The 144,179-nt window shown below is 41.3% G+C and overlaps 1 protein-coding gene, 1 long non-coding RNA gene and 6 gene segments (V, D, J or C); 6 read left to right on the forward strand and 2 right to left on the reverse strand.

The window, feature by feature from the left end:
- The first annotated feature begins 25,216 nt into the window (after positions 1-25,216).
- On the forward strand, positions 25,217-25,835 carry LOC119787994. The segment is given in 2 exon segments: positions 25,217-25,280; positions 25,366-25,835. Coding segments are annotated over 2 exon segments (516 nt in total).
- Positions 25,836-31,728: 5,893 nt separating this feature from the next.
- Positions 31,729-32,715, forward strand: LOC119787949. The segment is given in 2 exon segments: positions 31,729-31,913; positions 31,984-32,715. Coding segments are annotated over 2 exon segments (543 nt in total).
- Positions 32,716-42,597: 9,882 nt separating this feature from the next.
- LOC119787925 lies at positions 42,598-66,983 on the reverse strand. 6 transcript variants are annotated; one of them, XM_038292031.1, is made up of 12 exons: positions 66,710-66,983; positions 65,199-65,449; positions 65,037-65,072; positions 64,601-64,820; positions 62,358-62,493; positions 60,077-60,269; positions 59,841-59,900; positions 59,429-59,695; positions 54,197-56,300; positions 53,393-53,434; positions 44,272-44,385; positions 42,598-43,324 (listed from the first exon to the last, which is right to left on the reverse strand). In XM_038292031.1, exons 1-12 carry the CDS (start codon positions 66,846-66,848, stop codon positions 43,110-43,112), a joined length of 3,777 nt encoding a protein of 1,258 aa, XP_038147959.1. In that variant the 5' UTR covers positions 66,849-66,983; the 3' UTR covers positions 42,598-43,109. The 6 variants fall into 6 exon arrangements, with proteins under 6 accessions (XP_038147959.1, XP_038147939.1, XP_038147934.1 ...); XM_038292011.1 differs by lacking the exon at positions 65,037-65,072 and having other exon boundaries at positions 64,601-65,036; XM_038292006.1 differs by having other exon boundaries at positions 64,601-65,072.
- Positions 66,984-72,053: 5,070 nt separating this feature from the next.
- Positions 72,054-92,936, forward strand: LOC119787968. The segment is given in 3 exon segments: positions 72,054-72,167; positions 92,067-92,137; positions 92,257-92,936. Coding segments are annotated over 2 exon segments (534 nt in total).
- Positions 72,088-72,784, forward strand: LOC119788004. The segment is given in 2 exon segments: positions 72,088-72,229; positions 72,315-72,784. Coding segments are annotated over 2 exon segments (516 nt in total).
- On the reverse strand, positions 80,624-81,072 carry LOC119787988. Its single transcript, XR_005281405.1, has 3 exons — positions 80,934-81,072; positions 80,804-80,839; positions 80,624-80,717 (listed from the first exon to the last, which is right to left on the reverse strand). It is a non-coding gene; the product is annotated as an uncharacterized LOC119787988 (long non-coding RNA).
- Positions 92,937-98,595: 5,659 nt separating the features above from the next.
- On the forward strand, positions 98,596-103,382 carry LOC119787980. The segment is given in 3 exon segments: positions 98,596-98,754; positions 99,039-99,405; positions 103,282-103,382. Coding segments are annotated over 3 exon segments (438 nt in total).
- On the forward strand, positions 103,314-104,234 carry LOC119787961. The segment is given in 2 exon segments: positions 103,314-103,455; positions 103,575-104,234. Coding segments are annotated over 2 exon segments (534 nt in total).
- The last annotated feature ends 39,945 nt before the right edge of the window (positions 104,235-144,179 follow it).

Here is a 144,179-nt window from a genome sequence, read left to right on the forward strand (position 1 = left end):
CATAGGAGTTTGATCAGGATCTAACTGCAGCTGTAGGAAAACATTTTAAGTGTCTTTTTGACAAAAGTTGCCTTCTTCAAACTTTAATCTCCACCTTAAAAACTGTGTATGGATAAATGACATTTATTGTTTTAAAGTCACTCTTTCATCTTTGGAAACAAAGGAAATGAAGAAAAGTTGGTTTAAATTCTAATGACTTTTGATTTCTTAAAAATAAATAAATCTATAATGACACATTTCTGAGGAAATTTTTTTTTTCATCTGTTAACATTTCATAATTGCCTTTGGAATCCATAAAGTTAAATTTATCAATAAAGAGAGTTGGAAACACAGGCGTTAGATCAGAATACGGAAGCATTGCTTTGACCAGATTTAACATAACCGTAGAAATCGCCTTAACGACAGTCAGAGGCTGTTTCTGTGGATAATCCAAAATAAAAATTTGCTTTTAAAATATTCATAATCTAAAATCTCTTCCTTTGTATCCATAAGCTGCAGGATTTGAGAATATTGTTCCCAATATTCACATTATATGGAGTGAAATTGAGTTTTTGCAGCATTTCCAATAAATTAACAGATGTTTGTGTTAATCTGATGATTTAATCGGCCACTTTGCGGAATTAATTTCACATCTCAACAGAAATGTAATTTTTCCAACTCTTTGAAAAAAGCTGTGAAGGGAAATTAAACCATAAACTATTTTCCTTCCTTTGAAAGATCTGCAGCTATTTTAATGTTATTACAGCAATCATCGCCTCCAAATCAATAAGCATCCCTTCCTCTGTTACTGGTTTTACAAAATCACCGTTTCTGATCAAATGTTGCTTCTTATTGGAGATTAAATAATAGTTAATTAGGTTGATTTTCCTTATTTTACTGTTTGATATAAATAAAGTTTATGCCGGGTAAAATGGACTTGATCTTTGGTTGAACATTAGTTTTCTCCATGTCAAACTGATCCTCGTTTATCGATACACCCAAATATTTCACCATAGTTTTCACTGTGATATAATGAACTAAAGTAGACTTCTTATCATTGATCGCTGAAACTTCACATTTTCTCATTTTCAGATTTAATCCTGGAGGATTTGAGAAAAAACAAACTGCTTTTAAAGCTTCAGGGATTTGATCAGAACAATGCTGTATCGTCTGCTATCCGTTTAATGATCCGGTTTGTACCAAGAAATTTAAAATTAAGACAATTAAGTGGACTTATCTTATTTTTATTCTTCATATATGTTAATAATTCTGCAGAACTTCTGCAAACTGAAGTAGAACCAGAGGAAGTAGAGCCTCTGCAAACTGAAGGAGGATTTATTGTCTTTATTCATCAAATGTAAGCAGCTAAAGCTTCATTTCTGCAGACATGAAGCTGAGATATTTTTTCTCTAGGAAATCAGTAGCAAAGGAGAAGCTGATGAAAGCTTCCAGCATGAAACATCAATAAAACCCCAGAAGAAGACAGCAGGCTTAGCCCAGAGCAGGAGAATAAAACCTGAGGAGATGATTGTGAACATCTGTGTTTTCTTCACACCGGAGGCTCAGCTGTCAGGCAGCAGTGGTGATGACATCATCAATGTAACACTGATGGAGCCGATAAAACGGATTAAAAAATGAAAGATCTTAATTTATTTAGTGGAGGAGCAGTGAATGTGATCCATCTATGCTTCCAGTTGTGGCTGAAATGTAATGATGCTAAGGTCAGAATACTTTCCTTTGGTAGGAAAAAATACTAAATGATGATTTTTTTTTCATTTTACATGAATCAGGAATACGTCGGAAATATTGCTTAAACTGGAAAAGAAAACGTTCATTTGTTGCAGGTAGAAAATATTGATAAGAGATAACTGAGGAGTTTCTCTGGATTTATTAATCAAATTTTACTCAACAGTTTATTTCATCCAGTTAATCAATAAATGATGAATTTCCTGAAGAACATTATTTCTTATCAGTAATGTCTGGGCCACCAGAACCATTCTGACAAACAAGGGACCAAAATGTTCTGGATCAACAGGAAGTTCTTCCATCAGAAGCAGAGAAGCTGTGAGTCTGTTCATCAGGACGAAGAGGAGCTGAGAGCTTCAGGGAGGAGCTGAGCTGTTACTGAACTATAGAAGAGACACAAACTTCCACATTCAACACAGTTCAAACATTAACTCTGATCATCATGGACTATTATGGACTTTCTCTGCTGGTCGCCTCACTGCTAACAGGTCAGATTCTAGATGTTTCAAATGTTTTTGTTCTGAAATGTCAGAAATGTTTCTGAATCAAAAACTAAAACTCCTTTTTCTTCAGGAATCCGCTGTGAAGGACTGACTGCGGTTAAAACAGAGATCTCCAGCTTAGAGGGCAGCTCTGTCACTCTGTCCTATAATTATCCCAACCTGCGATCTGGAGATTATTTCTTCTGGTACCGTCAGTATCCAGGAGAACCTCCAGAGCTTCTGATCTCTCATGGTGATAAAGGATCAGTTCTAGTGAAGGTGATTTCCAAACTTCAGATTCACATAGAAAACAAACGCCTGGACCTGCTGATCTCCTCTGCTGCAGTGACAGACTCTGCTGTGTACTACTGTGCTGTGAAGCCCACAGTGACAGGAAACACCAGAACTCTGTACAAGAACCTGCAATACTCCACTACATCCACTAGAGGGCCTCACACACTGTTAAACCAGAGAGGCAGAGGAGCTCAATCCAAGGATCCTCCATCTCTGACCTGCAGAATGAAACAGATTCTTCTTCTCTTGTTTTCCATGTGCACATTTGGTAACTCTGAATGTTTTTACAGCTGTGTGTTTTCTCACCTTCAGAACCAGACCAGAACCTGGCCCACATAAACAACAGGAACACAGCTCCTCAGGAAGCTGTCCTTTGATGTCCTCTGTGACATCACATGCGTCAAAGTGACCTGGATCATGACAAGAAAGGAGAGAGGGAACATCTGACTTAATGGCTTTATAGCGGTTACGCAGTTTTAAATGAGTGCCTGAACGAGTAGCAGATGAAAAAGTAGAGGACTCAAAATGTACCATAACGCACCTGAAAGCTAGCGATCATCCATGGTCACTAGACCATAGATATATGTTGAGCTCGAATTCAGCGGCTGCGTCCTCCGAAGGCTGAGGTCTGTTCGGATTCCAACACGCCTCGTTATTCGGCCGACTAATGCGTCCTTCTTTTTGCCTGGTTTGAATGACGGGTCCGATGTATCCTCCGTAGCCCCGGGTATCCCATGATTCATTGCAAGTCCAAGCAAGCCAACTGCTCCATGCTAAAAGGAAAAAGGGCAATGGCGCCGAACAGTGGTGAATATTGGAAGTTCAGTTTAATATAACCCAGTCTGTGAATAGTTCCGTCTGAGATGAATGAAAATAGTTGTTTTAATGGTTATAGAGTCAGATATGTGGCGGTAATGTTTGGTTTATCTAAAGGTTTTAATCTGTTGCTGTGTAAATGGGTTTGGCTGGAATTTAAAGACAGATTCTAATATATCTGCAGGGTGGGGACTATAAATCTGATATCTGAGACGACAGAACTGCTGCTGAAGCTCCTCAGAAATGTTATTAGCACCCAGAACAGCAGTGAGAAGTGATGGACAGTTATTGTCACTGGGTTATTTCAATAATAAATATAATTCTTAATTCTCAACCCATAAATATGGACCAATTATAAACTGTCCAAAGCAGACCCAGCAGGTTCTGCAACAGCTTCTTCCCCAAAGCCATCAGACTGATGAACTGCTGAGAAAACTCTAAATCATGTCAGACTCTGCATCACCAAACCAAAACACGGCATATTTGCACCATATATATCTAATAATCTGAACTTCCAGATCAGTGAGGCTTTTGCAACATGTTTTTCCTCCCACAATCTTTACATTTGATCACTGCTGCACTTTATGGAATGGAAATGTTCTGAAAGCTGTACAAAATCTTGGTTTGTATACAGTCTGTGTTGTCTAGGTCTAAGACTAACAGGGGAAATAGGAGATAAACAGTTTGTTGTCTTTGGGGAAATAGAAAATATGGAACAGATATTGATGAAATGGGTTGTATATTCATCTGAACCACAGGAAAGGGTCCAAAGGTCAGGATGGGGATGGATTTTACTATAAATATCTGCAGTAAGGGGACACTGAAGATAATTATAATGTCAGAAAAGCACTCCTCACATTTTTACTCAATAGAAAACTGGAAAACTGAATTTAGTCTGGGAGGCTGTGAAGTTACAAACTCTTGTATAGCAGGGGGCAGTGTGCTTCTTTAAGGAACTGATGCATTTTATTGGGTATAAAAACAAAGCGATCGATTGGTGTGGGCTTGGTAGGTGGGCCGTTTGGGAATTCTCCAGAACCTGATCACCTCACCCCTGATTTCCAATCTGTCTCTCTCTGCTGGAGCCAGATATGAACGCAGCGGCTCATAGGTTCACCTGCTGGAAAGAGCTCAGGTTTGGTCGATGACAGACTTTCAGGTGTTCATGTTTTCACAGTTTTTTATGCATAAATGTGCAACTAAAGAGCTGAATGTGTTTAAAATCACAGTTTACATCACTCTTAAACCGGGCATACGCTGTGCTATATTTTCAATCGTTGCGATCAGCTGCAGCTCAAACTCTACAATGAAACCGCAGGGTTTAAAAGTTCACTGCTCCCGATGTCTGTTCTCAAACTGTGACGCTCTGATGCGATCTACCTGTTCACAATGTACGCCTAAAAACCAGGTGGGACTCAGCTCCGCAGTAAGATGGCGCTACTCAGACTCATCTTTAAGGAATCCAAATGAGTAGAAGAGGAATATGAAGCTCACCAGAGTGAAACGCGCTGCCTTGGCAACTTGTGCAATTTAGTGCTGAAAGCCCTAACAAGAAAAGGAGACGACGTATTTGGACAAAGACATGGCTGAGCTAACATGGCTACTACGGTCTGTCAATTTGACAGACAGAACTCCATTTCACTCATTGTACTCCCGCCATGCTTATTCCTCTGAGAGGAAGAAGAAGAATCCTTGTTGCCCACTGAGTGATTCGCCCACGACCGCCTTACAATGGCCGAATGAATTCCAAATATGTTTATTTTCTCCTGACCTTACAATTGATTGGTAGGTGGTTGTGAAAGGCTGATCTCCCCTCGTTACCCCCTGTACACCACGCACCATCAGGCTAAAGGTCGGCCCGGTTGAAAAATTCTCGCACGACTGGAAAATTGGCCTGGAAAGGGCAAAAAGTGGTACAGTCCCTGTTTTGGACCGCCTGTCCCCATCTAAAGCCGTCCCAGATTTGACCGTTTATGAATGAGGGGGAAATGTTGCGCATAGACTGTTATTACAGAGAGAGCGCGTGAACGTATGCCTGGCTGTGTTGCTGTTAACATAAAGATGAAGAAGAGGGCGGTGCTCTTTGCCTTACAGCGGTTCTCCAGGGTTCCTCTAAAGATGGTTCAGAACTGATTGCTGACCTTTATGTTATATTTTCAGAGAGTTATAAGTAGTTCTGCTGATTTATGGTAGTGATTCATGAGCACAGACTTCCAGCCTTAGGTATGCTTTTCTACTACTCAGTTTGGATATATGGAAGTTCGTCATGAACAAATAGGAGTCAGTGAGGAAAAGTGAATGATGGGGTGATAGATAACCTATTAAATCTATTTAATGTTAGTTTATTATTGTTATTTTTGCTTGTAGATACAAATATTGTGGTCATTAGGATTCTTGGGATTTTATCAGGTGAGATGATGATAATATGCATGATGATATTATTCTAAAATAACTCCAGTATCTCATGTAAAAAGTTCCAATAGGAGTGTGAAACAAAAATCTTACTTTAAATATTAAATTTTAGGTTTTAATTATGTTATGTCTCTGTTTTAGAACAGTTTAACATTAATAGAAGAGGAAGAAGATAGAAAAAACGGATGGAAAGAACGGTTGAAGAGAAGTCTCCTTAGAAGCGTTAAACAGAGAGCAGGCAGAAGTTAGAAAGGAGCTAGAAAGAAAAGCTCAGTAACCAACCAAACACACCTGGATTAATTAGCTTTTCCAGTAAAAGACAGGAAACAAGCAGCTGCAGAAGTTCAGGAAGTAGCTGAGCATTTAGAACATTAGTGGGAGAAATTAATCTGTTTCTATGAGATGCAAAGGTCTCTGATCCGGTCAGCTGACACTAAGAAATAGAGATGTTATGAAATGAGCTGAGGCTTTAAGGTCGAATAATGAAGGGGCGTTTCCCCAAAGCACATGTCGCAGCATGATTCATTTAGGGGAGGAGCCAAAATAGATGATGTCTGAGGCCTCGCTACCGTGAAACCACGTCAGCTCTTAGGTAGGTGGGTCAGCTCTACCAGAACTTCGACAGCCTCACTATACAGTCTAGATGTGGGAGTTTGTAGCAGAGATAGAATTTGGATAGATTCTAAGAATAGATTGGTTGTTTTTCCAACCAATCTAGTTGGTTAAACCTAATTTGGTTAGATTAAACAATGTAATGATCACAATCCACCGGTTAGAGTTGTGACAGTGTAGTAGTACTGCTTTCTGATGAACAACTACCATTGCTAGTAGCGTTATGAGTAAGAAATTGACTTCCACTCCTGAGGTTGTTTCAAGACCCACGATCTGGAAACAGATTGGATTTCAGGAATCTGGTCACTGTAGGATAGCAGCATTAGCCACGCTGCTGCTTCCTGTTTGGTCATGGAGAATTTAATTCTGTCGAGGGATAAATACCTTAGCAGAAAACCGCCCACCTGACATGCAGCGGTGCACATTCTGCATGACCACAGATGGACCGTGGCAGTAGCAGCAGGAGTACTATGCCTTTAACTCTGACAACCTGCGCTTCCAGCTGAGCTTGTGCAGAAATGAGTCTTTGCACGGCTTAGCTCAGAGTCTGCACTTTATGCTCCACTCTGATGGTTCGCTCTCTGCAGTATGGCTCTTTCTGCTTAATAAACTATGTGGCTGATCATCCTCTGCCAAGCGTAAAAAAATCCCTTTGTCTGTCAGGATTTTATTTCTTCCAGCTCAAAAGAGGTGATGCTAAACATTCTTTAATTTCTACCAAAAGGAATCCCTAAATTATATCCAAAGCAAATATTTCATTTCATTCTGTTTATCTTTGGATAAAGAGCCAGATGAACAGGTTTGAATATTTCCCTTTCATACTTCTTGTTTCTATTTGAATGATTCAACATTTTAGTTAAACTGATCAAATTTAGGTCCGGGTTGTCATGGTAATATTCAGCATTCATGGAGGTTCTCTCTGTATTTTTTTTTATATCAAACCCTGTGAATGAAAAGAATGTTTTTGTACTTTGCTTTGTTTTTTAGAGTAATGCAGATTTTATAGATCTGCGTTTATTGCATAATAGATCATTTAGTGTTTCCTTTGGAATGGAAACCTTGGATGACTAAAATCATTCCTTTATTGTACATTTTGTCAGCTATATATTTTTCTATAAAGTAAGGCTTTGATTCATTGAAAGGTTTATTTTAATTCTATAAATCAAAGTTTTCTGCCCAATGATGATCTGCACGGCAGCATTCTATAGCCAGCTATTGTAGCATCTAGAATAGAGCTGTCAGTCTAGCAAAGAATAAAAGGTTAATTTTTTTTGTTGCAACTTAAAACTAAATTAAAACGTTTTTAAGTTCTAGTCGACTAAAACCAAATAAATCTTCAGCGATAGAATCAAGGTGTCACTTTATTGCAACTCTTATTCTATATCCGTTGGTTATGCTGTTGTTTTTCCATCTCTTTGCAGGTGATGAAGCAGACTGAAAATGTTTTATCATTATCTCCCTTTTATCTCCTCCTTCTTTCATCTTTTCTCCTTTTTTTCAGTTTTTCCTTTTCCTGTTCTATCTAAATTGCAGTTTCCATTAGGGGTGGAACGGTTCACAAAATCCATGGTTTGGTTCGGTTCACGGTTTTCGGTTCGGTATATGTTGATTGTTAGCCAGACATGTTGGTCGTGTTGCTGTTAGCGTAAACAAAACGTGTTGCACAATGCTTGCACACTGTTGCACTTTTATCCACCACTTTCTTTCCGCCGTCATCGTAGGTCACTCTAAATGCAAAGTGGTCCCATACAGCAGACCTATAAAGTGCTGCTGGCGCGTCTTCCAACTCCTGTTCTTTCCCACTCGCCATACCCACACAATTCTTCACAACAACCGATTTTTTTCTGCTACACCCGGCTAAGCTGCTTCACTTCTTCTTCTTCTTGTTTACTACTGGTGGTTGGCTTTGGTCGCAGTACCGCCACCTTCTGCTCTGGAGTGGAAACGCTTTGCCTATGAGAAAAAGGAGCAGCGCATGAACCAAACGCAACACACGCGAATTGAATGCGAGTGTCCATATAATCTGTAAAACTCCCTGCATAATTATAATAAAGCTATTAATATGCATGAAACAAGCAGATCACTATGGCGATAGCCGTACTGCTCCACTTGAGAAAAGAAAATCTGTTGGGCTTTTTTTGGCATCAAGTCAATTATTGTTATTGCCACATTGCCAGACAGGACAGTTAAAGAAAAAAAAAAAAAACGACTAAATCTATCACATATAGACTAATAATAATTTTTCTCTTGAAGACTGAATCTAAGATGGCTGTGAATAACAATATGGCTCTGACCAGAGCTCCTTCTTTCCCATGTTTGCTGCATCTCTCAGGTTTCTGCTGCAAACTTCAAACGAGACTTTTTATGGACCTCTTTGATGAATGGCTTTCTTTCATAAACTAAAATAAAAATATATAAAGGTATGTATAACGCTCAAACTTTGGACCCCAATGTAATTTTAATGATGAAATAGTTTAGCTTACAAAATTGGATTTCGCAATAACAGCCTCCTCGGATAAAAACCTAATAAACTTACAATTCTTCACTCACACACAAAGACTCTCCAGACAATTTTCTCTCTCATTTTCAAAAACCCAAACATGCTAATAGTTCAGTGCATGTAAATATTCCAGTTCTCAGGAATGATGGATCTTCTAATATAATTTAATCCTATTAGTGTCAAACATTCAGTTGTAAAAGGTTGAAAAAATATAAAGGTGGAACTACTTCTTCTTTTCAAGTTTTTAACTGAAACTTCAGAGGAATCAAAATGAAAAAAGTTTCCCACGTTTCACAGGAAAAGGGTTTCGTTTAGAATCAGTTTCTCAGGTGAAATTTCCATCAAGCCCGTTTCCAAAAACCTCTGCCACAGATTCCACAGGAGAACGGTTTTTCCACGGCTTGGCTTGGGACTAGTCATGTTCCTGAATTGGAAAGGCTTCCTACAGATCGAACAGGGAACCTTTCATGCTAATCCTCCATCTTTGCTGCCATTCGAAGCTCATGCTGCGGTTTCTTAGGATCTTGGAAATGACCCATGCATCTCTTACTTTTGTATTTTTCCCATCATTTCCCGGGAGTGCAGCTTTTTCACATGGCCCATCATGTGAGACTCTAGTTTCTTTTTGAAGCAGTAACTTTTCTTGCACAGATCACACTGAAATCGTTTTGTAGGTTTGGTCTTCGTCATGTGGAGGTATCTGTGCATCTGTGTGTGCATTTGCAGGGAACTCCTTTGGCTAAAAGACATTTTGCAATAATCACAGACATAAGCTTTTTCTGAATGGTAACTTTTTCTGTGCCTCAATAAGTCGTCTTCCTCCCTGAAGGACTGTCCACATATACACTGATAGTTTGGCCTGGTTTTTGCATAGAGTCTCCTGTGAGCCATGAGCCAGTGTTTGGTTTTAAAGTTATTTCCACACTCAGGACAAAACACATCCTTGACTTCTGAATACTCCTTCATGTGCTGCGTTAGAGCCTCCTCTGTTTCAAAGCTTTTTTCACACTCTGAGCAGGAAAACGGTTTCTCATCAGCATTCGGGGACAAGGCGGGTTCTCCCGTTGAAGTGAAATTCCTCTGACACTTTGAACAGCAATAAGGCGCCTTGCTATCAGCTGGGGTCACAGGGGCCGAGTCTTTAGCACAGCTTTTGCACAGAAACACATTCTCACCTGCGTTTGAGTCATTTTGATGGTTTATTAAGGACTTCCCTTTGAGCGGATTCTGATCTGTCGGAGCGCCACCATCACTCTGATGGATTTGGTCCGTTCGCCCCGACTCCTTGTCACCTTTGACCTGATGTTCAGATGGGTTCCTGCCGATGCTGGGGAGACGTTGGTGGCCGTCCTGTTTGACAACCAGCTGATCTTCCTTCCCGTTCCTCAGACGTTTTTTCTCTGCAACCAAACTGCAGTTTTTCTGTTTGTCACCGGTTTGCTGTGGCGGTTGGTTGCTGTTCTTTGACTGAAGCTGATGGTGAGCTGAAGAGACAAAAGGAAAAAGGTTACTATGAACCTGCAACACATTGAAAATATGCCCAATTGGCTATCAATTGGCTCCTCTTCGTCGTCGCTCTGTTAGTACGTCATATGCTTCGTTGATCTGATTGGTTTATTTGGCCCGTCTATTACCAACATAGGCCAATCAGCTAACCAGTATTTTCGCCCCTTCCCAAAATTACTTCAACGGAAGGTTTCCAGATGGATATGCGGAGCAAATCGATCGGCCGGAGTCAGGTTAACTTTCTTCCTCTATGGAAGTAAATCGGTGTCGCTGGGATTTGAATTAAAAATGCCACAACTACAGAAAAATGAAAGTAATAAACTCACCGTGAGTTAGCGTTAGCTTGCATGACCGGCTCCGTCATGCTGGTTTTCCTTCCGTATAACCGCCATAAGCGTCACGTAGGGCTGGGCGATAATTCAATAACGATATATATCGATCGATAGACGTGTGGCGCAATAGAAAAAAAGAGGGTAGATAAAAGTTCGATAAAAATGAAACGCAGTTTTCCTTCCTTCTCATTGTAGCCTAGCATGTAGGTTTATGCTAGTCACTGCTTCCTCCCAACCAATCACAATCGCGGACCCAGGCACGCCGTCACCAAGCGCCGCCCTCTCAAACCACAACACAGAGCACATGAAGATGTCGCAGCAAGGAGAGGCGGAGGAAATTCTTTCAAAGAAAGGTTTTTGTAGTTCGGCAGTCTGGCAGTATTTCGGTCATGGCAAGTCGGACCAAAAACAAACCACAGTCATCTGGAAAATGTGTCGGGAACCAGTGAAAACCAGTCTGATAACGAAACCAACTTTTTTTTTTATCATCTCAGCCGCTCACACCCGCAGGAGTATGAGCTGTGTAGGCCCCGACGCGGCTCTCCTCCGAGGAATCTTCAGGAAATATATATATACATTCAGTTCTGGGCAGTTTCCCACGTAGTTCTAACAATTGAGATAAAAATGCTGAGGGGCCAGAAACTTCAAAGTAATAACTCAGGTTAAAGCAGGAAACGGGGGCGGCGGCGGTGGGGGGGCATTTATTTATTTGTTATATTTATTTTGGTCACTTTTCTGGTCACTTTAGTTTATTCTTTGTCAGTATTTAATAACATAACTCAGGTCTCTTAAGTTATTTTTCTTTAAAACAATTCTGTTATGGTTAAAAAAGTTGGTTAAATAAAGATTTAATTCGAAGTCTGTGTTTGTGTTTTTTATTAAAATTAAATCATTTAGCAATATTATAAAAAGTCCAGGCAGAGCTGCACATAAAATATGGTTTCAAATCTTTTCAATAATTATCGATATCGATCAATATGCATTTTTTTTTATCGATAAGCTTTTTTTCTATATCGCCCAGCCCTAGCGTCACGTCACGTGACTAAGAATACGTAACGGGATTGGCTGGGTGTTGGTCGCCACAATCCATGGCTAATGTCTGTGACCTGAAGTAACCCTTCCCTTTTTACACTGAATTTAAGACACTGAAATAGAGCCAGTTGAATCTCAGGAGGCTGAAAATATTGAGTTTGAATTTTGAAAGATTGAATATTTTATATGTAAAATTTTTTAACCATTAAAAATTTAAACTGAAAAATAAGTATTGAAAATGTAATCACTTTGAAATAGTAATGTGAATTTTTAGCTTGACGAGAAAATAACAAATAAAATTTCAACTGTGTAGAAATAATGACAAATTTTTTTTAGGTCAAAAATGTGTTCTGAATATATTTTAACACTGAAACAGTAAATACAAACATACAACTTTTAAATTTCAGTAGCATTTTTAATTCAAATCCCAGCAACACAGATTTACTTCCATACTCCTCTTGGTTTTTTTTGCTAGATGGAAAACAACTAACAGAACATTCATGTCACCGGCTGGTATAAGGTGTGGAACTAAATGTCTATTTTTCTCTTTCTTGTTTTTGTAAAAATCTCTATAAAACTCTTCAAATCCTGACGTCTGTTCCTCTCGCTATCCCATCTCTCTGCGCTGCTTTGACAGAAAGCCCAAAAATAAAGAAATTATTTTAGGGATTCATAATCTCCTGCAGGCGGATGATATGAGGTATGCAAATTAGGCGATGACATCATCCAGCGCCTTTCAGGACAGCCAATAGTGACCCTTTATGCTGAGGATTCAGCAACACTAGAGTATGAGCTCATCTGCCTTCATTCATGCCCTAACGTCACTGAAAGCCATTTTAATTAAATAGGATTTAATTAGGGATAAAAGTTAGAGATTAATGAGTTCTTCTAAAGTTAAATTATCTTATTGATCGATTAAAGATGAACAGAAAGCAACATTTTACTTAAATTCATGTTTTCTTTCCATTTTAATTGGAACAATTTGCTGATTTTTTTCAAAAGCAGTAAATTGTTACATTAGAACAAATCAAACTTCCAGCTGTTTTAAACACTGAATTAAAGAAATGTTTCTCACATATAGAATATGGAACCTAATTGTTGATCAGGTTCGTTAGGAGCGGCTCTGTTGCTCTGATGGACCGTCTGACTTTCGTCCCACTTGGTCTCCATGAAGCGGATGCTAACTGGGAAACAGCTCGCCGTTTTAAGGATGGTCCAACAACCAGCGACACGTTGGGCTGTTAGTGTTTGTTAATGGTTAATGGTCTGTCTAAAATCTCTGATATTAAACAGCTCATGGTAACACTTTGCTTTAATACTCTTATTTAAAGCTGATGTTACTCTGGTTTATAAAAAAATTGGGTCAATTCTCATCGCTGATGTTAAGAATTGTTTCTGTTTAGGAAATATCACCTGATCACCTTTTCTATCAGTCCAACCTATAAAATAAGAATATAAATTTGCAGCTATAGCAAAAGTGCGTATGATTACTGTTGGTATGGTAACGGGTAAATATGTGTATCAGTCGATGCTCAAAGCTGCATATATTAGCGTATAGCAGAGGGGAAGCCGTACTATCAGCCAGACTTACTGGCATCATGTTCAGAGTGAGGCTCAACTTTCTGATGTTTAACAAACATTTAGCTTTTAGAAAAGTCTATTTTATGACTGCATTAAAATGGGGGAGATTTTTAATTATTGTTTCATTTTTTATTATATTAATTAAGAAAAAACAATGGCTGTTCCTCAACCTGTACTTGTGCATCCTCGTGTCCTCGTGAAACATCATAAGCCTCAGCTCTACTACTGTTCTAATTCACAAGAACAGCAGAGCGAGAACAGACAAAGTCCCTGGATGTTGTTCTGGCCCCTCCCTCTTTACCCAGCATGCATCAGAGCAGACTTGTCCGTCCTCCAGACTGACAGATGTCCCAGCATGCACTGCAGCAGCTTCCAGGTTAGCGCTCATAAAGCTCAGAGGATTAAGTTAAAACTTCTTTTTTCTGTTGTTAAATAAAAGTAAATTTTAATAAGTTCATTTGAGGCGAGAACGTTATACTTTAAGCGTCACTATATGGAACATTTACTGATTTACTGCTTTTTTAAAATAAACGTTCTGATGTCGAGAGGACGGCGGTAACCAGCAGACCTCCGAGGCTAACGGCGGCCAGGGCTAACGTTAGCCCGTCTGCAGCAGCCAGGGCTAACGTTAGCCCGTCTATAGCAGCCAGGGCTAACGTTAGCCCGTCTGCAGCAGCCAGGGCTAACGTTAGCCCGTCTGCAGCAGCCAGGGCTAACGTTAGCCCGTCTGAAGCAGCCAGGGCTAACGTTAGCCCGTCTGAAGCAGCCAGGGCTAACGTTAGCCCGTCTGAAGCAGCCAGGGCTAACGTTAGCCCGTCTGAAGCAGCCAGGGCTAACGTTAGCCCGTCTGAAGCAGCCAGGGCTAACGTTAGCCCGTCTGAAGCAGCCAGGGCTAACGTTAGCCCGTCTGAAGCAGCCAGGGCTAACGTTAGCCCGTCTGAAGCAGCCAGGGCTAACGTTAGCCCGTCTGCAGCAGCCAGGGCTAACGTTAGCCCGTCTGCAGCAGCCAGGGCTAACGTTAGCCCGTCTGCAGCAGGCCAGGGCTAACGTTAGCCCGTCTGCAGCAGCCAGGGCTAACGTTAGCCCGTCTGCAGCAGGCCAGGGCTAACGTTAGCCCGTCTGAAGCAGGCCAGGGCTAACGTTAGCCCGTCTGAAGCAGGCCAGGGCTAACGTTAGCCCGTCTGCAGCAGCCAGGGCTAACGTTAGCCCGTCTGCAGCAGCCAGGGCTAACGTTAGCCCGTCTGCAGCGGCCAGGGCTAACGTTAGCCCGTCTGCAGCGGCCAGGGCTAACGTTAGCCCGTCTGCAGCAGCCAGGGCTAACGTTAGCCCGTCTGCAGCAGCCAGGGCTAACGTTAGCCCGTCTGCAGCAGCCAGGGCTAACGTTAGCCCGTCTGCAGCAGCCAGGGCTAACGTTAGCCCGTCTGCAGCAGCCAGGGCTAACGTTAGCCCGTCTGCAGCAGCCAGGGCTAACGTTAGCCCGTCTGCAGCAGCCAGGGCTAACGTTAGCCCGTCTGCAGCAGCCAGGGCTAACGTTAGCCCGTCTGCAGCAGCCAGGGCTAACGTTAGCCCGTCTGCAGCAGCCAGGGCTAACGTTAGCCCGTCTGCAGCAGCCAGGGCTAACGTTAGCCCGTCTGCAGCAGCCAGGGCTAACGTTAGCCCGTCTGCAGCAGCCAGGGCTAACGTTAGCCCGTCTGCAGCAGCCAGGGCTAACGTTAGCCCGTCTGCAGCAGCCAGGGCTAACGTTAGCCCGTCTGAAGCAGCCAGGGCTAACGTTAGCCCGTCTGAAGCAGCCAGGGCTAACGTTAGCCCGTCTGCAGCAGCCAGGGCTAACGTTAGCCCGTCTGCAGCAGCCAGGGCTAACGTTAGCCCGTCTGCAGCAGCCAGGGCTAACGTTAGCCCGTCTGCAGCAGCCAGGGCTAACGTTAGCCCGTCTGCAGCAGCCAGGGCTAACGTTAGCCCGTCTGCAGCAGCCAGGGCTAACGTTAGCCCGTCTGCAGCAGCCAGGGCTAACGTTAGCCCGTCTGCAGCAGCCAGGGCTAACGTTAGCCCGTCTGCAGCAGCCAGGGCTAACGTTAGCCCGTCTGCAGCAGCCAGGGCTAACGTTAGCCCGTCTGCAGCAGCCAGGGCTAACGTTAGCCCGTCTGCAGCAGCCAGGGCTAACGTTAGCCCGTCTGCAGCAGCCAGGGCTAACGTTAGCCCGTCTGCAGCAGCCAGGGCTAACGTTAGCCCGTCTGCAGCAGGCCAGGGCTAACGTTAGCCCGTCTGCAGCAGCCAGGGCTAACGTTAGCCCGTCTGCAGCAGCCAGGGCTAACGTTAGCCCGTCTGCAGCAGGCCAGGGCTAACGTTAGCCCGTCTGCAGCAGCCAGGGCTAACGTTAGCCCGTCTGCAGCAGCCAGGGCTAACGTTAGCCCGTCTGCAGCAGCCAGGGCTAACGTTAGCCCGTCTGCAGCAGCCAGGGCTAACGTTAGCCCGTCTGCAGCAGCCAGGGCTAACGTTAGCCCGTCTGCAGCAGCCAGGGCTAACGTTAGCCCGTCTGCAGCAGCCAGGGCTAACGTTAGCCCGTCTGCAGCAGCCAGGGCTAACGTTAGCCCGTCTGCAGCAGCCAGGGCTAACGTTAGCCCGTCTGCAGCAGCCAGGGCTAACGTTAGCCCGTCTGCAGCAGCCAGGGCTAACGTTAGCCCGTCTGCAGCAGCCAGGGCTAACGTTAGCCCGTCTGCAGCAGCCAGGGCTAACGTTAGCCCGTCTGCAGCAGCCAGGGCTAACGTTAGCCCGTCTGCAGCAGCCAGGGCTAACGTTAGCCCGTCTGCAGCAGCCAGGGCTAACGTTAGCCCGTCTGCAGCAGCCAGGGCTAACGTTAGCCCGTCTGCAGCAGCCAGGGCTAACGTTAGCCCGTCTGCAGCAGCCAGGGCTAACGTTAGCCCGTCTGCAGCAGCCAGGGCTAACGTTAGCCCGTCTGCAGCAGCCAGGGCTAACGTTAGCCCGTCTGCAGCAGCCAGGGCTAACGTTAGCCCGTCTGCAGCAGCCAGGGCTAACGTTAGCCCGTCTGCAGCAGCCAGGGCTAACGTTAGCCCGTCTGCAGCAGCCAGGGCTAACGTTAGCCCGTCTGCAGCAGCCAGGGCTAACGTTAGCCCGTCTGCAGCAGCCAGGGCTAACGTTAGCCCGTCTGCAGCAGCCAGGGCTAACGTTAGCCCGTCTGCAGCAGCCAGGGCTAACGTTAGCCCGTCTGCAGCAGCCAGGGCTAACGTTAGCCCGTCTGCAGCAGCCAGGGCTAACGTTAGCCCGTCTGCAGCAGCCAGGGCTAACGTTAGCCCGTCTGCAGCAGCCAGGGCTAACGTTAGCCCGTCTGCAGCAGCCAGGGCTAACGTTAGCCCGTCTGCAGCAGCCAGGGCTAACGTTAGCCCGTCTGCAGCAGCCAGGGCTAACGTTAGCCCGTCTGCAGCAGCCAGGGCTAACGTTAGCCCGTCTGCAGCAGCCAGGGCTAACGTTAGCCCGTCTGCAGCAGCCAGGGCTAACGTTAGCCCGTCTGCAGCAGCCAGGGCTAACGTTAGCCCGTCTGCAGCAGCCAGGGCTAACGTTAGCCCGTCTGCAGCAGCCAGGGCTAACGTTAGCCCGTCTGCAGCAGCCAGGGCTAACGTTAGCCCGTCTGCAGCAGCCAGGGCTAACGTTAGCCCGTCTGCAGCAGCCAGGGCTAACGTTAGCCCGTCTGCAGCAGCCAGGGCTAACGTTAGCCCGTCTGCAGCAGCCAGGGCTAACGTTAGCCCGTCTGCAGCAGCCAGGGCTAACGTTAGCCCGTCTGCAGCAGCCAGGGCTAACGTTAGCCCGTCTGCAGCAGCCAGGGCTAACGTTAGCCCGTCTATAGGCAGCCAGGGCTAACGTTAGCCCGTCTGCAGCAGCCAGGGCTAACGTTAGCCCGTCTGCAGCAGCCAGGGCTAACGTTAGCCCGTCTGAAGCAGCCAGGGCTAACGTTAGCCCGTCTGCAGCAGCCAGGGCTAACGTTAGCCCGTCATAGCAGCCAGGGCTAACGTTAGCCCGTCTGCAGCAGCCAGGGCTAACGTTAGCCCCGTCTGCAGCAGCCAGGGCTAACGTTAGCCCGTCTGCAGCAGCCAGGGCTAACGTTAGCCCTGTCTGCAGCAGCCAGGGCTAACGTTAGCCCGTCTGAAGCAGCCAGGGCTAACGTTAGCCCGTCTGCAGCAGCCAGGGCTAACGTTAGCCCGTCTGCAGCAGCCAGGGCTAACGTTAGCCCGTCTGCAGCAGCCAGGGCTAACGTTAGCCCGTCTGAAGCAGCCAGGGCTAACGTTAGCCCGTCTGCAGCAGCCAGGGCTAACGTTAGCCCGTCTGCAGCGGCCCTCTCTCTCCATAGCTGTGTGTGAAGCACCGCTGGCTCTGATGGAGATTCTTTGGTTTTATTTGGCAAAGTTTAACTGGCTGTGTTCATTATGATCCCCACCAGAGGAAAAAATACTTTTTTATTATTAACTCTTAATAACAGGAGGTGAAACGCAGCTCCAGACTCGCTCTAATGTGGTGATGTCATCAGTGTTTATTATTTATTCTACGTGCTCCCAGACTCCAGACTTTCCCAGGTTCTTCTCATGAACACACTTGGCGAGAACACGAGTCTGTAGTCGCATTCTAGTGAAATGAGAAACGGCCGACACCTGATTCCTGAATCAGCGGCACACAGAGACGGTCGAGACTGATTTTAGAATAATCATCATCAGCTGTGCTTCAATCTCCAGTATTTGAGGCGGGAACTTTTCTACCGACACGCTAAATGTTCCACAAACAGGGACGTATGAAGGAGAGTTGTGCCGGAAAAAACACCCGATTTTATTTAATTTTGGACATTTTGGCTGCTGTCAACTTTTATGGTTAGAAAAGGAAACATTAAAAGGACTTTATTATGCTTAATCCAGGCCGATACTTCAATTTCACACTATAATATCTATGTTACCTTTTAGTTTTTAGGGAAACACTGTCTATATCAAAGAAAGGAAACTTCCTTTCACAGCGTTTCACTAATAGCCTCTGGTTACTGAGGCCAGACTCCTGGATTCATCGGTTCATCCAAAGATAGAACTGTGCATCTAACGGTTATGCTTCAAGATAGGAAATGGTCCCTTATAGACGACTTTACCCAAAATTAAACTAAAAAAAAAAAAAAAAGGTTTCATCTTAAATGTAAAATGTATATATATATATATATTTGTGGTTTTTGTATAATAACTGTTGCTCTGTCAGCTAAAGGCATATTTCGGAGTCTCTATAGCCTAGTTAATGATTAACTGATTTAATCTGTGATCATTTAAATAATCCATTCATAATGATTGTTTTAGTTAGAACCTTATGTTTCAGATAATTATAATCAACATTTCCTCCATCTTGAAGGCTGTGAACCTCATGGCTGTGCGTGCGTGCAGCCGTCTCCGTGGTTCCCCTCCAACACCGCTGCAGACCGTAGCGCCTGTAACTCCCCCCTCCCCCTCCTATTGCTGCTCCTCCAGATGACTCACCTATTCTGTGCAGTTTGACCACTGGCTTCCAGCTGAGGTCCAGCAGGCGCCGCCGCTCCTCCTCCTCCATCTTCTCCTTCAGCTGTTGCTCTTCCACACCGATGCGCCGTCCCTCCTGGTTCTCCATCAGCAGGGGAGGTTCTGCATCCACCGGGTCGTCTCCAAGCTCCTCAGGTTCTGGGTCCATGCAGTCGTCTTCAAGCTCTTGGCTTTCTTGTCTGTCGTCATCTTGCATCTTTGGGGTTTCTGGTTCTTCTTGGTGCCCAGAGGTTCCTGAACCGTCAGACTGTATCTCTGCAGGTTCTGGTTGTTCCGCTTTGATCTGTAGAGGTTCTGGGTTCGCCGGGTTATCCTCCACCTTTGGAGGTTCTGTTTGTTGATCATCCTCTGTGACCAGTGCAGGTTCTGGTTCCTCCTGGTCCGCTTTCATCAGGGCAGGTTCTGGTTCCTCCTGGTCCGCTGTCATCAGTGCAGGTTCTGGTTCCTCCTGGTCCGCTGTCATCAGGGCAGGTTCTGGTTCCTGCTGGTCCGCTGTCATCAGGGCAGGTTCTGAATCTTCCAGGTCAAACCGTGGAGGTTGTGGTTCCTGATCTTTCCCTTTGATTAGCAGAGGTTCTGCTTCTGACCAGAGACCCACCATCACTGGGAAATTAGTTTCCTCTTCTTTCATCTGGACCGGTTCTGGATGATCCAGCTCCATCAGAACCTCCTCCTCCTCCTTATGAAGCTGTTGGAGTTCTGGGTCCAAAGGGAGAAACAATGAGGGTTAAAAGCTACAAACAGGCCTCAGATGATCAGAGCAAAACTATTTTCAACCCAAAACGGGTTTTTATTTGATCCATTTCAGAATAAAGGAGAATAAAACCCAACAGGAAGAGAGAAAATGAATAAAACTGATGTGTTTACAGTAAATATCTGACTGACAAAGTATTCAGAAGAAAACAGCAAACATTAAAACCCAAACCTCTTCATCCTCCATGGATTTTATTTTTTATCAACAGTTTTAACCTTTAACATGACAGGCGCGCAGGCCTGACGCCCCTCGGTGTTTCGTACCTGTTGGTCTCTGGGTTATTTGGAGCCTCAGGCTGATCTCCAGCAGCCGGATACTTTTCTCCACCTCGGAGAAGATTTCCTCCGCAGCAGCATCTAGTTTCTCCCTGATAAAGTGTCTGAGAAGCAGAACTGAAGCCATTGCTGCTGCGCAGACATTAAACTGATCCCAGACAGACCAAAGGCCGCGAGGAGCTGCTGGCTAACACGAGCTAACGGCTACCAGCTAACACTTAAAGAACGCGCGATTTCAAGTACGTCATTTCGGAAGAAGGAGGGGGGCTGGCATGTGGATGGTCGTTTGGTGCATGGCGCGTGTTTTGAAGCTGCTTATGGAGAAATGTCTTGGGCCGTGAGTAGTGAGGAAACAGGAAGCGATTCTTGTGGGATGGAAGAGGGAAATAGTGACAATGAAGGTTGGAAGATAGCAACATCAAAAAATGAGAAAAAGCGGAAAAAACAGAGATCAGTTCAAGGGGAATCTAGTTCAGAACAATCCAGTGATGATCATTCCATACATTCCACAGCACAACAAAATGAATTCAAAGTCATATTCAAAGTCGTTAATCAGGCAGACTCTTTTACAAATTGGAATCCGGTTCACTTAACAAAAACCATCAATAAACTTGTCGGAGAAGTCAGAGGTGCCAGAATTCTGTACAGTGGAGACCTGCTAATTATCTGCAGAGACAGCGCCCAGCAAGGCAAAGCAATACGGATCAACAAAATTGACGGGATAAGAGTTCAGTGCAGCTTAATGGAGAACAAAAAGTTCAGCAGGGGAGTCATTGGAGGGGTTCCTCTAAAAATTTCTGAAAAAGAGATTCTGGAAAACATAAGAGGTGCAAAAGTAAAAGAAGTAAAACGGTTAAAAACAACAAGAAACGGAGAAAGATCTGACAGTTTATCTGTGCTAATTAAATTCGAAGAAGAGCAATTACCAAGCAAAGTATTCATCGGTTACATAAGCTATAATGTCAAAATCTACAATCCTCCACCATTGAGATGTTTCAAATGCCAAAAATTCGGTCACATTGCAGCAGTTTGTAAAGGGAAACAGAGGTGTGGAAGGTGTGCAGGAGAACATGAGTACGGAAAATGTGGAAAAGAAGCTAAAATAAAATGCTGTAATTGTGGTGGAGAACATACTGCTGCCTATCGCGGCTGTGAAGCAAGCAAAAGGTCTGAGGAAATTAAAAAAATGAAATTTGAGCTCGGAATAACCTACGCTGAAGCTGCAAAAAGGATCCCATCTCAGTCAGAAAAACCCAAACCTACAGTTCAACACACAGCAAATTCCAAACCTCTAGAGAAATCTCTAAAAATTGATGAAGACTCACTTATTGTTAAAAAGACAAATTTTGTTCTTTTCATGGTAGAAGTTATTAATTGTACTGCACAGACAACAAAAAAAACGGAAAAAATCAAAATAATAGTGAAGGCTGCAGAAAAATATCTGGACATTAAAGATTTGAACTGGGAGATGGTTGGAAGTATGATGGGAGGACCGATGGGACCATCAGAAACTGGCAGAGTTAAGATGACCTAGAGTAAATTAAAATTATATGGGCAAATGTGATTTAGTATTATGTTGGTTTAAGTTACACAGGTTTTTTTTTTTTTTTTTTTTTTTTTTTTTTTTTTTTTTTTTTTTTTTTTTTTTTTTTTTGGGGGGGTGAATCGTTTCCTGTTTTCTTGCTTTACTCCATATCAGTTGGTGGCGGTAATGCACAATTCACAAGTCTGCCAACCGCCATAAAATCCCATAAGAAGAAGAAGAAGAAGAAGTACGTCATTTCCGCTATGAATAAATCCCGGAAGGGTTACAGATTTTTCTCTGCAGATTAAATAAACTAATAAATTGTTACTAATATTAGAGAGATTGAAAATGTTGGCATTGAATAGTTTGGATCAATGGTTTAACAAAAAAATAAAAAATAATTTAAGTTTTTGGAGTTTTACTTCACAGCCAAGTCTCGTTGACCTTGCGCTACAAACTGGATTATCGCGAGATCTGAGTTTTCAGTCTCACAGCAAATAACGTAGAACTTAACTCAGTTCCACTGCTGGAGGTAGGCACCAGCACCCCTCGCGACCCCACCGTGACACGCGTGTCAGATAATGGATGGATGGATGGACTCAGTTCTATATTAATCTGATTAATGCCAGATTGGATTGTCAACTCTCACCCATTGGGTATCAGACTCAACTTCTGTTCCACTTATTTACGTATAAAACACCATGGTGATCAAAATCCAGTCTGCGTTTTTAAAGGAATAGTACATCCAAAACATGATTAGCCTTCATTTTCTACTCACCCCCATGCTGAACAACACTCTGGAGTACTTTTTTGATATCTCAAATGCATCTGGAGATCTGGGAGGCTTCTTGCTGTCTGCTGACATTCAAATAATGGAGGTCTATGGCGCCCGAGGCAGAAAGGTCCATAAAAGTCCACAAAAAACGTGTCAATATTCCTCCATACTGCTCGTCCAATGTATTCCAAGTGTCCTGAGTGGGTAGCATCCAGAATTTACTCGAAACGAAGTCATTTAGAATGTTTTTAGAGCATAAACAGTAGTGTATAGGATTTCCTAAAAGCGCGTTCACAAGTCTACGGAAGCCGGCAGACCAAACCAGATGAAAGTGCGCATTCAGCGTCTGCTCTGCTGATAATGCAAGCGTAGAAGAAGAAATGTGCCGTTTACCTGTGCAAAGAAAGAAACAACGAAAGAAAAATGTCTGAGGACTTCAGTGTTGAGGAAGAGCATGAGTTCTTTGCCGAGCTGAATGCGCACTTTCATCTGGTTTGGTCTGCAGCGGTTTCCGTAGCGTCGTGATCGCGCATGTGCGCGCTTTCAGGAAATCCTATACACTACTGTTTATGCTCTAAAAACATTCTAAATGAATTCGTTTCGAGGAAATTCTGGATGCTACCCACTCAGGACACTTGGAATACATTGGACGAGCAGTATGGAGGAATATTGACACGTTTTTTGTGGACTTTTATGGACCTTTCTGCCTCGGGCGCCATAGACCTCCATTATTTGAATGTCAGCAGACAGCAAGAAGCATCCCAGATCTCCAGATGCATTTGAGATATCAAAAAAGTACTCCAGAGTGTTGTTCAGCATGGGGGTGAGTAGAAAATGAAGGCTAATCATGTTTTGGGTGTACTATTCCTTTAATACAACCTTAGAACTAAGACACGATAAAATGCCAGGTTCATATCCAGTCCGTATTCCTAACTATTCACTGTGCCAGATGTTGAACAGAGACAGTTCTTACGAGGCATTTCATTTTAATTTGTATCTCATCTCATGTGCACTAGGATAATTCTCTTTGTAAATTATTGAAGATTTTAAGCAATCTAGCACTTGAGTTCACGTTTGCCTCTCAAACCCATAAAAGCTGAACAAAAAGAAAAAGAACCGTTGCATTTTATTTTTCAAAAGATCAGCGACCCAAGAAAAGACCAACCACATCCAGAGAGGATGTGCAGAACAACTCAGTTATCCTGGATTCATAAAGGGAGAACCACAGAGATGTTCTCATCTTATTAATTTATCTTTATTTTGGTCCTTTGAATATGTTACCTTAATTTCCATCACATTTTACAAATGAAGAATCCAGGGAAATGCTGTCTTGTGTCATGGTGAGTTTTTATAAAATCTACAGCCTCCCAGAAGGTCTGAATGTTTAACTGTTTTGTCAATTGTAAGAAAAACTAAAAACATAATGAATGAAGCTTTTTAATCCTTAGCCTATTACCAATATATTCATACAGTGTAGATTGCCTAGGTTTCGATTGCACTGATTCCAGTAATCCAGTGATGACTTATTAGTTTCACATTGTTTATTTTACCTAAACTGCAGAGAATTAATAAACAAAGTTGTGAAATTCTTAGTTTACAGTATATTTAAGATGCAAATATTTTAGTAAGGGCCATTCTGCTTTATTTTAATTCTCTAAAAATCACCAGAATATAGAAAATAATGTATGTTGTGAGAAAAAATTTCCAAATAACTACAGATCACTTATTGTTACTCAGTAACATTTACTGTGCTATAAACAACACTCTGTAACATAGAAAAAAGCAATATCTGATCAGAAAGGGGGCCTGAATGTGCAGTAATCAAATGAATCAAAGTTAGACATATTATTTTTTTCTACTCGCTCTGGAGAGCAGAGTTCGCTGCTTTTAGATGTTGTCTCCAAAGTCTCCAGTAGCAGAAAAAAGTCTCTAGATTTGGCGCTAGGAGCTTTTTAGAAATCAAAGTGCTAGAGGGGTCTGAAAAGTGGCTAAATATAGCGACTAAAGCGCTAAGTTGGCAACACTGCTCTTTGCATGGTTTGTTTTCAAATGGTTTGCTGCTGTCTGTTTGGACCTTTCTGCCTAGTATTGCCTAATGGTAAACCCCCCCTTAGTATGTAGATTTGCTGTTTATAATACAGTGGCCCTAAAGGGTCATAGAGTCCTGCTTATAGAGTCATGTTTGACTCTATAAGCAGGAAATGTTGATATGCATGTTTTCAAAATGGGCCAATGGTTGAAAAGCATATTATTGTCCCAAACCAAACGTGTGAATATTTCTAGTTTTTCAGGTTTTTTATACAAAGACAAGATTAAAAGAGGCCATTTAGTTTCAAATATTAACATTTATAATTTTTATCCACATTTAAGTGTCGATAAAACATGTAAACAGACCTTCTTATTAAGTCCTGGACTCTGATTTCTGACTGTAAACAAGAAACCAGAATATTGGTCCACAGGCATAGAAACAAAACCATTGTTTGTACTTTAGATGAACATTGTAGAGTTTTCCTGTAAAACATATTTATTCATAGAGGATCATTTGATCATTTAGGGAAGATGAGAATGTTTGTTGAATCTGATGTGTCGCTTTCGAAAAGAAAAAACTACAGTGAACCTGGAGAGGAAAACTCTGAGCTGACAGCTGTGAAGTCAGCATGTTCCTGTCCAGGTCCAAAGCTACAGAGGTTCTACCTGAGCTAGGTTTCCTCCAGGAACCAAATTACAGAGAGAAACCCATCCAGAGTCCAGTTCTGCTTCATTTGCTCACAGTAGCCATGATCTGGTTCCATCTTCAGGAACCTTCACATCAGCAGCGGTACCAGATTATAGACCCAGTAATGTCTGGACCACCAAAACATCAGAACCATTCTGACAAACATGTGACCAAAATGTTCTGGATCAACAGGAAGTTCTTCCACCAGAAGCAGAGAAGCTGTGAGTCTGTTCAGCAGGAGGAAGAGGAGCTGAGAGCTTCAGGGAGGAGCTGAGCTGTTACTGAACTATAGAAGAGACACAAACTTCCACATTCAACACGGTTCAAACATTAACTCTGATCATCATGGACTATTATGGACTTTCTCTGCTGGTCGCCTCACTGCTAACAGGTCAGATTCTAGATGTTTCAAATGTTTTTGTTCTGAAATGTCAGAAATGTTTCTGAATCAAAAACTAAAACTCCTTTTTCTTCAGGAATCCGCTGTGAAGGACTGACTGCGGTTAAAACAGAGATCTCCAGCTTAGAGGGCAGCTCTGTCACTCTGTCCTATAATTATCCCAACCGGCAAACTGGAGATTATTTCTTCTGGTACCGTCAGTATCCAGGAGAACCTCCAGAGCTTCTGATCTCTCATGGTGATAAAGGATCAGTTATAGCAAAGGTGATTTCCAAACTTCAGATTCACATAGAAGAGAAACGCCTGGACCTGCTGATCTCCTCTGCTGCAGTGACAGACTCTGCTGTGTACTACTGTGCTGTGAGGCCCACAGTGACAGGAAACACCAGAACTCTGTACAAGAACCTGCAATACTCCACTACACCCACTAGAGGGCCTCACACACTGTTCCTCCTCTATGGTTTGTTAGGATTCAGTCTGATTGTTTGTGCAGCTGAGAATAAAGCAGACATCAGAGTGTTTGCTGCATCATTGAACTCTTTATGATGAGAAGGTTTGGATCATAAAGGAGGGATGATGGAGGCTCCAGGATGGAGGTGCAGCCTCTGCAGGACATCAGCACCATGGACAGAGTTCTGTTCCACCATCTAGATGTGTTTCAGTCCAGTTCTGTCCTGCTGTCGGACCACTGATCTTCTACATAGAGATTTATGTCCACAGGCTAAAACCTCATGATGCATTCAGGTACATACTGTTCATTAGGAAGTATAATTTGGGACACTTCCATAATCATGTTATAATCATTTTATTTTCACCTTTTTTGAATTTCATAGTTTACCTGTTTATTATCATTTTTTGCTAAATAATCAAATCAAATCTTCAGTCATTTCCATTGTTGGGAATATTACTTTTATTTAGCACTTGTAGCTTTAAATACAACAGTGAAGCTGGACTTCACCACAGATCTATACTGTACCTTAGTCGTGGGGTCCCTGTGAAGGTGACTGGACTTTCTGTTGGGGAAAATCTTTAATCAGTTTACAATGACTCTGGTGGACCCAAGTGTTTCTCTCCTGGATCTTCACAGTGGTGGGGGTTGTTAGTTGAACAATGTAGGGTCCTTCCCACCTCGGAGCTGCCCAATTTTTCCCCTTGATGATTTAAATCAGCACTCGATCTCCAGCTTCAGGCCTTCCTGTGGGGAAACAAAAGGAGCTCTGGGCAGATTACATGTTCTTTGAACAGTTCTGTATTTGAACAGTTTCAGATTTATAACATGTGAGACATGCAAAAAATTTTAAAAGCAGTAGTAGTTACACACCTGTGTGTGTTACTATACTATATTCATCATAACTCCTCCCTGTTTGAGACATGATAATTTCATGGATCAAAATAGCTGCTGGTTTTAATCAGAATCAGAAATAGTTTAATAATCCCAGAGGGAAATTAATTTTGTTACACGTTCAAGTTACAGTTTTCTCTTTATATACACACACCCAACTACACAATATAATAAAGACAAAAAATAAGAATATGGGGGGACTGTTGTTTACACGGGTCCTCTTTAACCCTTAAAAGTAAGACACTTCAGGTATGAACGTATCACCATGAGAATGTAACAACACAAAGGTCATATAACTTGCTTAACCGCCAACTGTTTGGATGCACGGATTTTGATAAGTTTACAAAGCTAAGACAGTTGCTGAGAAAAGTTCCACATTCTGCACTGCGAACCGCTGTCTGCTTCTCTGACATAGCTATTAGTGTGTCATAAAAAAAAAATTAAGAAAAGCTGAGTTTCTTTCTTTTGTTTTTATAATGTGGAATCTAAGTCCTGCAGTCATTGCACAACTCCAAAAAGATACCCTTGTAGCTTTTCACCCTCCTCCGAAATAACATGGCCCAAACAACAAACTTATTTCTGCACCTACTAAAATTTGTATTACTAGTTTATACTTTCCTTTGCTTCACATTCTAGCAGATATTGTTTTATCCTTGGCCTGTATTAGGAACTATTTCAGCTAAATCTATAGTTGTCAACAGTCTTGCATCAATTATTCCTGTAGACCACAAAGCATTTGGAATATCTTTGAAATCATTTTCATCAAATTGTGATAGCAAAGAATGCTGAGTTATTTTATCTCATGCTAAATCTTGGACCCAAGCTTCTGACAGACAGAATTTTATAAGGCTGCTTCCATAGTTCTGTGTTAGGGCTATAGAACCAGCCTGGTTTGTGTGGTGCCGACATAGATAGAAATCAGATGCGCCTTCTGCAGCTTCTAAACGCAGGCATCTGTCTCTCCACTGTGCTTCACTGGTCTTAACCAATGACAAATGATTTACCCATGATAAGCAGTACATTCCTTACATCTGTGTAATAACAGTAACTGCTGCTAAGAACCCCCATCTATGTACATAATTTGTGTAGCCATTATAGTAATGTCTTGTTTCAGAAACTTGTTTTGCACAAATTCAAAGTGTTCTACTGTTCAACTAACAGACTTTCATCCAGTGGATCTGACAATGTGCTTCTAGCATAGTGTATATTAGACACAAGTAGATTTTGTTGAAACGCTATTTATATGTTCCACACATTCAGCCTTCATGCCCCCCTGTTTGGGAAAAATTGCTTAATTTTCCCATCAATTCCCGTCCTAACAGATTAATGGGGTGAGTTGGTGATATTACTACAGAAACATAGAACCTTGCAATCTTTTTCCAGTTTGAAGGTTTTCTATTTTTAAAGGTATTCCATTTGACCATTTGCTGATTTTACAAAAACTAGCATTTTAGATGGTTTTAGTCCTACATTATCTTGAATGCAAATTTTACAGGCTCCTGAATTGCATATAAGTCTAACTGCTTGTCTAATAATTGTTAAAACTATTCATGTTTTTGCCTTTAATGCATTTAATATCCCCCATGCTTCATACACGTCTACTATTTTAATGTCTCCCCCATTTGCTCAAACACCCATTCACACTCAGATGAAGAACTTCCCCTTGCAGCATAACATCTTTTTACTACTACCCCTTGAATGTTTAAATGCCAGTATGTTTTTTCTGATGTGTTTAAAAAAAGAAAGGAAATTCACTGGGTCCATAATTAACTGCAATTTCTGCTGGTGCACATGACTCCTGGCGTCAGTGCTGGTCAGTGTTGGTGACAGGGAGGGTCACTCTGTGGGGGTCTGGACATTCTCGAGCAAAGTGGCCCTCCTTATCACAGTTGTAGCACCTATTGTGTTTTCTACGTGACCCCTTGTTTTTCCCCTGTGACCACCGGCCCCCCCTGTGGCCTCCCTTGAGCCCAATTATGGTCCAAACTTTGCTTCATAGCTGTTTCTATGTTTTAGCTTGCGCAATCCACCTATTTAATCCCTCTAATTTTTTTATTGCCTGTATGTAGCTTGCATGACTAAAATAATTTTCTTGTGGGTTATTAATTTAAAATTTTGGTTCCGAAATTATAGTTGTGGAGACCCTGCAGACGCATTAGGAAGGCTGTCAATCGGAACAATGCTGCAGTCATCGCTCCACTGACATCCCCCTCTGCGCGCTTATGCAGATTTAAGCTGTCTCCTTCTAAACTGTGTTTCATTATTTTTTGGACACACAAACAACTTAAAAGACCCACAAACATAACTTTAAAGACAGAAACACATAATATTAAAACCGGACAAACAAAACATTAGATCTATTTATTTAGGTTTTCATCGTATCTGCTTTGTGCATGTATCATACTCTAACTTCCACTCCTAGAAGTATTTTAAATTACTTGGATCAATCTGACACAAATTTTACATCCCCTTTATGATCTTCTCTATACTCTTCCCTGAACCCATCCTTTTTAATTCTTTTACCTCCCTGACTCACTTTAGTTCTATAATTTTATCCTTTAGTTCTTATTATTTTATCTTGGAATAGAGGCGTCCCTCAAACCCATATTTTTTCCAAACTATATATTCAAGTGATTATTTTTTTATTTATTTTTTTGTTGGATCCTGCACTTCTACAACTTCTAATCGTAGATTCTAAATTATCTCTAATTTATTTTGACCTTTTCCCATTTTAAAGAATTTAGTCCAGTACAAACACCTAGGGTATTCTACGCACTGGATGTTTATTCAGCAGGACAGCACCCAAACACTGTTGTGGTAATTTCTGCTTCTACCTTTTCAGGTGAGAAATTCTTGCCTCTGCATCCACAAGAGTTATACTGTATTAATTCCTGCTGTTTTAGTATGAAACAATCGAACCCAACGGTTCGATTGTTTCCTCACACACTTTCACACAGTCACACACACCTATTCTAAGGCCTAATATATATTTTTTATTTTAACCAACATAGACAAAAAAAAACATTTATCGTGTACACTTTGGAGTCTCCAGCTCCAGGCCCTCGCACGCACCAGATACCCAGATCCCAGATCTGACAACAAAACTTGGCTTCGTCAAATATCCCTGCTGCAGCTACAAACCTTACTTAGCTGTGTTCTTATCTTAAAAGAACACAGAGGGCCTCCCGGGTTTTCAGCACCAAAAATGTTACGTTCAAAATTGTAGGTTTATGATAAAAAGAAACTGAGTCCACACAGAATAGGGATTTTGTCAACCTCTGGAGTAGGGGAGAGAAGCTGCTGGCTCAGAAACAGCACCCTCTCTCACAGATTCCTTCACAGCAAAGCCTTTTATTAACAGTTTACAACATAATAGAGCGGGTCTTAAACAGAAAACCCAGTAATGATTGAATCCCAGCAGCATGCAACCGTGTGACTTTGCCTCATGACCTAATGATTGAATCACAGGATAGCAGGATGCAGGTCACAAAAGTCTACGACCCTCCTGATTGAATCACAGCACAGAAATGTAGCATAATTTTATAATCATAACTCTAACAGAGTCTGCTGTCCGAGTTAATGCGTAAGTTTATATGAAGACGATCGTAATCATGATAACATTATGGGGAAAACTACTTTATTGCTTCAACGGTAATTTATCAATGTATTCTATTTAGGTATTGACCCACCGGGATGAAGCACACCTGGCAGCAGGTGAAAATGAAATACAAAAATGTAGTTCAAACAGGTAGGAGCTGTTCATCATCTCACGGGGTTCCTCCTCATTTTAAATTTGTGTTACATTACACAGTAAATACTAAATGGATATTTGACTATGCTTTTTTAAATTTCCTTTTTTCATCACACACTTTGTGCTCTCACTGATATCGAGTTCTAGGAATGGAAATGATCAAAACTATCAGACCTCTTCAGTGAACACAAAGAAGGCCGATGCCTGTAAAGCCGGTGGTGGTTGTTCACCACCTCCACCACTAACCAAGGCAGAGGAGCCTGAATGCAGGAAGGCCAGATGCTGAGGGAATCCCTGGTGGGAGCTCATCCTGATAGACCTCCTTCCAAGACACAGGTGTGGGATGCCTCAAATTCTACTAGAGGGCCTCACATTCTGTTCCTCCTCAATGTCTTTCAGTTTTTGGTTTGTTTGTTTCAGCAGAGATCAAATTCATTTATTCCATTTATACAAGAGTTCAACAGCTGTCACCTAAAGCGACTTAAGAAAAACATGTCATTAACATGAAATAATTCAAGACAGATTTATTGTCCGTTAGTAAAAAATCCACTATGATCCATGTAGCATTTAACTACAGTTTATTCTCTTTATGAACTGCTTTGCAATTTGTCTTCCTCCTGAAACTGTTTATAGTTGCTATAAATGATGCCATACAGGAGATTATAATAATTCAAAGGCTGATTCCAGTCTGTTTCCCTGATTGTATTTTAAAAGTTAGAACAGACTCTGGATTATTATTAGTCATATTTCATGAAAAAAAGAATGGGAACTGTTTTTGCTGAGCGTTTTCACAACAATATCATATTAAGGTCTGACATCCCTGAACACAACTTGTAGCTTTGATTGATTTATTCAGATCTATTAGTTAAAAGCAGATCTTTGATCAGTGTGACCTGAAATCATAGGGAAACAAAGGCTACAAGAAGTTTTCATTCATCTACTGTTTTCTAGTGGAGCAGATCTTTAGCCCCACATCAGTCTGTTGGGGACATCATGGAGGTTCTGTCTGCAGAACAATAATAATTTCTTTTGTTACATGGACTTAACATGTGATGTGCTTTGACCAATGACAGATTAATACTTTAAGATTTCTAATCCAAGCTAAAAAAGCTGAAAGGAAACCCAACAGAAAATCCATGTCCCAGACATGCAGCTACACCTAAACTATCTGGTTGTTCTTCTGACAAGCTGGAAGATAAAAGTTGATTCACATTAAGACAGCACTTCCTTTTCTAAGTGGCAGACAGTTTAATTATGATTTCATATACAAATGCAATAAGAAGAAAATGAAGCTGAACACATTTTAGAGTCAGAAAATACTTTAGATAATCTATTTTTAAACCAGAGAAGCTGTGAGTCTGTTAATCAGGAGGAAGAGGAGCTGAGAGCTTCAGGGAGGAGCTGAGCTGTTACTGAACTATAGAAGAGACACAAACTTCCACATTCAACACAGTTCAAACATTAACTCTGATCATCATGCTGTCTTTGCTCACATCTGGATTTACTCTGCTGGTTCTGCTTATAGGAACAGGTTAGTTGGAGTCTTTCAGAGAACTATGTGATCCTTGTTGTTCTTCATTTATTTTATTTTCTTCCTTCAGGTGTAAACTGCCAACAACTCACTGCAGCAAAGACTGAAGAGTTCAGTCTAGAAGGCAGCTCTGTTACTCTGTCCTACAGTTACTCCAACAAGATAGCTAGTGATGATTATTTCTTCTGGTATCGACAATATCCAGGAAAACCTCCAGAGTTCATCATGTACATCTCAGGGCTCAACATTGTGAAATCAGCAGATAATCTGAAATCAGCATCAAGATTCTCCACTAAACTGAGAGAAGAGAAACGCCTGGACCTGCTGATCTCCTCTGCTGCAGTGACTGACTCTGCTGTGTACTACTGTGCTGTGAGGCCCACAGTGACAGGAAACACCAGAACTCTGTACAAGAACCTGCAATACTCCACAGCATCCACTAGAGGGCCTCACACACTGTTCCTCCTCTATGGTTTGTTAGGATTCAGTCTGATTGTTTGTGCAGCTGAGAATAAAGCAGACATCAGAGTGTTTGCTGCATCATTGAACTCTTTATGATAGAAAGGTTTGGATCATAAAGGAGGGATGATGGAGGCTCCAGGATGGAGGTGCAGCCTCTGCAGGACATCAGCACCATGGACAGAGTTCTGTTTCACCATCTAGATGTGTTTCAGTCCAGTTCTGTCCTGCTGTCAGACCACTGATCTTCTACACAGAGATTTATGTCCACAGGCTAAAACCTCATGATGCATTCAGGTACACTGAATGATGCATTAAAGCACGTATTCAGAGAAAATATATTTAAAAATAATCGTCTAAATACTCACACTAAAATTTCTCCCTATTTTCAATTACCTGATTTCTAAGGTTTATTTCTTTGCTATTGTTTTTTTTCTGATGTTCTGTAGAATTTATATTCTTGACTCTGTGTAATTTATTTAGACAATTACTTCTTTTCAAATCAATTCTAAATGAAAGCTTATGGTATAGCTAATAATAGGACATTTATTAAATAAATCATAGGGTGGAGCTGGCAGTTAAGCACCATGGACAGCAGTAGCAAAGAGTCCAGCTGGACATTAGCCGTCTTTTCTGCTACTGATTCTAATATTTGTATTTTCATTGTTTTCTAGGATTTATTTGCAGCATTTGATAAACTGGAGGATAAAATTATGTTATCCAGTGAACAATACCAGTCTGGTTTAGGTCATACCTGAGAGAATAGTTTCCAGTGTGGTCCTGTTTCTCTGACTGTGACTAACTGGATGTGCTCTCTTCATCCTCTGACATGGGAGCTGGCTCGGAGCTCGTCTGCCTGGCTGTGTGTTTCCTGGACGGGGCCGCCTGTGGAGCTGGTTGACAGTTGCCTTTTTTATCCATGCTTCTTTTTCTATGTCTGCTTCTGTCTCCTTGAACCCCAGTCGGCCTCAGCAGATGGCCGCTCACACTGAGCCTGGTTCTGCTGGAGGTTTCTTCCTGTTTTTCCTCTCCACTGTTGCTACAAGCATGTTAAGTGTAAGGAATTGCTGGAGACAAAATTCATGCAAAACCTTTGCCACTAGTTCATTAATGAGGATCATGTCCTGTAAATCAATGACTTGACCCAATAAACTGTTTCCTTGATATAATTTTTTTAACCAATCTGATTCTATCGTCTCTGTAAGGGGCCTTGACATGACATGTGTTGCTAAATGGTGCTAAATAAACTGAATGGAATTAAATACATTTATGTGTAGATCCGGGAGACTTCAAGTCCACAACTGGATCAGATGTGGGCTCAGGGTTATTCCTCTTTTTTCTCTTCTTTAGCTACTCCTGGTTGGATTGTTTTTACCTCTTACACCCTAAGGGGGTATAAATAAATTTCTGCCTGACAAAAACACACAAAAGTAAATAACTTATAGCCTCAAAGCTATTAGATTTAAGAAGAAACTTTTGGTACGTCTGTAAAGGTAAGATGTCATAGAATGGTTTTCTGGTGTCAGCACCATTGTAGCTTTGACCCTGTCTGAAATATTATGGACAAAATACAAAATATTTTGCATTTTTTGAACCTCGCCAAAATTTTCTTTGAAATAAACATTGCAAAACACTACCAAAATATTATTTATAGCACAAAAAAGTAGTACAGACTTTCAAATCTAAATGTTGTGTAAAAATATACCAAATTTGCACTCAATCAGATGAATCATATTTATTTTAGAATGGTATTAGTGAGAAATTTCTTAGGCGGAGAGGCCATTTTGGCACATTTATCCATAAATGACACCAAACTGTGCCAAATATGTTTTTTACATCAATACTGGGGGTTTGGTAAAATTACGAGGTCACGTAGCAGCTGGACCCGCCGGTGGGTCCGTAGGGTTCAAGGGGTTAAATCCTGGTTTGTCTTTTCATGTTGATGCAGATGACTGCCAAATATTTGTATTACTTAGGGGCAACGCAACCTTTGTTGGACTCATCCAAAGTTTTTTTTTTCATGAGCTAAAGATGTGCATGTTTTTTTTTAATCTTTTAGATTTTAACAATTAAAAAGTGTTTTATTTCTGTTACAATACAGCTATTGAGAAACAACCAATTCCAATATTGACCCGATTTGACATCAGAATGGATCATTCATACTTCCATTTTCTTACATGCTTATTCCAAAGCAGGGTCACGAGGGGCGCCTATCTCCAGCTGTCTACTGGTGAGAGGCAGGCTGGTCGCCAGCCCATCGCAGGGCAACATAGAGACAAACAGGACAGACAACCATTCACACTCACACCTAAGGAGAATCTAAAAAAGCCAATTAACCTAACAATCATGTTTTTGGACCGTGAGAGGAAGCTGGAGTACCCGGAGAGAACCCACGCATGCTCAAGGAGAAAATGCAAACTCCATGCAGAAAGACCCCAGCTGGGAATCGAACCCAGAACCTTCTTGCTGCAAGGCACCAGGAGGCAGTGCTACCCACTGTTCCACTGAGCAGCCCTCATTCACACTTACGAAATATATTTTTTGGGTTTGAAATGTTAGAAAAGGTTTGGTGAGATCAATTACTCAAAGAGCGAATAATAGTCAACAAGAATAAGTATGTGAATAATTGACTCATTTTTATTAACCAACATTTTACAGAAGTAATGTTCTTGTCCACATGTTCATCCTGAGTCTAAGACCAACGACTAAGGAGACTTAGGATGACAGAGAGGAGACAGGAGCAGCTGGATATCAGTTGGAGAACACTGTCAGAGAGAGTACCAGAAGCAGACTGAAGATGACTTTTCGTTATCTCCCTTTAATCTCCTCTTTCTTTCATCTTTTCTCCTTTTTCCTGTTTTTCCTTTCCTGTTCTACTTACAATGCAGCGTCCATATAATCTGTAATACTAACTGCATGAATTATAATAAAGCTATTTATAAACATAAATCAATATATAGCCGTACTGCTCCACTTGTAAAAGCAAAATTTTTTGTGCTCTATTTTTGGCATGAAGGCAATTATTCCTATCATCACATTGCAAGACAAGACACTGTTTAAAAAAATAAATAATTAAATAAAAGAGTTCCAGAAGTGAAACAGTACGTAGAAACAGTCCAAGATCAGAGCAAAAACCACTCCTTTGTCAGATGAACTTAAGACAGAACAGATGTTCTGAGAAAGATTAGGCCTCTTTTCTCTCTGAAATTGAGCTTAAAGCTGGAAACACAAATTTCTTTGAAGAATCAGTTTGTCTGACCCACTAACCAGCTGCTGGAAGCCTTTCCCTGCATTGTTCAACTCCACCTTCTAGCTCCAGCAGAGGGCGCCATCATCCAGTAGGCGGAGCTCTCCTTGTGCTCTGTGTTCCAGCATTGTGTCAATAATAAGTGTTGCTGTGAAGAGAACAATAGTCAGACTGAATGTTGAACATCAGCTAGTTTCTCCTGCTGATTTAAACCTTGTTGGACAGATGGAACATTGGCTGTGGATTATTCTAGCTGCTCTTTTCTTTGGTAAGATAGAAAGCTCAACATGTTTCCTCTTCAAACACTTGAACACATTACTGAGCTCTACATGAAGAGCTTTAATGTTCATTCTACAGAAAATCAGAGCAGATCATTTCTGCTGCCATTTGTTACCTTGTAGAAACACCTGATATGGTTCAAAGTGACAATGATCAGAGAAAATGACATCTATTCTACATGGAATAGAAGTCTTTAAAGCTGCTGATTGTTCTCCTTTAATCAATCATCTTTATTGATTCATCTCTTCCTCTGCATGTTCTGTTCTTCCTCAGAGTGTAAAGGAGACTCAGTGACGCAGACAGAAGGACATGTTGCTGCTGCTCAAGGAGAATCTGTCACTCTGGGATGTATTTTTGAAATAAGCGCTTATTCAAATGCTTATCTGTTCTGGTATAAGCAAACAGAAAATAGTTTCCCAAAGTACATTCTGAAGCAAGTGACATCAGCCATATATAAAGCTCCAGAGTTCAACAATGGAAGATTTGATGTAGACTTCAACAGTGATGAGAAATCCTTTAATCTGACGATCCAGGATCTCCGTCTGTCAGACTCTGCTGTGTACTACTGTGCTCTGAGGCCCACAGTGACAGGAAACACCAGAACTCTGTACAAGAACCTGCAATACTCCACAGCATCCACTAGAGACTACATCCCAGACCCTGTTCAACCTCTAGGTTTTTTTTTTTTAGGATTTTTTCCAGAAATCGAATAAATTTATTTTATTTATAAGAGTTTGTAAAAACTCCCCCTGATAAAGGGGGAGTTGCATTGTTACTCTGTTAGCCAGATTAGATGGAGTAGAAGGCCTTCCTTCACATGGTGGATGACTCTGTGTATGGAGGTCATCTAATCAGGACAGCCTTCTTGTCTTTTAAAGATTCAGAAGACAAGGACACATCTTGGAGCCGGACTGATGGAGGAGAGCTATCTGTAATCCTAAAGCATAGAGGCAAGATGCATGAAGTTCAAGGCATGGATCAGAATCAGAAATACTTTAATAATCCCAGAGGGAAATTACTTTTGTTACACACTCCAGTTACAGTTTTATATGATATATACATAGCCTGACGTAGTCCGACTCAATTCTAGTCAGAATATGAGTCTGATGCTGCTCCATAGAGCTGTGATTATGGGGCGTGTTTTGAACGAATAAGGAAAAAAAAATGCCTCTGCACTCAATTGGATAGACCTACAACCAATAAGAGCAACGGAGTGCGTGACGTATGTTAAGCGAGGCATAGTTGTTGTCAACAAAAATCAAAGCGTGCAGTTGCACGCCTAGAATAAGAAGATGAGACTTGATCGCGTTTCTCTGTTCCTCTTTTAAAATTAATCTGCTGTCGATATCTTCTAGAACAGACCTAATAGCAGAATCTACTCACCTCAACTCTCCAGCGGCAGCCATTATTGTTGTCACCCAAGCGCGCATTGGTCACGTGGTTGATAACGTTACTCTTGCTCATCTGTCCATCATCGTATAAAGCCCGCCCTGACAATTTGATTGGATCGCCTGACAGTGGGCTTTAATACTCGCGTTACTATGGAGCAGAGCCAGACCGAACTTCCCCGAACTCAAACCTTGTGGGCGGGACTAAGTTCGGACTGGCACCCAGGCTAATATATACACACATCCAACTATAAAATATAATAAAGTTAAAAAATAAGAATAAAAAGAGATAAAATATATACACATATAGCTCTTCTATATATATATCTGTACGTATATCTATGCATATGTAAAAACTAAATCCAAATAAATTGAAAAGTCCAAGTAAAGTGATACGTGGCGTGAAAAAATAGTGCATAAATGTCAATTTATGGGGGGGGGGGGTTGAATCACTTGAGGGAGGCGTTATAGAGGTTGATGACCACAGGTAGGAATTATTTCCTGTGGCGCTCTGTGGTGCATCTGGGTAGGAGGAGTCTTCTGCTGAAGGAGCTGGTCTGCTGGACCAGTGTGTCGTGGAGAGGATGTGAGTCATTGTCTAAGATGGACTGAAACCTGGACAGCATCCTCCTCTCTGCCACGGTGGTCAGGGTGTCCAGCTGCTCCCCCACAACATCATCGGCCCTCCTGATCAGTTTGTTCAGTCTGTTGTTTTCAGCAACCCTCAGCCCACTGCCCCAGCATGTGACAGCAAAGAAGAGCGTGCTAGCAACAACAGACTCATAAAACATCCTCAGCATCGTCCCACAGATGTTAAAGGACTTCAGCCTCCTCAGGAAGAATAGTCGGCTTTGGCCCTTTTTGTAGACCGCTTCGGTGTTTCTAGTCCAGTCCAACTTATTGTTAAAGTACACTCCCAGGTACTTATACTCCTTCACAGTGTCAATAGGAACTCCCTGGATGGAAACAGGGGTCACAGGTGTTTTGGTCCTTCTCAGATCCACTATTAGCTTCTTAGTCTTTGTCACTTGGAGTGAGCTGAACCACCTGCAGCTCAAGTGACAAAGTTGCCCACCACAGTCCTGTATTCACTCTCATCACCCTTTTCAATGCAGCCAACAATTGCTGAGTCATCAGAAAACTTCTGAAGGTGGCAGGACTCAGAGCAATAGCTGAAGTCCGAGGTGAAAAGGGTGAAGAGGAACGGGGAGAGGACAGTCCCCTGAGGCGCACCAGTGTTGCTGACCACCCTGTCAGACACACAGTTCTGTAGGCGTACATACTGTGGTCTGCCCGTCAGGTAATCAACAATCCAGGACACGATGGGGGCCTCCACCTGCATCGCAGTCGTCTTCTCACCCAGTAGAGCCGGGCGGATGGTGTTGAAGGCACTGGAGAAGTCAAAGAACATGATTCTCACTGTGCTCGCCGATGGCATGTCAGTTTCTGATACGGACAGCTGAGCATCCACCTGATGCAACACATGGACTCATGAGGTATAAGAAGGAGGAGATGACCTTGTTCGGGGCTCAATCTTTGCCGGATGCTCGCTGATGTTTTTTGAGCCCACAGCTGTACCAACTCCAAGCAATTTCTCTGTCCTGTAACGACCTGACCTTGAATAAACTCTGTTACTTTTTTATTGTTTTCTAGTCCTTTTTTTAAAATCCTTTTTTATATGGTTTTACCCAGTTTGAGTTAAGAATAGTCAATAACTTGCTCCCAGGAAAAGAACCGGAAGGGAAGTTCCAAGGCGCAGCCGCCTTCAGGAGACGTAACTTCCACATTCCAAACAGGTTGATTAATACAGATCCAGGAATAATGTATATAGTTTACGGGGATCAACAATAGACCAAATACCTTTCTAAACAACACGTTAGCTAGGTTTTAATTGTAAAAATATTAGTAGGGATGACATCAACAAAAAGTTTAATTATAGGATTAACTTTATCAACAGGTTGAAACGGTCTGCTAAATATTCTCCATATCATCAGGGGGTGAGCTAATCTTAAATAAAGGAATAAAAAGGATGACTTTTTACTATGTTATAGAATGGACTAGGTTATGATAAATAGGTTAGCCAGTTTTAATTAGCAGGATATTAAAGGGACAACAAGCATCAACAAAATGCAGCTTTGGAGAAATTACAACATTTTCAGCGCAAATGTTTAAAGTAAATGATATCTTTAGATATAAGCAATATTAATTAAGACGTATTGAGTTAATGGTGCTTATGGTAATTCAATATCAGGCCCAGGATCTAAAACTTCACTATTTTAAACTGCAAGCTGATTTAAAGCTAGCATTATAGAGGCTATATATTTGGGGGATGCTATATACACTATATTGCCAAAAGTATTTGCTCACCTGCCTTGACTCACATATGAGCTTAAGTGACATCCCGTTCCTAATCCATAGGGTTCAATATGACGTCGGTCCACCCTTTGCAGCTAGAACAGCTTCAACTCTTCTGGGAAGGCTGTCCACAAGGTTTAGGAGTGTGTTTATGGGAATTTTTGACCATTCTTCCAGAAGCGCATTTGTGAGGTCGCACACTGATGTTGGACGAGAAGGCCTGGCTCTCAGTCTCCGCTCTAATTCATCCCAAAGGTGTTCTATCGGGTTGAGGTCAGGACTCTGTGCAGGCCAGTCAAGTTCATCCACACCAGACTCTGTCATCCATGTCTTTATGGACCTTGCTTTGTGCACTGGTGCACAGTCATGTTGGAAGAGGAAGGGGCCAGCTCCAAACTGTTCCCACAAAGTTGGGAGCATGGAATTGTCCAAAATGTCTTGGTATGCTGAAGCATTCAGAGTTCCTTTCACTGGAACTAAGGGGCCAAGCCCAGCTCCTGAAAAACAACCCCACACCATAATCCCCCCTCCACCAAACTTTACACTTGGCACAATGCAGTCAGACAAGTACCGTTCTCCTGGCAACCGCCAAACCCAGACCCGTCCATCAGATTGCCAGATGGAGAAGCGCGATTCGTCACTCCAGAGAACGCGTCTCCACTGCTCTAGAGTCCAGTGGCGGCGTGCTTTACACCACCGCATCCGACGCTTTGCATTGCACTTGGTGATGTATGGCTTGGATGCAGCTGCTCGACCATGGAAACCCATTCCATGAAGCTCTCTGCGCACTGTTCTTGAGCTAATCTGAAGGCCACATGAAGTTTGGAGGTCTGTAGTGATTGACTCTGCAGAAAGTTGGCGACCTCTTCGCACTATGCGCGTCAGCATCCGCTGACCCCGCTCCGTCAGTTTACGTGGCCTACCACTTCGTGGCTGAGTTGCTGTCGTTCCCAAACACTTCCATTTTCTTATAATACAGCTGACAGTTGACTGTGGAATATTTAGGAGCGAGGAAATTTCACGACTGGATTTGTTGCACAGGTGGCATCCTATCACAGTTCCACGCTGGAATTCACTGAGCTCCTGAGAGCGACCCATTCTTTCACAAATGTTTGTAAAAACAGTCTGCATGCCTAGGTGCTTGAATTTATACACCTGTGGCCATGGAAGTGATTGGAACACCTGATTCCAATAATTTGGATGGGTGAGCAAATACTTTTGGCAATATAGTGTATTTTGGGCGTGGGTAACCATACATTTTATGCATGAAGCAATAAGAAAACCTGACTTTACTTCACCTACAGCTGCAATCAATATTTTAGATGGAATTGCAAACTCAGTACTTTATTTGATATAACACATATAAGAGGAGTTTTCCAGGAGTTTCCTGTATATTTTTCCAGATATGACAACTATTGACTGGTTCTGGGGATGTTGGAACAGATTTTTCCATCCAAGCACTATATATATATACAGTATATATATATATATATATATATATATATACACATATTTTTTGATGACACTTTGCATAGAGGAGGTGCAGCCGAATTCAGCATTTTCAGGAACTTTGCAGGGTTATTAAAGACACTTCCCCCACACACACACACACACACACACACCCCCACACCCACCCAAACACTCAAATCCCCCCCCCCCCCACACACACACCTTCTGGTTTTTGCCCTTTGTGGGGTCCTCCAGTTTTTTGGTGCTTTATGGGATCCACCCTTTCCAGTGGTCCTACACTGCTGTAAAAACAAGGATTTAAAAAAAAATCCCAATCCTTAAAATCACTTCAGTTCAATAAATTTCTAAAGTTTTATCCAAAAAGGCATTTGGCGACTTGTGGGGTCCCGTTCCTAGCATTGCCAACTTGTGGGGTCCACTCGCATACACACATACATATCAAGTTTTGATGTGTTTATGGGGCCCAAGGTCGCCATTAGCAGATGCTGAGACCAGCCTTGATTATTAATCCCAGTTTCTGCATTTTGGACTAAAATAGTTATTTTTGTAATGATGCACAGTTCTGCCATACAGTCTGACCATTTGAGGTAATCACTGCAATCGGGTGTTTTCTGTAATGGTCAATCAGATGACACCTGTTGACAGGTATGTTGGTCCACTGTTAATGAACAAGCTGCTTAAAGGTTGAATATGGAACACGGGCAGAACAGCAAGATCACGTGTGTCTAAGTTGTAGTTGCAACGGCCGAAAAACAACTCCAGCCGCTGGGATCCCAGGCTCGCTGCTGATACGCAAGTGACCACCAGCCTGCAGCATGTCCTACAAGTAACGCGGAGGAGTTTATAACTCACAGCTAACATTAGCCACGTTAGCAAACAAGCTAGCTTTCCGATCCAGGAGAAAAGTCACCATTTCCATGTTTTTGATGGCTTAGAAAACGTTTATCTGGGTCGTCTTAACCTAAATCTGTCAGGTCACTCCTCTTCAGGAACACCTCCAGGACTCTGAAGCAGCTGCTTGACTCACAGTCTTCCCTGTTTCCCCCTGTGCTAGCTTGCCAACCGTGCCAAACATACTATTGCCACACAGAGATCATATTTGGCAACCAACAATGGCTTATAGATGTAAACATAATGCCATTGTCAAACCCCTAAATATTTTTATAATTATTGTCAAGCTAAAAATAATTTTTTTTTTTAAATGTTATACTTTCATTCTGCAACCCTCCAACCTTTAAATTTCTCTGGGACACTTTTTAAAGTTATTTTTCAAACAAAATTCAAAATCAATATTCAAATAAAATAAAATTATAATTTCATAATCTTTATTTTTTTTTTTACCATTTTCAGTTTCTACTTATTTGAATCACTATTGTGAATTTAGCCTTTTCTTTAACAGGAGGGGATGTAAACTTTCAAGCTCAACTGTTTATGTAAAACCTTCCATTTGCCTTGAGACATAAAAAGAAGCACGCTACACATACAATTTTCTGACAAAAATGAAAAGACCACTTTTATTGTTGGCATTAACAGTTTATGCCACAGTTGTCAAACTGAGTCCCTTTCCAAACAGATTAATCCAAAAATATGCAGTAGGGTTTTCCATGCCGCTATGCGGCAACAACAGCCTCAGCCTGAACTTATATCTAAACCAAACAGTTTTTGTTGTACAAACACTGAAATTACATGCTTTTTAGGACTGCATCCTTAATGTCATGTTAAGTTTTTTTTTCCAGTGAAAACTCAAATTTAAAAGGCATCATACAGAGATATTTAAACAAATGAAAAATCCTTTGAAATAACATTTCCTGCGCCCGTAATAAAAATAAATTAAAAATAAGATAAAATAAGAATTGTGAAATGTGTATATTTGTAGGCCACGGGACAGTAACAAAACCCGAGCAAACCTCTACAACAGAACACAACAAAGGATTAAACATTTTAAGATCCTACCTCAAATGCTTCGGTTTTACCTCAGTTCCATTAGGTGCTGTCACACTACACCTTTCTTCTCAGGGCTGTAATGCGATTTTTAATGTAGTATTTAACTGCTTTCCAGTCCCTGTTTCTGAGAGCTTGAGGTTCTGCATCAATACAGCGCTGACACTCTTCTTTACCAGGAACTTGACCTCTTATGATAAATCTCTTCAAATGTGTGTTCACTGCAGCACACTCGTCTGGGGTCCAGCTTCTTTTCACAGCAGTTTGCTTTCCTATGTAGGCAAAAAACACAAAATATTGTAGGTTTTCTTTTGTGAAGAAAATTTTAGTCACTTAAAATAGCAATACTGTTTGATAGATAAAATATGTCATACCCGTAACAAGTTACAAGTAACACAAAAAAAAATTCTGTATTCACAGAGTTTTCCAGTATAATTTTCCACGCAACAATTAAGCACTAACTGTTATGTTCTGTCATCTAAAAGCAATTTTTCTCTTTCTTGTAGGGTTGTAACGGTACACAAAAATCACGGTTTGGCATGTACCTCAGTACACAGATCACAGTTTGGTTTTTTCTCGGTACAGTAAAGGAGAAAAAATTAACAAATATTAAGGCCCCGTCCACACGAAGTCAAACCCTGGCCTAAACGCACAAATTTTTCACCAAACCAGCCTCTCATCCACACGAAGCCGGCGTTTCGGGGGTCTGTAAACGATCTTTTTTTTATTCAGCCTTCAGAGTGGGAAGATTATGAAACGCCGTTTTCGCGTTTCCATCTTTAACCTCTAACCGGATTTTTTTTCTTACACGCATGCGTCGCCTCTAAACACGCATGCGCGACACAGTATCACAACAACAATGGCGCCGTACTGTGTTGAATGGTTGCTGCTCATGCTACTCACCCTGCTGTCGGGCTTACAACAGAATCTTCTTCTTCTGGAATATCTCCAGGAAGAACAGAGCAATATCGACCACATAGTTCATCACCTCAATTTGACTGAACCACGAAAATGGACCCACAGGGCAACCATGTATAAATATTAGTGCGCATGCCCAACATTTCGTCGCCTATTTTTGCTTTGGCACCACAGCGCCACTTACAGGCCTGGCATACATTTTGCAGCGTTTTCATGCATTCGTGTGGACGATCACATTTATTTTACGTCTCATAAATGAGCGGTTTTAGCCCCAAAGACAATGCAAGCCCCCAAAGCTTACCTCTCTTTTTTGCAGAGACACTCCAGTTTTGGACTTGTGATGTGGAGGTACATTGTTCCAGGGATGACATGCTGACCTCATCTTGTGACCCCTCCTCTCCTGGCATACTGACATCTAGACAGAGAAATAGCTTCATTTAAGAATGCAATACACAAAAGCTCTAATAGCTGTCAGTACAGTGATTGTGTTATTTTGTAAAATTATTTGTTTATGGAATGTGTGTATCAAAAGGGAAATTTTGGTTCATTTCACCCCGTCTATCGTCCTAAATTCTCTTCAAGTGACTAGAGGGTGAAATATTAGTTGTCATGTTAACCGCTGCCCGGGCACACCAGGGGCACAGCTAGTCAATGCCAATTTTATTCATATAGCACAATCGATTACAAGCAAACCCAAAGTTCTTTACATTTAAAAACAGGAAACAATAAAAATACTATCACTGATCATCATTATAGTCCCCCGCCAAGAGATTGCAGCAACCTATACAATAAGCAGCAAGTGGGTTGATGCTAATCTAAAAGCTCATATTTAAGTTAGTTTTTTTTTTCTTTTTAAGATGGCACTGTGTGAGCAGCACCAAGCTATAACAGCGCTTCCTCCACTTTTCCTACTTTCATTTCTTATATACAAACAGATAAGAAACCTAAGCACATTCTCACTGAAAGGAGAAAAAGAAAAAAAAGCATATATACATGTAGTGTATGAAACAGAATAGAAATAGATATAACAAATGTGAGTGGGTGATTTTTGGATATCCGGTAAGATTTGTAGCCTCATAATTGATAAGATCGTTCTTCTGCTCCCCCAACATACACCAAGGCTGAGGAAGTTCCACCACAGATGTGGAAAGTGAAGGTGTGGACTGAGGAGGTTAATGAGAGACTGAGGACTGTCTCCAGACAACTGGGGCATGCAGCTCCCGTGGAGATGGCATCGATAGTCTTAAACTAGGGATGCACGATATATTCGGCCCCCTATCGGTATCGGCCTTAAAACTGAATATCGGACATCGGCCACCCCACCGATATTTAACCCGATATTTGATCAGCTTTTGGGTTTCTAAAGTCTAAAAAAAATAAATAATAAATACTACTTCTTCTTCTTCCTCAAAAACTTATTTTTTAAAGACTTAAAAACTTCCAAAGACGAGGGAAAAAATATTGATACATTAAAATATCCCAATATCTTCATATGCTGATATATTGCCATTTAAAAACACCATATCAATCCCTTTAACTAATGAAATATTGCTATATGTCATCATTATTAGGGCTGAACGATTAATTGCATTTGCAATAATATCGCGATATGATAAAACGCGATTTTCTAACCGCAATGGACGCGATTTGACGGTCACGTGATGGTCACGTGACGGTGACGCGCTAGCCAAACAACACAGAGGGAAAGCTGATGTCGTCTGCGACTAACTTGCTGAACAATGGCGTCAGAATGCACAAACACCGACACAACTGAAGGTCTGGTACCAAAGAGGAGCGGCACGTCATTGGTGTGGAATTTTTTTGGGTTTAAGAAAGAAGACGCTGCGCAAACTCAGGTGTTGTGCCGGACATGCCTTGCTATGGTTGCTACCTCACGAGGTAACACGACGAACCTCTATCAGCATTTGAAAAAACACCACAAGGCTATGTATGATAGCTGCATGGCTAGAATGGCAACTACCAGTGCCTCAGCGTCAGTTAAGCAAAGTACCACCCGACAGGGATCACTGACCGAACTGTTTGAAAGTGTTACTCCCTATGAACATAATGCGAAACGGCACGTTGAAATAACTCGGGCAATTACGGAGTTTATAGCGAAAGACATGATATCCGTCAGTATAGTGACCAAGCCTGGGTTTACGGCTTTGGTACACACGTTGGATAAGCGGTATTCAATGCCCTCGCACACATATTTTAACCAAGTCGCAATACCTGAGCTATACAAAAAATGCAGAGACAGAGTTGCTGCGGAGCTGAAAACAGTGGAGTTTTTTGCAACAACTACAGATTTGTGGTCAAGCCAAACAGCGCAGCCGTACCAGAGTCTAACAGTGCATTATATTGACGAGGACTTAAATCTTAAAGCTCGCTGCCTTCAAGCTTCCTACTTCCCGGACGACCACACAGGGGAAAACATTGCTGCTGGCTTGAGAGAGGGACTGGCTAGCTGGAATTTACCGGAAGAAAATCACATCTGCATAACGACGGACAACGCATCAAACATGGTGTTGGCAGCACAACTAAATGAATGGACCAGACTGCAGTGTTTTGGGCACCGATTACATCTTGCCATCGGTACGTAACATATCTCAGCATGAGAGTGTGTGATTGTGAATGCGCAGAGAGAGAATATCTGTGGGTGTGTGTGTGTGTGTGATTGTGAATGCGCAGAGAGAGAATATCTCTGTGTGGGTGTGTGTGTGTGATTGTGAATGCGCAGAGAGAGGATATCTCTGTGTGGGTGTGTGTGTGTGATTGTGAATGCGCAGAGAGAGGATATCTCTGTGTGGGTGTGTGTGTGTGATTGTGAATGCGCAGAGAGAGGATATCTCTGTGTGGGTGTGTGTGTGTGATTGTGAATGCGCAAAGAGAGGATATCTCTGTGTGGGTGTGTGTGTGTGATTGTGAATGCGCAGAGAGAGGATATCTCTGTGTGGGTGTGTGTGTGTGATTGTGAATGCGCAGAGAGAGGATATCTCTGTGTGGGTGTGTGTGTGTGATTGTGAATGCGCAGAGAGAGAATGTGTGTGTAATGTAAGGGGTTGAGTAAAAGAATGTGAAAGTTAATATCCTTTTTCACTAGAGATGCACCAATCCATTCATTTTATGATCCAGTACCTGTGCTCTGCATATTGGCTGATATTCAATACCAATTTGGAGGTATTGTTGTAATGAATTAACTGTATAACTTGCAAGACTTGATATAGACATTGATAAAAAAAAAAAAAAAGGTAACAAATTACGAGATATAAATGTACTTAATATTATTTATTAAGAAATGAAGTGTAGATTTGCACTGCATTATGCTGCAAATTTTGCAGCATAATAATATAATCTAATAATCTAATTTTATGTTGCAGGACATGCACTTAAAGATGACAGAGTGTCCAGAGCAATAGGGCTGTGCAAGAAGCTGGTGGGGCACTTCTCCCACAGCTGGAAGAAGAAGGCAGCAATGGCTGAAGCTCAAAGGGAACTCAAACTTCCTGAGCACTCCCTCATCACTGAATGCCCTACAAGATGGGGATCCAAAGAAATGATGATTGCCAGGGTGCTAGAGCAGCTCAAAGCCATCACTCAGGTGTTGTCAGGTGACCGATATGCACGCTCCCTGATCCCAACCTGGCAGGATATTGAGGTGTTGGAGTCCATTCACAAGGCACTGCATCCTCTCCAGGAGTTTACGGATGCTCTCTCTGGAGAGGAGTACGTCAGCATCTCTTACTTAAAACCAGTTCTTCACCTTCTGTCCACATCAGTCCTGGCTGAAAACCAAGAGGACACTGACCTGACAAGGTCAATTAAGACCAAGGCCCTGGCTTACCTCACCGATAAGTACAGTAACCCCAGCATCCAGGAGCTTTTGGATGTTGCATCCTTTCTAGACCCAAGGTTCAAAACCAAGTACATCGCTGCAGACAACATTCCCACCATTAAGACCCGACTCAAAACTGAAATTATGCAACCAGCAAGGCGTGCATATAACCAGGTTGGTAATTATCACATTTATGATTCTATAAACACAATATATCTTTCTAGTTATAATTTAACCTCAACACTAATTACTGTATTTTTTTTGTTATCTGACAGGAGAAGAGAAGTCGTACTGAAACCACAACGATGCCTAAAAATGCACAGCCCTCTGTTGAAAAGGGCAAGAAGTCTCTTGGGAGTTTCTTCAAGACTGCTGTGGGCTCTTCTGTTTCTTGCATGCAACCCGAAGATGTTGTTGAGGCAGAGATAAACAGCTACCTCATGACTCCTACCATCGATGGAGAGGAAGACCCCTTGGCCTGGTGGAAGATGCACAGGATTAACTTTCCACAACTGTGCAACATGGCCCGCAAGTATCTTTGTGTCCCAGCCACAAGTGCTCCTTCAGAGCGTCTTTTCAGTGCTGGAGGGAATATAGTGACTTGCACTCGCTCCTCTTTGAAACCAGCAAAAGTTGACATGCTGATTTTCCTGGCAAAAAATCTGTGAGCTTCTAAAAAAAAATACAGAGACAAATCTTTGTGGCTTACAGTGCCATATGTTTTTTGCACTTTACAATAGTTGTTTGCTGCTCTTACTGAGTGAATATATAATTTATATGATTGTTCAAAACGTTTCTTAGGATTTAAAAAGGTCATACACTAATTTATTTTCTGTTTATTTGAGAGTTTGATTGACCTATTAAAATGTTTACAGGTTGAAAGAAGTAATTCATTCGGTATACTATGCTGCACTTTAGTATGTTTGATGCCACTGACTGGAGATCAGTGATTTATTTCGTTTCTTATTTTGTTTATTTATTTTTAGACTGTCCTGTTAAAATCTGACAATGTTTAAGGAGTGGAGTCTATATGTTTATATATCGCGTTTCATGAAACATGAGAAGATGTTAATAAGGTAAACGCACACAGATTTGTTTCGTTTATTATTGTAATCTGTGCTTTAAATAAATCTGATTATTATGAAACAGATTTGTTTGTATATGTTTAAAAAGACATGAGAAATTAAACCAGGATAGAAAAATCGCATTAAATCGCAATATCAAAGTAAAAAATCGCAATTAGATTATTTTCCAAAATCGTTCAGCCCTAATCATTATGCTACGAAATCCCCCGAAAATTCACGAAATTTTGCCATATTTTTATATGTTGATATATTGACGCGGTATCGATCTATTTTACTAACAAAATCTCACAAGAATTTGTTAAATATCACGAGAGTTTGTAACAGAACGATGAAATTTCACGAGATTCTGAAAGTAAAATAGATCGATACCGCGTTTTTAAAAATCAATTTGATATCAGCATATGAAAATATATTTGAGTATATTATTTTTCAAAGTGTCAGAAAATGGATAACAAAACTGCTATTTTCAATGACTACTTATTTTTGTCCAGCTTTAACATCGGTATCGATATCGGTTATCGGCTACATGAGTTTTAAAATATCGGCATATCGGATATCGGCCAAAATCCCAATATCGTGCATCCCTATCTTAAACTGCATCAAAGACTATGTGAACTTCTGTATGGACAACACCAGGACTTTCCACAGAGACTCTGATTAGCCAGCCATAACATCTAAGGGCAGGAATATACTTGCTGTTGGCGACGCGTCCGCATCATGGCGCCCACGCGTTCCCAGCGTATCTACGGCACGTAGGTCGCTCGCGTTGACGCAAGGCAACGTGCCGCGTAGTGCAATAGCGACTTGAACGCTAGAGGTGCCAGGGTTTTTCCTTGCTCAAATTGAGGTGGTACCATCCTTACCACACGCACATGTGCACGGGCACGTGCATACGTACATGTGCATGCTCTGTTTCCAAGCAATACGTTTTGTTTTTTGGGAGTCTAATGTATAAATAAGGTAATGACTAGGGATGAGCAAGTTCACCACTATCTGTGTCTGTTCAACCATCTAAATTATCTGCATCTATACGCGAAGTGGGTGGGGTCTAAACGTGAAGTGGGCTTGGTTCAAGCAGAGCTGGATGGGGCTTAAATTGGTACATCGTTTTTAGTCTGAAATTGATATGGATTGATCATAGTAAAGGAACTATTTACAGAACAAGTTTTTAAAAAAATAAAATGAAAAAACACAATAAGAACACATTCAGAACATTTTTAAGTGTATACAACACATGCAGTAGGAAACTATGAACTTTCATGGCAGCCAAGGAAGCTTTACATAGAAACAATAAAACACAAAAGTAAAGTAAAAGCCAAGGATTAAAAATAACATTTTAATAGCAATAAGAATGTGTCTCTTTGATCTTGAATATGATACTGATGGATGCTGCTAAGGTTAGTAGTTACTGTTTGTATGCTAAATGCCATCCTAACTCCACCTTTGTTAGAGAAGATACTGTTGTGATCATTTTCTTTATTTTTGCTGATGATGATTTTGAAAATAATACTGCTGCTGTTCATGTTAGCAGTTAGTTACTGTTTGGAATCAGATCAGATGCTACATGACATCCTGGATAATACTTGCACCTTGTTATTGAAGATAATGTTGTGATAATTATCTTTGCTTTTTTGTTGTTGATATTTATGCTGCTAATGATACTGCTGCTGTATTAGTAATGGGCTTTATGTACAACTCCACTACTTCCTGAACTTCAGCTCCTTCGCCTCCTGTCTTTCATTACTGGACAAACTGATTAATCCAGCTGTGTCTGACCTCAGTAATCACAAACACAATGGTCAGACACACCTGGATTAATCAGTTTGTCCAGTAATGAAAGACAAGAGACAAAGGAGCTGGCTAAAGTTCAGGAAGTAGTGGAGTTGTACATAGTTACTGTTAACTATCAGCAGTTTACTGTTTGAATGCTTTGGGACTGTGAATTTTTTTTAGTTAAGTATGGTAATAATTACATTTTTTTTTGTACTCCACTGTTTTTATTAAAAAAGAAAATTACCGTATTTTCACGACTATAAGGCGCACTTAAACGTCTTTTTTTTCCCTCAAAATGTGCGGTGCGGCCTTGGTGCGGTGCGCCCTATGTGTGTTGTAACTGCGACTTTTGAGACCACCTCATTGAGGAGATGATGAAAGAGTGGCTGAATGTAAGGAGACCAGGTGTTTTTTTTTCCACTTATCACCATCGCTGATGTGAAAAACATGGTGAAACAAATTAACGCTGTGCTCGCTGTTCAACCGCTGGACATCGGTGTGAACCGGACCCAGCAGGTGCAGCAGAAGCAGCGAGTTTACATGCAAAGTCAATGGCTGACGTGCGTATAGGCGCAGCAAAAGGTCTCGCAGCGCGTTTTGAGCAGCAGGCGCAGCGCGTCGGGAGCGTTTAAGCAGGGAGGTGTAGCCTATGTGAGGAGACCAGGTGGTTTTTTCCACGCATCACCATCGCTGCGTGCCCATCTCACAGCCGATGTGAAAAAAAAGGTGAATCAAATGAACGCTGTGCTCGCCGTTATCCCGGGGGGTCTGACAAAGGAACTTCCACCGCTCGACATCGGTGTGAAGCGGCCGTTCAAAGCAAGGCTGCGAGCGGCGTGGGAGCGATGGATGACAGACTGAGACCACAGTTTCAGGATAAGTGGAAGGCAGCGCCGGGCAAGTTACGCCACCGTTAGCGGATGGATTGTAGATGCTTGGACTAACGTGTCTGCTGGCTCTGTTGTTCAAGCTTTCGCAAAAGCCGGCATTATTTCTGAGGAGCCGCGCTGCACGGAAAGTGACTCTGACAGCGAAGAAGGGGAAACTGGCATGTCTGATTTAGTGCAGCTGTTTAATTCAGAAACAGAGGATGATGACTTTGATGGGTTTGATTAATACTTTGTAATAAATACATGAATAAAGCACAATCATACTCAGTTTTGCTCCCGCTCTATTTTTCTACCTGAAAACTTAATTCAACAGCAGCCTCTGGGCGCGTCTCCTCCTCTTCACCGCGGTGGCTGGCAGGTGTTTTTTCATCTAAATAATCTAAATCTTGCAGCTATATTTGCTGTGATCAGTGGGAATAAAGTAGTTTTAATATGTTTTTAAGTGAGAAAGTCCACCAGAAAACTTAATAATTGCAGTCAGTTCATCCAGATTATCTATTTCTGTCGGAGGCGCTCAGACCCCCACATACCAGCGGTGCGCCGACAGTAGGAACCCCTTCAACAGCAGCCTCTAGGCTGGGCAGCCTCCGGGTTCACGCGGTGGCTGGCAGGTGTTTTTCATCTAAATAATTTTAGCTGCAGGCACCAGGATACCGGTAATAAAAGCGAACATATTCTGTCGGCAGGTTTCAGGATTTTAAGTTAATTTAGGAGTGATCACAGCGCTCTGTCATCTGCGATGTGTCTGTCTCACGGCCAGCACCCAGGTTTGATTAATACTTTGTAATAAATACATGAATAAAGCACAGTCATACTCAGTTTTGCCCCTGCTGTATTTTTAAATACGCAGTAGAGGTATTTAAAGGTAGTAGAGGACATGTACCTGTATATAAAAAACGCGCCCTATAGTCCGGTGCGCCTTATGTGTGTGTTAAATACAGAAATGGGACACATAACTGAGACTGCGCCCTTTTACTACGGTGCGCCTTATGGTCGTGAAAATACGGTAACTTATTTTGATTTCATATATTCATTGTTTCTTTTTGTTGTAACTTTTGAATAAAAAAAACGTATTTATGAGTTGTATTTTTATTGCCAGTTGCAATAAAATTTCCAATGTAGTGCTTCATTGTATGGGTTTCCGTTAAGGAGGAAAAGTATCGGCATCGAAGAAAAAGTACAACAAAGCATCGGTATCGTATCGAAATATAAAAAATGGGTATCGCCCATCCCTAGTAACAGGTGCTGCATTATACTTCATTGTGAGCCCATTTTAATATTATTGAATCTCTATTAAATTTTTCACTTAATTTCTGACTGTAAATATTTCTCTAAAATTTCTTTTTGTACATATCTTCACTCTGCTTTTACCATTTATTTACATTTCCAAATTTCTGTACCTTTTTCTGTGTGCGCCTCTGTGCTGATGTGGCTGGTGTATTTCTCTGGGATTAATAAAGTCTCATCTATCTATGCCATTTGTTGTAATGTCAGGCATTACTGACCCAGTGTTCAGTGTTAAAACTGGGGTTGTGTTTGCCTGTGCTGATTGTGCAGCCTTTATATAATTATACCATTTATATAGTTGCTGTACTTTTACAAAACAGTCTATCCACAGACAGAATAGATTTCAATCCCATCTTTTCTGAACCACACCTACACTCCCAAGAGTAGTGCCTCCAAGTAATGTAAGCCTGAAACACATTTATTCTTGGAGATGTCAGGAGATGGTCAATCAGGAAACGTGAAGACTTTCAGAGCAATCAAATGCAAAGCTCATTAATATTCATGACCAACAATGGATAATTTAGAATCAATTTAAGATCATCATGCACATACCTTCAATGTCCTCTTCTGAAGGTTCCTCCATTTGAACAGTCTCTAAAATGATAATTGATAAAATATTGAGTTTGGAAAACTGAAACTATGGGCCATCTGCAAGAGTATACAACAGTAGTATCATTTTCTCATCCAGTCACTATTACACCCCTATGTTTTACACAGTGAATAGTTATTTTCTGAATGCTGAAGACAATGGCCATGTCCGAAACTGCACACTTGCACTATGTTGTGTGCTACTTTTCAGTGTAAGTGCGGTTGCAGCTAAAATTCAGTGCACTGAAAAGATCCCAGATGCTGCCCTAATAATGGTAAAAAAAAAAGTGAAGTGCAGAACGAAGCACAGTACTCGCACAAAACAGACGGCATCTTGCTGGCATATCAAAAGAGGCGGTATTTTCTACGTTTTTGGAGCTGAATAATGGCAGAGAATGGGGAGGTAGCGACCACCAGCAGCAGCAGAGGCTGTACTACTGTAGATAAGTAAGGTTCATGCAATTACTCAGATATAATTGTTAATGTATACTGTGGCATGCTACCAAACGTATATCTTTCTGCCTGATGACGGCAGTTATACCAGCTTATTAGAGTTAGCACACGTAATTGTTATTCGTTTTGGCGGTCAATGCCAGCTTGTCACTTCCAGTAAGTGCAGTGCTTCGTTTGTTTGTTTAGCCACGGTCTGCACTTCAGACTTAGTGCACAGTGTGCACTGTGTACTGTATCCCAGAGCACTCAGGCAAGTGCACAGTTTCGAACACTTAAATGTTGTATATATTGTGCCTTCAAAAATATGTTAATTACCATTCACGTCGACTTGTATTTCATCGAGGCTCTTCCCTTTGTAATCTCCAAGGCGTCCTCTTTCCATTGCCAGGAGGACTTTGCTAACTTTGGCTAATTGGAGGGTGCTTTGTGGGAGCCTGTAATGTTTCCTGTGAACAGCAATGTTATGACCAAGAAGGTCTGCCAGCAGGTCAAGCTCAGTGGTTTTGAGGTTGAGAACCGTAGACAGGGTAGCGATATGTTTCCTCAGTTTTATTGATGTTAGTGCTTGAGGATTTTTTATGTCAGCACATTCACTGACAAATTGCCTCATGCAGTCGCAAGCCCTGAGGTAATGGTCAGATTGTGGCAAAGCAAACAGATATACATTGTCCTTCAGTACCCCACATTCTTCTCTGGTCTTAGTAAGGGCATCAATAGACTCTCTCATTAATGGGGTTAGAAGAACGGGTACCTTTCTTCCTCTTTTTCCAACAATTGCTATGCGCATAAAATGCCTGCAGAGCTTCTGCTCTAGCGCTGTGAGGGCCAAGTTTACGTCTCCCTGTTCTTCTTCTGTGTCCTTTGATAAGTATGCAGACAAGCGCATTCGAGACACTTCCCCTGCTCTCCGTCGATTAAAAAGCATAACTTGGGTGAGCGTTACTTTTGCAAGTTCTTTCCAATTTGTGGATGAAGGATGTTCTTGTAGATCTTTGAGATGTTGCTGCTGTTTTTCATCTAGATAGCAATGTAGCTTTTGGATATCTTGTGTGAGAGACAAGAGTTGCGGTGCATTCCATTTGGCCTGGTTAAGCTGGGTCAATGCCTGGCCTGTATCAAACCTCCAGCTCTTTTGGTGTAACTGCACAAACTCTTCAGCATTTTGGATGGTTTCTTTATCTTTCTTTTTCAGTCCTTCAGACTTTATAAACATGGCCAATGAATGTAGGCTGTGTCCTACCTTGCGTAAAAGAGAGGGACGTTGGTACTTGCCAGTTTCCTCACTGAATCCAGATAGGATCTTCGCAGCTTTGACAACCTGGGTGTACTGTTCAGGTTTTATGAGTTCTTGAATGGTCTTCACATGTGTGGCTTTCTTAGCTTCCAATAAAAGCCTGCCAAGTTCTCTTAGTTTCTGGCGTATGTATGAGTGTTGACTGACTATTTTCTCATTCTTTTTGAACAATCTGAACCCGTAATTGAGGATGCAGCTGTCTCCTTTGATAGCGAATGCAATCTGGTCCTGATTCATTACACTCAAGAATTTCCAATACGCATCTGTATATTCTTTTGGAGCAGTTTCAGCAAACGCACACAGTGCTTGAACTCTAGTTCTACCTGGTTTACTACTTTCTGGTTTAAAGCTGCAGACCTTGAAATGCCGCCACATTGCTCTTCTTGAGAACAACCCATAGCAGGAAACGCAATGTGCAAACTTGTGCCCGTCTGATTTTTTTTCTGGTTGTCTCCATGGGATGAGTTTTCCTTTTCGTGTTTCCAAAACATCACTGTTATGCTCGAAGTTTCCCTTATTTCGTATATAGCCCAATTGTCGTTTTCTTTCCTTTGAGTGTTTTGGAAAACTGAATGCTTTCGCAACATCCACTTCATCTATGTGTTTGCGCCTAAGGTGTCTTGACATTTTCTGGACAATCTTCCTGCAATAAAAGCAGAAGTGTTTCTTTTTATAACTTCTGGATCCATCATCCTTCTTTAAAGTTGGACTGACAATGATAGATTGCTCTTCTTCCAGGGGCATTTCCTTTTCATTTCCATAAACCCTACTATTTGGCAATCTTTGTATAGGATCACAATTTCTTTCCAAACATCTGCTCTGGCTAACATCAAATTGGCTCTTAGTAGAGGATTCACTTCCACTCTCTCTGGAGGATTCACTTCCACTCTCACTAGGTTTAGACTTGGTCTGTCTGGAGGTCTTGCTTCCACTCTCTCTGGAGGTCTTGCTTCCACTCTCACTAGGCTTAGACTTGCTCTGTCTGAATGATGCAACTTTGTTCTTTTTTTCATTTTCAACAGTTAGTTCCATACTGCAATCACTTTCTGTACTTTTGTCCATAGGATGTGGAATATACTCCTCTTCGCTACCCAACTTTGAGTCCTCCGATTCCATGGGATCCATCTGAATTTTTAATAACAAACACACACACACACACATCAATAGCTATTTTTGTAACATTAAATATCAAAAACCTGAGTATTCTGAACAGGCTTGGCATACTAAATGAAGAATATATGTATAGAGTATTACTGTACAAGTAAATTTACAGACTAGAAGAATCATCCATCAGGCTCACTAGCAAGAGCAACAGACACTTTCACGACCTTCTCAGCCTCTGTGAATCCCTTTCAGGCCTAAACATAGAGGTCTCTCTGCACTGTCACTACTGGAATCATAGAGACTGTGGGTAAAATCTTGTACTCTATCCATCTGCACAAAGGGAGACATGGAGATATGATTTTGCTGTGTGATGATTGCTGCATTTTTAATTGATAGTGAGACAATTCAGAGGTTGTCAGGTAAACAAGACACCTCTGAAAACTAATGATTATATTACAATATTAACCCGTTCATCTACCTACTGGACCCAGTGTCTAAACTGCCCGGTATAGTTTGGTACCGGTTCCCAATCTTAATGATACCAGGGTACTATTAAGATTCTGGACAAACAATACTGTTTTTGATATTTTTTGAATGTGTACCTAACCTTCGTGTAATCGTTACACCATCACATATTCATGGTGATAGAGTAAGACAGACACACTTCCCTTATTCTTACAACTGTTCACCTACCTTTATGTCCAGGCCCCCCAATTCTGTCTAAACAAGTGTGTAACATATTTTAAAAACTTGTAATGTCTTTATTATGTATGGTTCGTGTCGGGGTCTGAATTCGGCCTGTCAGTCAGTATTTCCAGATAATGACTTGCGTTCCATACATTATCCCGCTTATTATATGGCTGTACTTGCAAAAATTCAAATTCAAATGAAAGTCTATTTTTGCGAGGGTCAATAACTGATATTTTCCTCTAAGATTTAAATAGTTCCCCACGCTCGCGTCCAGGTTGGGGCACTTCTTCTTTAGCAACATTTGCTAGTTGAGTCATGGCGGCTGGAATTTGTACTAGCACGGCTATTCCTATATGTTGAACTGGACATTTCCCCCTCTGCTGTTAGCTGTATGCATCTTACCACTGGTCTTTTTCGTTTTGGAGAGGGTGAATCCTTAAACTCAGCCTGGACTCAAAATGTCCACACTCGCCAAAGACGTTTACATTAATTGAGAAGTCACTTGATGCACACTGGTGGTGGTGATGTCAGAAGTTTGCATTGTCTCAATTAGGGCTGCAACAACGAATCAATAAAATCGATAAAAATCAATTTTTAAAAGCGTTCGCAGCGAATTTTATCATCGATTAGTTGTGTCGCACGATTAATGCGTCATCCGCGGCGGCCGTCATCACATTCACTTGACTGAAACGGCGGAAGAAAAAAAAAATACGGCAGAGCGAGCCAGCGCTGCAGGGCGCAGTGTTGCCAACTCAGCGACTTTTCAGACCCCTCATTTTTTAAAAAAGCGACTAGCAACAAATCTGGCGACTTTTTACGGTGTCACTGGCGGCTTTTGGAGACTCTTACGTGAAAGCATGCATCGTTCCTACTCTGCCGTGGGGCGTCTCCCCCACCCCAACCCCGTTCTCCCGCAGGAATCCCTCTCAGCGCTGCAGTCAGAGCCGCAGGATGTTTACCCTCAGCGTCCAGACTGCAAATGAAGCGCGCATGCGCCGGGATTGACGGCGCAAATTGATCACAATAATTAAAATAGCCTGCGCTTTGTAAAGTGAAAAAAGTCGTAACATGCAACTTTTGTCAAAACAAATTAACATGGCACGGAACCACCATGTTTGTTTGGTTTTAAAGTGGGGAAACGTTACGTTAGTTTCTCAGGTAGCTCATCTGATGCTTTCCTTAGCTTGTTAGTAGGTTACAGACAGTGATAAGGTTGGCTACTTATTTTACTTTTAATTTCATTTGAATTAGCTTAAGCAGCGTTTACTTTATAAATAAATTAAATTGCAAATTATGAGGGCAAGGCTTTTAAAGTTTCAATCTTCTGGCAAAGATAAAGTAAAGAAGATCCTGCAATTTATGGAAGTAAAGTAGAATAAAATCCAGCAAGATCAGTAATATGTCAATTAATTATCTGCCACATTCCCATGTAAACATCTGTCTTTGGAGGATGTGTTTTTTAGCACCCCTAGTTCTCTCATTTTTATTCCAAATACAATTTATAATTTGAATCACAGGGCTATTTTTATCTCTATGGTTCAGTATTTTCTCAAGTAGCAACTTTAACTGCTATACTTTCCTGTCTTAAAAGGCAGAACTCTTCTAGTCTAAAAAAACTCATTTGTTGAAATGGGGGGGCCTATTGTTTGAACCCCTTAGAGGCTTTAAAAAACAAAAATGTCTATTTTTGCGCTTTATGAAACAAAGTAGCCTATATTTTGTGGATGTACAGCTACATTTCTCATGTAAGTTTGCGTAGTTTTAACACAAACATTTATTTTTCATATTGCACCAGTACAGTTAATGAGCAACCTGTACTTGTGTGCTTGTTTATTCTGTCTAAAATGTTTATTTTGGAATAAAGAGGTTAATATAAAAAATATTTTTTGTCCGATTCATCGATTAATCGGAAAAATAATCGTCCGATTCATCGATTTTTAAAATAATCGTTAGTTGCAGCCCTAGTCTCAATACGTCAAGTAGGCGGAGTCCGTGCTCGTGAAGTCCATAAGTGCAGACTTCTAGTACGTACCCACAAGTGTGTACTCACAAATACACGAGTACGCAGAACGCAAACTAGGAATTGAGAAACGGCTGATGAATTTGAGTCAGGTGTGTGTTGGAGAAGGGAGACGTGGAAAACCTGCAGGATTGTGGCTGTTGCGGCATAAAACAATCTTTTCAAACATCTTACCAAGTGCCGCTGCAGGCTAAGACATAGGTGTAATTGAAGACGCGTAATATCAGACATCTAGAACCATCATTAATGAAGCGCCTCACAACAAGTAAACGGTCACTCCAGACCAGCTTACTGCCACCCAGCATGGCTGCGTAACCGAACAGAGTCATGTGACTGAGAATGGTCACACACACATATACACACACTTTTTTTTATATATACATATATGAAAATAAGTATTAAAAAAAAATAAGTATCAAAATATGTTTTTGGGCCTTACCAGAATGCTTTTTGTGTGTCTCAGTGGTGGAACAAGTTCATCATTTGATTGATTGTTGGAATGGTTGCTTGGAAAAGCCTCATCACAAGTTTCTCTCACAGCATACGAATGTTCTGAAATCACATCGTACAAATGATCTGAAACATCCGACCCAATATCATTCTGGCGATGCGCAACATCCAGGTGTGGAGGAGGAGGTTTGTTCATCACATCTGGTTCATCACTATCTGGATAATCAACCAGCGAAAATCCTTGGACAGTTAATATCTGAAAATAAACAAAAATGTAGTAAGTATGGCATTAAAAAGATTGGCCAAAGCAACAAAACATGAAATGACAAAAAAGCTGTGATCATCATCCCGTTTAGACAGTGTAAAATTAGAAATGTTACATCACGGTAATGTTACATTACCTGGTCTTTACCACTCAATAGCTTTTCTTCTGCTGCTGCAGGAGCTTGGCTTTTTTTCACCTGGATCACAGAAAGAACTCATCTTAAATCACATCAAAGATCAAAGACTCAACACATTTACATTGTCATAGTCCAGAGTAATATTTGAAACATCGATAATATCAGAGAAATACAACATTTGTTTTTTGTAAAAAATAAAAAAATCAAGAAATCTACACCTAATCTAACCAACTCACCTCAGTACGCCAAGGCCATTTTGCTTTACCAGAGTCATAATAAATTTCATCTCCTATTCCTATTTTCTTAACAGAAAAAAGGCACAAGTGTGGCTTGTCGTCAACTATGATTTTCATCATGACACCATTTGGATTTTTGTGGTTGTCTTTGACTAGTCGTCCGAGAGATCCATTTTCTTCAGATGCACCCAGGCTGAAAAGCATAAGAAAAATTGTTGTAGTTTAAAGTTTTATTGAAAGATGCATTTTCAAAAGAAATTCCTAAGAGTAGGGATGCACGATATTGGGATTTTGGCCGATATTTAAAACTCATGTAGCCGATAACCGATATCGATACCGATGTTAAAGCTGGACAAAAATAAGTAGTCATTGAAAATAGCAGTTTTGTTATCCATTTCTGACACTTTGAAAAATAATATACTCAAATTTACACTCACCGGCCACTTTATTAGGTACACCTGTCCAACTGCTCGTTAATACTTAATTTCTAAGCAGCCAATCACATGGCGGCAACTCAGTGCATTTAGGCATGTAGACATGGTCAAGACAATCTCCTGCAGTTCAAAGCGAGCATCAGTATGGGGAAGAAAGGTGATTTGAGTGACTTTGAACGTGGCATGATTGTTGGTGCCAGAAGGGCTGGTCTGAGTATTTCAGAAACTGCTGATCTACTGGGATTTTCACGCACAACCATCTCTAGGGTTTACAGAGAATGGTCCGAAAAAGAAAAAAACATCCAGTGAGCGGCAGTTCTGTGGGCGGAAATGCCTTGTTGATGCCAGAGGTCAGAGGAGAATGGCCAAATTGGTTCGAGCTGATAGAAGGGCAACAGTGACTCAAATAACCACCCGTTACAACCAAGGTGGGCAGAAGAGCATCTCTGAACGCACAGTACGTCGAACTTTGAGGCAGATGGGCTACAGCAGCAGAAGACCACAGCGGGTGCCACTCCTTTCAGCTAAGAACAGGAAACTGAGGCTACAATTTGCACAAGCTCATGGAAATTGGACAATAGAAGATTGGAAAAACGTTGCCTGGTCTGATGAGTCTCGATTTCTGCTGCGACATTCGGATGGTAGGGTCAGAATTTGGCGTCTACAACATGAAGGCATGGATCCATCCTGCCTTGTATCAACGGTTCAGGCTGGTGGTGGTGGTGTCATGGTGTGGGGAATATTTTCTTGGTCTCTTTGGGCCCCTTGGTACCAATTGAGCACCGTTGCAACGCCACAGTCTACCTGAGTATTGTTGCTGACCATGTCCATCCCTTTATGACCACAATGTACCCAACTTCTGATGGCTACTTTCAGCAGGATAATGCGCCATGTCATAACGCTGGAATCATCTCAGACTGGTTTCTTGAACATGACAATGAGTTCACTGTACTCAAATGGCCTCCACAGTCACCAGATCTCAATCCAATAGAGCATCTTTGGGATGTGGTGGAACGGGAGATTCGCATCATGGATGTGCAGCCGACAAATCTGCGGCAACTGTGTGATGCCATCATGTCAATATGGACCAAACTCCCTGAGGAATGCTTCCAGCACCTTGTTGAATCTATGCCACCAAGAATTGAGGCAGTCCTGAAGGCAAAAGGGGGTCCAACCCGTTACTAGCATGGGGTACCTAATAAAGTGGCCGGTGAGTGTATTTTCATATGCTGATATCAAATTGATTTTTTAAAACGCGGTATCGATCTATTTTACTTTCAAAATCTGGTGAAATTTCATCGTTCTGTTACAAACTCTCGTAATATTTTCAAATTCTTGTGAGATTTTGTTAGTAAAATAGATCGATACCGCGTCAATATATCAACATATAAAAATATGGCAACATTTTGTGAATTTTCGGGGGATTTCGTAGCATAACGATGACATATAGCAATATTTCATTAGTAAAAGAGATTGATATGGTGATTTTAAATGGCAATATATCAGCATATGAAGATATTGGGATATTTTAATGTATCAATATTTTTTCCCCCGTCTTTAGAAGTTTTTTAAGTCTGTAAAAAAGAAGTTTTTGAGGAAGAAGAAGTAGTATTTAATTTTTAGACTTTAGAAACTCAGAAGCTGATCAAATATCGGGTTAAATATCGGTGGGGTGGCCGATGTCCGATATTCAGTTTTAAGGCGATACCGATAGGGGGCCGATTATATCGTGCATCCCTACCTAAGAGTATGTGTCTTTTAAAACATTATTCAAATATTAAACCCATGTTTCGGGGTCAAATCAGAATTTCTCCAATCTAACAAAACATCCATCTATTCATGCTTACCACAGGCGATTGTTCCGATACTCAAAGTCAATCTCTGAGTATTGTCTTGACCGGCATTCTTCCTGTGTCAGTTTACCCCGATACTCCAAGACAAAGTCCCCTGGTTTAATGGGGTGTGTGGCAAAAACTCCTCTTCCTATAGTAATATAGAATAAGTCAACATTTAATTCTGGGAACTCAAAAAGAAATGCAGCACTCTTTAAAAGTGAGGTTGAGGTTCTTATGTCTCATTGTATTACCTGCAGACAATGCTCAGCACTCTCCAAGTTGTGTTGCTCAGTGTACAGGTAAACTGCTTTTTTGATCAGCCTTTATGTGGCCATCTAATGTTTTTGATGCTGACCCATCCAGATCAATGTATCATTGAGGTCGCGTCTGCTCTATTCTGTTCCCTTTACCTGAGAGTGCTGTGTACCATTTAGTGCAGGCAACACACTAATGAAGCATACGGACATCATACAACTCAGACTTTTGACAGACAGATGTACTGTATTGATCCCAAACTGGGAAATTACAGTGTAGCAGCAGCAAGGCATGGAACTAAAATAGCAATATTTATATATACACAGGTACTACCAAAACAATTAAATAAATCCTGAAAAAGTTCTTTTATTTCTGTAATTCAACTTAAAGAGTGCAATTGACATATCACAAATGCAGACATAGGCAAAGGCTGAGTTGGAATTCAGTGTTAAACACTGACTGAACTGGAGTTAGAAGAGGAGACTGGATATATATAGCAACATAACTATAAATATTGTAAATTAAAGAAATACAAGAATTAAAGGGGTAGGAGTACTTAAGTTTTACTTCTTCCTGCTCCTTTTCGCACATTTAATAGAGATATATTAATTTAGGAAAGAAGGATACTAATTGTTTATTTCCAGATAAAGCATCAATCCTCCAGGATCAGGTTCGTTAGGAGCGGCTCTGTTGCTCTGATGGACCGTCTGACTTTCATCCCACTTGGTCTCCATGAAGCGGATGCTAACTGGGAAACAGCTCGCCGTTTTAAGGACGGTGTAGGTACCAGATTGACTCGGGCTGCCAGATTGACTCGGGGGCCTGCACCTTTTGATGACGTCACAATACATAATTGTTTTAACGTTTGCACAATTGCGCAAAACATTTTGATTGGTCTGGACAGCTTACTAAAGTAATTATAGCGGGGTGTAGGTTTTATTCGAAAGCGGGATTGCGGTTTGTAAACGGACAATTTTACGAAGAAATTCTCCATGGTCCCTGCGCCTTCCGATGACGTCACCGAATTCGCCATGGGCCTTGCGCCTCCCGATGACGTGACATTATGGCAACGCCACTCAAACAAACTACATTGAGCCTGCGGTCTGCATTTGTAACGAGAATAAATTCAGGAGAATGAAGCTAAAGGGATACAAAAAATAAACTTGTAATATTACAAAAACAAAAATACTACGAATACAAAGTATATTCAGAGATTAAAGTCCCTCTGATACTGTTTAAGTAACTGAGAAACTGCAGATTTGCCACATTTAAGATGGCGGACGCTCTGACGCATCTCAAAAGGCGCAGGCCCCCGAGTCAATCTGGTACCTACACCGGTCCAACAACCAGCGACACTCTGCGCTGTTGGTGTTTGCTAATGGTTAATGGTCTGTCTAAAATCTCTGATATTTCACAGCTCATGGTAACACTTTGCTTTAATTCTCTTTTATTTAAAGCTGATGTTACTCTGGTTTATAAAAAATGGGTCAATTCTCATCCCTGATGTTAAGAATTGTTTCTGTTTAGGAAATATCACCTGATCACCTTTTCTTTCAGTCCACCCTATGTTCTTCTCATGAACACACTTGGCGAGAACACGAGTCTGTAGTCTCATTCTAGTGAAATGAGAAACGCCGACACCTGATTCCTGAATCAGCGGCACACAGAGACAGTCGAGACTGATTTTAAAATAATCAACATCAGCCGTGCTTCAATCTCCAGTATTTGAGGCGGGGACTTTTCTACCGACACGCTAAATGTTCCACAAACAGGGACGTATGAAGGACAGTTGTGCCATAATCCATTCATAATGATTGTTTTAGTTAGAACCTTATGTTTCAGATAATTATAATCAACATTTCCTCCATCTTGAAGGCTGTGAACCTCATGGCTGTGCGTGCGTGCAGCCGTCTCCGTGGTTCCCCTCCAACACCGCTGCAGACCGTAGCGCCTGTAACTCCCCCCTCCCCCTCCTATTGCTGCTCCTCCAGATGACTCACCTATTCTGTGCAGTTTGACCACTGGTTTCCGGCTGAGGTCCAGCAGGCGGCGCCGCCGCTCCTCCTCCATCTTCTCCTTCAGCTGTTGCTCTTCCACACCAGACTGTATCTCTGCAGGTTCTGGTTGTTGCTCTTTAACCTGTAGAGGTTCTGGGTTTGCCGGGTCCTTCTCCACCTTTGGGGGTTCTGTTTGTTTGTTTTGTGCAGGTTCTGGTTCCTCCTGGTCAGCTGTCATCAGGGCAGGTTCTGGTTCCTCCTGGTCAGCTGTCATCAGGGCAGCTTCTGGTTCCTCCTGGTCCACTGTCATCAGGGCAGGTTCTGGTTCCTCCTGGTCAGCTGTCATCAGGGCAGGTTCTGGTTCCTCCTGGTCCACTGTCATCAGGGCAGGTTCTGGTTCCTCCTGGTCAGCTGTCATCAGGGCAGGTTCTGGTTCCTCCTGGTCTGCTTTCATCAGGGCAGGTTCTGGTTCCTCCTGGTCCACTGTCATCAGGGCAGGTTCTGGTTGTTGCTCTTTAACCTGTAGAGGTTCTGGGTTTGCCGGGTCCTCCTCCACCTTTGGGGGTTCTGTTTGTTTATTCTGTGCAGGTTCTGGTTCCTCCTGGTCCGCTGTCATCAGGGCAGGTTCTGGTTCCTGCTGGTCCGCTGTCATCAGTGAAGGTTCTGAATCTTCCAGGTCAAACCGTGGAGGTTGTGGTTCCTGATCTTTCCCTTTGATTAGCAGAGGTTCTGCTTCTGACCAGAAATCCACCACCACTGGGTAATGAGTTTCTTCCTCTTTCATCTGGACCGGTTCTGGACTATCCAGCTCCATCAGAACCTCCTCCTCCTCCTTATGAAGCTGTTGGAGTTCTGGGTCCAAAGGGAGAAACAATGAGGGTTAAAAGCTACAAACAAGCCTCAGATGATCAGAGCAAAACTATTTTCAACCCAAAACGGGTTTTTATTTGATCCATTTCAGAATAAAGGAGAATAAAACCCAACAGGAAGAGAGAAGATGAATAAAACTGATGTGTTTACAGTAAATATCTGACTGACAAAGTATTCAGAAAAAAACAGCAAACATTAAAACTAGTGATGTTATGAGATGAGCCGAGGCTTCGAGGCGTGTGTCGAGTAGTGGATGGGGCGTTTCCCCGAAGCGCGTGTCGAGGCGTGATTCAGACGTCCGAGGCCTCGCTACCGTGATACCATGTGACCGCTTCGGTATGTGGTTCAGGAAGCGCAAGAATTTTGACAGGCATCTAAACAGCTTTAGTGTTCAGTCAAGATGTGGGAGAATAGATTGGTTGTTTTTCCAACCAATCTAGTTGCTTAAAGCTAATTTGGTTTGAATAAACAATGTAAAGATCAAAATTTGAACAAACCACCAGAAAAAGCCATCTGGCGTCCTCTGTAAGGGACAGACTCTCACTCCAGAGGTTGATGGTTCAGACCTGTCTCTGTCATTTGAAAGATGCGATTAAACTTAATTATTTTGGCTGATGAGACGAATTTGCATTGTTTTGCCCGAGTAAAAATATAGATTGGGTAAATTAGATCGGTTCAGCCAAAAGATTGGTTGAACACAACTTCCAACCTGATTAAAACCAAAAAACATGGATAAACTATCATGTTTGAATAAAAATGACTAACACCTTTCATTTTGTGCATCATTGCCCAATTTGCACAAACACTTTCACTGTCTGCTTGAGTTTATTTCACTAAAATGGCAGAAAAACTGTGCACCTTAAATGATTGTTCTAAGAAATTTTACACTTAAAAAAAACTTACTAAATATTTTATTATACACACCAACCATTAACAATTTCAAGGGAACTTAAAAGGGGGAAAAAAGAAAAACAATTGCAAAAAAAATCACAGATTTTATTACGAACTGTAGTTCTGCCCTCCACCAGTAGGTGGTGACATGTTCACATGAAGCCTCATGAACTGTGGGGATCGTAGAAGCAACTTGGCCAAACAGTTCAATGCCTCATGAGGCTTCATCTCACCGTCACTAATTAAAACCCAAACCTCTTCATCCTCCATGGATTTTATTTATTTTTTATCAACAGTTTTAACCTTTAACATGACAGGCGCGCAGGCCTGACGCCCCTCGGTGTTTCGTACCTGTTGGTCTCTGGGTTATTTGGAGCCTCAGGCTGATCTCCAGCAGCCGGATGCTTTTCTCCACCTCGGAGAAGATTTCCTCCGCAGCAGCATCTAGTTTCTCCCTGATAAAGTGTCTGAGAAGCAGAACTGAAGCCATTGCTGCTGCGCAGACATTAAACTGATCCCAGACAGACCAAAGGCCGCGAGGAGCTGCTGGCTAACACGAGCTAACGGCTACTAGCTAACACTTAAAGAACGCGCGATTTGGCCAAGGAGAGGAAGTCACAAAATTCCACATATGGCGCTACGTCATTTCCGCTACGAATAAATCCCGGAAGTGTTACAGATTTTTCTCTGCAGTTTAAATACATGGTTGCTAATATTAGAGAGATTGAAAAATTTAGGCCTTGAATAGTTTGGATCAATGGTAAAAAAAATATATATATAATAATTATTTCAGTTTTTGGAGTTTTACTTTACAGCCAAGTCTCGTTGATCGTGCGCTACAAACTGGATTATCGCGAGATCCGAGTTTTCAGTCTCACAGCAAATAACGTAGAAATGAACTCAGTTTTTTTATTTTATTTCAACATTTACATGAAAAAATACTCTCATAGAGGATAACAAATGTGAACATGAACAGATAAAGATTAATTACAAGAAAGACAAATAAGTAAAACGCTTAACAGGGGATTTATCTCGGCAAACAATTAAAACAAACATGGACAGAGCCATAGAAATAATAGAAACAAAAAGGTGAATGCACTTAAAATAGCAGATGTTTGGAGCAATCCAGTCCCAACTGTTTGGCATATTTGTCATTTTTTTATCTTCTTAAGAGAAGAAAAATAGATTTTAAAGTCATTCATAAACCAATTAAAAGAAGGTTTAGAATTTCTCCATTTAGCGCAGTGGATATGATATTTACCGATCAGCAGGAGGACATTAATAGTGTAAGAAACAGGCTGGGGAAGATGGTCCATATAAAAAATAACATCATTTAGTGCAAAAGGGGGGATATCATTAATTTTCAGTCTTTCCAGAAGCGGTGTGTAGCGGGACAGAGGTAAAACATATGTTCAACGGTTTCACTATTATTATTACAACAAAAAGAACATTGATCCTCCTCAAAACCAAATCTTTTTCTTAGAAATTCTGCCACAGGATGAATTTTGTTAATAACTTTAAAATGTGAAATCAACAATCTGGGCAGTATTGGTGGGTAATTATTATTTAACCTAGAGTTTTTAATCAATTGAATTAAAGGCAGTGGAATTGATTTACACAGTTTGTTATATTCTCTTATAGAACACTTAACATTATATTTTTCTAAAAAATCTGAATAATTTATAATATCGCTGTTATCATCCAATAAATCAGTAACATAAATAATGTTTTTGTTAAACCATTCCTTTTTGAAGATAGATTTGCGGTTAATTGTTATTATTACCCTATTGTTCCATAGAGTTGAGCTATGGGGAGAAAAGCTATGGGTGAAAATCATTTTCCAATAATGCAAAATCTGCTTGTGGAAGTTGGACAGCTTGATTGGAATCCTGTTTATCTCAAAGTCACATTTTAGAATAAAGTCTAAACCTCCTAATTTATCAAATAATGATCTTGGAATCTGATGCCACATAGAATTCGGGTGCAGCATATAAGATTTGATCCAGTTAATTCTGAAGCTGCCAACCATTGATTCTGGATCTGGAGCTTTAATACCACCTTTATTATATTCTTTCACCAACTGAGATTTTTTTATGTAATGTGTTTTATTCCTCCATAAAAATTGAAAGATTATTGTGTTTGCTTTACTTATGTTTTTAGAGGATATAAACAAGGAGTGGCAGAGATAAATCAGTTTGGAAATTCCTTCAGTTTTGGACAGAATATTCATGCCAAATATGGTAAGGTCTCTTGTTAACCAGTGACTAAGGCCTTTTTTCATCTAAAATACGATTTGAAATATTTGTATCTTCTCTTCTAATTAAGTTTTTTGATATTGTCAGTCCTAGGTGTTTAACTTCAGTTACAACTTTGATAGAAGCAACTGAGGTATCATGACATTTTTTATATTAAGAGATAAACCAGACGCAACAGAGAATATGGAAATAGTACTTAAAGCTACAGTGTGTAATTTTTAGCGACATCTAACGTCCAGACTGCAGACCGCAGCAACATGAACATCTCCCCCCAACAGTACGGCGAGCGTTACGGGACAAAATGTCTTCCACGACGTCCGCATCACCTACCTTCTCAAGTGATGAGGTTTGTTTACATAGATAATTTTAATACTGCCATCTATTGTTCAGTACCGTCTCAGTTCATCTCTCTCAACTTGCCCTAGTTACCTTCGAGCGTAATGGGCGATCTCGCAATCGCTAGTTTGTTGGCTCTGCGCTGCCGTAGCGCAAAGATGTCTGCCTCCATGGCTGCGAGACCCGCTCCTATGTAATTATAAATAACGAATTCTAAGGCAACGCAAATATTAAGGTTAAGAGGCTGAGCTCGTAGATGATGATAAATAACATAGTTATGTATAATATATTAGATTTCTGACTGTATATCCCTGTAATTATTACACACTGTAGCTTTAAGGCTTTATCTATCATTGATTTATCTTTTAGAAAGATACAGGGATCATCAGCAAATTGGCTTATTCTAAATTCTCTATCAAAAATTGTGATACCTTGTATGTGATTGGAGTTTTTAATTAACAAAGCTAGCAGTTGTGTCGCTAAGATGAAAAGCTTTGAGGAAATGGGACAACCCTGTCCGATTCCACATGAAATCTCAAATGCAGGCGTTAATCCCGGGTTTAGAGAGACCATGCTACTGATGTCAGTGTAGAGGATTTTAACTATGCCACAGAATTTGCTTCCAAAACCAAGGAAGTGTAAAGTTTCAAGCAAAAAGGAATGTTCCAGTGATTCAAAGGCTTTAAAAAAGTCTAAGAATAATATGTAGCTATTTGTAGGAATAAAGTCTCTATAATCTAACAGGTTAATGATTAGTCTAATATGGTTATGTATAACTCTACCTTTCACAAAGGCTGATTGACACTCATCCACTAGTTTTGATAATCCCTTATCCAATCTATTAGAGTAGATGTGAGCTAGCATTTATAGTCGTTGCATAGTAGTGTTATTGGCCTCCAATTATCTAAAAACAAATTTTCTTTATTGGGCTTTGGAATTAGCGTTATAACACCTCTTTTCATTGGAGGGGACAGCTGACCCAATGAGATACATTCAAGCAGGGCATTATAAAGCAGTAGTCTGATATTATTCCAAAAATAGATATAAAACTCTACTGTTAAGCCATCCAGCCCAGGGAATTTTCCTTTTGACATTTTTGTCATTGCTAAATCTAGCTCTTCAATTTTGAGGTTGTCATCCATAAGCTGCTTAAAATGTCCATCAATTTTTTCCCCTATATTTCCCAATTTTTTCAAAAAATATTTGACAGTGTTCTACTAAAAATTTGGTTGTATATAGTTTTTTATAAAAGTTTCTTATTTCCTCGTTAACTTTATCTTGGTTATCAATACTTATATTATCAATAAGTAATCTATTTATTTTCTTTTTAGCTTGTCTTTGTTTTTCCAAATTAAAGAAATAGGAAGTATTTTTTTTACCTTCTTCGAGCCAGCGGGCTTTAGAGCGTATAAATGCTCCCTTTGCTATCTCTAAATAAAGATTGTCCAATTGAGTTTGAAGACTATTAAATTCAGCTTGTTCCTCTAAAGATAAGTCTGTTTTACCCAATCTGTTCATATTGTTTATAAGGTCCTGTTGTTTTTTCTTTTTCATTTTAGAGATATTTTTACTCCTAAGAATGGCAATATCTTTAATTTTGAATTTAAACCACTCCCACTTATTTAAATGAGACATTTCTAATTTTTCTATTTCAATCAGTAGATTTTTAGTTTCGTTACAGAATTGCTCATTGTCTAAAAGGCTGTTATTAAATTTCCATAAAGAAAATGGAACCCTCTTTGTCCTGCCAAAGTGGAAGGAAATTAAAATGCCACAGTGGTCAGTTAAGGGTGATGCTAATATTTCACAATTATGGACTGCATTTACCAGGTTGGTAGAAATTAACCAATAGTCTAACCTTGAACATTGGCCATTATTGGCTGAATTATACCATGTGTATTGTTTAGTATTAGGCTATTTCATTCTCCAGTAGTCAATCAGATCTGTTTCCATGATGAATTCCCTTATAATTTCGTCATAAGTGTGGCTTAGAAAACTGGATGGAAATCGATCCAACCAGAGGTCGGGAACCAAATTAAAATCACCCCCAGAAATAACTTTGTCAGTAGAATAGGCCCTTTTCCATTCGTCCACCGTCTTACTCAAGGAAGCATAAAGATGTTTGTTTTGTAACCTTCTGTTATACCCATAGACACAGATTAATATATAGTTTACATCATTAAATTCAATCACCATCATTATCCAGTGACCATTGATGTCACTTATGTGGTTTATCACTTTTCCAGAAAACCTGTTGAACATAATCATTACTCCAGCTGAGTGTTAAAGGAATAGTACACCCAAAACATGATTAGCCTTCATTTTCTACTCACCCCCATGCTGAACAACACTCTGGAGTACTTTTTTGATATCTCAAATGCATCTGGAGATCTGGGAGGCTTCTTGCTGTCTGCTGACATTCAAATAATGGAGGTCTATGGCGCCCGAGGCAGAAAGGTCCATAAAAGTCCACAAAAAACGTGTCAATATTCCTCCATACTGCTCGTCCAATGTATTCCAAGTGTCCTGAGTGGGTAGCATCCAGAATTTACTCGAAACGAAGTCATTTAGAATGTTTTTAGAGCATAAACAGTAGTGTATAGGACTTCCTGAAAGCGCGCGCCAGCGCGTTCACGACGCTACGGAAGCCGCGGCAGACCAAACTGGATGAAAGTGCACATAGGCTAGGTAAAAACAGGCATTCGGCCCTCTAAATTGAGAAGACAACAAATTAAAACAGAGCCATTCTACAGATAGAGAAATGCTAATAGAATAGACAACCATTATCTGTTCTAGGTTTTGTCCCTCTCTTCTTGTCCCTTTTCTTAGCCTAGTATTGCCTGATGGTAAATCCCCCTTAGTATGTAGATTTCCTGTTTATAATACAGTGGCCCTAAAGGGTCATAGATTCCTGCATATAGAGTCATGTTTGACTCTATAAGCAGGAAATGTTTATATGTATGTTTTCAAAATGGGCCAATGGTTGAAAAGCATATTATTGTCCCAAACCAAACATGTGTGAAGATTTCTAGTTTTTAATTAAAACTATTAAAAGTCTTTTTCAATTTCTTCTTCATGTGAAACAAAAATCTACCAGAAGCAGAGAAGCTGTGAGTCTGTTAATCAGGAGGAAGAGGAGCTGAGAGCTTCAGGGAGGAGCTGAGCTGTTACTGAACTATAGAAGAGACACAAACTTCCACATTCAACACAGTTCAAACATTAACTCTGATCATCATGGACTATTATGGACTTTCTCTGCTGGTCGCCTCACTGCTAACAGGTCAGATTCTAGATGTTTCAAATGTTTTTGTTCTGAAATGTCAGAAATGTTTCTGAATCAAAAACTAAAACTCATTTTTCTTCAGGAATCCGCTGTGAAGGACTGACTGCGGTTAAAACAGAGATCTCCAGCTTAGAGGGCAGCTCTGTCACTCTGTCCTATAATTATCCCAACCTGCGATCTGGAGATTATTTCTTCTGGTACCGTCAGTATCCAGGAGAACCTCCAGAGTTTCTGATCTCTCATGGTGATAAAGGAAATGTTATAGCAAAGGTGATTTCCAAACTTCAGATTCACATAGAAAACAAACGCCTGGACCTGCTGATCTCCTCTGCTGCAGTGACAGACTCTGCTGTGTACTACTGTGCTGTGAGGCCCACAGTGACAGGAAACACCAGAACTCTGTACAAGAACCTGCAATACTCCACTACATCCACTAGAGGGCCTCACACACTGTTCCTCCTCTATGGTTTGTTAGGATTCAGTCTGATTGTTTGTGCAGCTGAGAATAAAGCAGACATCAGAGTGTTTGCTGCATCATTGAGCTCTTTATGATGAGAAGGTTTGGATCATAAAGGAGGGATGATGGAGGCTCCAGGTTGGAGGTGCAGCCTCTGCAGGACATCAGCACCATGGACAGAGTTCTGTTCCACCATCTAGATGTGTTTCAGTCCAGTTCTGTCCTGCTGTCAGACCACTGATCTTCTACATAGAGATTTATGTCCACAGGCTAAAACCTCATGATGCATTCAGGTACATACTGTTCATTAGGAAGTATAATTTGGGACACTTGCATAATCATTTTATTTTCACCTTTTCAAAATCTCATAGTTTACCTGTTTATTATATTTTTTGCTAAATAATCAAATCAAATCTTCAGTTATTTCCATTGTTGGGAATATATCTTTTATTTAGCACTTGTAGCTTTAAATACAACAGTGAATCAGTTTTCAAATATCAATCTTTTAGTAATAATAGAATAGCAGTGGTGTCAAAGGTACACACATTTGTTACTTCAGTAGAAGTATAGATACTGCAGTTTAAAAACACTCTGGTAAAAGTTGAAGTATCAACTTGACCTCTTTACTCAAGTAAAAGTGATAAAGTATGTGCTCCAAAAACTACTTAAAGTATAAATGTATAAAGTAACCTTAAAAAAAAACAGCCAGTTGCCACAATATGAATTGAAAGCTCATTTTTTTGACTAATTCTAAAGATTCTCTGAGCTAGGGCCAAGGATGAGGGAGGTCTTGTTGGTCTCCATCTCCCGATACGCTCTCGTCTGTGTCTGACCTTTCAGACATTTCAACATCTTTTTCTGAATCCAACATTGTAGCATGGCATAGACAATTCACGTTAGCAGTTTGAAGAACACCTGCTTGCTTCTGATGATTTCCTTTAGCTAACCAATGAGTGTTTGCGTTATACGACTCATCCAATCACACTAGTTTTCACTAGATATGGATGGAGCCAAAGATCTGCATTGGATGGAGCACATGACGTGAAATAAAGATTTAGAAACATTAAACTGAAGCCAAAAGTAACGAGTAACGTTTGTTTTAAAAATGGAAGGAATAAAACGTGAAAATGTAATGAGTTTAAGTCAGAAGTAGGAAGAGAAATAAGTAATGCAGTAAAGTATAGATAACTAAAAAGTGTACTTAAGTACAGTAACAAAGTATTTATACTTTGTTACCTCTGTAGAATATATAGAAAGTTGTTTCTATTTTGTCTGTGTTTTATTTTTTTTTTCATTTGCCTTGTTAGTTGACTAAAAAATACAGACATTAAAAATGATCCCTTACCATTCTGTATCTTCAGAAGAGCCCAAGCTTCAAACAGGCAGCTGGACCTGATGAGCCGTTCAAATGGAATCAAAAGGTGCAGCAGTGGACCGACCCTATAAAGCTGAGGGTCAGCTTCATGAAGCAGGTTTAACAAACTCAGATTAAATCCTCAACTCTAAATTGATTTAGCCTGAAGTCAGGAATTCTGAGTTTTCGGTGTAACAATAGCTGCTATGAATTAGTTCAATCAACTCTAAGTAGGTCCATTCAGAGTTAAATGCGTGCATGACAAGTTTAATAAGCCATGATCAGTGGAGCCCCTCAGTGATGAGTTACCATGACAACAAGCCAGCAGAGATCTGCATATTTCATATCAGTAGAACTGAAAGTTTTAATGCAGGCATACTGCGGGTTTGAGCACATTTTGAAGAGAAAAAAAAACACGTCGACAGCTGTAAAGGAGTCCGCTGTCCGAGTTAATGCCTAAGTTTATATGAAGACGATCGTAATCATGATAACATTACGGGGAAAACAAATTTTTTGCCTTAACGGTAATTTATCAATGTATTCTATTTAGGTATTGACCCACCGGGATGAAGCACACCTGGCAGCAGGTGAAAATGAAATACAAAAATGTAGTTCAAACAGGTAGGAGCTGTTCATCATCTCATGGGGTTCCTCCTCATTTTAAATTTGTGTTACATTACACAGTAAATACTAAATGGATATTTGACTATGCTTTTTTAAATTTCCTTTTTTTCATCTCACCCTTTGTGCTCTCACTGATATCGAGTTCTAGGAATGGAAATGATCAAAACTATCAGACCTCTTCAGTGAACACAAAGAAGGCCGATGCCTGTAAAGCCGGTGGTGGTTGTTCACCACCTCCACCACTAACCAAGGCAGAGGAGCCTGAATGCAGGAAGGCCAGATGCTGAGGGAATCCCTGGTGGGAGCTCATCCTGATAGACCTCCTTCCAAGACACAGGTGTGGGATGCCTCAAATTCTACTAGAGGGCCTCACACTCTGTTCCTCCTCAATGTCTTTCAGTTTTTGGTTTGTTTGTTTCAGCAGAGATCAAATTCATTTATTCCATTTATACAAGAGTTCAACAGCTGTCACCTAAAGCGACTTAAGAAAAACATGTCATTAACGTTAAATAATTCAAGACAGATTTATTGTCCGTTAGTAAAAAATCCACTATGTTCCATGTAGCATTTAACTACAGTTTATTATCTTTATGAACTGCTTTGGAATTTGTCTTCCTCCTGAAACTGTTTATAGTTGCTATAAATGATGCCATACAGGAGATTATAATAATTCAAAGGCTGATTCCAGTCTGTTTCTCTGATTGTATTTTAAAAGTTAGAACTAACTCTGGGTTATTATTAGTCATATTTCATGAAAAAAAGAATGGGAACTGTTTTTGCTGAGCTTTTTCACAGCAATATCATATTAAGGTCTGACATCCCTGACATTTGCTCCTTCCTCTGGTCTTGGACTGAAATTAACAACCAGTTTAGTGACTCACATGCCCACTATCATTTCCCATCAGTGGTCACTAACCTGTGTTTGTACCACTACAGAGACTCCAGTCATCTATTCCAAGCTGACGAGCCAAAGATGCCAGAGCATTTAATAAACACTTTTTATGAATCACTTCAGTCTGTCTGCCGTAATTCTCGGTCCAACGTTCTGAGTCCTGACACTAAATGTTTTTGTTTAAAACTAGTTTAAAAGAATGTGAGACTCTAACGTTAACTTGGGCTGCAGACCATTACACCATGGGTCAAAATAAGACAGATTCCTCTTTCCTAATTCTGCGCACAATAGGCACCTAAAACTGCACCGGCTACTGACCCTGAGACTTGAGGTGTTCTGTAGTGCAGCACATTTGGACCAAATATATAATGGAAATATTGCTAAGATTACTTTGACTACTAAAACTTACAATGACTCATTTTATGTGTTTTTCAAATCTGAAAATGTTGTAAAAAGAACAATAATTAGTTCTTAAACATTAGCCTGTTACATCTTTGAGCAGTAAATTAAATAGTGTCCAGTTAAGCTACAGTGTTTTCAGCCTGGTAACTTCCACATACAGAAGATAAACTAAGAACTAGTATCTTAGATTCAAACACTTCCCTTACTATTTCATGACACTGGAAGAAAATATCTGGAGGAGACCATCCAAGAGAGTTAAAACTTCATGAGCATTTTCTCCCTGTTGATTGAAATCCAGAAAATAATCATAAATATTTTTTTTTTATTTTTTCTCCTTAGGTCTTTAAATTTGATATCAGCTTTTCCATTTACTTAATTTTTAAAGTCAGCTAGAAAGTCTGATTGTTTTCTCACTTTGGAAAATATAATCAGTTTATGCAATCAGACAAAATGTTTTTTTTTCTGCTTTTATCTCTCCTCATCTTACTTTTTGAATCTATAAACCCAGAAATGTATCCTGATGTCTGGGATCTTTTCAGACTTTTGGAGCTCAGAAGATGTTTGCTTACTGAACATGACCATTAAAATACTACAACATGTTCAAGAAATGCCACCTGTGGACATTTAGGGGCCTTTCAGAGGACATCCTTTGAATAATGACAATATGGGAGCAAGGTTCTCTAACTTCTGGTCCTCTTGCGAACATTTGTCCTTAATTTTCCAGTAAGGTTGATCCAAACTTATAACAATTATAAAAAAAAAAAGTTTCCAGAAAGAAAGAAATAACACTTGTCAAAGACACTATTCAATGCAAATGTATTTATTTAGGACATTTCTGTTGCAAGACAATTCAAAGCACTGAACATGTAAAGCCATAATAAAAACACAGTGAAAAGTACATTGCAGCTGTGAGAAGTTAATCAAATTACTAATGACTATGAATAATTAAAGAGAATTACAGTGTACAATAGAAAAAAAAAAGCTGGACTAAAAATTACACTAACTACTAATGTTTAAAAAGCATAGTCAAAGGCCACTATAAACAAACTTATTTTTCATCTGGTTTTAAAACAGTTTTGGGTTTCAGCATGTTCACACTTCTTGGGGAGTTTAATCCAGATTAGAGCATAAGAACTTGAAGTTTCTCCACGTTTGGTTGTGGTAATGCAGATTAAACCTGAACCACTCTGACCTGAGAAGTCTGAGTGATTGATAAACTACAGCAAGTCTGTATTGTTTGTTGGAGGTAAGTCATTCATTGTGTTACAGACTAACAGAAGTATTTTAAAGTTTGTTCTCTGAGATATGGAGAGCCAGTATACCAATTTTATCGCTGATTTCATGTGCTCTACTTTCCTTCTTTGGTGAGGACGTGGGCAGCAGCATTTTGGATCAGTTGCAACCGTCTGATCAAACCTTCACGGCGACCTCTGTTTTTAACTAAAGATGAATTATTTTTGTCTTTCTTGTTAAGACATTAGTCTCAAAAGTCTGTGAGTAAAACTTTCTCCTCACATATTTCAGTAGAACTGCTTCTTATCCTTGTGAGTTATGATATGTGTAAAAAGATTTACTATTAAAGCTTTTTCTGTAGGTTAGGCAGTCAAAGGTAATCCATCTGTATAATTTCACATGTACTCTTTCAAATAAGTTATTCTTTTGATTTTTTATCGGTTCCACTTCTGACAATAATGCTGGTAATTCATCTAATTTAATGTAATTTCGCTTTGGTCCTTTCACCCTGATTACTTATTCACTCCACCTGTGCAGCCCCGCCTCCTCTCATCAGCATTCAGGTTTTCCACCTGCACCCCTCCCTATTTAACCACTCTTTAACCAGCCACAGTTGCTGTATTATCCTTCTACTCCTGATTGTCTGATCCTTACCTTACTTTTGCTTCATTGTTTCCTTGCCTCTGCCTTGCCCTCAATGGATTAAACTGAGCTCTCTGATTTCTGAACACCACCCCGGTTTTTGCCGTCTGACCAACTAGTTCTCTTTTTCTCCTGGGTTTCCAAGATGGAGAATCTGCCTCAAAGTAACTTCCTGAGTTGTTTTGCTGTGACTCTTAAGTTCCGTCTCGTCATTCCAACACATCCTGAGTAGACTAGTGGTTTATGCTCTTTGATTTTTCTGATATCTATTATTCTGTTTGGACTCTTTATCTCTCTGACCCCTAGATTCAACATACTCTGTCAGCGCTCCGCTCCGCCACACTGACGTACGTTGTGCGGAGCGCTTGTCTTTCATGGAAATCAATGAGAGCTGTTCCACATCCACCGCTGCTCCTCCTCACGTCTCCGTCCACGTACGTCTTCTCCGTCCGTCACCGACAAAATACGGAGCCGAGCTATTTTTTTTTCTCCGCTCCGGTCCGGCCGGGTCAAGATCCGCAATTGCAATTGCAAACCAAACAGGAAAAAGAACATAGAGAAATTCCGCTTCGTCAAATTAAAATATAGTAGCAACAGATTATAGCATAATTCTTATATATTCCAAAAAAACTAACACCGTTTATTTAAATGATTGGATCCAAACTATTGGTTATTAACCCACCAGGAAGCAAATTTCTCATCTCCATCAAAATATTTATTTTATACCGAGGGACTTAAAGTTTAATCAAATCCATTCAAAAGAAACTTCTTATTGCAGGAATGAAAAGAGATGCTGAGTTTGGGAGTAGAGAACAAGTTCATTAAAAAAAAGCAGTTTTGAATTATCCTTATCCCCGTTACAAAAATCTACAACAAAAAAAAAATATTTGGGCAGAAACTGAACATATGCTGGATGATGGTGGGATTTTTTTAATATGTCATATTAAATTAAGCGCTCACAGGGTTCATACAGGAATGAGTGACTCTAATTTAATGCTATTTAAATGCTATTAGAAATGATTTTAATGCCATCAACAAGAACCATGTACACAAGTTATTAGTGTACATGAAATATGAAGGAGCTGCAAGCAGAGTTCCATGACTCCTGTATGTATGTAAACACACACATATATATATATATACGTATATATATATCCTCTAGCTTTTTCTCCGCCTCGAGCATCCTTTCCGAACATACGGCTTTATGATCAGTTCCACGCAAATTAATCGTGATATAACATATCTGAAGAAATTGTTTTTACAAGATTTTTTATTAAAGAATTATAAATGCCACGATAAACATATTTAATAAATTTTAGAGTCAATTAAGGCCTTAATTAAAAAAAAAAATGAATTAATTGTAATTATTTTTAATGATCCGCGGAAACCCTGGTTCATCTGGCGCATGCCCTCTATGATCTCCAAGGAACTCAGAGCGGAGCGGACGGGAGCCACAGCGGCGGCTGTAGGCTTTGCTTTGCGCAAGCGGTCTGGAGCGCAGCGGGACGGAGCGGAGCGGAGCACTGACGGAGTATGTGGGATTAGGGGGTGATTGTGAGGCCTTTTGATTATTGTTATCTTTGGATACAGGTTCTCAATTTCCTTGCAATCCTGAGATACTTAATTTACAGGAGTCACCATGAATGTATCTCCATTCTCCTTCCTCAGAACAAGCTGCTCCTCATTCTTACTTAAGTTGAGCTCCGTTGCTTCCTCTCTTGTCCAGGGATGTTCTGGCTGTTGCTGCTCTTCTCTCATCTACAGAGCTTCTGGTTCCTCTTGCTCCAAACTGGAATTCCACATCTGTTTGCTCCAATACATCTGTATTCTGCTCCTCACGATAAGAACTGAAATATTTAAAAAGAAGGAAAATACTTTGATATTCTTTTAAAATTATGTTTGAGATGTTGTTTTAATTTCTTCTTTTCACTAAGAGTAAAAGTAAACTGAAGCTTACCATGGTTTGAATGAACTTCTGAAGCAGATTTTGTAAAAGATCCAACCAAGAATAAGACTAAAAAACACTATAAAGACTATAAATCTAATAGCCAAAGCTTCCAAAGGGATGGTAGCCTCTGAAACATAAATACAATGTGTCAATATTAGATATTATAAAGAGCAAAATAATATGAAATTAAAGAAGAACGCTGCAGAAGTGGTGAAATCCCACCTTTAACATCCAGAAACACTTCATTTGTCCCCTGTAGCTCATTCCACTGTGTCTGATAGCATTTAGATGGCAGTAAGAGGCAGCTATAATGACCCACATCCCTCTTGACTGCTCCATCAATGGTGAAAGAGGCCTCCTTTAGAGCTACATTAAATACTTGCAACTGAAGGAACGTCTGATTCTTCTTCAGGCAACAGTAGATGAGTTGGCAGTTGTTGATGGTGTGCAGGGTTTCAGAAAAGGTGCATTTGAACTCAACACTGTTTCCCTCACGAACTGTGGAGGGTCCAGCTATAGAGAGGACTGCTGGGATGAAATGGGCTGAAAACAGTTGGAAACATCAGCAAAGTGAAAACCTCAGACAAAAAAAAAAAGCTTAATGTGTGATTAGTGAGAATAAACAATGCTTACCTATTACTAGAATCTCAACCTCATCATGTCTCATCCCTGCTACTTCAGAAAGGTCATGAGTTTCGGTGGAATAAAAACAGCTGTAATTTCCACTGTGATCCAGACTAACGTTTGATATTTTAAACGTGACATCATTCAGATTCTGTTTCATTGTCATTTTCAGAAATCCACTTCCATCTTTTAGTAAATACACCAAATTGGAGGGTTTTATCTTTTGCCCGTGAATGCTGCAGGTTACATAAATGTCACTGCCTTCGCTCACAGCTCTCTGTCGCGCTAGGATCTTTAAAGGAGAAAAATCTGAACAAAAGAAACAAACAAATGAAGCTTAATTAGTTTCTTAAATAGAACAAGCGTCCTTATTTAAAGAATTTGTTGGTTCTCACCATTGGTTTGGCTAAAGACCTGATTTAGGAAAATGCCTTAAAGACAGAAAGGTTTCAATCATGTTAATCTTAAATCTGCAAAAATATCTGACATATTGATTCTGTTTTAGTCTGCAGTCAGTTTACTTACAGAAAACAGCAGCTATTATATTCATCTTCAGCAGCAACCCGATGCTCTCACAAAACTCTTTGTTCAAGCACCTTTCCACTCTTTTCTACCCCCCAAGATGAAGTGGGCAGGACCTATACACCCCTTCCTGATTGTCCCCTTGTGTTCTGCATTTCATCATTGCTTTTTTTGTTGTTTTTTTTTACAAGAAAGTTACCTGACTTATCAGGGTTACGCTGCAAAGAAGCTATGAGTTTGAGTTATATAAATGTAATAATTATTAAAGCCATAGCATTAAAACGTTCAAAGTGAATTTTTCAGTCCAATAGTTTTTTATTTGTTTTATGTGTTTAAATGGCTTTGGCCATCTCAGAAAATTCACAGCCTTTGGTGGCTTATACTTCTCTTAGGTCAGCTGATGTTTCTACTTTTGTCACTACAGAAAACCAAACACAATCTGAGAAAGAACATCTTGAATTATTCTGAGCCGTCTCAGTAGCTGGTCCTAGGCTCTGGGTGATATGCTGCTCTATGTTAGACAGGATTTGTCTCTGGTCAGTTTTAAATGTCTTTTATAAAAAATATTTAGATTTTGATATTAGGTTGTTGGTTTATGTTGATCATATGCTGTTTTATCGTAATTGCATGTATTTCCTAATTTCCTTAATATACAATACTTATGTTTTGCTTTTTTCTCTACAGAACATTGGTCTGTATATGTAAATGTGCTTTATAAATATTGGTGGATTGAATCAGACTGGGAGGCTGCTGATTTTCTATGTGCAACAAGTCTGCAGACATTAAGGACATTTAGTACCTGGTCTTCAAAAGGTTAGCAAGTATTAAAAAACATCCAAATTATTTGCATATGTGAGGCTGATATTCGTAGTAGGTACAAAAAGATTTTCTCAAACTGAGTAGATTTATGGGTGAAGGGTATACAAATGAAATACATCAGTTTATTAAAGAATGATTAAAAGTAGTTGTAGACATTTTTGGACTTTCATAAACAGTATTCAATGATAAATAATAAATAAAAATATGTGAAGTTATTTATCTTAACGCAAACATACCAGGGTATTTATCTTATGTCTATTCTTTTACAGATTCTGTACCAAGAACAATTATGAATAATAAAAATTATGAAAATGATTATAGGCTTACCTTGGTTAACAATATATTGGATCAAATATTAGTTTTTAGACATTAGTGGATGTAAACCCAGCTGTTTAGAGTATGATCTCAAAGACAAGTTTACCGTGTTTTATGATTTTCATAAAAACCTTTTGCTTTTGTTTAATTTGTAAAGTGCATTATAAATAATATGTATTATTATTATCATCATCATTTATAATTACCTCCATTTCCATGAGTTTTTTTTAATGGCAGCTCTTAAACTGCATGTAGAACATGTGATGTCCTCATTTTAATTGGGCTGAACTGGTTTTGCATGTCTGTGTTTAACGTGCAAACTTTGTGATCAACCATAACACAACAACTGAGCAATCATTTCTATCAATGCAGTAAGTACTTAATTTGATTTTAAGATGATCAGGCTGTTAGTCTTTTTCCCCATGTTAACATCCTTTCTACAGAGAAATGATATCATGTTCAACAACAAAGTAAAGAAGCAGATCTAATAACACAGAGGAAACCTGTTTATTCTCCGCTGAGAACATAATTTTCAATGCCAGCAAAATCTAAATCTACTAAGCTGACCATCAGAGAGCTAACCCTGGCAGACACAGCTCTCTACTACTGTGCTCTGCAAACACAGTGATACAAAGTGTAGAAGAGGCTGTACAAAAAGCTGAACACTGATATCTGACTCCTCTTCAAAGAGGAGGGAAGTGGTATTCAAAGCTCAGCTTCATATCAGATGGATTCTGCTAATTCCAGTTTGATCAGAGTCACTGTGGTTACAGCTGCTAATCAGACACTGTGGGAGGATCCACAGGAGCAGAGACTCAGCAAGTCTATCACACTGATGGAGGAGAGAAAACTAACATGGAAAGACCCTAAATACCTGCTTCCATTTGTTAAGGTCAGGTTATTGAAATGCGATTGTCCCCAGACAGCATGTAGATCCAGACTTCATTTGTTTTGGTCTCACCAGATCTGCATACAGTCAGAAATGGTGTACAGAGCTGAAATAGAAATGTGCCGGGAGCATGAGTTGTCTCAACATACAGTATGCCAAAAGACGTGGCCCTGATCCTATCCTAAACCATACTATTATAATCTTCTATTCTTCATTTTCTTTCTGTTCTTTTTCACTATTTATTTATTTTGTTCTGGTTTTGCTGTTAAGATTTATCTGATTTTGAGTTACTTCTTAGTATGCCTCTATTTTTTTCAGGAATCTCTTTTTCAGCCTTCTTGTGATTTTTTTGCTCTTTACTCTAGTTTTTCATCATTTTTTTTTACAGTTATCCTAAGATTATGTTTTCCACAGCATTATTGTCCTCTTGAAATATCCTTATTCGCTCTCAATCTGCAGGTTTACCATTGGTTCCTAGAATGGGAAGCAGGTATTTTAGTGATCAGGCTCCTGATAACCAAACTTGTGGAACCAACTACTACCGTATTTTAACGACTATAAGGCGCACTTAAACATCTTTTTTTTCTCTCAAAATGTGCGGTGCGCCCTTTGGTGCGGTGCGCCCTATGTGTGTTGTAACTGCGACTTTTGAGACCACCTCATTGAGGAGATGATGAAAGAGTGGCTGAATGTAAGGAGACCAGGTGTTTTTTTTCCACTCATCACCATCGCTGTTAATATGTAACTCCATGCGTGCCCATCTCACAGCTGATGTGAAAAACATAGGGAAACAAATTAACGCTGTGCTCGCTGTTCAACCGCTCCACATCGGTGTGAACCGGACCCAGCAGGTGCAGCAGAAGCAGCGAGTTTACATGCAAAGTCAATGGTTGACGCGCGTATAGGCGCAGCAAAAGGTCCCGCAGCGCGTTTTGAGCAGCAGGCACAGCGCGTCGGGAGCTTTTAAGCATCTGACGCACCGCCAACGCGCTGGAAAAATTTAAGTTTTGCTGCTGGACGCGCCGCATCAACCAATCAGAGAAACTGATCTGGGAGTGTGGTGGTTTTCAATGATAGAAAATCAAAAATCAGGACACCTTCAGTTGATCATCTGATTGCCCCAGGACGGGAGAAAGAAGCGTTTATTTCAAAGATCAAATTGACATGCTGTCCTCAGTACACGTAACACAGCGCTGAACATTTCAACAGAACACATCTGGCTTTTTTCTCAACTCCCATTCAAATCTGGGCGTTTATATAGTTTCAACATTGCACTGTGTGGATGTATGTGCACGACTGGACGCTCTGATAACATTTCCTGGAAGTTCTTGGCTCGTGACCGGATTGCGTGCGAGTGGGCCTAATGATTTTGTTTTTCAAGGCTTGTACTCGGCTTATCGCCTGCGAACACATGTTTCCTGCCATTGTTATTGCCAAAATGTGTACCTGGCTCCAAAACTGCTTGCTCTGTGTTCTCTATTATTGTGAACTTAAGGTCACGATGACCTGAGGCAACACAATTCGCTTCTACATTCCCTCCTGTAGTTCATTGAAAATGAAGTACTAATGAGAATTTGCATAGTGATGGTAATATTACGCAGCTAAGTGCACTTACGTGTATGTGAATTTCAAATGAAACGGTATCTAAGTGTTACCGACGCAGCCCAGTATGGATGCAAGTTGAGAAAAACAAATTAAATGTCATGATTAATAACAAAACTAAAGTAAATAACAAAACAAAGTGAATATTACTGAACCTTCAAAGAAAGATCATCATTTTCCACATGGCCATGATTCGATTAGTATGGGATCGAAAACCCCTTTTTCGTCCTGTGGGCATCTTACTCTTTCATTTCAAACTCATGTAAGAGGAAACTATCCCATCGACCCATGCTTCCCCCAAACATCCATCCTTCCTCCGGCGTCGGCCGTAGCACAAATCGCATCCTGACCATGCTACTCATGATGATCTGTGAAACCAACACTGTTTGAACCATTCAACCCAATCTTGATATTACTTAATATGTGAAGGATAACTATTCAAAACATTTCAAATAACTCGAACTTAGTTATAGTGTATTGTAGTATATAAGGCTAGGTAAATGAAAGAAAAAGAAAAATTAAGTAGGTCAGTCGGTCAGTAGTCTGAGTCCCCAGTCCTCTAAACAGCCGCCCATGTATATCTTACCATTTAAAATAATAAGACAGTAATACAGATTGTAATGCAGAATAATAAGGCATAATACAGAGTATAATACAGGATAATGGAACGTTACATCATCAAGATTATTTTACTGAATACAAAATGTTTAATGCTGGTAATTTCTTCTTATCTGTGAAAAATCAAAAATATAGTTCTTTCACTTCAGGGACTTGTCCCTGGCCTTCAAAGCATGAACACAGGAGCATGCGTTCACGCCTTCAGCATTCTTGCAGCGGCTGTTAGATGGTTCATAGTTGAGCAGTCCCTGGTCCCGGGTCGGTCGTCATCCATTTGTAAACCGTCATCGTTATCCATCTCCTCATAATAGGCAAGATGCAACACACAAGCAGAAAAAACACAATCAGTGTAATTGTCACAATTACCCCAGTCTTAACTGCAAATGTTCCCCATTCCCCTAAAATTTGCTCCAGGCTCTTTAAGGACAAACCACTATGGCCAGCATTTTGTTGCATTTCTATTTTTAGCTTGTTTAGTTTAGTCAATACAGTGTGAAAGGTTCCTGTTGGTGCAGTATTCAAAGGTATGTAAGTACAGCATTCGGTACCAATAAGATGACAAACTCCTCCCATTTTGGCCAAAATATAATCTAAAGCTTGTCTATTTTGAATTGCCATTCTACTGGTCTCATGTAATTGGTCACCTATTGCCATAAATCCTTCCACTGTGAAGTTAACCATTCTTCACTCTTCATTAAGTTCACACCTAAAATAGGAATCACAGAAAATGAAACAATGAACCAGACACCGAGCCAGCAATGAAAGCTTGCAATTGAAATCACAAAAAACAATAGATCTTTGTCTGCACTTTAAGTTCACACCATGGAGCGCTATGTTCAAAAGTTATTTACCACACACAATATCTTCATAAGGTTAAAAAAAGAAAAGCGAACCAAGCTTCTGCGTTTGGGAAAGGAGGGGTTGTGAGTCGGAGCACAAGTGGGAGGGGGAGAGATCGTAACCTGAAACTTAGAGGTGGGAGGTGGGTAAAAGAGGAGTGGTGAGGAAGGGGAGGAGAAAGAGAGAGAGAGAGAGAGAGAGATTGAGAGAGAGAGAGAGAGAGAGAGAGATTGGGAGGGGAAAGGGAGGAGAAAAGGTGGGTAGAGCGAGAGCGGGAGAGAGAGAGTGTGGGTGGAGACAGGCAGGAAAGAGGTTGGTTGACTCTTGAAAGAAAAAAAAAAAGGAAGAAAAACTTATAATTCTTTGCCGTAACTTAAAACAACCAACTTTGTTATATCCGCACCGTATGTGACAATTCGCTTTTATGATATTTGACAACTTTTCAACCCAGAATATCTAAACATATGGTAGTTAAGGCTTTCGTTGGAACGAGCAAACGGACACTTTTTCACAGCAGTCAGGCACATGCAGATTTAGAAAATGTGACGCAGCAAGCAATAAAAGGTGAAGCAGACGTCTTTTGCAAATTTAACAGTGATCACTTTCTTTCTTAGTTTAATCTTAAATGTTTTTGTTTTTTTTTATTTATCCAATTCTTTTCTCTGTTAACTTTATCTCTTTATTTTTTAGACTCTTGAATACCAACCTTATTGCCTCGGGACACTGTTTTTCAGCCGAATTAAATTACAGTGAGTGGTTAAGCAGATCCGATTACAGATCTGAATGAGGTCTTAAATTTAAACAGATGTTTTAGTGCGCACTTAGATTTCTTATCACCACACACTCTTGCAAACAGCACCAGTCATATAATCACACATTCACCTCAGAGCTCTTAGACATTCATACCATTACATGCCATGGCAATTAATCGGTTGTGCACAGAATTCTTTAACTTCATAGACCCAAGCAGCCAATTTAAACTAATTTGCATGCACTTTCCAACTCTTTTATCAACTTTTCGGTCTGACAACATCAACGCAGAGCCAAGCTGCCCTGCTATTTCTTTCTCCGGAGATAAGCAACTTCAACAACTGAGATCTCAATATAGTCCCTCTGGACTCAAGGCCTATTCTCAATGACAACAACAGCCTTTCAGGCTTCAGTCGAACTGCAACTCGGCGACATGTTCTAGGAAATAGAATTCCTCACTAGAATGAGATATACATATTCGTTGCATCATTCATAATGATACATCACTTATAATCCGTGACCGCCAGTTTCCACCAATTTCTATAAAGTTATGGTGCAATCTCGCTTCAGCAGATTACTATTAATCATCCAAAAACAAAAATCCGAGCCAGTTCTCGACAGCTACTATTTATCTCAAGATGCCAATTTATGCTGCAGCAAACATCCAGTGGCAAACAGACAATCGCCTGATACTGTTAGATGTGCGGGTAGCTTCCAAACAGCTTAAGTGATCTGCTTTATATCAGTCATTAAAATAGGAGCAACGGATTTAGGATTTAACTCACCGTTCTCCTAATGACTTCAGATGGGGCCCCACAGGTCACTCCGGCCAGCTGGAAGCCCCCCGCACGTTGATGGTCTCCGGGTCCTTTCTCAGCTCGGCCAATGCATCAAAATGTGGTGGTTTTCAATGATAGAAAATCAAAAATCAGGACACCTTCAGTTGATCATCTGATTGCCCCAGGACGGGAGAAGAAGCGTTTATTTCAAAGATCAAATTGACATGCTGTCCTCAGTACACGTAACACAGCGCTGAACATTTCAACAGAACACATCTGGCTTTTTTCTCAACTCCCATTCAAATCTGGGCGTTTATATAGTTTCAACATTGCACTGTGTGGATGTATGTGCACGACTGGACGCTCTGATAACATTTCCTGGAAGTTCTTGGCTCGTGACCGGATTGCGTGCGAGTGGGCCTAATGATTTTGTTTTTCAAGGCTTGTACTCGGCTTATCGCCTGCGAACACATGTTTCCTGCCATTGTTATTGCCAAAATGTGTACCTGGCTCCAAAACTGCTTGCTCTGTGTTCTCTATTATTGTGAGCTTAAGGTCACGATGACCTGAGGCAACACAATTCGCTTCTACAGGAGCTGACAGCGAGACAGACACATCGCTCTGATGACACATGATATTAAAGCAAATGAAAAAGGCTGGATGGATGAGGAGATGATGAAAGAGTGGCTGAGGCAGGTGTATGTGAGGAGACCAGGTGGTTTTTTCCACGCATCACCATCGCTGTTAATATGTGACTGCGTGCCCATCTCACAGCCGATGTGAAAAAAAAGGTGAATCAATGAACGCTGTGCTCGCCGTTATCCCGGGGGTCTGACAAAGGAACTTCAACCGCTCGACATCGGTGTGAAGTGGCCGTTCAAAGTAAGGCTGCGAGCGGCGTGGGAGCGATGGATGACCGACGGAGACCACAGTTTCACGAAAAGTGGAAGGCAGCGCCGGGCAAGTTACGCCACCGTTTGCGGATGGATTGTAGATGCTTGGTCTAACGTGTCTGCTGGCTCTGTTGTTCAAGCTTTCGCAAAAGCCGGCATTATTTCTGAGGAGCCGCGCTGCACGGAAAGTGACTCTGACAGCGAAGAAGGGGAAATTGGCATGTCTGATTTAGCACAGCTGTTTAATTCAGAAACAGAGGATGATGACTTTGATGGGTTTGATTAATACTTTGTAATAAATACATGAATAAAGCACAATCATACTCAGTTTTGCTCCCGCTCTATTTTTCTACCTGAAAACTTAATTCAACAGCAGCCTCTGGGCGGGTCTCCTCCTCTTCACCGCGGTGGCTGGCAGGTGTTTTTTCATCTAAATAATCTAAATCTTGCAGCTATATTTGCTGTGATCAGTGGGAATAAAGTAGTTTTAATATGTTTTTAAGTGAGAAAGTCCACCTGAAAACTTCATAATTGCAGTCAGTTCATCCAGATTATCTATTTCTGTCGGAGGCGCTCAGACCCCCACATACCAGCGGTGCGCTGACAGCAGAAATCTCTTCATCAGCAGCCTCTAGGCTGGGCAGCCTGGGGTTCACAGCGGCGGCTGGCAGGTGTTTTTCATCTAAATAATTTTAGCTGCAGGCACCAGGATACCGGCAATAAAAGCAAACATATTCCGTCAGCAGGTTTCAGGATTTTAAGTTAATTTAGGAGTGATCACAGCACTGTGTCATCTGCGATGTGTCTGTCTCACGGCCAGCTGCCAGGTTTGATTAATACTTTGTAATAAATACATGAATAAAGCACAATCATACTCAGTTTTGGGCCCGCTGTATTTTTAAATACGCAGAAGAGGTATTTAAAGGTAGTAGAGGACATGTACCTGTATATAAAAAACGCGCCCTATAGTCCGGTGCGCCTTATGTGTGTGTTAAATACAGAAATGGCACACATAACTGAGAGTGCGCCTTTTAGTACGGTGCGCCTTATGGTCGTGAAAATACGGTAGTTTTATTCTGTGAGGGGGACACCACGTCTACTTTCATAAAGCACATATTAAAAAACGGAATGATTTCGACTTAGTTGCTGAATGAGTGAAGAAGTCGGAGGAGGAAAGTCCTTTCGTGTTACTCATCCAAGATGATAATTTATCCTGAGATATTTCCTATATTTATGCTGCTATAAACATAGACTGCTGGAGAAAACCAAGCAAAAAAAAAGTTTATCCAGACCAGAGGCCTCGGGGTCTGGGGTGTCCGCTTGTTTCCGGGGACAGACGGTTGAGTGGTCGACAAACTGACAGGCGGTGCGGAATTTCCAGGAGCATCTTTCCAGAGACAGTCCAGGTCTGATTACGAGGTCCAATAATTCAGCAGAGGTACAGAGGGGTAATCTAGTTCCAGGTCCCATATCCGTATAATCACAGAGAGTTAAGGGGACAGGCAGGCTCAAATGCTCACAGGCTGAAAGGGGTCGGCAGCACGGATGGTCAATCCGGAATCCAAAGGCTGACAGAGCAGGTCTCAGGCAGGCATTATTTCTGATAATGCCTGCCTGTGATAATCCCACACAACTTTTCTCTGCAAAGATGTTTCATTTGGAACAAAAATAGGTCAATATTCTTTCACAAATGGTTTGACTATGGTATTGTCCAGTTAATCAACAATCTATTGTAAAGTGCCTTGAGATGACATGTGTTGTGAATTGGACTATAGAAATAAACTGAATTGAATCGAACTGAATCAATAAATAACAGAAGTCATCCTTGTAGTTATGATGGATTTGTCGCTCGGTACAGGGTTCCTTTCACTCCAAGAGAGCACAGCATTTTATTTGAAGGTATTCCATTTTTTTTTTTTCAAAGATATTTTTATTAGAATTTTCTGTTAGACATACAAAAACAAACATACACACACGCTGAAACATGAAAAATAAAGCAAAATAGACTAAAAACAAAAAAGCAAAACAGAGCAAGGTGAATTCCCTCCCCCCACCCCCCACCCAAAAAGAACACTAAACCCCAGGGCTCACTCTATCTACACACTCAAAAAACGAGGAAAAAATAGCTTTACATGTCACAGTATTTTATAAGATGTAGGAAGGGAAACCAAATATCCTTAAAGTCTTCAAGCTTTCCTTTTGTTATATATGTCAGCTTTTCCATTGCCAGGTTGTTGGTCAATAGTTTAATCCATTCATTTATCTTTGGTCTTTCTGTGTTCTTCCACTTCAGAGCAATCAAATGTTTAGCCTGCAAAAGGCAAAAACTCAAAAGCTTCCTTCTCTTCATAAGTCCTTTAAGTCCATCTGGAAAAATGTGCAATAAGCAAAGTTTACTGTCCATTGGAACATCCTGTTCGATCAAACGGGAGATGAACATGGTAACCTCCTTCCAGAAAGTTTGAATCTCTATACATTGCCACATACAATGGAAAAGAGTGCCCTTATTTATATTACATTTACCACAGATATCAGGAATATTTGAATTAAAATGGTGAAGTTTTACAGGAGTGATATACGTTCTAAATGACCATTTGTATTGTAATAGTCTAAACCTTGTGTTAATAGTTTGCGTTTGTGCCAATAGACATGAGTTATTCCAATCATCCTCAGGGATTTCAGTTTGCAGATCAGCTTTCCAAGCTTGTAAATATGCAAGACTATTTTCTTTTGAAGCCAAAAGTAAAATATTATAAAATTTGGAAAGTAGGCCTCTACTCTGATTATGGTGAAAGGCTATATTCTCTATGGTTGTGAGTGGAGGTTCAGACGTAGATTTCAGTGAGGCGAAGACAAAACTTCTAATCTGTAAATACTTAAAAAATGCTTTTGGGGCAGACTATACTTATTTACCAGTTGTTCAAAAGTCATCAAAACTCCTTCACTATAAAGGTCCCCTATTTTATTTAAGCCTCTATTCATCCATATTTTGAACCCCCTGTCTGCTCTTCCTGGTTTGAATTTATTGTTTCCCCAAATAGGTGACAGATATGAGATTTTGGACACCTCATCTAAATCCTTATGGGAGTGGTGCCAGTTTTTCTTTTGGTTAACTTTATATCCTGAGAATTCTCCAAATTCCTTTAGTAGTTTATCAACAGCTTGAACAGATTCTTCCAAATTAGCTAAATACAAAACAATGTCATCTGCAAAGAGAGACAACCGGTGCTCTACATCCCCAATTTGAATGCCAGTGATTTACGTATTGCCATGGCAAGAAGGTATTCCATTTGTTTTGCTCATGTTGTTCAAAGGCATTGACTGCTCTTCTATCCAATCTCTGAGTCCTCCTGACCTCAAACACTCAAAAATACAAATTATTTTGTAAAAACATACTTGTCCAAAGACAGAGCCTGGGAGAACACCACAGGCAACAACACTGATCCCTTAGATCTACTGGGGCCACATACTTTAATACAAAAAACAAACTGACAAAAAATTATTTCCATAAAAAGAGAGGATGCTGTGATGTCTAAGCAGGAGGAAGAGGAGCTGAGAGCTTCAGGGAGGAGCTGAGCTGTTACTGAACTATAGAAGAGACACAAACTTCCACATTCAACACAGTTCAAACATTAACTCTGATCATCATGCTGTCTTTGCTCACATCTGGATTTACTCTGCTGGTTCTGCTTATAGGAACAGGTTAGTTGGACTCATTCAGAAAGAAAAATATATGTTTAAATTTTTAATTGTAGTAATAATAATTTTTTTCAAAAATAATTTTTTCCATGTTTTGTTAATTCACTTTTTTCTCCCATCAGGTGTAAACTGTAAACATCTCACTGCAGCAAAGACTGAGGAGTCTTCTTTAGAGGAACACTCTGTGACTCTGTCCTGCACTTACTCTCAAACTGCTGCTTATAATGATTATATCTTCTGGTATCGACAACTTCCTGGAAAACCTCCCCAGTACCTGGTCTCTCATTCAGGAACAGGAGATAAAGTCCAGGATCCAGTTCCTGGTTTCTCATTCAGAGTCAATGATGATAAAACCCAGATGGAGCTGCTGATCTCCTCTGCTGCAGTGACTGACTCTGCTGTGTACTACTGTGCTGTGAGGCCCACAGTGACAGGAAACACCAGAACTCTGTACAAGAACCTGCAATACTCCACAACATCCACTAGAGGGCCTCACACACTGTTCCTCCTCTATGGTTTGTTAGGATTCAGTCTGATTGTTTGTGCAGCTGAGAATAAAGCAGACATCAGAGTGTTTGCTGCATCATTGAACTCTTTATGATGAGAAGGTTTGGATCATAAAGGAGGGATGATGGAGGCTCCAGGATGGAAGTGCAGCCTCTGCAGGACATCAGCACCATGGACAGAGTTCTGTTCCACCATCTAGATGTGTTTCAGTCCAGTTAGGCCCTGCTGTCAGACCACTGATCTTTTAAATAAAGATTTATCTCCACAGGCTAAAACCTCATGATGCATTTCATTATATATTCTCAACACAGAATTATACTTTGAAACACAATAATTTTTTTAATCAACATTATATTTTCCTGTTTCTCATAGTTTATCTGTTTATTTTTGATTTAGTTAAATAATCCAATCTGATCAAATCTTCAGTCATTTCATGATTGGGGATATTACTTTAACTAAGCAGAGTCAATCTTCAAATATTACACTTCTAATAGTAATATTTAAACAATAGTAAGTTATTATGTCTTTTTTTCCTATTTCCTAAGTCTTTAATATTTTATTTCCTTTGTATTTTTTTGGTGGTCTAAAAAAAGAAATATATAGATAAAGATCCATTATCCTTTTTTATCCAAAGAACACCCCAAAGTTCCAACATACAGGTGGACCTGGTGAGCCACTCTAACAGAGACAAAAGATATAGAGTTATAGAGCCATAGGAATAAGGGACAAAAACTAAAAGGAGCTAAACCTGCAAACAAAACTGAAAGCATTACAGCCGATTCCACCAGGCCAAACTAAACAAGAAGCTAAGGCTAAGAAAAAGCTAAAGCATCAGGACAGGCTGGAGTATGCTCTCTGCAGCTTTCAGCATGCACTACATGCACTTACACGGCACTGAAAAAGCACATCCAGGTATGGGAGCAGGAAGGAGGTGAGAGGGTGTGCCTTAGAATCCTATGGTTTTATTTATAGGTGTGGTGGAGCTGAGCGGTTCAGATTAATTCAATTCAATTCAGTTTATTTCTATAGCGCCAATTCACAACACAAGTCATCTCAAGGCACTTTACAGTTCAACCAGATCATCCAGTCAAATTGATTAAAAGTTTTCTATCTAAGGAAAACCAGTTGATTTCATCGACTCATTGACTCTAATGCAATCCCTCACGCTAAGCATGCTTGTAGCGACAGTGGAGAGGAAAAACTCCCTTTTAACAGGAAGAAACCTCCAGCAGAACCAGGCTCAGTGTGAGCGGCCATCTGCTGAGGCCCACTGGGGTTCAATGAGACCCAAGCAGACCTAAAAAAAAAGAAGCATAGATACAAAAGGCAGCTCCAAAGGCGGCCCCGACAAGGAAACACACGGCCAGGCAGACAAGCTCCAAGCCAGCTCCCATGTCAGAGGATGAAGAGAGCACATTCAGCCAGTCACAGTCAGAGAAACAGGACTACACTGGAAAACAGGACGATCTCCACCATCTATAGACAAGGGTGTTGATGGCAGCAGCACAGCTGATATTTCTCTCCAGGATGGAGTCACAGCCAAACAGGAACAGACCAGATGAAGCTACTATGAGAAAAAGCAGAGAGAGCAGAAGGTTAGAGATTGAACTAACAGATTCTGCAGAGTGGGAGAATAGAGAGAGAATGAAGCAGAATGATGAAAAAGGGGTCCCTATGTCCTCCAGCAGTCTAAGCCTATAGCAGCAGAACTATAGAGATAGCTCAGGATAACCTGAGCCACTCTAACTATAAGCTTTATCAAAAAGGAAAGTTTTAAGCCTAGCCTTAAAAGTAGACAGGGTGTCTGCCTCACGGACTAAAACTGGTAGTTGGTTCCACAGGAGAGGAGCCTGAGAACTAAAAGATCTGCCTCCCATTCCACTTTTAGAAATTCTAGGAACCACTAGTAAACCTGCAGATTGAGAGCGAAGTGCTCTGTTAGGAACATAAGGAACAATCAGATCTCTGATATCAGATGGAGCTTGGCCATTTAAGGCTTTATATGTGAGAAGGAGGATTTTAAATTCTATTCTGGATTTAACAGGAAGCCAATGAAGAGAAGCCAGGATAGGAGAGATATGATCTCTCTTTTTCATTTTCATCAGAACTCTGGCTGCAGCATTTTGGATCAGCTGAAGGCTTTTAACTACAGCTTCCCATCCACATGAAGTGACTGGCTAATCAGCTTCTTTTTCAGAGACTCTGGTCCAAAGACTATAACTTCTGTTTTGTCTGCATTCAGAAGGAGAATGTTAAGAGTCATCCAGGTTTTTATGTCTTCAGACATGCCTGTAATCTATGTAATGGGTTAGCTTCATCTGGATTTATAGACAGATATAGCTGGGTATCATCAGCATAACAGTGGAAATTAATCCCATGCTGTCTAATAACTCTACCAATTTGGAGGCTATATAAAGTAAAGAGAATTGGTCCTAGCACTGATCCCTGTGGTACTCCACAGGTAACCTGTGAGCATGAGGAAGATCTGTCATTAACGTGAACAAACTGAATTTGATCAGATAGATAAGATTTAAACCAGTCCAGAGCTGTTCCTTTAATTCCAACAAAATATTCAAGTCTTTCTAAAAGAATATTATGATCAACTGGATCAAATGCAGCACTGAGATCCAACAGGACGAGCACAGATACAAGTCCATTATCTGAGGCCATGAGAATATCATTAGTGACTTTCACCAGAGCTGTTTCAGTGCTATGATGAGCTCTAAAGCCAGACTGAAACTCTTCAAAAAGTTCATTATGGTGTAAGTGATCGCAAACTTGTTTGGCAACTACTTTCTCATGAATCTTAGACAAGAGAGGAAGATTGGATATAGGTCTATAATTGACCAAGTCATCTGAGTCAAGAGACGGTTTCTTAAGCAGAGGTTTAATTACAGCAACCTTAAAAGCTTTAGGTAGATATCCCTGTAACAGAGATAGATTAATCACATCTAAAATGGAGGAGGAGATCAAAGGGAATACCTCCTTAAATAACCTGGTTGGAACTGGATCTAACATACAAGTTGAAGGCTTAGATGAAGACAATAATTTTGCTAATTCAGAAAGTTCAACTGGATCAAAGCAGTCTAAACCCGGTTTAGATTCCATGACAAACTCAGGTACAATCGCGGATAGAGGAGTGCTTATGATCTTATTTTTAATAAGATCAATCTTATTTATAAAGAATCCCATAAAATCATTGCTGCTAAGAGCAGGTGGAATGGACGGTTCAACAGAGCTATGGCTCTGGGTAAGTTTTGCAACTGTATTAAAAAGAAATCTAGGATTACTCTTATTCTCCTCTATTAATGAGGAGAAGTATGCTGCTCTTGCTTTACAAAGGGTCCTCTTTTACAGCAATAAACTATTTTTCCAGACTAGAAAGCACTCCCGTAGGCCTATGGAGCAATATTTTCTCTCCAGTTTCCTAGCATTTTGCTTCAAATTGCTCAGCTCTGCATTAAACCAATGAGCAAGCTTTCTATTTTTAATGGTTTTCATTTTCAAAGGGGCTGCATTGTCTAAGGCAGTATGCAGAGAACTAGCAACCGCAACAACAAAATCATCAAACTGTGAAGGGGAATAAGCTAAGCTTTAGCACTCTGCAGCACTGCTCAGCGACACAGAGGAGAGAGAAAGTGAAGCAGATTCTTTAACATTTATAACTGCACTATCTGATAAAGATCTGCTAAAATGTAACCTTCTTTTGGGGGAGGAGAACTCTGTTAAAGTAATCCTGAAGGTTATTAGAAAGTGGTCAGAGAGGACAGGGTTGTGAGGAAAGACTATTATTTCTTCACATTCTATGCCGTATGTCAGCACAAGATCCAAAGTATGAAGATGAGAATGTGTGGGACTATTCACATTTTGAACAAAGCCAATAGTGTCTAAGATAGCATTAAAGGCTGCTCTTAAGCTATCGCCTTCAATGTCAGCATGGATGTTAAAATCTCCCACTATGATGACCCTGTCAGTATTTAATACCAAATTAGAAAGGAACTTTGAAAACTAATCTAAAAATTCAGAGTAAGGACCTGGTGGACGATACAAAGTTACAAAAAGAAGAGGTTTTCTTGCTTTGAAATTTGGATCAGGGAAATTGAATGTTACATGTTTAAAAGAGTTGTATGTAATAACTGTGTTGGGAGTAATCAGTAAGTGAGACTGGAAGATTGTTGCTACTCCTCCTCCTCGCCCAGAACTTGTGGGTATGTGAAAATTCAAATAGCTTGAAGGAGTTGCCTCATTTATGCTCACATACAGGTGCTGGTCATAAAATTAGAATATCATGAAAAAGTAGATTGATTTCAGTAATTCCATTTAAAAAGTGAAACTTGTATATTATATTCATACATTACATACAAACTCATATATTTCAGATGTTTATTTTGTTTAATTTTGATGATTACAAATGACAACAAATGAAAATCTCAAATTCATCATATCAGAAAATTAGAATATTACTGAAGACCAATAAAAACAAAGGATTTATAGAAATGTTGGCCAACTGAAAAGTATGAACATGAAAAGTATGAGCATGTACAGCACTCAGTATTTAGTTGGGCCTCCTTTGGCCTGTATTACTGCAGCAATGCGGCGTGGCATGGAGTCGATCAGTCTGTGGCACTGCTCAGGTGTTATGATAGCCCAGGTTGCTCTAATAGTGGCTTTTAGCTCTTCTGAATTGTTGGGTCTGGTGTATTGCATCTTCTTCTTCACAATACCCCATAGATTTTCTATGGGGTTAAGGTCAGGAGAGTTTGCTGGCCAATTAAGAACAGGGATACCATGGTCCTTCAACCAGGTACTGGTAGCTTTGGCACTGTGTGCAGGTGCCAAGTCCTGTTGGAAAATGAAATCTGCATCTCCAAAAAGTTGGTCAGCTGCAGGAAGCATGAAGTGCTCTAAAACTTCCTGGTATGTGGCTGCGTTGACCCTGGACCTCAGAAAACACAATGGACCAACACCAGCAGATGACATGGCACCCCAAACCATCACTGACTGTGGAAACTTTACACTGGACTTCAAGCAACGTGGATGAAGTGCCTCTCTTCTTTTCCTCCAGACTCTGGGACCTTGATTTCCAAAGGAAATGCAAAATTTACTTTCATCAGAGAACATGACTTTGGACCACTCACCAGCAGTCCAGTCCTGTTTCTCTTTAGCCCAGGCAAGACGCTTCTGACGCTGTCTGTGGTTCAAGAGTGGCTTGACACAAGGAATGCGACAGCAGAAACCCATGTCTTTCATACGTCTGTGTGTGGTGGTTCTTGAAGCACTCACTCCAGCTGCAGTCCACTCTTTGTGAATCTCCCCCACATTTTTGAATGGGTTTTGTTTCACAATCCTCTCCAGGGTGCGGTTATCTCTCTTGCTTGTACACTTTTTTCGACCACATCTTTTCCTTCCCTTCGCCTCTCTATTAATGTGCTTGGACACTGAGCTCTGTGAACAGCCAGCCTCTTTAGCGATGACCTTTTGTGTCTTGCCCTCCTTGTGCAAGGTGTCGATGGTCGTCTTTTGGACAACTGTCAAGTCAGCAGTCTTCCCCATGATTGTGTAGCCTATAGAACTAGACTGAAAGACCATTTAAAGGCTTTTGCAGGTGGTTTGAGTTAATTAGCTGATTAGAGTGTGGCACCAGGGGCCATCAATTTTGAACCTTTTCACAATATTCTAATTTTCTGATATGATGAATTTGAGATTTTCATTTGTTGTCATTTGTAATCATCAAAATTAAACAAAATAAACATCTGAAATATATGAGTTTGTATGTAATGTATGAATATAATATACAAGTTTCACTTTTTAAATGGAATTACTGAAATCAATCTACTTTTTCATGATATTCTAATTTTATGACCAGCACCTGTAAAGAGAAAAACATTACTCATTCATTGACACCTTCTAGCTCCACTAGAGGGCGCCATCATCCAGTAGGCGGAGCTCTCCTTGTGCTCTGTGTTCCAGCATTGTGTCAATAATAAGTGTTGCTGTGAAGAGAACAATAGTCAGACTGAATGTTGAACATCAGCTAGTTTCTCCTGCTGATTTAAACCTTGTTGGACAGATGGAACATTGGCTGTGGATTATTCTAGCTGCTCTTTTCTTTGGTAAGATAGAAAGCTCAACATGTTTCCTCTTCAAACACTTGAACACATTACTGAGCTCTACATGAAGAGCTTTAATGTTCATTCTACAGAAAATCAGAGCAGATCATTTCTGCTGCCATTTGTTACCTTGTAGAAACACCTGATATGGTTCAAAGTGACAATGATCAGAGAAAATGACATCTATTCTACATGGAATAGAAGTCTTTAAAGCTGCTGATTGTTCTCCTTTAATCAATCATCTTTATTGATTCATCTCTTCCTCTGCATGTTCTGTTCTTCCTCAGAGTGTAAAGGAGACTCAGTGACGCAGACAGAAGGACATGTTGCTGCTGCTCAAGGAGAATCTGTGACTCTGGGATGTATTTTTGAAACCAGTGGTACTCAAAGATTGTTCTGGTATAAACAAGAAGAAAACAGCTTTCCAAAGTTCATGCTGAAACAAATTACTTCAACGAAAGAAAAAGCTCCAGAGTTCAACAAGGAAAGATTTGAAGCTGACATCAACGGTGACAAGAAATCCTTTAATCTGACGATCCAGGATCTCCGTCTGTCAGACTCTGCTGTGTACTACTGTGCTCTGCAGCCCACAGTGACAGGAAACACCAGAACTCTGTACAAGAACCTGCAATACTCCAACACATCCACCAGATGGTGCATATAATTTCATTTTCTGTAAAAGTCCAACGATTATCACCAAAAGTCATTTTAGGAAAACTATATAATTACCATAAAGGAATCTAAAGTCAAAGCTGTACAATTATGAAGAAATATTTAATGTTCATTACTATAATATTCAAGTTTATTCTATAGCAACCTGATTGATTACTTATCCCAAAACTGCCTGGCATTAAGTTGAACCTATCCCCATGTTGGACTCCAGCAGGGCTTTCCTCTGTCATTGTTCCTGTCATTACTTTTATAGAGACGGTTTCGAGATCCAGCGAGGGTTAGGGGACCAGCAGGTTTCGTCTCTGCTTTTGCAGATTATGTGGTTCTTTTTAGCCCCTCTTGCCAAAGTATGGCATGCAATGGGTTAATGCACTCAGGAGGGCAAAGCAGTGTGAATGAATATCAGCTCCTTTTAGTCCAAATCCATGGTTTTCCATAAGTAAAAGGAGGCTTGCCCTTTTTAGATACGAGGAAAGTGCCTCAGCTGCCTAAACTGGGGGAGTTCAAGTATCTTGGGACCCTGTTCCGTAATCATCAGAAAACGGAAAACCCAGAATATAACCAGAAAGAATGAGGGAAGTTTTAAACAGTTCATAAAAATATGAAACTGCCTTAGGTTGGGAGGGATTTATCAGAGACAGCAACCAGAACTTCTAGAAAAGAGACTGGACAGTTGGGAGACCAACCCATTTCCCATAATTTCAAGTCGTAGTATAAAAAATAAAATAATCAAATAAATTGTTCTTTTAAGATCTTTAATGTGATTTGAAACATATTATATGAGTGTATTTTACTTATAATCTAATGAACTATACACAGTTATTAACATAGTAATTAAAAGTACCACTGTCTGTTTTGCTCTTGGTGTCGTGTTTAAACAGCTCATCATCATGTTTAAATCTGACACCTGTTGGGGTATAAATAAGGTCAGGTCAGTCACTTCAGTATCAGGTGGGTTTAAGAGGAATTCCCTGCACCATTACATGTACAAAGAGACCACCTTGTCTACAGTTGTGTAGGGGGCCAACCAGGTGACAGTGATGGGGCCCCTAAAAGGCTGTCGGCCCATAAGCCACTGCTGTCTCTGCTTACCGATAGTTACGCCACTGAATATAACTGAGGGACTGAATAGAAGTGACTGGTGTTTGGTCTGCAAAGCAGAAGTGCTAGCATAACTGAGCCAGTCTGTAATAATGTGGGACTTGGACTTCATCACGTCTCTTACTGCATGCAGAGCGGAGTTCACATTTGACTCAAACAGAAAAAATTACCTGCTGGCCATGAATAAATATATACATATTGAGATAAGTCAAAAACTTTGTTTTGGGTCCTTTCTATGTGTATTTAGTTCTGGTTAAATCAAACCTGATGTCTCAAAATCCAAAAAGAATGATTTACATAATCAAATCAATAATTTTACCTAGTTTAGAGTGAAAAGCATTAGTTTGAATGAAGAGTTACATGTTAAACTTTTTTCAGTGTAGTGTTTACAGGTAACAGAGGCAGGAATCCAAAAATCCAATATAAAAATGCAAAAAAAAAAACAGAACCATGGAGATATCGGGGAAAACATGCACAAGGAGCCAGGGAAAGATGAGAAACAAACACTGAAAAACTGCACAAGGAGAGCTTATATGGGAGACTGTACAAAGACAGGACTAACGAGCAGGGTGGGAGCAGTTGTGAACAGAGGCTTCTTGAAGGAACAAGGGAAAAGGAGACCAACACAAGAGGGCAACAGAGGAAAACAAAGAAGAACCTAAGAACTCAAATATATCTACAAAACACCAATAAATCAGAATTAGAAATACTTTAATAATCCCAGAGGGAAATTACTTTTGTTACACACTCCAGTTAAAGTTATAGTACATATATATATGCATATATGTATGTACTTGAATCACTTGAGGGAGGCATTATATCGATTGATGACCACAGGTAGGAATGATTTCCTGTGGCGCTCTGTGGAGCATCTGGGTAGGAGGAGTCTTCTGCTGAAGGAGCTCGTCTGCTGGACCAGTGTGTCGTGGAGAGGATGTGAGTCATTGTCTGAGATGGACAGAAACCTGGACAGCATCCTCCTCTCTGCCACGGTGGTCAGGGTGTCCAGCTCCTCCCCCACAACATCACCGGCCCTCCTGATCAGTTTGTTCAGTCTGTTGTTTTCAGCAACCCTCAGCCCACTGCCCCAGCATGTGACAGCAAAGAAGAGCGTGCTAGCAACAACAGACTCATAAAACATCCTCAGCATGGTCCCACAGATGTTAAAGGACCTCAGCCTCCTCAGGAAGAATAATCGGCTTTGGCCCTTTTTGTAGTCCTGTATTCACTCTCATCACCCTTTTCAATGCAGCCAACAATTGCTGAGTCATCAGAAAACTTCTGAAGGTGGCAGGACTCAGAGCAATAGCTGAAGTCTGAGGTGAAAAGGGTGAAGAGGAAGGGGGAGAGGACAGTCCCCTGAGGGGCCCCAGTGTTGCTGACCAACCTGTCAGACACACAGTTCTGTAGGCGTACATACTGTGGTCTGCCCGTCAGGTAATCAACAATCCAGGACACGATGGGGGCCTCCACCTGCATTGCAGTCATCTTCTCACCCAGTAGAGCCGGGCGGATGGTGTTGAAGGCACTGGAGAAGTCAAAGAACATGATTCTCACTGTGCTCGCCGGCTTGTCCAGGTGATTGTAGCCTCTGTTCAGCAGGAAGATGATGCTGTCCTCAACTCCCAGGCGGGGCTGGTAAGCGAACTGTATAGGATCAGTAATGGACTGACCATGGGCCTTCGCTGCTCCAGGACAAGCCTCTCAAAGGTCTTCATGATATGGGACATCAGTGCTACCGGTCTGTAGTCCTGAGGGTCACTAGGGCGCGTCGTCTTTGGCACAGGAACGAGGCAGGACGTCTTCCACAGCACGGGTACTCTCTGGAGGAGCATGCTCAGGCTGAAGACTGTCCCTTCATGACTACAGAGGATACTGTCAGGAAGGGCGTCCAACATAAAGAACCCTTTAAAACAAATCAAATGGATCAAAGAGAAGATAGATATATAGTTAGATGCGCTGATGTGATGATTCTTGGGGGATTTGACATCCAAAACATTTTCATGCTGAGCTATGCAACATTTTCCCCCCTGATATTCCACCTGCACGCCCGCGTGGGGCTGGCGGAATCCTGAAGTCCCACAGTAGGGGTGTGGGAAAAAATGTACTCGGCGATATATTGATATTTTCTGCTGCCTGATAAACTATAGATTAACTAAACATTTCTAATCCAAACTTTGAAAACTGACTGGAAACCCAACAGAAAATACAGGTTTTAGAGATTTATTTAAACAACTGGTAGTTCTTCACACTGTTGGCAGTTAAAAAAAACCCTGTCCTTTATTCATGGGGGAGTTATCTGCATGTAAAGCAACAGGAATTTTTTTTTTTTAAAGTTTTAGTAGAATTTATTCTAATTAAATATAAACATTTGGCAACGAGCATACAATGCAATGAATCAATACTATTCAGGCCTGGACCATCTCAGTGTTGCTCTCAGTGCACATAATGTTGCCCCAACTTTAAGTTTTCCCTTCTATTTACCCTAGATCTATGCCCCTCAAGGTCAATCTGGCCAAAATACCTGCATCCACAATTAACCTTTCTGTACAATATGCCCTCACCAGATGGACAGACATAGGCAGGTCATCATAAGTCATCATAGGTCACCAGAAGACAAACCAATATATCTATATCTAAGAGAGAACACAGCTAAGATTGCTTAATCTAGCTCTAAGATCTATCTCTAACTCTGAGGCAGCACTTCCTTTCCTATGTGGAGATAAACCAAGTTAGTTTAATCATTCTTTCTTTCAGTCTGTTCAGCAGGAGGAAGAGGAGCTGAGAGCTTCAGGGAGGAGCTGAGCTGTTACTGAACTATAGAAGAGACACAAACTTCCACATTCAACACAGTTCAAACATTAACTCTGATCATCATGCTGTCTTTGCTCACATCTGGATTTACTCTGCTGGTTCTGCTTATAGGAACAGGTTAGTTGGACTCATTCAGAAAGAAAAATATATGTTAAAATTTTTAATTGTAGTAATAATAATTTTTTTCTAAAATACATTTTTCCATGTTTTGTTAATGAACTTTTTTCTCCCATCAGGTATAAACTGTCAACATCTCACTGCAACAAAGTCTGAGGAGTCATCTTTAGAGGAAAACTCTGTTACTCTGTCCTGCACTTACTCTCAAACTGCTGCTTATAATGATTATATCTTCTGGTATCAACAATATCCTGGAAAACCTCCCCAGTACCTGGTCTCTCATTCAGGAACAGGAGATAAACTCCAGGATCCAGTTCCTGGTTTCTCATTCAGAGTCAATGATGATAAAACCCAGATGGACCTGCTGATCTCCTCTGCTGCAGTGACAGACTCTGCTGTGTACTACTGTGCTGTGAGGCCCACAGTGACAGGAAACACCAGAACTCTGTACAAGAACCTGCAATACTCCACAGCATCCACTAGAGGGGCTCACACACTGTTCCTCCTCTATGGTTTGTTAGGATTCAGTCTGATTGTTTGTGCAGCTGAGAATAAAGCAGACATCAGAGTGTTTGCTGCATCATTGAACTCTTTATGATGGAAAGGTTTGGATCATAAAGGAGGGATGATGGAGGCTCCAGGATGGAAGTTCAGCCTCTGCAGGACATCAGCACCATGGACAGAGTGCTGTTCCACCATCTAGATGTGTTTCAGTCCAGTTAGGCCCTGCTGTCAGACCACTGATCTTTTAAATAAAGATTTATCTCCACAGGCTAAAACCTCATGATGCAATCAATTATATATTCTCAACACAGAATTATACTTTGAAATACAATAATTTTTTTAAATCAACATTATATTTTCCTTTCCTTTTCCTGATTCTCATAGTTTATCTGTTTTTATTTATTTAGTTAAATAATCAAATCTGATCAAATCTTCAGTCATTTCCATGATTGGGAATATTACTTTAACTAAGCAGTTTAGCTTTAAATTTAGCAGAGTCAATCTTCAAATATTAAACCTCTAATAGTTTTATTTAAACAATAGTAAGTTATTATGTCTTTTTTTCCTATTTCCTAAGTCTTTAATATTTTATTTCCTTTGTATTTTTTTGGTGGTCTAAAAAAAGAAATATATAGATAAAGATCCGTTATCCTTCTTTATCCAAAGAAGACCCCAAAGTTCCAACATACAGGTGGACCTGGTGAGCCACTCTAACAGAGACAAAAGATATAGAGTTATAGAGCCATTGGAATAAGGGACAAAAACTAAAAGGAGCTAAACCTGCAAACAAAACTGAAAGCACTACAGCCGATTCCAACAGGCCAAACTAAACAAGAAGCTAAGGCTAAGAAAAAGCTAAAGCATCAGGGCAGGCTGGAGTATGCTCTCTGCAGCTTTCAGCATGCACTACATGCACTTACACGGCACTGAAAAAGCACATCCAGGTATGGGAGCAGGAAGGAGATTGAGAGGGTGTGCCTTAGAATCCTATGGTTTTATTTAAAGGTGTGGTGGAGCTGAGCGGCTCAGATTAATTCAATTCAATTCAATTCTGTTTATTTATATAGCGCCAATTCACAACACATGTCATCTCAAGGCACTTTACAGTTCAACCATCATACAGTCAAACTGATTCAAAGTAGATTGCATCGACTCATTGATTCAAATACAATCCCTCACACTAAGCATGCTTGTAGCGACAGTAGAGAGGAAAACTCCCTTTTAACAGGAAGAAACCTCCAGCAGAACCAGGCTCAGTGTGAGCAGCCATCTACTGAGGCCGACTGGGGTTCAAGGAGATGGAAGCAGACATAGAAAAAGAATCATAGATACAAAAAGCAGCTGTAAAAGGCAGCCCTGTCCAGGAAACACACAGCCAGGCAGACGAGCTCCGAGCCAGCTCCCATGTCAGAGGATGAAGAGAGCACATCCAGTTAGTCACAGTCAGAGAAACAGGACTACACTGGAAAACAGGCCAAGCTCCAACATCTAGAAACAAAGGTGTTGATGGCAGCAGCACAGCTGATATTTCTCTCCAGGATGGAGTCACAGCCAAACAGGAACAGACCAGATGAAGCTACTATGAGAAAAAGCAGAGAGAGCAGAAGGTTAGAGATTGAACTAACAGATTCTGCAGAGCGGGAGAATAGAGATAGAATGAAGCAGAATGATGAAAAAAGGGTCCCTATGTCCTCCAGCAGTCTAAGCCTATAGCAGCAGAACTATAGAGATAGCTCAGGATAACCTGAGCCACTCTAACTAGAAGCTTTATCAAAAAGGAAAGTTTTAAGCCTAGCCTTAAAAGTAGACAGGGTGTCTGCCTCACGGACTAAAACTGGTAGTTGGTTCCACACGAGAGGAGCCTGATAATTAAAAGATCTGCCTCCCATTCTACTTTTAGAAATTCTAGGAACCACTAGTAAACCTGCAGATTGAGAGCAAAGTGCTCTGTTAGGAACATAAGGAACAATCAGATCTCTGATATCAGATGGAGCTTGGCCATTTAAGGCTTTATATGTGAGAAGGAGGATTTTAAATTCTATTCTGGATTTAACAGGAAGCCAATGAAGAGAAGCCAGGATAGGAGAGATATGATCTCTCTTTTTCATTTTCATCAGAACTCTAGCTGCAGTATTTTGGATCAGCTGAAGGCTTTTAACTACAGCTTCCCATCCAAATGAAGTGACTGACTAATCAGCTTCTTTTTCAGAGACTCTGGTCCAAAGACTATAACTTCTGTTTTGTCTGCATTCAGAAGCAGAAAGTTAAGAGTCATCCAGGTTTTTATGTCTTCAAGACATGCCTGTAATCTATGTAATGGGTTAGCTTCATCTGGATTTATAGACAGATATAGCTGGGTATCATCAGCATAACAGTGGAAATTAATCCCATTCTGTCTAATAATTGGGAGCATGTATAAAGTAAAGAGAATTGGTCCTAGCACTGATCCCTGTGGTACTCCACAGGTAACCTTTGAGCTCCAGGAAGATCCGTCATTAACATGAACAAACTGAATTCGATCAGATAGATAAGATTTAAACCAGTCTAGAGCTGTTCCTGTAATCCCAACAAGACTTTCTAAAAAAATATTATGGTCAACTGCATCAAATGCAGCACTGAGATCTAACAGGACGAGCACAGATACAAGTCCATTATCTGAGGCCATGAGAATATCATTAGTGACTTTCACCAGAGCTGTTTCAGTGCTATGATGAGCTCTAAAGCCAGACTGAAACTCTTCAAAAAGTTCATTATGGTGTAAGTGGTCGCAAAATTGTTTGGCAACTACTTTCTCAAGAATTTTAGACAAGAGAGGAAGATTGGATATAGGTCTATAATTAACCAAGTCATATGGGTCAAGAGACGGTTTCTTAAGCAGAGGTTTAATTACAGCAACCTTAAAAGCTTTAGGTACATATCCCTGTAACAGAGAAAGATTAATCACATCTAAAATGGAGGAGGAGATAAAAGGGAATACCTCCTTAAATAACCTGGTTGGAACTGGATCTAACATCCAAGTTGAAGGCTTAGATGAAGACAATAATTTTGCTAATTCAGAAAGCTCAACTGGATCAAAGCAGTCTAAACCCGGTTTAGATTCCATGACTACCTCAGATACAATCGCAGATAGAGGAGTGCTTATGATCTTATTTTTAATAAGATCAATCTTATTTATAAAGAATCCCATAAAATCATTGCTGCTAAGAGCAGGTGGAATGGACGGTTCAACAGAGCTATGGCTCTGGGTGAGTTTTGGCAACTGTATTAAAAAGAAATCTAGGATTATTCTTATTCTCCTCTATTAATGAGGAGAAGTATGCTGCTCTTGCTTTACAAAGGGTCCTCTTATACAGCAATAAACTATTTTTCCAGACTAGGAAGGACTCCCGTAGGCCTGTGGAGCGATATTTTCTCTCCAGTTTCCTAGCATTTTGCTTCAAATTGCTCAGCTCTTCATTAAACCAATGAGCAAGCTTTCTATTTTTAACAGTTTTCATTTTCAAGGGAGCTGCGTTGTCTAAGGCAGTATGCAGAGAACTAGCAACCCCATCAACAAAATCATCAACCTGTGAAGGGGAATAAGCTATGCTTTTACACTCTGCAGCACTGCTCAGCGACACAGAGGAGAGAGAAAGTGAAGCAGATTCTTTAAAATGTATAACTGTACTATCTGATAAAGATCTACTAAAATGTAACCTTCTTTTGGGGGAGGAGAACTCTGTTAAAGTAATCCTGAAGGTTATTAGAAAGTGGTCAGAGAGGACAGGGTTGTGAGGAAATACTATTATTTCTTCACATTCTATGCCGTATGTCAGCACAAGATCCAAAGTATGAAGATGAGAATGTGTGGGACTATTCACATTTTGAACAAAGATAGCATTAAAGGCTGCTCTTAAGCTATCGCCTTCAATGTCAGCATGGATGTTAAAATCTCCCACTATAATGACCCTGTCAGTTTTTAATACCAAATCAGAAAGGAACTCTGAAAACTCATCTAAAAATTCAGAGTAAGGACCTGGTGGACGATACAAAGTTACAAAAAGAAGAGGTTTTCTTGCTTTGAAATGTGGATCAGAGAAATTGAATGTTACATGTTTAAAAGAGTTGTATGTAATAACTGTGTTTGGAGTAATCAGTAAGTGAGACTGGAAGATTGTTGCTACTCCTCCTCCTCGCCCAGAACTTCTGGGTATGTGAAAATTTAAATAGCTTGAAGGAGTTGTCTCATTTATGCTCACATAAAGAGAAAAACATTACTCATTCATTGACACCTTCTAGCTCCAACAGAGGGCGCCGTCATCCAGTAGGCGGAGCTCTCCTTGTGCTCTGTGTTCCAGCATTGTGTCAATAATAAGTGTTGCTGTGAAGAGAACAATAGTCAGACTGAATGTTGAACATCAGCTAGTTTCTCCTGCTGATTTAAACCTTGTTGGACAGATGGAACATTGGCTGTGGATTATTCTAGCTGCTCTTTTCTTTGGTAAGATAGAAAGCTCAACATGTTTCCTCTTCAAACACTTGAACACATTACTGAGCTCTACATGAAGAGCTTTAATGTTCATTCTACAGAAAATCAGAGCAGATCATTTCTGCTGCCATTTGTTACCTTGTAGAAACACCTGATATGGTTCAAAGTGACAATGATCAGAGAAAATGACATCTATTCTACATGGAATAGAAGTCTTTAATGCTGCTGATTGTTCTCCTTTAATCAATCATCTTTATTGATTCATCTCTTCCTCTGCATGTTCTGTTCTTCCTCAGAGTGTAAAGGAGACTCAGTGACGCATACAGAAGGACATGTTGCTGCTGCTGAAGGAGAATCTGTGACTCTGGGATGTATTTTTGAAACCAGTGGTACTCAAAGATTATTCTGGTATAAACAAGAAGAAAACAGCTTTCCAAAGTTCATGCTGAAACAAATTACTTCAACGAAAGAAAAAGCTCCAGAGTTCAACAAGGAAAGATTTGAAGCTGACATCAACAGTGACAAGAAATCCTTTAATCTGACGATCCAGGATCTCCGTCTGTCAGACTCTGCTGTGTACTACTGTGCTCTGCAGCCCACAGTGACAGGAAACACCAGAACTCTGTACAAGAACCTGCAATACTCCAACACATCCACCAGATGGTGCATATAATTTCATTTTCTGTAAAAGTTCAACAATTATCACCAAAAGTCATTTTAGGAAAACTATATAATTACCATAAAGGAATCTAAAGTCAAAGCTGTACAATTATGAAGAAATATTTAATGTTCATTACTATAATATTCAAGTTTATTCTATAGCAACCTGATTAATTACTTATCCCAAAACTGCCTGGCATTAAGTTGAACCTATTCCCATGTTGGACTCCAGCATGGCTTTCCTCTGTAATTGTTCCTGTCATTTCTTTTATAGAGACGGTTTCGAGATCCATCGAGGGTTAGGGGACCAGCAGGTTTCGTCTCTGCTTTTACAGATTATGTGGTTCTTTTTAGCCCCTCTTGCCAAAGTATGGCATGCAATGGGTTAATGCACCCAGGAGGGCAAAGCAGTGTGAATGAATATCAGCCCCTTTTAGTCCAAATCCATGGTTTTCCATAAGTAAAAGGAGGCTTGCCCTTTTTAGGTACGAGGAAAGTGCCTCAACTGCCTAAACTGGGGGAGTTCAAGTATCTTGGGGCCCTGTTCCGTAATCATCAGAAAATGGAAAACCCCGAATATAACCATTACCCATAATTTCAAGTCATACTATAAAAAATAAAATACTCAAATACATTGTTCTTTTAAGATCTTTAATGTGATTTGAAACATATTATATGAGTGTATTTTACTAATAATCTAATGAACTATACACAGTTATTAACATAGTAATTAAAAGTACCACTGTCTGTTTTGCTCTTGGTGTCGTGTTTAAACAGCTCACCATCATGTTGAAATCTGACACGTGTTGGGGTATAAATACGGTCCGGTCAGTCACTTCAGTATCAGGAGGGTTTAAGAGGAATTTCCTGCACCATTACATGTACAAAGAGAACACCTTGTCTACAATTGTGTAGGGGGCCAACCAGGTGACAGTGATGGGGCCCCTGAGAGGCTGTCAGCCCATAAGCCACTGCTGTGTCTGCTTACCGATAGTTACGCCACTGAATATAACTGAGGGACTGAATAGAAGTGACTGGAGTTTGGTCAGATATTATTACGGGAAATGAGTCTCCAGCCATAAGCTATTGGAGGAAAGAGTCCTGATGGGAAACTTGGATCCACACATACCTGCACTGACAACTGCTGGACCCGACCCATTTGAAAAGTTCTGAGCTCCCATGCAGGCCCCTGCATCCATCATTTGGGCTGAGGACTCAGCCTTGCCTGGATCCTGCTTCAGTCAGGCGTCCTGATGGGTCCCTCTGCTCTACTGCTTCATAATCTGCTCCTAGAGATGTTTTACATCCGTGCAGTCCAGACCCAAGCTCCATCTTCCTCTAATAGCAGGTAGAAAATCCAGGAAAGCCTTTTTCTCCTGTCAGCTCACAGTTAGCCATGTTTTCTTTGTGAATCTATCTCTGCTAAATTCACTATTTTTTACCCTTAGTTGCAGTGATTCCTCTTACCTATGACCAATAGCTTGATTTTTTTGTTCTCCTCTAAGCTCAGAGTTTACAACCGATCTGTCAGCAAGAAGTCCTCTTAGTCCATCTTTTTTCTCCCAGGCCTCACACGCTGTTAAACTGCTGATTCACAGGATTGATGACAGAGACAACAGAGAGAAATGATATCTGACCCCGCTTCAAAGAGGAGGGAAGTGGTATTCAAAGCTCAGCTTCATATCAGATGGATTCTGCTAATTCCTGTTTGATCAGAGTCACTGTGGTTACAGCTGCTAATCAGACACTGTGTGAGGATCCACAGGAGCAGAGTCTCAGCAAATCTACCACACTGACAGGAACAGTGAGGTTCAATGAGAGAGGAAACGTAATACACTCAGATAGAGACAGGTGGAAACCCTTTATATTTTCCATCTTTTTGTGGATTTGATAAACAAACTTGTATTTTTCATGGTCAGGTTTAGCTTTTTTGTTTGTTTTCTGCTATGAGTTTATAAAGGAAAATAATACCTTTCAGCAGGCCAGGTACCCTTGCTTCAGAGGCCTGTTGCGGGCCTGTTTGCCTAGCACCAGCGGCCGTTAGTGGGTCTGTTAGCCTAGCACCTTAGGCAATTACCGGGCCAGTTAGCCTAGCGCCAGAGACCATTAGCGGGCCAGTTAGCCTAGCGCCAGAGACCATTAGCGGGCCAGTTAGCCTAGCACCAGAGACCATTAGCGGGCCAGTTAGCCTAGCACCAGAGACCATTAGCAGGTCAGTTAGCCTAGCCCCTGAGACCCCTGAGCGAGCTCTGAGCCATCCAGATCCCCCTGAGCACACTAATGAAGGGGTCTCAGAAGGGATCTCAGACGCCTCCTCGGGCGCTCCAGGTTTCCAAGAGTCCTCAGGGGGCGCTCCACGTCTCCAAGAGTCCTCAATGGGCTCATGGCCTCCAAGAGTCCTCAGCAGGTGCTCCAGGTCTCCAAGAGTCCTCAGCGGGTGCTCCAGGTCTCCAAGAGTCCTCAGGGGGCGCTCCAGGTCTCCAAGAGTCCTCAGCGGGTGCTCCACGTCTCCAAGAGTCCTCAACGGGCGCTCCAGGCCTCCAAGAGTCCTCAGCGGGTGCTCCAGGTCTCCAAGAGCCTTCAGCGGGTGCTCCAGGCCTCCTAGAGCCCCTAGCGGGCGCCCCATGTCTCCTAGATTCCTCTGCGGTCCCTCCAAGTCTCCAAGAGCCCCCAGTGGGCACTCCATGCTTTCAGGAGCCCTGAGTCGGTGCTCCAAGCCTCCAGAAGCCCTCAGTGGGCGCTCCCCGCCCCCTCTGGATCTGTACAGTTAGGGTTCCTGTTTGTGGGGGTTGTTTTGTGTTCTTTTTTAGTGTCTCCATCCATCCACTAGATGGTGCCCTAGTTTCTCTGTTGGCCTGGAGGGCCTCTTCCTCCGGTTCCGGTTCCGGTTCCGGTTCACCTGACCGCTGAATATTCCCCATGCTGAGAATCCCCTTTGTTATGTCCGTCTGAGTTCCACTTTTTTTGTCTCTCTGAGTTCCACACCATACAATAAACTGTTTCACTCTTACCCTGCCTCTGAGTTGTTTCTGCATGTGGGCTAACTTTGAAACCCATAATGACAGAAAGTGAATTAAAGAAAATAAAAAAAGCTAAATTATACTGGTAAGAGTGAAGTCTTAGGCTACATTCACACAGCAGCCTGAAGTGACCTAAATCCGATTTCTTTGCCCATATGTGATCTGGATCTGATCTTTTCATGGCAGTTTGAACAACACAGATCCGACTTTGTCCAATGCGACCCGGGCCACTTTGCTATGTGGTCCTGAATCTGATACAAATCTGATCTTTTCAAATGTGACCTGTGTTTGAACTGCCAGGTCGGCTTCATCCGGCACTACCATCCATGTTTACTTGTTTAATTGTGACGTAACCGTGTCCTCTACTGGGCATGCGGGACACTTGCGTTGTATGACTGCAGTTCCCACAGGAGATTACATACAAGTCGCATATATTTGGAAATGTGAACGGCAACGCAAAAAAAAAGTCAGATTTCACAAAAAAATTAGAGTTGAGTATCAAGGTGTTGTGTATTAATCTGCACTAATCATAAGATAAAATAAAGTTAATGTTTTATAAGTTTAAAGTTGTTTTCAAAAATGAGAAAAACAGAGCAGTTCAAGGCTAAGAGGAGAAAAGCAGAGTGAGTGTGTGTATCCATTGCGCCTGGCCCCATGAGGAGGTTTGCAGGACAACGGCCCCTTAGTGATAAGAAAAGCACCCGCAATAAAAATGAAATATTTGACATCCCAAGGTAGTCCAGCTCAGCAAAAATCTGGCCATACAAAGGAGTTGTTATTTTCAGAGCACATGGAGCAGTAATGATCCCACAAAGGGTGATGAGACGAAGGGGGAGCAGTATGGTCGTCTGACATGACCTGAAGCAAGAGCTGACATGTTTTTGACTAAACCGTTATAAGTTTTTGATTTGAATGCACCAGATGTTTTCATGGCCTGAGAGAGTGCTCTCACAAGAATGAGATGTGTCTATGAATGTCACCGTGTTTTGCAGATAAATATCAATGTGACCTTTACCAATGACTGAAATATGTTCTGAAGGGGGTTTTTCCACCGATAAAGAAATGTATAAAAGGGAGCTGGTTTCACCATTTGTCAGCTTCGGCTCACCGGTGACCAGCTCTGTGTAAATATGTAGTGTTTAGCAATAAACACTGGACCTGGACTCAGCTGCCCTCTGTCTGAATTTTTTGATCTTTGTTTGAGTCTTTTTCTGCTTTTTAAGAACTTTGAATTTTTATAAATACTTTGCTTCAAGTTTAGAGTCGTCAAGTAAGAGAAATATAGGATGACATAATTGGCGGAGGCCACCAGGGAAAGCAAAAAGGGGACGTCGGAACGATCTGCCAGGCACCAGCTGGAGAGCGTGAAACACCAAGGGGCCCGTAATTCACCATTTGAAGGTGAGCAACTTCGTTATAAGTTCTAATTATATTGGGTTTCTGAAGATATAGAGGGATGTGTGTGGATTAAGGATATTTAGAGAATTTTTAAACCTAGTTTTCCTTTTGGTATTAAAGATTGGAATTTGGTGTGTTTTGGGTGATGTTGTTGTTGTGTTTGGAATTGGTTGATTGTTGGAACATGGTTGGTTATGTGGTATTTTGGTGGGTGTGGTAGTGTTGGGGGATGTGGGGGGAGCGTTGGTGAGTAAACAAGGGTGAATACTAATATTGAGGTAAATTGTGTTATTTGATAATGTGGTATAGGTAGCATACTAACTATTGTTAGTGTGATGGGGTCGGCCTGGGGGTGGGGGGGGGGGGACCTGGGTTTCAACTGGAGTCTGCGAGAGACAGACTGTAGGTACTTCGGGCTGGGCTTGGTGTCTCTAGTGGAGCTCAGATGAGTACTTGAGGTTCTTGAGTAAGGAGCATTGTGGTTGCGGTGGGTGTCTGGAGAAGAGTTTCATCACAGAGTCCGGATGATGCTTCAACAGGGACGCATCAGTACCTGATACTTGGAAATCCGGTTGTGTGTTCTTTCCCGCTCGTGCACTGATGCAGGCGTGGGTTTTCTCTGATAGTCGTCTGTTTGGCTCAGAGGTCGCTCGGCAGTTACTCTCCAAGAGCTTTCACAGAAGAGACTCGGTTGCCTGGGAACACAGAGAAGAAGTGTGATTGACGTGATTTCTTGTTAGGTTTTCATCTTGGATTGGAGGTTAAGGGGGGGTAAATTATGTACTACACTGCGGCGTTGAGGTAAGTCTGAAGAACAGCTTATGTAGTTGGATCCTCTGATGGACTTGATGAGCTGGCACCTGTGCAGGAGGCTCCCGACACAGATCCTACGGGCCGGACTCTGCTGGAGAAAGATTGGGATGTTTCTCCACTCCCATACAGTGACCCCCCCCCCCCCCCTCAAACGACCGCTGGCCTTGGCGGTCCGGAGGAAGTGGAAGTCGGACAGAACCTCGTACTCCGCCACTATGAGTGTAGGATCAGGATGAGTACGAGCTGGGACCCACTGACGTCTTCAGGCCCGTACCCTCCCCAGTACACGAGGTACTGCCATCACGCGACCTCGTCGACGGAGTCTACGATGCGGAATACAGGGTGTTGGGCCGGTGGGCATGAGGATAAACAGGGCGGGCTGGTGGGAGTGCGGCCACGGTGCACAAGAGGGCTCGAGGAAACAGTTGATCTGGGAAACATGGAAAGTGGGATGGTTACTAGGGAGGTAGGTTCTCGAATGTATAGTATAATAGGAGGGGTTAATGATACGAGAAACCTTGAAAGGCCCAATGAACTCGGGGAAGTTGTCGAGACCATCCCCTAGAGGGGATGTCTCGAGTGGAAGAGCAAACTTCTTGGCCCACGAAATACTCAGTGGCGGGGCATCTCTTAGCGTCAGCGAAACGCCATGACATGACACCGTTTGACTGGGCTGAGGTGTAGCGATTGTTGTCCCTCCATATCCTCTGGCAACGACGGATGTGAAGTTTAACGGACAGCACCGATTATCTCTCTCTCATGAGGAAAGATTAGAGTGGTTGGGTAAAAGTGCCTAGAAGGTAACGGGGACTGTCCTGTGGATCTTGATCGAGTGGATGATGTTGTTGGCTTTTTCTATAACGGGTAGTATTGAATCCTATCCTCTGGTGGGGGTTGGGTATTACAAATGAGGTGGGTGAGTACATTGGAGGGTCATGCGTTCAGTCCTGGCTGGCCGTTTGATTGAGAGATGGTAACCTAATTGAAGATGGTTTGCAGCGAGAGCCAGAACAAAGCCTTCCATACCTGCGATATGAATTTGGACCCTCTGACCCGATAGATCCTCCTGGGGCCCTTATAGACAGGATATCATGGTGTTTTTGTTGATGCGGAGACTGGTGCTGATGAACTGGTTGGGGGACATGTGTAGGTTACAAAGTTGGCTAGACTTCGTGAATCGGAGCTTCACATGGGGGTTTTGTGTGGATATTACCTCGGAGTACTGGTAGGCAGTTGACAAATGCTATTGCTTTTTGGTACATGACGAGTGAACTGTAGTGGTTTGCAGGCCAGTTGGTGGTGGTGTGAGGCTTGTGAATGGTGGGGGGGCGGGCACAAGGGGGCTAAAGCCAAATCCTCTGTCGCCTGTAATCGCTCTGTTGGGTTGGCATCCAAGTACCCTGGAATTAGATTCTATAGTCCTATACTGCAAATCCTGATGAGCGGTGTTGTGTGGCGAGTGCATACCACTGGATGAACGGGACCTTACTGAGATGGGTCATATTGGGCGTTTGGAGGACGCGTACCTTGGGTCCTGGTTCAGGCGTAGGCATGAATTGATGAGGTCCGATATCTCCCAGTTGACCACAGGTCGCAGAATTGTACAACAGAAGCTGAGGAAGGGTCAGGTTCTCAGATGGATCCAAAAAGTATAGACGAAAAAGAGAAGTTCGGCTTCTACGTGCTTGGATCCGGGTCGTTAGAAAGATAAGGTTTGAAACGTGAGAAATTTGTCCTCTCTGGATGGGCGAGATGAGTCCTGTTTAGATTGTCTGTAATGTGAGCCAATTCTTTGAGTCTTTCCTCCACAAGAACTTGGAGGCTCACTCCCTGCCAGCCCAATGCCCTCCTTTCCTCCTACACAGCCTTATATGCCTGAAAGTCACGTCCGCCCAACCACTACCCCCCCTACCCCACCCCACCCCCCCCCTCAAATTCTGTCAGCGAGAATAGCGCTACGGATAAGAAACACAGGGGTCATATTGGATCAGAACGAGCCTCTGGAGAGAACTAGCTCCATCTCCGAGGGCGCTAACAGCCTCCTCTAGGATTGAACTGTTTTGCTTGATCAGGTATATAACTGGAGCGCTGGGAAAACAAGGATTTAAGTTTGTCAAATGCTCTTGAACCTCGCGGTCCTCTGATATAGATACGTTTGATTGGAGAAGTGGGTGTTAATGGAAGGGCGTTTTTGACCCTGTAGTTTCTTATGAAACTCTTAGAAGTTTACGAATCTTTAACCTCTGTACTTTTTGCTGTCCCGGTCTCTGGACTCTGGCCATCTGAAAACAATTTGATCTTATCCTCAGAAGGTTTTAACCTGACCGCCCACTGCTCATACCCAAAATATAATGACGGTTGTTAGGAAATTCGCAATTGCTCGTCTTTCCAACAGCTTATTCACCTGTAGTCCTCTCGTAAGACAAGCTGAAACATGTCTCTTGTGTGTTCTTGGATTCCCCTTGGATTAATTGTAAATGGTCTCGAATGCTATCACTAAAACATAACAAGTTGAGGAAATCTCTAGATCATCGTTACAGGCCGTGAAAAACATCGGAGCATTGTTAAAATCCAAAGGCTTACCAGATATTCTGAGAATATGACCCATATGGATCTTAAAGGCAAGGGCTTCCATCCAACGACCTCTCGAAGCCTCAGGATATGATAAAGCGTTTCGTTATCCAACTTAGTAAACACAGTACTCCCGAGCACAGTTTCTAAAAGCAGAAGCAACGAGCAATGGGTATGATAATTTGGATTATTGTAGCTGGTTAAACCACCGATTAATCAAGTGCATGTCCTCAGGCACCATCCGTCGTGCTCTCAAGAAGAAACCCTGCACCCAGTGGTGAGAAGAAGGACGGGAATAATTCCAGCAGCTAATGGTTCATTGATGATTTCGTTCCATAGTCTCTCTTTCACTTGGATAGTGTTATTACGTCCTCTTAGATGAGTCACCAGTTTAGCCGCTATAAGTGCGCAATCATTTTTGTCTGTTGGAGTAGGAACTTACAACTGACCTTACTGAAGACAATAAGAGTTGCGTGATACTCAGAGAACTGTAGAAGTCAAATCCATCTCCCGCCCCACCACTAGAACCCCCCCATAGGAAGCTGAACAAGGCATGTTTCTGCACGTATCGCACCCATATTCCCAGAGATTTTAGTCGCATTTGAAGATGTGAAGTATTATCTTCTTCCAACCACGCAAACCCAGACCAATGGGAACAGCCAAGAAAAACAAGAAGGTTTTTGTCTCTCTGGTTACCTATTAGAAGTAGCTCTGAGGGCGGGGGTTTTGATGTTATACCACTTGGGAGAGTCTTTTTCCCTCGATGGCAGAAACATGAGAGGCTGGATAGAGGTAACGGTCGTATAGTGAATTGCTGGACGAGTTAGAGTCAATTAAATTGAACACTCACATAGCATGAGTCGATGAAGCGACAAAGAAAGGACTCTGGTTATACACGAGAACAGGTGCGAGACATCAAAACGTAGAGATATTTTGGTGATTTAATTGCCCCCAAATCTCCTCATTACACTGGCCGGGCCCCCGGCTTTTATCTTCCGGGCAGGTAGGCTATAAAGTTGTCTCACTCTCTACCCGCGTAGATACGAAAGTTTTACTTTAGAACCGGACTCGTCTCTCCTCAGTATGAAGCCTATGGTGAGAGCGCGTCGACCTGCAGGGTTCAGTCCCGTTTCTTCCAGAATGAGAGGGCTTGACTATGCAAAGAAAAAATTGTCTTAGACTCTCTGATTGGCATTCTGCACTTGTAGAAGGAGAAAAAAGCACACCAGTCACCGTTAAGAGAGGCAGGTGATAAATTATCTGCGTCGTATACCGTGGCTCGTCGAGATCGCTATTATCAAGTCTTATGGAAGCGATTATTTCTTCGAGAAGCTGGGTCTCGAGTGTGAGTGCTATTTATCGAGTTAAGTCTGTCATTTTAGGCTTGAAAATGCTCGCCTTTAAGGGGACTTTGATGCATCCGGAAGCTCCTGCCCGCCTTATACCCGGAATTAAGTCGAAATCTCCACAGATTAATTTCCCCTGTTTGAGAGGCGGATAAAGAGCTCTGGAAGCATTTTTGGGTCCATTTTCTTGTTAAAATACCTGGGTAACATTCATGATGATAATGCTAAAAAGGTAATTTAATCGTGTCGGCAAGCATACCTAGCCCTGAGGCGCCAAGTCCAATGCTCTTCCTTGTTAAGTTGAGAATGAACAACTTTTTTTCTTGTGAGCTGTAATATTTACTGCAATGGTGATTCTGAAGATTCTAGATCCGTCACGAGAAATAAAATTCCTTGGCAATCTGTCTTGTTACCGGTGAACCGCGCAGGAGACTTGACGAAAATTCTGATTACTCACAGTCTTGACCAGTCGGTGGAGGACTGGACCCGGAATATGGTTTGCTGAGAGAGGCAGCATTAGCGCTAGTTGAATTATTTACGTATCCGTTGGATTGCTTGAGTTCGGTCTTTCGATGTGGAGGGTGTTTAACTCTCGCAGGGCCAGCAGTGTCCATGAATGGGCACCTGTGGTCCTCTAATTACGGAGGATGCGGTGATCTGCTGGCAGGTCTTTTCACAGTGAGCTGCAAAGTTGTACCTTGAGGTTCTTGAGTATTCTCCTTGGGGAGTTCTGTTGTTCTGAAGAGGATCATCAGCAGTTCCCTGTATCTGCTTTCACTCTCACGTCTATCTTGGACAGGAGCCACTAGTTTTGTTCTTCCAAGCGTCTAGTCCTTGCGCTGAGTTCTCAGAAGTCCTTCTGGTTTGGCTCAGAGGGTCGTCTCGGCAGGTGGACTCCCAAACTTTCTCAGAAGAGACACGGGTGCCTGTGAACACAGTGAGAGTATTAATATCCTATCTTGGAGTCAATATCATGGAGAGTCACAAGGAGCAAGGCGTTAGCGCTGACGCAACTGAACAACACGGCGCGGGTGAGGTAAGGTCGAAACACTTTTGTACTGACTCCTCTGATGGTCCTTGATGAGCCTGCACCTTCAGAGGCGCCCCCAAGGATCCACGTGGACTCTGACTGGAGAAAGATAGGATTTTTCTCCAGCTCCCTAATTTATATTGTTTGGGGCTTTTCGTGCGGGGTTTAAGTAGATTTAAATAAGTTAAGCTTAACACGTTGTTCTAACGGTTGGATTGGTATGAGGGGACAGATGTGTTACATAGTCTAGAGGAAGACCATCAATCCGGAAACCAATAGTTTAAGACGCGTGTTACGTGATGTATCAGTGACATAAGGAAGACAGGGAGTTTCACGAGAGGCTGAAGTAGATCTATGAAGTATCGTAATATGTGCCTTGCTGTAGGAACAGTGAAAAAGAATATGGCCCACGGTAGGAACAGGAGTCATGGTGGGGGGGCCACTGTAGGGAAATCATGAGAAAAGGTATAGCTGCCACTGTAGGAACAGAGTGAGGAAAAGGTAATTGAAGGCAACATAGGCCGGTAAGCTAAGGGATAGCCAGAATAGTACCGCAGTGTCCATGACCGATGGATATCGTTTTTGATTGTTCCTTGGAGTCACGGAGGTCTCAGGTCAGCTGGAATAACGTTAAAGATAAGTTTGTTGGCAAGTAATATATCTATTTTCTAAATCCGTTTTGGGCTTGTGTTGTGTCTGTGTTATGTTAGAGGTGAGAGAGAGCTGAGAAATCTGGACATATGTCTAATATAAGCTATTTTCTGGTGTGCGTGTGTTTAGATTGTAATTATGAGCGGTGTAACGAGGGAAGTAAGGTGATGTTATTAATAAAAGTAAGATTAATAATATAGATAAAGCTTAATGTGTTATTAAAATTATTAAGGTTTTTAGTAATAGCGTTTAAGTGTTATAATAATTAAGATTTGTCTTTTATTATAGCGAAATGAAATTTATTAATAAAGATTTTTTTATTGTTTAAGAGCTTAAAGTAATTTATTTTATTTAAAATTTAATTATTGAGTATATAGCGAAATGTGGGATGATTAAAATAAGTAAGTATGAATTATTGATAGAAACTATTGTGATTATGAAGTACTTGTAAGTGTTTTAGTGATGAATTATGGCTTATAGATATAAATTATAGTTATGAGGTATTTAGTTGGTCAGATATTTTGAAAAGGTATTACCTGAAATTTAGTTTTAGGAATGGAAAACAAAATAGATAAACCTGAAAGAAACAAGTTTGGATTGATAATTTAATTAACGACAATTCCTAATAAGATTGAAGAAATTGTTAGTCTTTATTAATATAAAATATTATTAGTATATATTAAAATGAGAGATAATGAGATCTAGTAGGGCATGTAGATTAAAAATCTACCACCACAACACGATCACCCAACATACACCACACACCCTACACTCCAACATGCCCCTATCAAACTAAACATACAACTTTGTATTAATTAAAGATTTTATCTCATATATAGAAAAAGCATCTAAATTTAGAAGTAACTACTAGAAAGAAACTCAAAGAAAATAAACACGATCTGTAATTGAATAGAGCAGAACCATTAAGATAAAAATTAACTGAAGGATTACTAAGACTGGTTGAGTGACAGCTAGTAAGCCATGGGGAATCAAATAGGAGCAAACAACTAGTTCGTGGACGGCGGCCGAATACCTATGCCAAAAATGGTAGATATTGGACACACCCCGCATCCAATAAACCCAAAATTCAAAAAATGTAGTAACGCAAATGGCATAAATGACATCTGGGAAAATCGTTAGGCCTAAAGCAGCAGCTTTGATCCTTCGAGGCTGTGATGAAGTGAAGAAAGATTGAGAAGTAATAGATAATAAAACGGGGACCGGCTGCTTTTGCATTAAAACCCGCGTGCATGCATCCCCGCGCGCCCTCCTGCACTCAACCCCGACCGCCCCACCCCCCGAGCCCAACCACCCTGCGACCATACCACATAAGCCCCGCCCCTACACACCCTCGCGCCCTCAGGTCAGTAACCCATGATTAGAGATCGAGTCAGTCCGCCAGGCCTGCATTCACCGGGCCACTTCCAATAAGTTTATCGCGACGTACACCGCCCCTGCTAATGAACGGTAGGCTCAACAGACGAACCAACCCAGCAGAAAGATTACAGCCCAGAGAATATGATAAGATGGGATCCCAACCCCCAGAAGTTACGGAGCAAATCCACCCCCTTAGCGTACACAACCGCCAGTACCGGTCGCCGCCATATCTCAAACCGCAAGATGCCCCACATAAGCAGGCTCAGGAGCCAGGACCAATCAACATACAAAGGCCACACCGATCCCAAGATAGAGTTATGTTTGGATGAAACTGAATCACTGGCAAAAGAGATAAACCAGGACTTGGTGCAACTAACGGAAACATTTGTACGACTCAAGGAGCAAGAGTTGGAAGAGAAAGCACAAAATAGACGATTAAAATTTTTTAAAGAGACAATAGAAAAACAAAAAGAGAAGAAAAGATGAGATGAAGAATTGGAAAAATTGAAGAGAATGGAAGCGGAGCAGCTTATAATAGAGGCCAAAACTGATTACCCAGACCTGCCAAGCCCACGGACTTTGTCTCTGATCGAAGAGGCAGGAAGGAGAGGGGGAAAAGACATGGAATATGAGGAAGAGGGAGGTGATGTGTCCGAATGGGAGGACAGTGAAGGCTCAGACATACTGCCAACTACAAACCCATTCCATGAGGGGTTCAAGGAGGAAAGCAGGCTAGCAGCAAAAGAAAGGAAGCCACTCACAGCTGAGTGTGACGTGGGGCTACAGATATTAAAAAGCGGCCCTAGCCAAATGCTGACCAGGTCCAAAATGCGACAGCAGAAGATGGAACAAGATCAAGGAGGGACCTATATGACTCCCGTGCTGTCTAAAGGACCTCATGATGACAGATACGTGCCATGGTCATTTATGGACATGATAAACCTGGCTGGAAGGCTGACCCCATTGGCAGATGGTGCTGACAGATGGATAGAAAAGCTGGAAGAAATCACTGGAGGCATCAATCTGGCAGCTGGAGACATCAAGGCGCTGCTAATTAAAACAGCAGGACACTCAGCAGCCAGAGAGGTGTTTGACGAAGCCCAGCTTCCAAGGGTCATGACCTCACACCAGTATGACAAGATACCATTCAACCAAATAAGACCCAAGGTGTGGGCAGCCTTAAGGAACAAATACCCCACCTGCAGTGATCCAACTAAGCTGAGACAAGAATGCCTAAAGGATGATGAAAGCCCCGCCCAGTTTCTGCACAGGTTCCAACAGAAATGGAAAACAGAGACTGGAAGTGATGTGAATGAACTGAAAACATCTGGCCCTCTATTCAGAACCTACATCAGAGAGGCCATGCCCAAAGAAGTGCAAGCCAAACTGGCGGAGTTGTGGAGCTCATGAAGATGGACTGGCCTCTGTTCTCTGAGCATGTTATACACTATGTAAACATGCATCGGGCCAAGAAACGGGCCTTTGAGGACCAACGCAAGATGCTGGCCACCAAGCTAACCCAGCTGCAGATTGGGGAATTGTCCAAAGCAAAGAAAGAGAAAGAGAAGCCCAAGCATCAAGCTGCACTGACTGTGGTGGCCACACCCCCAACCGAGGGAGCACCAACAGGGGAGCCAGTGGTACAAGCACCAGTAGTGTCTCCTGTTATTCCTCCACCCACACAGCAGATGCAGTATCCAGCAGCGCCACCTGTGGGAGGTGCCCTGCCACAGCAGACCCAACCTCAACCAGTCCCTCCTATTCATGTGCATCTAAACCAAGGAGGAGGTCCCCAACAAGCAACGTTCGGAAGGGGACGAGGGGGGCCACCCATGCGGGGAAGATGGTGGGGCCCACAAGGAGCCCCAAGAAGGCCCCCTCAAGGCCAATACCAGCAGATGCCACAGACCGGTCCAGACATGGGACAACAGCGAGTGAGAATGCAATGCTGGGGATGTGGACAAGTTGGACACATGCAAAGAGACTGCCCCACTAACCCATGGATGGGACCCCAGCCCCCTACTGCTGGACCAGCCACCTATGGAACGGGACAAGACACGTACTGGCTATAGGGGTGCCCAGAGAAACCTGATGGAGAGGCCATTCTACCTGTATTAACCCAACGTCCACAAACAGAACCCACCTTGATGTCATAATACTGTATATGACAGCCATCATCGCTTTATGATTGATACAGGAGCGGCCTACTCCTGTATAGGAAAAAGTGGAATTGGCCTGCCTCTCTCAGCATCAAAGATTCGAACAGTAGGTTTCTCTGGGAAGACCCAAATAATACCCATGACTAAGCCAGTTCCCATGATCATAGGTGAAAAAACTGTGTATGCACCACTACTTTACTCAGAAGATACGCCCATAAATCTGCTGGGTAGAGATGTGCTGTGCCAGCTCAATGCAAAAATTAAATGTACCCCTAATGGAATTTATTTTGAAGCAACAGACAAGAATGAAGCCTACATGATGCCAATGGGCCTGCAAATGACCCCCCAGATAACAAGCCATGAGCCAGAAGACCAAGTATTTTGGCTGAAACTCACATCACCAACCTCCTTCCTCCAACTAGAGTGGGAAACATGGAGACCCCTGAAAATGAATCACTACGAGAAATCTAAAGAACCTTTTCTTCCACTCCATTGTACCATGTTTTATGACAAAGGCAAAACACATGAAGACTACGAGAAAAGCTGGGATGAAGACATAAATAACAAAACAACTGTCATCCAGTATGCTGACATAGTGGTTGGACCACAAGGATCTGCAGCTGTTGTCACATTTCCTGATAAAGATGTAGCAGAATGGTTCCAGGTTACCAACTCAGCACCACATGTCACATTACTGATTGCAGACGAGTATGAGCCACATGATCTAGGACCCATGGTTCAAAAAGCCAAGCAAGTCACTGAATGGATTGCTACAGCATGGGACTGCATTAGCATGTCAAAAGATGGACTGTTTTTCAAGATCTCGTATTCACAAGCTGATGAAGTAATTGCAGAACACATTAAAGTTCCTGGGAAAAGACAAATGGCAGTGGTGGCAGAACATGAATCCCTATTAGAACAAGTCCCAGAGCAGGTATGGTCTAAAAGTAAGACAGATGTAGGATTAGTAAAATCAGCAGACCCCATCAAATTCACCATTAAACCAAATGCTAAATTACCCTTCCAAAGACAGTACCCACTTAAATGAGAGGCAGTAGAAGGAATACAGCCTATCATTACAGGATTAGAAACAGCAGGAGTTCTTAAACCAACAGTAAGCCCCTGTAACACCCCAATTTTTCCCATCAGAAAGCCCAACAGTAATGACTATAGATTAGTCCATGATCTAAGATTGATTAATGCTATTGTAGCAGAAGAAATACCAGTAGTACCTGACCCACACACACTACTGAGTAATATACCTCCAGGTACCAAATGGTTTACTGTGATTGATCTGTGTTCAGCATTCTTCAGTGTACCGGTCCATCCAGATTCCCAGTATTTATTTGCATTTATGTACAAAGGCCAACAATATACATATTCACGATTACCACAGGGTTTTGTACACTCACCATCAATTTTCAATCGTGTACTGGCAAATGACTTAAATCACCTTGACATACCATCTACAATGTTGATGTATGTTGATGATATTCTGATTTGTTCTGTTTCTAAAGAACAGTGTGAGAGAGACTCCATTACAGTGTTGACTGCTTTGGCAGAAGGAGGACACAAAGTAAGTAAACAAAAATTGCAATTCTGACAGCAAACAGTGGAGTAACTCGGCAGACAACTTAGTGGGGACAAGAGGTGTATTGCACCGTCCCAACTGGAAGCCATAACCCAAATGCCCAAACCTCAGACTGTTGGTCACATGTTGTCCTTCCTTGGCATGGCAGGTTACAGCAGACCGTGGGTGTGTGATTATGCCATCAAAACGGCTCCACTGAGAGCAATGATTAAAGCCGCAGGTCAAGGACACCAGTCGGCTCAATTACAATGGACAGATGAGGCAGAGGGTGCGTTCCAGCTGCTGAAACAAGATCTCCAAACTGCTCCTGCTCTGGCCAATCCAGATTATGGCAAACCATTCCATCTCTATGTGGCTGAGCGACAAGGGTATGCATGTGCAGTATTGATGCAAGACACCCCAACAGGTAAACAGCCAATTTCTTATTACAGCACAAAATTAGATGGTGTCGAAGAAGGTCTGCCTCCCTGCTACCAGGGTTTGGCAGCAGCAGCCTTCGCCTACAAAAAGGCCTCAGTTATTACTATGGGACACCCTGTTATTCTGTACACATCACATCAATTACATGCACTGCTCACCAGCCCACGCTTTGTGATAACCCAAGCTCGTCGAACAGGTTATGAAGTTCTGCTTTCAGGACCTGATTTAACAATACAACGTTGTACCACCATTAACCCAGCCACAAGAATGGTATTGCCCACAGAAGGTGAGCCCCATGATTGTCTCCAGGAGACGGACACCTTCATGAAGGTAAGGGAGGACTTATACAATCATCCAATCCCATCTGATCTGACGCTGTTCGTAGACGGATCATGCGTCAGAGGTGACACAGGGAATAGAGCTGGATATGGAATAGTCCAACTTAACCCCGATGGGACCTTTACCAAGCTACAATCAATGAGTCTAGATCAACCTTGCTCTGCCCAATTGGCAGAGATAAAAACATTAACAGCTGCATGTAAATTGGCTACTGGTAAAAGAGTGACAATCTATACTGACAGTGCATATGGATATGGGGTATGCCATATAAACGCTAGCATCTGGAAACAACGAGGGTTTGTTAGAACAGATCGCACCCCAGTGACACATGGGCAAGCTGTAGTGGAGCTAATAAAAGCTATGCAACTTCCATCTGCGTTAGCTATTGTAAAGTGTGCTGCTCATCAAACAGCAAAAACACCTATTGCCATTGGAAATAACTTAGCAGATGAGGCAGCTAAAGAAGCCACAGGTTCAGCAGTACAGGGACCAATGGTTCATGTAGCTGAGTGTGAACCCATTACTAATTTGGCCTCCTTAATAGAAGCCCAAAATAACGTATCTGAAGCAGAAAAAACGCCTGTGGGTACAAAGGGGGGCGGCTCGGTTAACACACCCCCACGATGGATTGTGGCATAGTTCTCCAGGACATTTTGTACTACCTTTGTCCTTATTACCGACAGCCATTAAAATAATGCATGGACCTGATCATTGTTCACGAGCCCAAGTTGTTCAAAAGTTACAGGCAGTTTGGTGGTCACCTTATATGACACCTATGGTAGACAGAGAACTGGCCTTATGTCCACATTGCCCTAAGTACAATGTGCGTAAAATGTTTACTCAACCCTTAGCACATATCCCTATGCCAGACGGTCCGTTCCGCCATCTGATGATGGATTACGTAGACATGATAACTCGGGTTCAGGGAAAGATGTATATGTTGGTGGTTGTTTGTAGGTTTAGCAGATGGGTAGAAGCATGTCCCACTGCTCATAATGACCACAAAGCAGCAGCACGGTTTTTGTGTAAAGAAGTTTTTCCCAGATTTGGCATGCCTGACACAATATCATCTGATAACGGACCACATTTTGTTTCACAGGTGATCCAGCAAATGTTTAAACTGTTGTGCATAAAACAAAAGTTTGGTTGTGTGTATCATCCCCAGTCACAGGGATCCGTGGAACGAGCTAACGGGATCTTGAAATCGAAGATTGCTAAGATAATAGCTGACAGCAACAACCGTTTGACTTGGGTGGACGCCTTGCCTGTTGCATTAATGGCAATGCGTTCTCAAACTAACCGCATAACCCATCTTACTCCTCATGAAATGCTTACAGGTCGACCAATGCCTCTCCCACAGGTTCGAGGACCCCAGCTGGCAGAGATTTCCCTAGCACAGCTTGAGCGTGAAATGGGGGACTACCTCAGGTCCTTAACCCGCATTCACAGGCTTATATTTCAACAGGTGAAAGCAGCTCACAGCCGAGACGAGACACACATTCCAGTGGACGTCAGGGACGTTCAAGTTGGTGACAGTGTGTTCATACGAGTCTTTAGACGTCAGTGGAACGAGCCTCGTAGGGAAGGCCCCTTTAAAGTTGTGCTTACCACTCCCACTGCCCTGAAAGTCGAAGGTAAGCCCTTCTGGTTTCATAAAAACCACTGCACCAGGCATCGGCCTCCAGACCCACCTGGACTCGATCCAGGACCGACAGGCTCTGCACATGCTGACAAGGCAGCAACAAGTCTCTCTCTGCAGCACCCCTCTACTAGCTCACAAACTTTAGATGTTGCACCGGTGTCGGGCACTGATGCATCCCCACTCCCCTCAACGTCAGGCGTCCAAAGACGTTCGGCCCGCTTGGCAGTTCGCCAATCGCCAGGGTCAGGGGACTCTGAGGATGACAGTGTTCATTGTTATGTTTCCCATCCACCTTCTGATTCTGGTGGCAATGATGATGATCCTTCTGCCACTGAGACTTCTTCTGGGTCTCACCCAGATCCATCCGTCGTTCAGGCACTGGACGAACTTCTTTCTTCTGGCCCATCAGATGCTGGTGGAGTCCTGTCCCCTTAACATCCCTCACCTGCACCTTTCCCTCTCATCCCCTCCCTTTCCCCTTCCTCCTCCGAAGCAAGTGGGCCGCCAATCCACTCGGTCCCGCCCACCCCATCGCCGTCTGGGCGTCTCCCGTATGCGCCTTCTTCAGACTTTGATTAACTTTCTTGTTGTGTTAACCCTTTGTGGGTTAACAAGGGGGGATCTTATGAAAATTAATACTAACAGTGCACACACACATTTAATGCGTCACACACAAACATGTGCACTAGCAATGGTAACACTAGCTACTAACCAAGGGGTAATCAATAATAATGATGGAGAAAATTTATCACTAATGCATGTGCAAGTCAAAGGATATGATTATGTAATGTCTGAAGAAAATTTATCACTAATGCATGTGCAAGTCAAAGGATATGATTATGTAATGTCTGAAGAAATTTTAGGTAACACAATGGGGAAACATTGGCTTGGAGTTCCACAAAGCATGGACTGCCGTGAGGATGGGATGGTGATCATTGAGGTAAGATGCAAAATGAACATATGCCAAAATACATTAACAGAGCAGGTAATGACGGTAGGGAAAGCGCATAGAATGGTAAAATTGGTAAACAAAAGGCAGAAAAGAGATCTAGACAAATTAAAGACTGCACACTGGGAAACCAATATGTTCCAACAATGGATTCAGTACTCTGTCCAGGCAATGTTCAAAGCCAAAAAGCGCCCTAAAGATGATTGTATAGCCTGCTATAATGCTAAAAAATTACCAGCCCTTCAGATTATTCCCGGCTAATTGGAACACTCAGCTGAAGGGATTCTGGGATTGGTTTCACAAGCTTGGAAGGGGAAAATATCTTGAGGCAGCAGGAATGATTCTAGGGGCAGTAATACTGATTATATTGATAGTTATGTGTTGCATCATACCCCTTGTTCGGGGACTGGTCTCAAGACTTGTTGTAAGTGTAACTGGTCAGTTCCCAGTTGTAGAGATACAATTGGACCAAGAGATATAAAACATAACCATGATCACCTTCCACCCTCACCAGGTACGTGCATTTCTTTAATAACAACAGTGTATATATATATAAATATTTTGTATAACAATGACTTATATACTTACTCACGTAGATATAGCAACTTGCATGCTGAATAATCCATAGATATAAGAGATAATATGCCTTCAGATGATGCCTAAATTTGCCATACTATGTCCCCACAGGTAGATTATTGAACATGGCAGAGGCTAGTTATGATGAATATGAAGAAAACCAAATGAATTTACGAGCTGCACTGGCGTCGTTAGGCCCATCACTAGGGGTAGGATGCCCATATCTTCCTCCCAGGCACCTACTAGATCCTGCAGAGGGGCCAAGCAGTGCACCTTCGGGTTGGAGCAAACCTATGATGACACCCAGCAGGCAGCCTGAGGATCAACCGATGATGACACCCAGCAGGCAGCCTGAGGATCAACCGATGATGACACCCAGCAGGCAGCCTGATGATCAACCACCATTACCTACTGGGAAGCCACTGTCCATCTCGTCATCACCGGGGAACCTCAGTATCGATTTCGGCCCAACCAGCACCCCTGCCAGTCCTGAGAATCCCGAGGATCGACGACCACCGTCACCCCGCCAATGTAATTATCCGCCACCACCCCTTCCAGGCGTACTGGCTATGTTCATGGTCATAGCAGATGACATAAAGCTTGATCTTGCCGAAGCTCATCATGTTGCAAAGTTCTTGGCTCATCCGCTGGAGTCCTATGATACCAACGCTGACCTTAAGCCTGAAATCACCTCTATGACCACAGCAGTTTATGCCCAATTCATGAAGGGTCTGGTGCACCCCGAGCCACGTCGGTCCTTTGAACGGATGCGCCGCACCATGTACAAACGCAAAGTAAAGGCTGGGAATCGGCAGCTGACCCGAGACAATCTGGAACTGAGGCAGCAACTTCGGGATGCACAGCAGACCATTATCAACCTACAAGAGCAGGTGGTGCAACTTCGAGATGCACAGCAGACCATTATCGACCTACAAGAGCAAGTGATGCAGTTGACCGCTGATCTGCAGCATATGGCTCCCTATACCCAGGGGGGCCTGAACGGAGGGCAGAATTATGGACAGAATTATGGAGGCTATTATTATTATTAATATATCAACTTCAACGCCATAACTGGATATAAGGACAATGCTGATTATTGATGATTATGCATACCTTTGTTAAACATATTGTATACTTTATGTGACAGTACAATTACTGTGCAGGAGAGTGCCACATGGTTACTCCTATGTTGGTTGTAATGACGGTCCTTTGACCACTAGAAGATGTGTTTGCCTGGCATAGTCCGGGCCTGATGAAGCTTTTTGTTTGTGTTTATGTATGTATGGGTGTGAAATACCACCAATGTAGGGGATAAATGCAGTGACCTCGTAACACAAGATGCTGCTTGGGCATTGGTATTTGCCTCTGCTGAGAAAACAGAATTAGAAAATCTTGCTACAAAAAAGTAAGCAACGAGGACGGTCCTCTTAAGGGAGCCAAGAGGGGGATCCCTCTTTGTTTTTATATATTCTGTTTTCTGCATTTTATTAGTTTAATATTTACTCAGACACCACCACATCTTATATTACTCACTTCTACTATATGGTGTGTATTTAATCTCACATTTAGTTTAGTGTGCACAATATATATATATATATATAACCTTTTGTCACTTGGGTGAGTTCACATTTAAAGTGTTTTAGATTAATTATCACCTGCATAATCACGTAAATTGATCCTTTTAGGATCAAAGGGGGGAATGTTGTGTATTAATCTGCACTAATCATAAGATAAAATAAAGTTAATGTTTTATAAGTTTAAAGTTGTTTTCACAAATGAGAAAAACAGAGCAGTGAGTATTATAAGAGCCATTCAAGGCTAAGAGGAGAAAAGCAGAGTGAGTGTGTGTATCCATTGCGCCTGGCCCAAGAGGAGGTTTGCAGGACAATGCAGGGTGGAGGCCCCTTAGTGATAAGAAAAGCACCCGCAATAAAAATGAAATATTTGACATCCCAAGGTAGTCCAGCTCAGCAAAAATCTGGCCATACAAAGGAGTTGTTATTTTCAGAGCACATGGAGCAGTAATGATCCCACAAAGGGTGATGAGACGAAGGGGGAGCAGTATGGTCGTCTGACATGACCTGAAGCAAGAGCTGACATGTTTTTGACTAAACCGTTATAAGTTTTTGATTTGAATGCACCAGATGTTTTCATGGCCTGAGAGAGTGCTCTCACAAGAATGAGATGTGTCTATGAATGTCACCGTGTTTTGCAGATAAATATCAATGTGACCTTTACCAATGACTGAAATATGTTCTGAAGGGGGTTTTTCCACCGATAAAGAAATGTATAAAAGGGATCTGGTTTCACCATTTGTCAGCTTCGGCTCACCAGCTCTGTGTAAATATGTAGTGTTTAGCAATAAACACTGGACCTGGACTCAGCTGCCCTCTGTCTGAATTTTTTGATCTTTGTTTGAGTCTTTTTCTGCTTTTTAAGAACTTTGAATTTTTATAAAACTTAGCTTCAATTTTAAGTCGTCAAGAAGAGAATTATAGGACGACAAAGGCCTGCAGTGTGAACGTAGCCATATATACCTAAAACTGTTTACACATTTGAAGTGGCCCTTTGACATTTATCAGCTTGATTAAAGATGTATTGATGACATCTGCAATACACTTCTTTATAGTCAAATTAATACAAATTATGACCAGTAACAATAGGGATATGGAGATCTGAAATTAATATCTAGAATGTTTATTCTAGATGTGAAGAATTTCATTTTGTATGAAAAGGTAATTTGGACAAGGATTTTTTTTCAGATATCAGGAATATTCAGTAAAACTAATTCATATTAAAACAGCTTGTCAAAGCCAGTTGTTACCATGATAACACTACAGGCTTATTTCTTGAATATGTTGGGATCTGGAGGTTTTGTCCATCTTCTCCACCCGAGGGCACACGAGATCTCCTGGGGGCATGAGCTGACTGCAACACCTGTCTTCAATATGCTCATCAGGAGGTCCTACTTAAGGAGGAGGAGACTAGCACTTCTCTGCCAGAGTGTTTGCCAGTAATGGTTAGCAGAACCTGAGCCAGCCTACCTGATCTAGCCTGATTTTGAGAACCTGTCTGACCCTGTTTTCTCCCTGTCTCTCAGAACCTGTCTTTCCTGGAAACCTGAGACTCAGATGAGAGAAATCTCAACCTGGAACCTGCCTGCCTGCACTCAGTCTTAGTCTCTGCCTCAGCCCTCAGCCCTCTGCCTGCCGACAAGCCTCCGGACTCACAACTCCCCCACCCCCCTTTGCTGATCAGAATCCCTTTAAGCAGGTATTTATGTCCGTCATCATCAAACTGCATATTTCCTGGATCAAGACTAATTACTCTGTCCTCCTCAGTGGTGTTTCCTCCTGTGACCAGACCGCAGAACCTGAACCCGTGCATTATTCACTTGTACATTTGTAAATAAATCTTTTAAACTTTTCCCTGTCTCAAGTTAGTGTTTCTGCACATGTGGGTTAGACGCCTAGCACCCGTCATGACAGAATAGGAATAAATCAATCTATCTATTTATGTGAAATCATCTTGCAGGAGGTGAAGATGAATTTTAAAAAGTTTGTTCTAAACGGTAGGACCTGTTCATCATCTCATGGGTTCCTCCTCAGTTCGATTACACAGTAAATACTAAATGGCTGGTTGCAGCCTCTTTGGATGTTGTCATCTCAATGAAAGGCCATTATTTGGAGTTTTCACTCCCATAGAATGGCTTCAGATTGGTCCAGTAGGTACAGTAGGTTGTGCTCATCGAGTAAATCCTAACCCTAAGGTAATTCCTTTTCCACCGTGGAATTAGTTAATCTGTTTATGTCTAATTTTAAAATAATTTCAGTAGTTCTTCATGTGCTGTAAAAATAAAAGAAGGATCTGCATGTCGCTCATATTAAACAAAACAAAACAAATAAATCTCATTGTCACAGTCTTGGTTTTCCATTTGTTGTCCTCTGCTGCCCTCTTGTGTCCTCTTTCCCTAGCTCTGTTTTCTGCTCTGCACTCACCTGTTTTCAATCCCCTCGTTAGCCCTCTCTTTGTCTCTGTCCCCTTTAAAAGCCCTCCCTCTTCAGTTCCTGTTTGCTGGATCCTCGTCTAACGTCTGTCTGCTTACCTCGTCTCTCCCTGGCTCCTAGAGTTTGGTTTTCCCCTGATGTTTCCCTGATTCTGGTTCGTCTGTTATTTCTGTTGGATTTTTGATTCCTGCCTTAGTTCCTGTAAACCTCATTAAACCCACCTAAATTCACCTCTGCCAACTTGCCTCTGCATTTGGGTCCTCAAACCAACACCAAATCCTGATACTCATATCAACTGAGTTGTAGAAAGTTCGACTGAACCATGGAGTGGTTGTGGAGAGCCGAAGAGGCGCCCCCCCAGAGCACTGAGTCCAGCGCCGGGAAACTCAAAGCCCCAGACGCCCAAAGGGACCCCAAGAGCAAAGGCACCAAGGAGGGGCCAACCCAGGAAATCAGAAGGAAGTCCCCCAACCACCGCAATGCGGAATAATCTGTAGGAATAATCTATTAAATTCAGCAGTCTGCGTGTGTTAGCAGCTGGCTGCCTTCCTTTAATGAAACCAGTTTGATCTGGGTGGATTATGAGAGGAGTGACTTTATCTAATGGTTTTGCTAAAGCTTTACAGATTATTTTAATATCCACATTAATTAAGGATATGGGACGATAGCTGGTGGGAAACATAGGATCTTTACCTGGCTTAAGCAGGAGACTAATGGTGGTAGAATTCATATCAACTGGAAGTTTGCCATTATCTTGAGTTTCCTGCAGCATTCTGTGGAACGTTGGGGCCAGAATGTTCCAGAACTCTTTATAGAACTCAGTAGGGAACCCGTCTGGACCTGGCGCTTTATCATTATTGGCATGCTTTTTAATGCTTCCTGAACTTCAGCTGTAGACAGCGGTGAGTCCAGGGTCAATCTTTGACTCTCTGATAATTTAGGAAGAGTTATTTTATCCAAAAACCGCTTAATATCGTTATCTGATGGATTTAACTGTGATGTCTATAAAGATTTATAGAAATATCGGAAGGCATTGTTAATATCCTCCGGATCCTGTAATATATTACCAGTTGAGTCTGTAACTGCAAATATAGTCGTTTTTTCTTTGTTTATTTTTAGCTGATTAGCTAAGAAACTTCCAGACTTATTGCTATGTTCAAAGTTTTCTATTCTGAGTCTTTATATAAAAAATTTGTTTTGCTTTCCAATATATTCGTTTAGTTCTAGTTTTATTTTAAGGATTTAACCCAATTGTTGTTCATCCAGCGAGCTTTCTAGTAACTTTTGGCTCTAATTCCTGGATCTTTTTTTTTTTCCTAACTTTTTTTATGAAATGAGAATGAAATAATTTTATCTCTCATCACGGCTTTCCCTGCTTCCCATAGTATAGATGCTGATGTTCCTGGTAAATCATTGCACTCCAAGTATGATGCCAACTCTGCCTTGAAAAATGTAAGAAATTCTTCATCTTAAGCAGTGATGTATTAAATCTCCAGCTCTTGCTTTGTGGGGCTATTTCTTTATTTATTATGGTTAAAGTAGGAGGAGCATGATCACTGACAGCAATAGGACTGATAACAGCATCCAAGACGTCAGACAGCAGCGATGCCAGGGCTCCAGTCTGTGTGTTTGTTTTTGTGTTGTCACCCTTCCACCAGCAGGAGGCGCCTGGTTCCGGTTCGCCTCCTCACACACCTGCTGACGGTTACCTCGTTAAGGGAGTACTCTTAAGCTGCTGATTGCCACTACCTTGACGCCAGAGTATTTACCAGTTTTTGGTACTCTAGCCAAGCTGAATTTTTGCTGAGTAAGACTGAATTCTTGTCTCCCTGAGTTTTAACTTTGTTTTTTTCCCTTTTCCTCTCAGCAGGAAGACATCCTGCAAACTGGACCTTTTCGGACCTCGACTCCCAGGAGGGATCAACTCAGCCTTAAACTGAGTCAGGGATTCAAACAAGAGGTTTGGATCCAGTCTCCTTGAGAGGATGTTGAAATTACTCTCTGAGCAAGGGAATCATCTTCACCATGACCCGTTCAAGTACAGCAGGAAATCTGAGTGGCAATCAGCATCTCCGTTCACCTACACCATCCAAGTTCTGGGTAAACCCTGTTCCGCCCTCTACCGAATCAGACAAACTCTGGAAAACAACACACAGATTGGAGTCAACGATCCGTCACTTCTCTAGGAACATGAGTCAACAACCAGATCCTCTTCTTCAAATCAAAGAATTAAATTTCCCACTGAGCCTGAACTAATAGTCTGTCTTACCCTCACCTTCCAGTTCCGGCTGAGCAGAGTTCAGAGCAACACTGCACTGTGCTTAATCTCTTCAATAAAACCTGTTAAACTTTTCATCTGTGTCTCTCTGAATTGGTTTCACTGCATTTGGGTCCGAGCTTTAGATAAAATCAAGACAAGCGAGCTGCTGATTATTAGCTGTGATCATTTCTAGGTGAACTCAGTCAGAAAATGTTCTAAAAACCAGAAGGTTAATTAGTTTGATCTTAAAGCCAGAATTTCTTCAGGTTTGGTTTTGGTGTTTTCATCATCCTGATATTTAAATATAATACTTCCTCACATATGTTGACAGTAGATCAGGCTGTTACCTCACTGGGTATCATCTGATAGGTTGTGAAATCATTTGGTGTCTAATGCAGGTGTTGCTGAGCTTCTACTCCACTCTAGTTACAGACATGTTGTTTCATTTATCAAATCCAGTCCTTAGGAAGAGGATCTACATCACTGTATCCATATAGGCTGCCCACTATTTTCCAGTCTTTTCTTGAGTCTTTTAATCATTTGACTTTGTGACATCAGTGAAGATGATTTTTTTTTATTTTAACCAGAAATAATATTTTCTGCTTTTACTATTGGGACATTTCAGGGAGGGAGGTAAACTAAAACATGAGAACTTACTACCGTATGTCATTATAGCATAAGTACAAAAAACGAACTATGATAAATTGAGAAGTATCTAACATATTTAAAAAACAAGATATTGTCAATCTCAAAAAGTTCATTTGTGAATGATAAGAATGATCCCTCAGAGAACTGACAGTTGAAATAGTCTGAGATCAGAGCAGAGAAAGACCCCCAATGGAATTCAAGAACCAAAGCAGACAGAACAGATGTTGTGAGGAAGATGATGTCACTGCATCTCTGTGACACGTTTCCTCTGTTTGTCATCACTCTAAAATGGAGCAAAAGGCAAGAAGAATTAAGAAAAATGTGTTTGATCCACTAAGAAGCTGCTGGAAGCCTTTTGCTCTATTGTTCATTGACACCTTCTAGCTCCACTAGAGGGCGCCATCATCCAGTAGGCGGAGCTCTCCTTGTGCTCTGTGTTCCAGCATTGTGTCAATAATAAGTGTTGCTGTGAAGAGAACAATAGTCAGACTGAATGTTGAACATCAGCTAGTTTCTCCTGCTGATTTAAACCTTGTTGGACAGATGGAACATTGGCTGTGGATTATTCTAGCTGCTCTTTTCTTTGGTAAGATAGAAAGCTCAACATGTTTCCTCTTCAAACACTTGAACACATTACTGAGCTCTACATGAAGAGCTTTAATGTTCATTCTACAGACAATCAGAGCAGATCATTTCTGCTGCCATTTGTTACCTTGTAGAAACACCTGATATGGTTCATAGTGACAATGATCAGAGAAAATGACATCTATTCTACATGGAATAGAAGTCTTTAAAGCTGCTGATTGTTCTCCTTTAATCAATCATCTTTATTGATTAATCTCTTCCTCTGCATGTTCTGTTCTTCCTCAGAGTGTAAAGGAGACTCAGTGACGCAGACAGAAGGACATGTTGCTGCTGCTGAAGGAGAATCTGTGACTCTGGGATGTTCTTATGAAAGCAGTTTTACTCCAACACTGTTCTGGTATAAACAAGAAGAAAACAGCTTTATACAGTATATGCTGAAACGAGTTTCATCAGAGGGAGATAACGCTCCTGAATTCAGCAAAAACAAATTTCATGCAGAGGTCAAAAACTCAGCGTTTAATCTGACGATCCAGGATCTTCGTCTGTCAGACTCTGCTGTGTACTACTGTGCTCTGAAGCCCACAGTGACAGGAAACACCAGAACTCTGTACAAGAACCTGAAATACTCTACAACATCCACTAGAGGGCCTCACACTTTCTTCTACCTCTATGTTTTGTTTGACTTCAATCTAAAACCAGATCACAATACTGATGTCTCTCTGCATCATCACAGTTTAGTTTTCTAAATCTTTTAGGCAAATAGAATTCTCTGTAACTGGGAAGCAAAATGATTTTCTTTGTTCTGTAATGTTTTTAGCAACAGTGGTCATTTCTCTGTGACACCTTAAAATCATACTTAAAAAGAAATGTTTTTAGAATAGTAGTGATAGAAAGCTTTTAAAAAATGACAATCAAATGAGAGCTTATATCAGCATATGTCAATAATCATTTATTCAGTATATAATAAGATGAAACTGACTAATCAGCACCATGGACAGCAGCAGCAGAGATTCCAGGTTGACAACAGATTGAAAGGCTGCTGATGTTAAGTGTGCAGCAAGTCTTTAGAAGCTGAAAAACATTTATTTTTTGTTACCATTTTAACGAAATGTAAAATCTTTTTTACTGAGAAATCAATTAATCAATCAACGAAGCATTAAAAAAATCCATCAACTTTATTTATCGCAAATTCAGTTTGCATCTCTCTGATCAATAGCAAACAATTAAGGAAAAATGATACAATCTCATTCAAGCACCTTCCAAAAACATTGTTAGTGCCACTGACTTAAAAATAAAGAGGAAATAAATTAATTAGAACAATAGGTTTAAAAGCTGCATGGCCGAGGTAATAAAGGAGTTTGAGTTTTCTGTTTGGGAACAACATATTGCTGTTGTGAGGGAATTGACATAAACTAAACTCTGAGAACATGGTTAGGCTGGTTTAGGATGGATTTCTTTTTCTGAAGTACTCTCTTCTCCCAGTCAGAGCTCAGGTCTGACATCTGGACTCCTGCTCTCTTATTACAGACTGTAACTATGCTGTTGAGATGATTTGTGTCTTTGAGGAATAGTCCATTGAAACCAACTGATAAAATAAAAGGAATTTAAAAAGGGACGACAAAAAAAAACAAAAAAACATTTAAACTCCTGGCCATTAAGCTGAAAGAACAAAGTTTCTTTAACAGATAAACTCTTTGCTGAACTCTGGGTTTTTACCGCAGGGCGCTATCGTCTGAGAATGTAATAAGTTCATTTTTCTCCTGTGTGGATCTGCAGCTGTCTGTTAAAAAACCTGGCAGGTAGTTTGACACTTTCAATCAGCAGTCTCAAAAGGTATGACCATTAGGAGTGTTGGTGGAAGCAAATTTCATGCCCTGGCTACGATTATCAATAGAAGTCCCAGCGAATTTAAGTTTTCCTTCAAGCCCCCCTCCCCTCTTCAAGTTTGTGTATTCACTCTACCTTGCTAACTGTCCCTACTGCAATGCAAATAACCTGTGATATAAACGTGCACTTCTACATGAGACTGAATAAAGGCTGAAACAAACTGGCATCAGGACAAAAGCAGGAATATCTTAATAAGTCATATCTAAATCTTTTATTAAGGCAAACCTATTGAACAACCAGATATCATACGGGTCCTAGTTCCTGAGCTGATAACCGGTCATAGCCATGCTTTTCCAACAAGGCAAGGCAGAGCCTATTTATATTGTCCATTCACCAACAGACTCATTTATATTGCAAAGCTCACTATGTGAAAGAAACTTGGAGAATAATTGTATCTTGTCTTGTCTCGCCTTTTCATGTCATTCAACATTTTAGCTTAGAAAATGACAAACAGTGTGATTTCAGTACTGGAGTAACATTTATTTCACCCAAGGAAAAGCTCTACATATGAAGCTACAATTGTCCCATTTAGCAGTTTTTACAAACCCAAGGTGAGTCCTTCCTGCATGTGTGACAGGTATACTTTGTGCAGTGAACACAACGCTCAGTGCTGTGGTTCCTGCTGCAGAGATTGCACACCTGGCCTGCTTAGAATAATAATAATGAAAAAAAAAAATAGAGTTTAGCACATTTTCCCAAAGTAAGAGTTGTAGTATGAACTAGATTAAGTTATCTATATATCCTATGAGTTTGGTGGCACTACAATGATCTATAGTGTAATTATTGACTATTATATGCGTATAATAACAATGAAAATGTCATGATCGGTTCTCTAATAGAGACCCAAAGATGCAGAACACCACTGACGGACACAGGATGAAAAGTTTAACAAGTTTATTTGTACAAGCACGTAATATGCAGATGACTGGTTTGGGCCTGGAATCTGGTTTCACCGGAGTCTGCGTGAGAGACAACACAGTTAAGGACTGTTGACGGGGTTTAGGTTTCCAATGGTGCTCTGATAGTACCTTGAGGGTTCTTGAGGTTCTCCTTGGGAGAGTCACTGTTGGTTCTGGAGAAGGATGTGTTAGCAGAGTCCGTTAGCTGCTTCAGCGTCTCACGTCTTATTAGAACAGACCTTGGCTTGGGTTTCCTAGCTCTTGCCCAGAGCTGCTTAGAGGTTGACTGCGAATCTTCAGGGTTTGGCTCGGAGGGTCGGCTCGGCAGGTTAGCTCTTCCAGAGCTTTCACGGAGGAAGCACGAGTCACCTAGAGGCACAGAGACAAACGTTAGAATCTGACTCGGGATTAAGGACATGGAAAAATCACTGAGATCAAGGCTTTAGCGCTGACCAACTGGAACAACACTGCGGCGTTGAGGTAAGGTCTGAAGGCAGCTTAAGTAGTGGATCCTCTGATGGTCTTGATGAGCTGCACCTGTGCAGGAGGCTCCCTCAGAGGATCCACGGCGGACTCTGCTGGAGAAAAATGGTATTTTCTCCAGCTCCCAACAGTACCCCCCCCTCAACGACCGCCCCTTGGCGGTCTGGAGGAAGTGGAAGGACGGGAACGCTCGTACTCCTCGATCAGGGCAGGATCGAGGATGTACGAGCCTGGGACCCACTGACGATCTTCTGGTCCGTAGCCCTCCCAGTCGACGAGGTACTGCCAACCGCGACCTCGTCGACGGGAGTCTACAATACGGCGGACCGTGAAGGCTGGATGGCCATCGACTTCCAGGGCGGGTGGTGGGGAGTCGGATGGCGGGCACAAGGGGCTCGAGGAAACAGGCTTGATCTGGGAGACATGGAAGGTCGGATGGATTCGGAGGGAAGGAGGAAGTTGGAGACGGACAGCTGACGGGTTGATGACACGGGAGATTTTGAATGGGCCTATGAATCTCGGGGAAAGTTTTCGAGACATCCCCTTGAGGGTGATGATTAACGGACAGCACCGATATCTCTCTCTCATCTGCGGGGAAAAGAGGTGGTTGATATCCAAGACTGACCTGGAAGGGCGACTGTCCAGTGGATGCAGAACGGAGAGAGTTGTGGGCATACTCTATCCAGGGAAGGTATAGGCTCCAATCCACCGGGTTATTGGACGTTAGACAGCGGAGAGTGGATTCCAGATGCTGGTTCATACGCTCGGTCTGGCCATTCGTTTGGGGATGGTAACCTGAGGTGAGAGATGGTTTGCAGCCGAGCGCAGAACAAAAAGCCTTCCATACCTGGGATATGAATTGGGGACTGTAGAGAATTAGTGTGCACCTATGATTAAAGTTATATGATTACAGTTGTATGCATGTCATCTTTTACATTGAATAAAGGGCTTAGTTTAAAGGTCTAACCATTTTAACATGGAAAGGTCTGAGCTGCGAGCAGTACAGCTTTACAAATAAGGCTGATTAGATAGTGCACCTTTGCAGGAGTAGACTGTTAATGAATAATCCTAAAGAGCAGCTTTTGCAAGGGAAGGTTTCTAAGGAAAGATGGAATTCTGAGCACAGCAGATGGTTGGGATCAATAATGTTCTGAGTACAGCAACAGAAGGGCAGATGGCCAAGGTCATTTAGGCCTCAGAAGCAGCAGAAAAGTCAAGATAAGGCCGGTTGGTGGAACATTGGCGCAGATGTACCCAGCTTTGTTAAACAAAATGTGATAACGGGAGCTATAGGTTTTAACACACACACACACCCTGAGCAGTACTAATGTAATGATTTACTGAAACTTTGAGCACCCGAGTTCAATGTGAAATGTTGCAAGCATAGATCACTGAATAGTTTTATGTGAAATGTTACAATCATAATTACTGGATGAAAACATTGTTTTAAAATAATAAAAACTAAACTGAAAACTGTGTTTTGAAATAATAATAGCTGGAAAATAATGGTTGATGATTAAATAGCGACATATGTTATTATGACTTATAAGAAAAATAATCATGACATGTAATAAAGTGTTTGTTGATTAAATATATAAAAAATGTGTTTTGAAAAGGACTTTCCACCGGTAAAATAAAATTAATTAGACTTAACCGAAGAAATGCATGTAAAATGATGAAAAAGAAAGGAGGAGCTTGGGGGTGGAGCCCCATAGCCTGAAATGTATAAAAGGGAAGCTGTTTCATTGTATTGTCAGTTGTTTTCCGGAGAACAGCTCAGTGTGGATGCTGTGTTTTGCAATAAAGCACTCTGGACTTGGAAATCCGTGACCTCTGCCTGCTTTTTAAATTTTTGGTTGAAGACTTTTTCTGCCTTTTGAGAACTTTGAATTTTTATAAAACTTAGTTTCAATTTTTAAGTCGTTAAGAAAGAAAATCCACGACATTAATTGGCGAGCCAGCCAGGAGAAGAGCAAAAAAAGGGGACGCCGGACGATCCGCAGGCACCAGCTGGAAGGCGTGGAACCCCAAGGGCCCATAAGTCACCATTTAAGGTGAGTCAATTCGTTATAATTTTCTAGATTAGTGGGGAACCTGCCTCCGGCAACTGCCTGTAGGGGTTAGGCGTCACAAAGCTCTTAAAAAAGAACCTAGTTTTCCAAATTTAACGAAGTAATTTCCAAATTTGATAAGAATTCATATGAGAAGAAATAAAGGCAGACTAAGCGGAGGAAAAGTCCAGGTATGTATGAGTATATGTGAATGTATGGTTTAAGTATTAATTGATGTTTATATTAATCTGTATTTGAACTATTGAAGTGTTGGATTAACTTAGTGAATAAGTCAAGCTTAACAGATGTTGTTCTGAGCGGACAAGTGGCGAAGGGACAGATTGGTCAAAGCGTTTTTTGACAATAGTCGGTGGAAGCCATAGATCCGGAACATTATAGTACGTCTGTTACGTGAGGGTATTGATGACTATGATAGTTGGCATGCTCCATGAAAAAGCTTGTGATTGTCTATTAAGGTATTAAGAGGCTAAGCGATAGCCAGGCTAAGGGATAGCCAGAGTATTACAGATTAAGCGATAATCGGAGAGATAGTACCGCTCTACCGGGAACGTTATCTATTTTCAGTTATCTGAGTAGATCCGGACAGCAGGGAAAACGCGTATGCCACTGTGGAAGACAGTGAGGAAGAATAGTAGTGCACTGTAAAATATATAATCATTTGTTTGGTGTGTCTTTGTCTGTGTGAAGAGTGAAAGAGTTATTACCAAGGGAGATAAGGGGTAAAGAATTAATAATAATAAATAAAAGTTTATAAAATTGATAAAATATTAAGATATAATAATAAATTAATAGAAATTGTTATTACAAAATACAGTTAAAAGATATAACCAAAAAATTTAGAGAATTGAGAACTGTAGATCAGATTGGCAACTGGAAAGAATAAAAATAAATTAACAAAGTCCTGAAATAAAGATTTTAAAAATTGAATATATAATTACATGATAAACAATTGGCATTATAAATCATATTGTATAAATTATAGAGTTACTATTCTTAGTTGCAAAGTATTATTATCTATAAAACTGTATTAGCATCTATAAAAAACTCTAAAAAATTTGAATTGGAAAAATCTAAACAGGAAAAAAGAAGAACAATTGGACAATAAGAATACTAATAAAAAACACAATCTGTATTGAAAAGAGCAGAACCGGTTAAAGTAAAATTAAAGTGAAATTATAAAGGTTGGTAAATAAGCATATACCCTAAGGGTTGAGTGATTGCTGATTGCCATGGGGGCCAATGGGAGCAAACAGTCTGCAGGATTGACACCTGCCAAATTGGTTATAATGACACATCCTTCCAATAAACGCAAAATTCAAAAATGCATGACAGAATGGCATAAGATAACATCTGGGAAAAATCGCTGGCCGAAAGAGGGCAGCTTTGATCCTTCTTGCTGTGATGAAGTAGATGCCAAATTGCGGGAAAAGGATAAAAAGCGTGACCGGTTGCATTTGCATAAAAAACAGAAGTATGCTGAACAGAGTGACATCTTGCGGTATTTTAAAATGGAACACCATAAAAGCCCAACAGCCCCTGATTACATAGATCATGAGCCACCACCTTATCACCCTAGTGCAGCTGGCAAGTACCCCATAGTGTTAGAGTCAGGCAGAAAGGGAAAGATTACAGGGCAACTTAAAGTAGTGTTGGAAGAAGATGAGGATGAAACAGAAAAAGAGATAAGTGACACACAGCAGGATGAGTATGAATGCAGCAGTGAGGATGAGAAGATGCAAAGAACCCCCCAAGTAAGGAAAAAATCCTCCATTGCCCGTACCCGATCCTCAGTACGTCGCAAACACGCACCACTGCGAAAAAGCCTCACAAGCCACCCGACACCCAGGACCAAGTTGGTCTTAGATGAACCTGAACCACTAAAGAAACTAATAGACGAAGAGTTGATGATACTAAGAGAGTATGATTACAGCAGAGACTATGACGAATGGGATAAAACCCCAGAAGTAAGGAGGAAAACTCCCCATGGTCGCTCCCTGCCCCCAGTACGTCGCAGACATTCACCATACCCAAGAGGCCCCACATGCCGCTCAGAGCCTAGGACCACGTCAACATATAAAAGCCACTTAGACCCCAAGACCGAGGTAGTATTGGATGAAACTGAGTCACTGGCAGAAAAGATAGACAAGGACTTGGCGGAACTGACGGAAACATTTGTACAACTCGTCAACAGGGAGAAAGAGTTGGAAGAGAAGGCGCAACAAGGACAATTAGTAAAATTAAAAGAAACAATAAAAAGACAAAAGGAGGAGAAGAAAAGGCGAGATGAAGAATTAGAAAAAGAAAGAAGAATGGAAGAAGAGCAGCTTATAATAGCAGCTAGGGAAGATTGCCCAGACCCACCATGTCCA

This window comes from Cyprinodon tularosa, unplaced genomic scaffold, assembly GCF_016077235.1.
Source record: "Cyprinodon tularosa strain WSP-4 unplaced genomic scaffold, ASM1607723v1 ctg1084, whole genome shotgun sequence".
In the NCBI taxonomy this organism is placed as follows: domain Eukaryota; kingdom Metazoa; phylum Chordata; class Actinopteri; order Cyprinodontiformes; family Cyprinodontidae; genus Cyprinodon; species Cyprinodon tularosa.

Excerpts from the sequence above, each read along its gene's own strand:
- LOC119787925 (XM_038291988.1), bottom strand. The coding sequence starts at position 66,848 with ATGGCTTCAGTTCTGCTTCTCAGACACTTTATCAGGGAGAAACTAGAT. Across the intron at positions 62,494-64,600 it reads GGTCAAACTGCACAGAATAG|GAAGAGGAGTTTTTGCCACA; the intron begins GTGAGTCATCTG and ends ATATTACTATAG. Across the intron at positions 44,386-53,392 it reads TTCAGAAGAGGACATTGAAG|ATGTCAGTATGCCAGGAGAG; the intron begins GTATGTGCATGA and ends TTCTCTGTCTAG.